This window comes from Babylonia areolata, chromosome 4 (assembly GCF_041734735.1).
Source record: "Babylonia areolata isolate BAREFJ2019XMU chromosome 4, ASM4173473v1, whole genome shotgun sequence".
Taxonomy (NCBI): domain Eukaryota; kingdom Metazoa; phylum Mollusca; class Gastropoda; order Neogastropoda; family Buccinidae; genus Babylonia; species Babylonia areolata.
In genome coordinates, this window is record NC_134879.1 from 31,344,944 (window position 1) to 31,484,258 (window position 139,315).

General features: G+C 38.9%; 7 protein-coding genes across 13 annotated transcripts in view; 5 read left to right on the forward strand and 2 right to left on the reverse strand.

The window, feature by feature from the left end:
• The window catches only part of LOC143281058 (protein phosphatase 1 regulatory subunit 36-like), a 33,053-nt gene extending 28,117 nt beyond the window's left edge, over positions 1-4,936 (reverse strand). Inside the window, exons 1-3 of the mRNA XM_076585970.1 lie at positions 4,778-4,936; positions 3,786-3,844; positions 2,132-2,191 (exon numbers count right to left, since the gene is read on the reverse strand). Of these exons, the coding sequence (XP_076442085.1) occupies positions 2,132-2,191; positions 3,786-3,844; positions 4,778-4,807 (149 nt within the window). The 5' untranslated portion in view covers positions 4,808-4,936. The remainder of the gene's footprint in view (positions 1-2,131; positions 2,192-3,785; positions 3,845-4,777) is intronic.
• Positions 4,937-5,089: 153 nt separating this feature from the next.
• LOC143281059 (actin-binding Rho-activating protein-like) lies at positions 5,090-9,277 on the forward strand. 4 transcript variants are annotated; one of them, XM_076585971.1, is made up of 2 exons: positions 5,090-5,215; positions 6,079-9,277. In XM_076585971.1, exon 2 carries the CDS (start codon positions 6,127-6,129, stop codon positions 6,574-6,576), a length of 450 nt encoding a protein of 149 aa, XP_076442086.1. In that variant the 5' UTR covers positions 5,090-5,215; positions 6,079-6,126; the 3' UTR covers positions 6,577-9,277. The 4 variants fall into 4 exon arrangements, with proteins under 4 accessions (XP_076442086.1, XP_076442089.1, XP_076442088.1 ...); XM_076585974.1 differs by having other exon boundaries at positions 5,193-5,211; XM_076585973.1 differs by having other exon boundaries at positions 5,194-5,284.
• A 4,880-nt stretch (positions 9,278-14,157) lies between these two features.
• On the reverse strand, positions 14,158-18,915 carry LOC143281060 (cytochrome c oxidase assembly protein COX16 homolog, mitochondrial-like). The gene is made up of 4 exons (XM_076585976.1): positions 18,764-18,915; positions 17,951-18,025; positions 15,866-15,943; positions 14,158-14,415 (listed from the first exon to the last, which is right to left on the reverse strand). Exons 1-4 carry the CDS (start codon positions 18,833-18,835, stop codon positions 14,314-14,316), a joined length of 327 nt encoding a protein of 108 aa, XP_076442091.1. The 5' UTR covers positions 18,836-18,915; the 3' UTR covers positions 14,158-14,313.
• Positions 18,916-29,585: 10,670 nt separating this feature from the next.
• Positions 29,586-64,356, forward strand: LOC143281061 (serine/threonine-protein phosphatase 4 regulatory subunit 3-like). The gene is made up of 16 exons (XM_076585977.1): positions 29,586-30,212; positions 33,721-33,776; positions 34,493-34,591; positions 35,515-36,138; positions 42,708-42,857; positions 43,645-43,689; positions 44,664-44,780; positions 46,236-46,290; positions 48,100-48,176; positions 49,031-49,133; positions 50,824-50,982; positions 53,151-53,320; positions 54,152-54,297; positions 55,614-55,807; positions 57,007-57,311; positions 58,371-64,356. The coding sequence occupies exons 1-16, from the start codon at positions 30,071-30,073 to the stop codon at positions 58,479-58,481; spliced, it is 2,553 nt and encodes an 850-aa protein (XP_076442092.1). The 5' UTR covers positions 29,586-30,070; the 3' UTR covers positions 58,482-64,356.
• An 8,708-nt stretch (positions 64,357-73,064) lies between these two features.
• LOC143281062 (mitochondrial amidoxime-reducing component 1-like) lies at positions 73,065-84,438 on the forward strand. The gene is made up of 6 exons (XM_076585978.1): positions 73,065-73,386; positions 76,655-76,831; positions 77,367-77,541; positions 78,715-78,855; positions 79,846-79,982; positions 80,337-84,438. Exons 1-6 carry the CDS (start codon positions 73,151-73,153, stop codon positions 80,467-80,469), a joined length of 999 nt encoding a protein of 332 aa, XP_076442093.1. The 5' UTR covers positions 73,065-73,150; the 3' UTR covers positions 80,470-84,438.
• Positions 84,439-92,288: 7,850 nt separating this feature from the next.
• Positions 92,289-121,546, forward strand: LOC143281063 (spermatogenesis-associated protein 7 homolog). Of its 4 annotated transcripts, XM_076585979.1 has the most exons (11): positions 92,289-92,380; positions 93,774-93,831; positions 94,783-94,872; positions 95,551-95,598; positions 98,057-98,166; positions 100,025-100,105; positions 104,186-105,024; positions 106,237-106,281; positions 112,256-112,333; positions 113,382-113,439; positions 115,956-121,546. In XM_076585979.1, the coding sequence occupies exons 2-11, from the start codon at positions 93,789-93,791 to the stop codon at positions 116,640-116,642; spliced, it is 2,079 nt and encodes a 692-aa protein (XP_076442094.1). In that variant the 5' UTR covers positions 92,289-92,380; positions 93,774-93,788; the 3' UTR covers positions 116,643-121,546. The 4 variants fall into 4 exon arrangements, with proteins under 4 accessions (XP_076442094.1, XP_076442095.1, XP_076442097.1 ...); XM_076585980.1 differs by lacking the exon at positions 106,237-106,281; XM_076585982.1 differs by lacking the exon at positions 100,025-100,105.
• Positions 121,547-130,151: 8,605 nt separating this feature from the next.
• Positions 130,152-134,363, forward strand: LOC143281654 (small ribosomal subunit protein uS14-like). Its single transcript, XM_076586902.1, has 3 exons — positions 130,152-130,309; positions 132,668-132,767; positions 134,153-134,363. Exons 1-3 carry the CDS (start codon positions 130,248-130,250, stop codon positions 134,159-134,161), a joined length of 171 nt encoding a protein of 56 aa, XP_076443017.1. The 5' UTR covers positions 130,152-130,247; the 3' UTR covers positions 134,162-134,363.
• Positions 134,364-139,315: the final 4,952 nt, after the last annotated feature.

Sequence of the window (139,315 nt, forward strand, 5' to 3'; positions counted from 1 at the left end):
ATGATGTCTATGTCACAAGCTCTGAGGTTTGTCTTCAAGGTGTCCTTGAAGCGCTTGCAGGGTCTTCCAAGTTCAAGGTGGCCTTCCTTCAGCTGGCCATACAAAAGCATCTTCGGAATCCTGTTTTCTGTCATGTGGACAACATGTCCTGTCCAGCGTTGCTGGCACTGGATCAGCAGGCTTTTGATGCTGGGCAGGCCGCTCCTCTCTAGGACCTGGAGGTTGGAGACCCTGTCTTGACACTTTATGCCAAGGATCTTTCATAGGCATCTCTGGTGAAACTGCTCAAGTTTCAAGAACTCAAGTGGCAAATAAACAGAAAACAGAATCAATTGCATGCATAGCTTGAAACAGCTCTGTCGATACACATCAAAACCAGTCCTACTATTTCTGTTTTCAGTATTACATATAATCATATTGGCAAGTAAACAGAGACAGAAACATCCATGCACAGACTGAAACAGCTCTGTCAGAACATGCCAGATAAATGAATATCTATTTCTCTGCTGTCCTTTTATATAATTTTCAATACATGTCTGATATTCTATCATACTGGCAAATAAACAGAGACAGAAACATACATGAATGGCTTGAAACATTTATGTCAAAACCATGAATTTCTACTCTTGTTTCTTTGTTTCCATTTTCAATGGAATATACCACCATACTGGCAAATAAACAGACAGAAACATGTATGTGCATGTAGGATGAAGACATTTAGCATAATCATTGAGATCAAGGGAAAAGAGCAATTATGTACACAGCATAATAATTATGCACAAACAGCAGGAACAAACATGCATCTGTACGTATCTGCCTGCATGTGTACACACACACACACACACACACACACACACACACACACACACACACACACACACACACTTTTGGGGGCATAGAAGATATAAAGTAACAGCACATCATGGTATTTTACACAAAAATTAAAACATATACAGACATAGACACATACACGTAAACACACACACACACACACACAAACAAACACACACACACACGCGCGCGTGCACGCGCACGCGCATGCACACACACATGCACGCACACACGCACATACACAACAAAGAAAATACATAAATTGGCGATAAAAAAAGATAACACATGGAGTACTGGCCAAGTGGTAATGTGTCCCCCCTGGGAAGGGAGAGAATCTCAGTGCACTGATTCAATCCCCACACTTGCCAGCATTTTCTCCCCCTACTTTCGCAGCACTCTGCACATGTAAAAGAACCCACAGTAACAAAAGAGCTGTCCCTAGCAAAATTCTGTAGAAAAATGTACTTTGGTAGGAAAAAAATGCACTTGCAGGCAGAAAAAAAGATAATGGGGGGTGGCGCTCACATTGCAGTGACGCACTTTCCCTGGGGAAAGCAGCCAAATTTCACACAGAGAAATCTGTTGTGATAAAAGGAGTAGCATAATACTACAATATATAATGATCATATCATTTTGTAACCTTTCCTATTTTGTCAAATTGCCCCATGGTCTCCATCCCAAAACCTACCTCTATCATCATAACTCCTACACATTTAGATTTCTTTTTTTTCTTTTTTTTTTCAGGATTATCCATTTGAAAAGAAGGGGTAAAAAGGTGGCAATACAAGGGCATCCAGGAGTCATAACCTGGGTGAGGCCTGGCCCCCTTAGAGTGTAAGGAGTTAACCCTTTCACTGCCAGTCAATTTAGAGTGCAAAATTCCCTTGTGATATAAACACAGAAAATATGGTGTCTAAGTATATCTGGGGATTCCCCCTGTGATGTGTGAAAAAATATGGCTTATCCTACCACCAAACATAAAGAGCAGTAGGTTCATGGAAAACAGACCCATGATCTGGTCATCCTTCAGTGACATGGGTCCTCTACCAAGCTGCTGCATAAATGCGAGCTTGGCAGTGAAAGGGTTGAGGGCTGAAACACTTGACTGAGGGGGGCTTCTTCTCTGAAGACCTTGTACTGTCCAGCTATCCCTAGAGTTTCTTATCACTTACTTTCTTATTCATCCATTAATGAAGAGAATTATCTGCTTAGAGTTTATTTCATTGTTTTTTTGGGGTTTTTTTGGTTATTCTTCGGTTATGGCATGCATCTTGTAAAGGAAACAAAACACAAGACTGACCTGTCTCTTCCTTTGGCATCCTGCCTTTTTCCTCTCTTCCTCTCAGCAGTTGGATTGTTGCTGCATGAAGAGAGGGATAGATGTTTCCATTAGAACATACACATACACACACAGAGGGGGGACAGACATGTATCTACAGACATGTGTATGCAATTTCACACATGCACGCACACATGTACACATGCACATGCACACAAACGCAGACACGCATTCATGGTAAGTGCACATTTGCACATACATGTACACATGTGCACACACACATATGTGCACATGCAAAAATGTGAAAGCAATATACTTTCTATATTTCTTTTTGCAATGCTGCAAGAGCTTGAAGAGAATTACTTTGCCCAGCCCCAAGATCCTCTGTTAATATCCCCCCACCGCACTTCTGCTAAACCACACATACACCCATGTGAATAATGTGTTTGTGCTAGTTTTTCAGAACCTGTATCTGAATCCAGAGGCATCAAACCCAGAAAAAGAGAAGATGAGACACATGATCTGCTACTGCCTTCACACAGTACAGCTGCAACTGTGTGTCTGCATCTGGGCTGTGTTCTCATCCCTGGAGTCACTGAAGTCCTAACAGTTTGTGATGGGTTCAATGATAATATCTGGATCAAGAGCAGCCATTTTGAATTGATATGGATCCACATTTAGAGAGTGAAATGGTCTTATTTCTGTTGAGGGGTTTTTTTTCCCTTTAAACTCTCACTCTCCACCTGCCTGAAGCACAAACAGATGAAGAAAGTGGAGGCAGAGTTGGAGATTGTGAAACAGACAGACAGACAGACAGAGACAGACAGGGGGAAAACAAACAAACAAAAAAAGAAAGCAGGAAAGCGAGCCACAAAAGAAAGGGGAATGGGGTGGGGGTGGGGGGTAATATGGAAGGAAAGGAAATGAGACATATAGAATAAAACAAAATAGAACAAAATAAAGGAAAGAATCCAGTCAAACATACCAGTCAATGGCATTTGGATGGGACAAAGCATAGTTGTTTGTCTCCTCCCACCCTCTACACTCCTCTTACGTACTGTTCATGTGAGGCACTTACAGCCCTTTATGTATGGAGTTTGTTCATTATAGATTATAAGTACAATGAATTTTTATTTTCCCTGTGTAAAATTTAGGCTACTCTCCCCAATGAGAGTGCGTTGCTACAGTGCAGCGCCACCCATTTTTTTGGTCCTTTTTTTCCTGCCTGCAAGTGTATTTGCTTTCCTATCAAAGTGCATTTTTCTACAGGTTTTTTACTGGGACAACCCTTTAACCTCCCTTGATGCACCAGGCAAACACTAATTTTGATTTTGTTTCAGTATAGTTCTCATGTATTGTTGATGTTACTTTTTTGTTTATCTGCTTTTGGTTTTGGTCATCAATGGAGAATATTGATTTGTTATTGTGTCCATACATAGAAAGAGAAAGTAAAATCATAATGATTTATGTCCCTTGATATATGCGCACGCTCAGAGAGACCCTGCCCTGCTGATAACGATTGTGTGAAATGAAGATTGGCTCAGCAATATAGTTTTGTTTCATATCCTTTTATGTTGTCTTATTAAGTTTGTATGCATGCCATACATTAGATAAGACATCAAAGTTATCATGATAAATAGACAAACAGAGGTACAAACAGTGAGGGTTTTGATACCTGACAAATTCCAAGCCACAGGTTTCTTCTTTCCACACCCATCGTCCAGATGATGGGATCTGTAAAAATAAAAATAAAATCTACCTTATTCTGTTATTTGTGGACAAAACAACAACTGAGATTATGGAAAACCCTAGATGAGATAAGACAAGATGAAATGTAGCACAACTGTCATTAATTGTGTGATGGAAAATGAACAAATCAAACCTTTTTTCACACTTTTTTACTAACAGGGTTGCTAACTTCTGGAATAATCTGCCCAGTAACATTGTCACTGCAGGAACACTTAACAGTTTTATGAATTTATTAGATAAACACTGGAAGGATTATGGATTCCAAGTTAATTTCTCCATAGGAAGCTAGCCATATCTTTAGAATGTCTTATTATGATAGTACAATGAATTCAGTAAAGAAAATTTGTTTAGAACACTGCAACACCAACCTTAGAAAAAAATCCATTGGCTAACCGAATTGCACAAACATGGAATGCACTACCAACCAAAGTTAAACTTGCACAAAATACTAACATGTTCAAAAATCTCCTTGACACCAACACCGTCTTAAAAGAAAAATTTCTTGATTATGATGAATGAAAACAAAGTTTCTTGCAGAAGTGTACTTGTGCATCCCGCCCAACAACAGCAAACAAAAGAAGAAAATCAATAAATAAAATAAAATGGAAGAAGTGAAGACGAAGATTCGATGGGGACATAAAAAGGCCTAGAGGTCTTGGCAGATGACTTGCCAGTCCCAAAACTACTACTACTACTATAACATTATACAGTTGTTTGTTTTTATTTTTTTATTAAAAAATAAAAAAAATAAGTTCTAATTGATCATGCAAAAGGCTGCTAAAGCCTAAAAGCCGTGACACTTGATATGATATGATATGATATGATATGATAACAAGTACATATACAAAAAACAAGCAATGAATAAGCACACACAAACACTCCATCAACAAAAGCACACAAGGAATGCCAAAAACATACCATATCAGAACTGCCTGCAACTTTTGACATAGCGCTTGAGCTTGTCGTTGTTTTTCTATTCTTATCTATTCATTTATGTTCAGTTATGTATGATCACACATCGGTTTTCAAGCTCACAGTTTCAGACGCTGCCATGATTGAAACCATAGTGATGGGCAGGGGAAAGCAGTCTTGATAGAATGGACCAGCTACTGTTTTGTTCGTCTGCAAATCGCGCAGTTAGAATGTGTTTGTGGCTTCCTGCACAAGAGAAAGGAAACCATGAAGTGATCATCGCTAACATACACTCATCCCATTTAATAAAGATGATGATAAATAGCTTTACAGATCACAAGTGATGACTGTTGTCATAACTATATTTTAGGAAACAATTACTGCTCCCGTGTATTCCAAGTAAGGACATTGCCAAGTTCGCAGAAACTCGCACACACTCTGTGGGTGAGCGAAAGCATGTTATTTGCACGCATTAATTTTTTAGTCTGCATAGAATTGAAAGTGCCATTGCTGGTAATGTGGACTTTTCCGCTTATTGGTGTATTTCACGATTTTATTGAGTTACTTCAATGTTCATTTCGATTTTTAAATCGGTGGATGCGGAAATCGAAACATTGTACAGACCAGATGCATTTAACTTTTATTTTGTCAAAAGGATTGAAGAGGTGTGTTTGATGAGTGAATGGGGGACGGGGAGAGGAGGGGGGGGGGGGCTTTCATCTTGCAGTTGACCTGTCAGATGATAAAATGAAAAACGAGGAAGGAGTGTTGGGGTTCTTTAAGTATATTATTTACTATATAGCTATTTTGTTTGGTGCCATCCAATTCATCTAAATTTGCAATGCTTTGTGTGTGTCAGCATGATCACAACCAGCAAACGGTTCATCAGTTCATGATATGAATGTATATATATATATATTTCTTTTTCCTCCAAAATGTTTGGGTGGATGGGGTGCATTTACACAGTATTTTTTCCATATGCACAAAATGGGGGTGGGTGTTTATTTTTTTAGAAAGGAATTGGGGGGCGAGGGGGATGGGTGGTGGGCTTTTACAAAGCAGTTTACAGTTGTTTTTCTCATTTTAAGATGTAGGGGGTGGGGATGGGGGGCAGTTTCAAGATTTTTTGTGATTTTGGATGGAAATTAACAGATACTCTAGTCAAAGAGATTTTGATGAATATGTAAACTACTTAGCATATCTTTCCATGGTAAGATTTTAGAATAAAAATCTTTCTTTCACTGAAAACTGAAGCTCTGGTCAGCAAATTTTTATTTTTTTATTTTTTTAAATCTGTTTGTTGTCAGGTGGACTGATATTGCTGGTGCTGCAAACTGAAGCAGTGAGTGGCGGACATGGCTCAGCGAGGCCACCTGTCTTCCAAGGTGTCTCTGTGGCAAAAGCGTGCCGACGAACACAAAGACAAACAGCTCATCAACCCTTTCTCTGACTGGGAAGGTGCCTCACATCGAGCCAAGCTTGAAAAAGATGACCCCAGTTATGGCAAGCCTGTTGAGGGTTCGTTCACTGAGCTTCGAGGCCGCCAGGCAGGGGATCATATCAGTGCTGAAATTGTGGAACTGTGTCGCGTGATTTCAGAGCAGGGTCAGCGTCACCCAGATAACACCTATGTCATTACGTTTGGCCAGCTGTTTGAAGCTTACACCAAGATTTCAAACAAACTGGTGGGGATGCTTATGCGGGCAAGGAAACAGCGTTTGCTTGAGTTTGAAGGAGAAATGCTATTTCAGCGACGGGATGACCATGTGTTGATCAGGTGTCTTCGATTTCCTCATCTTGAGTGATCCATAATGTAATTGATATATTAATTATGAAACTGAGAATACATACAGCCTGTCACTTCCCTCTGTATCTCATGTACAAAAATAGTGATGAGTTCATGGGTTTTTGCAGTTGATGCTGAAAAAATTTTATACCCTGAAATAAAATGAGAAAGAATTGAATGGGGCTGAGCAACTAATGTAACTGAATGGGTTTGTGCAATAAAGATGTAATTAATAATGAAAATTACATCTTAAAAGAGGATTTAATCACACATACTTAACCTATTACTTAATTTATGTGGTGATTATACTATCCATAACTGCAATTTGGTATAAGAAAAACTTATATGTATACTTACATAAGTATGGTAAGCGCATACACATACCAGTACGATACCATTTTTGTTTTCAGCTCTTTTTTTTTTTAAAGATATTATTTCAAGAAAGAACATTCTTGAAGGGGAAAAGCAAAAGGTGAATAAAGGTAACACTGCCAAGTGCCTATCTCAAAAGGTACCAGTTCTAAAAATAATATTGTGCCAAGAGGCTTTCATAGGTTGTCATGGAAGGTTATAATTTGCAGATGTCTCAGACAGCTTGTTGAATCAGTCCTTGCATTTTTAAATGTTATGTAGCAAGAGTAATGTGCTTGTGTTGTTGTGGTAATATTCCATTGCTAAAAACTGATTTTAGTTTTGTTGATGAAATCCAATTTTGTTTAATCTGTTAGTATTCACAGTGCTTTTTGATGAAATGTTTTCTGCACATTTAACAGCTTGTAGTTGTAGATTTAATTGACATATATTGTATATCCAGTAATTCAGAAATCAGGCGTTGTCTTTCTAAATACATATCTGAACTTTTCTCCTTTATCCAAGATTCACCCATCAGTTTAAATAATGTAAAGGTGGGGGAAAGGATTGCATCTACACTTTTCCCCCACGAACAGCCCCAAAACAAGAGTATGGTTGTTGTCCATAAACAGATAAATCTTTGATGAGCAGCTAATTAAAATATGTTATTTCAGACTTCTGCTGTTGGACAAAATTTATTGTTGACATGGCCAGTTTAGAGACTGATGTAGATGTTAGTCTAATTCATGCTTTGGGGTGATTGTACTCTAATTAGCATGCTAAATTGAAAAAACTGTTCTTGGGTGATAATCACTGATAGTAACACAGAATAAAACTGCTGTTGTTGCTCGAGTATTATTGGCAAAATTACATTTCCAGATAGATATTGTTACAATAAGGCAGTTATTGTTGATTATGGTACAGAGACTGCTGAAAATTGATGGTAATCATTACTTCCAACCTAAACTGATCCAACTGTGTGATAATTTGTTTTTAACAGATAATTCTGAGGCTGTTGCAACTGGAACATATGCAGTTTTAAAAAATTCATGCTGTTTTAAACATACTTTTGTTAATGCTGTGTTTTACAAGTCACCACATTGAATGTTTTCTCTTTATGATTCAATCTTTATTCTCTGTAGATTATAACTCATTCTGATTAAAAGTAACGCCCACACACAGAAACACACACTAACAAGCACACACACACACCCACAGACACCCCCACACACATGCATATACAAAACAGTTTAACCAGCTGATACCCCCCCCCCCCAAAAAAAAAAAAAAATGAATATACACAAAGCTGAACTTCTTTTTCTTTTTCTTAAGATGTATACATCCTCTTCAAATGAAAAATGCCTGCTGAAGTTTTCAATTCCCCAAACAAGTCAGCTGATCTGTAGGATGAACAATTGTCTGGATGCAGTTCTTTATAAATGATAAACTTTACTTTGAAGAAACTTCACACATATATATTTAAATTCATAGCTTCTTACTTTATTATAAGCCTTATGGCTTCTTCATATATTTAGACAACTAATTATTCATAGATTCGGTCAGTTTAACTACTCATAGATTTTATCAGTTTCATCCTCTCCCGATAATGATGCCATACCCTCTCTGTACACCCACTCTTTTTTTCCATAGTTGTAAGGGAAAAAGTGTATACTGTATTCAGACTTCTGGAAATTCTGGACACAAGGAATTTCATCACTTTCTTTCTATTTTTTTTTCTTCTGTTATCATCATTCACTGGTCTTCCAGCCAAACATATTGTTCCCCATCCCCCAACCACACCTTTTTATTTATATTTTTATCTGGGTATATTTCTTTCTTTCACACCCCCAACCACACCTTTTTATTTATATTTTTATCTGGGTATATTTCTTTCTTTCACACCCACTTTTTTCCTCCAAGGTTACTGTTAAGATTTTATTTTTGGGTGAAATTTTTGGTTGTTGTACAGTGTGTTTATTTTATCAGTTTTTATTTTCCCTTTTGGTCTTCTGATAAGAAAAATGGAAGAAAGGCCAGCACATGGGGCATTTTCTGCATCTAGTTGCTGTGATATGACTGTAATTGTGCCAATATTCTTTTCCTTTTTTATCATTGTTTTTTGTAGGTTAAACAGTTTTTTTGTCTGATGTGATTTTGCTTTCTGTTATTTCACATGTTTTCAGCCCTGATGTGGTCCTGTGCGGTCAGGTGGGCTCAGGCCAAAATTAAGTGAACTGTATGATGTATAAATTCACTGGACAAATCTTGTTGGATGGAAGATAATTTGTAGGAGTTTCCTGCATGGATTGATGTAGCCCGGTCTGAGTGACAGGTTTTCTGTGACTCAATAAATTATGAGATTTTGAAAAGTGTGCATGTGTGTTTCTGTGTGGGCGTGTTTGTGTGTTGTAGTTTCTTCAGTTATTGTTTTGTGCGAGTACTTACGATCGCACACAATCCAAGGGACATGATGTTGGTACCTTTAATTATGTAACACAAAAGTTATCGGCCTGGTAATTACTATGGCATCGAATCACTAACGGCCTGGTAATTACTATGGCATCGAATCACTAACGGCCTGGTAGTTACTATGGCTTTGCATAACTAATGATCTTAAAGAACCCATGCAGACAGTACAACATCACAGTGGCAATGAGTTTGATGAGGAAAAAGACTTCAAACGTCATTTTCTTTGAGTCAAGGCAAGTAACGATTGTTAGCTGACACTTGACAGGATGAGTTCTACATAGCTTCTGCACTTCCTACCTATCCTCCCTTCGATTGTTTTTCTGAAGCAAGAGCAATACGATAGCACAAATGGGTATCAAGGCTGAAGATCCTCTTCCTGGCCTACAACTTTTTTTTTTTTTTTTTTTTTTAAACGATCAAAGACAGAAAACTCTTCTGACTTATGCTGGTGATGAGCTGAACAATATTGTGGACACCTTCACCAACAAACAACTTCATCCTGCAGATGGTGAAACACATTTTCAGAAACTTGTTGATGCCATCACTGAACATTTCAATCCTCACACTAATGTGGAATTTCAGAAATACATTTTCAGAACAGAAAGGTGATGTGGATGACTACCATGGTGAATTGAAACATGTTAGCAGCTACCTGTGGCTTCAACAATACAGATGCTGAAATCTAATTTCAATTCATTGCAGGCTGCCGATGTATTAAGGAACGTGAAAAGGGATTAACAACCTCTGATATGATCTCGAAGGACATACTCACCTACACACCACATTAAAGCTTACATCTTATCAAGCCAAAGCAATGACCACACCAGCAGAAGCACACCATATTTCTTCATCTAAGAAATGACATCATTGTCACAATGACCAAAAACAACAGCATGCTATTTTCTGTCGCAATTGTGGCGGTCAATGGCCTCATGGTGGACAGTGTTCTGTCCAGCATACAACAAACGATGCAACAAATGTTCAAAAATGCAATGGCAGCACACCATCATCCTCAATATTATCAACAAAACTATCACCAGGCAAACCAAAATCATGGAGCTGGAAGAAGAAATCAGGAAAATCACATTCACCTGGTCAATAATAACAGTGAAGTAGAGGATGATGAAACCAACGCTATTGACTTTCAATCTACTGACTTGGATGATGATGAATATGTCTTCACAACCCATCGTTCCTGTGAACTACCACATTTTGACGTTTCCATCAATGGACATGCCTTCTTGTTTCTAGCAGATTTTGGAGCATCTATCTATCTGCTATCAGAGCAACATTTTGACAAGTTCAAGAAGAAACCTACACCACAATCCTCAAACAAGCAAGTCAAAGCATATGGCAGCGAAAAGTCCATCCAAGTACTTGGTTCATTTGATGATACATTGAACTGACATCAGTATTACTGCTACTATGTTTGTGGTACCAGTCAATGAGCAACCGATTCTGTCATGGAAGACATGGCAGGATTTCAAACTGTTGACTACAGTTAACCATATCAAACCAGTACATGAACAGCTAATAGAGGAGTACCCCAACTTGTTCACTGGTTTGGGTTGCCTGAAGGATAAGCCAGTTCATCTTCACATTGACCTAGAAGTTCAACCAGTTGCTCAGTTATATGAACACATACCATTCCATGCACACACAGACATAGAACAGCAGTTGAAGAAGGATGAAGAACTTCGCATCATTGAAAATGCAAGCAGACCAACACCATGGGTGTCCCAGTGGTCGTTGTTCCAAAACCCAAACAACCTGGCACAGTATGTGTCTGTGTTGACATGCTACCTGCAAAGTGTGCTATACACCAACTGTTGATGAACTGAAGACTGTACTTTCAGGTGCATGAGTTTTCAGCAAACTTGATTTTAGTCAAGACTATAATCAACTGGAACTTGATGAAGAATCTGGCTGTATAACATTTGCCACTCGCCATGGTCTCTATCGAAAAAAAAAAAAAAAAATCTCCACATTTGCCTGTTGCATAAACTGAACCTGATCCTCCTCTTGAACTGACTGATGATCACCCTGAAACCCCAGCAACCCCTCACAGCCCACACCTCACCAAACAGTCACTCACAAAACGCTCAAACACTAGTGACAGAATTCAGAAGATCCAGCTGCTCAATCCAACTCCCCAAGAAAATTCATGATTTCATCATGCAATTTGCAGACTGACTCAGCTGAAGTGAAAATGTTAATTTCTACTATTGACACTTCATGATAAAAGTCATGATCTTGCAGGATATCAATTTTAAATTGCATTTCACATCAGATGCTTGAAGCTACATTTTCTCTTGCTTCATAAACTTAAATGATTAGTTTCATTTTCTAACTGAAAGTTATTTCCACCCTTGTTCCAGTTATCAACGTTTAGAATTGTTCCATTTTATCTTCTTTGAGGAAGAAAGAGGAGAAAAAGGGAAAGTAGTAAATATTCAGATCATTTTAAAACAATAAGAATGTTATTCACAATATCTTTTTTTTTTTTTTTTTTTGCTGCCCCATCATCTTCACCGTTTCAGTGGCATTACTCCCACGCCGCTCATTTAGATTCCCCCATACACGGCCACACCTGGGTTCGTCCGTCGCAGTTCCAGCGTCGGCAGTCCACAGGGAACCATCGATGTTAGGTCGCCAGGAGGCCACACACCAGAGGAGACCCTGCACTGCTGCTGAGTCACTTCGGTGGTGTTCAGTGGTGCCTGTTCTGATTTTACGTACTTAGGACACCACCTACTAAGCCCCCTACTAACGACAATAATGGCTTAGTCGCGGAGCCAAACTGAGTGAGCGTCCCTCCCAGAGTGGAGACCGCCACTACGTCCCTCAAACAACAGCCCCCCACGAATCCGCCGACACTGATGACATTGACAGGACTCACCCCAAGCACAGAAGTGGAGGGGTATCGAAACTGAGGTCACCATGAGAGCATGGCATGAAAGGCCACAGACTTTGAGACTATTTTGTTTATATTGATGACGATGAAGGAGGATGATGATGATGATGATGACGATGTTACTATGGAGGTCCATTTTGGTTTGGGACTGCGTGACAAGGCTGTACTCTACGCTTCCTGTCATAACGATATCCCGGCGTTAACCAGGCCCGAGAGATACAGACACCTGCAGTGTTGGTCAGGTAATTAGAGCAACACACCCAAAGACGCATCCTTGAAGTGGATGACACTCGACTGTGTGGTCCCAATATCCCCATTTAAGCCCACAGCACACTCAACTCTGGGTAGGAGCCGGCCACAGGCCGAGAAACCCACCTCCGCTGGGATTCGAACCCGCGTCCTCCCAGCCGTCAGTCCGCAATGCTAACCACTTCGCCACGGCAGCTGGTTTTATTCACAATATCTTAACTCACTCTGGACGATGGAACACTATAGCGTTCCTGACGTAAGGTAGTGTTCCGGATGATGGAACACTATAGCGGTTTCGACAATTAAATTTTTTTCCACGTTTTCCTCATGCGGTAGCATAAAAACCGCCGCTACACCAGGCATTGCGAACATGTCAAGGGTCGAATGGAAAGTTTCTTCATGAGGTTCCGTAACTATACACTCGCTGGCCAGCTGTTGACCTTGGTACACAACATGACAAGCTAATCTGCATACGTACTGAAAATGGCGTCGCAGGCGATACAAGTGGAAATTTTTGGAGCAAACTAGATCACGACAGCGGCTTTTTACTGCTGCTGAAGTGATTGAAATGCTTCAAACTGAAGGTTTCAACATCGACGAGGATGATGAAGACGAATAAATATCTGCTGTGAAGAAATCTACCAGCAAGAAGATATTGACAGTGACTCAGATTCTGAGGGCTGTGAAGAAAGGGAGTGGGGTGGATGTACACATGACGTGAGAAGAGGGGTCAGTGAGTCAAGTACAGGGAGTTTCATTCAGTTACTTTGTGTTCTGTATTTTTTGTGACTTTTTTCCTAACCCTAACAAATGGGTCGTCTGCTGGGGAAAGCAAGGGAGAAAACCGTTTATGAAATAATGAAAGTTCAGGAAGTAAAGTGAATGAAAGTTCAGGACTTAAACAAACAAGCAAAAAAAAAACAACTGTAAAAGTCATATATAATTGTTGGTATGTCTTTTCTACTTAAGTATCACAAACAATTACTTTTTAATATTCATCTGATTTTTATCTGATTTTTCATCCAAGGAAGGGTCATGTACTGTCCTCATTTTCAGTTTCTCAAGGAGGCATCACTGCATTCAGACAAATCTATATGTTACACTACATCTGCTAGGCAGTTGCCTGACCAGCAGCATAACTCAGCGGATGTCCTCAGTTATTGTTTTGTACAAGTACTTACAATCGCACACAATCCAAGGGATGTAATGCTCATACCTTTGTTTCATTTTGTAACACAAGAGTTATAGGCCTGCTAGTTACCATGGCATCACATCACTAACGGTCTTAAATGTTAAAGAACCCATGCAGATATTACAACATCGTGTGTGTGTGTGTGTGTGTGTGTGTGTGAATGTCATGGCAGCAGTGACATGCCCAGTGATTTGTAACACAACTTTCAATTGCAAAATAAAACCTTAAAATAAAAGTAAGGGATCCCTGTAATGTGATTGATAGATGGCATTCTTGCCTGGCAAAAAAGACTTGCAAGGTCACTCCACCCCTGATATTGCCACAGTCAGTTTGGTGCATAAGATATAATACAACATGGGCAGTCTTTTATGTTCATCATTTAATCTTCACTCATTCACGCTTTAAGAGAACACACACTGTACAAAACCAATTCATATGTATTCCAGTATCACACACATGATTAATTCATCATAAGAATATGAACAAATATAAATCACAGTTTGAAACAAGGGCACACATACCCACACTTGCATTCACACAGATTCAAAACCTCAGTAAATTCTGAGCAGAGTTGTCACATCTCAAATTTTGTTTCGCTGAAGATCCTGAACAGTTTTTGAATCTTCCCAAGGCCGAGGTCCTCTGATATTTTCCCAAGAATCCAAATCCTTCTCCTGCAGCTCCTGAAGATAAAAGGCATACAGAGGTGAGGACAAGATCCAACATGCAAAGTACAGAACCTTATAAGGTGGACAAGCCACATCTATTTCTCAGGTTATTTCAGCTCCTCCTTCAGCCTACCCCCATCCACAGATTTGTCTTTTCTCCTCTTATCTCTGTAAATTTGCAAACTGGTTCACTGGTATACTTTTATTTCTTTGTTTTACTTAGTGGATATGTGTAACATTGTTTTAGCACAATTTCTGCAATAAGACTGTGCTTATTGAACCTTTGAGCTTGAAGTGGATTTAAAAACTGTTGATCATTTTCAACAGATGTGTTCCTTCACCAATCAGTGTAAGCTGCATCAAAATTGATTAAAAAATAAAAATAAAAAGAATGGGGGGATGGCTATCAACATGGGGTAATCAAGATACATCTGCTGTGACCTTGACCATGACTATGAAGCATGATCAAATGTAGTGATGGTCTGAGCTTTTACAAAGTTTTTTTTGTCTCTACTGCATGTTAAGTTTCATTGAAGTCAGTCAAACAGTTAAATAAACAGATACACAGACGGATCTACAAAAATAGAAAGACTGATGAATATAAAGAGATTAACAGCTACACATACAGGCCAATTGATGAGATTTTTATTTTTTATTTTTTGCTGTCCCATCATTGTTTCTGAAGCATTACAATTTACACCCAAGCAGATAATTCTAGGTCCCCCATACACGACCACACCCAGGCTTGTCTGCTGCAGTCCTAGCTCTGGCAGTCCGCAAGGAACTGTGAATGTTTGGTCAGCAGGAGGCCAAATAACAAGAGGAGACCTTGCACTGCTGATGAGTCACTTGGGTAGTGTTGAGCAATGCATGTTCTAATTGAACATATACAGGACACCACCTACTAAACCCCTTCTGATGATACTACTAGCTTAGTCACAGTCAAACTGAGTAAGTGTCCTCTTTAAAGCTCAACCATGAAACTGCTGACACTGAAGATCTTAAAAAGGAACTCACCCAAGCACGGAAGTGGAGAGGAATCAAAATTTAGGTCACCATGAAAGGCCACAGAATCTGGGACAGTTTTTTCCCCATATTTTATTAATGATGAAAGTTGATGAATATAGTAATGCTGCTGCTATGAAGGTCCATTTTAAGTCTGGGACTATTTGACAAGGCTATTTTCTTTCTTAACATATTCCAACACTAACCAGGCCTAAGAGATACAGACACCTGCAGAGTTGGCCAGGAAATCTGAGCAACACTCTAAAAGATGTATCCATAAAGTGGATGATCCTCAACTACAGTCTTTTCAGTGCACAGTCAGCTTTGAGTAGAAGCCAGTCATGGATGAAAAAACCTACTTCTGCTAGGCTCCAACCCAGTCATCAGTCTGTGTCTGAGACACAAATAACTTTCCCACAGCAGCATGTAATTTCATAACCTTTATCACTATTATATGTACCTCATATGCATCTTCGATGGTCTTTGCTCCATCTGTCTTCAGCTTTACTCCATACTGCTCAGCCTCTTTATTGGTTATCTGAACACAATCAGATTATTGTCCAATTACTGATAATACAAAAACAAAGGTTCAAGTATATGAAATGAACATAGTACAGGAAAACAACAACGCTGATTTATTCACCAACACTTCCAGTTTCTGCAGCAAATTCCACATGCATGTGTCACATCTAATTGAGAAGTAAAAACTATGCATTAATTTAATGTCTTTTCACTTCGAGTGATATTAGTGGTCCCATTCTTTCTATTGTGTTAAGCACTATTCATGCATGTGTGTGCATGTGCGTGTGTGCGTAAAGGTGGTGTTTTTATCAGGACTCCTCTGCTTTGTGCATGTGCATGTGTGTGTGTGTGTGTGTGTGTGTGTGTGTGTGTGTGTGTGTGTGTGTGTTGTATGCCATCTTTTACTGTTCTGCTTGTTATTTGCAAGTATCTGACTGAGACTTCTTCACCACATTTAATTTCTCTAAGCTAACCCAGGTGTAAAAGTTATTCCAATGCAATTACTCAGTACTGCTGTAAATAACATTTTAAATTAGATATTCAAATGTATACAATCATATAAAAACTCCCTGAATTTCATCAAAAGTGTAACTTTATAAAAATACAACAGGGGCAAAACCAAAAGTTTGGAACAAATCCATGGGTAGTGATAAGAAACTCTTGGAAGAGCTTGACAATACAAGGTCTTCAGAGAAGCCCCTCTCAGTCAAGTGTTTTGGCCCTAACTCCTGACACTCTAAGGGGCCGGGCTGCACCCAAGTCATGACTTATGGATGCCCTTGTAATGCCACCTTTTTTCTTTCTTTTTTTTCTCCAACCTGGTCCTCAGCAGGTTCGAACCCGCACCTCCAGGGTGGTCGCTACTTCAGGACTAAGTCACCTTTCTGGCAAACGTTTTTAACCACTGAGCCATCATACGCCTAGTCTGAGTAGGGAAATTTCATCTGTATGAAGTTTACTTTCATTCCTCCATGACCAGATCCAGCTGGAACTCTTTCTGCTGCTTCTGCCATTACCTTGAGAGCCCTTGTCCTATCTCTGCCAGAAATTGACAGTTGTTTCATGAGGCTGAAGGAAGATGCGCTTACAAACCCTCTTGCACCAATCTCTATGGCGAGCACTTTGGCTTGGAAGCCAGATTCTCTAAGGCTGCTGGCTAGACTATTTCTCGGTAGATGTGGGCTTCCTACATTCTGCTTTTGTATGGCACAGTGAGCTCAATCAGAATTGCTTATTTCGTTGCCTTGGAGTGGAGTACTATGTCAGGTCTCATGCTGCTCTTGCTGATGATTTCTGGGTGTTTCTTCCCCTCTGGTAGGTCAACTGTGCATTCCCAATCTTCAGCAGCATCCAGCAGCCCAAGTTTTCCATGATTTGGATGTTACAGCTGTTCCTGGTCAGACTTTTTTTTTGCCTTCTGCAGAGAGGAACTTTACTGGAACTTCTGGTGGTGTGGGTGCCCCTTGGGCAGTGCTCACCATGTGTGGAATTTTTTTTAGCACTTTTGGTTGTGCCTCCATGTGTACCGTCCTTGGCTTAGCACCACTTTGCATGAGCTGAGGACATGTTCCACTGTTTGTTTGCCATGGCAGAGTGGGCACACAGGGTCCTCTGCTTTCCCCCATTTCACCAAGTTTGTATTCATGGGAAGAAGGTCATATACATATCTGAGTATAACTATACAAACACATTTTTTCCACTGATTGGTAGAACTAACAAATAATCTTTTGTGTAGGTCACAGACCGAGGCTGAACAAAATAATGCTTGAATTGTTGAGTCCTTGTAGACTTGGACTTTTTGACTAAGTCAATTGATTCCGTTAATCAATGTTACTACTTTTAGCTCTCAATCCTTGATTTCAGCTTTTTGAAAAGACAATGAGATGGTGTTGATAACCAGTGAAAATTACTGCAACACAACAGACTGAAGACTGTTTCCCTGACTTACATAATTTCTATCAAAATAATCTCAAAACAAATATGATTCCAATAAGTCATGTGCACTGGAACACAAAAGTATTACCATCTTGCCCTTTCTGAAGTCATATCGTACTGATGCAAACTGCTTCAAAGCAAATGATCCACCAACAATACAGACCTGGAAGAAAAGAAAATGGTTCAGGGGTAATTATGGGAAAATGCAGTGTTCATGCAATTCTTGTTATTGTATCAATACAATCAGATTCACATGCATATATGGGGGTTCAAGCCCCTTCAGATGGGATTTATCAGGCCGTGGTCCACCCAGATCAGTGTACTGTGGGCTCAAAATCAAATGGATAGACTGGGATCACACAGTCAGGACCAGGGTAGGACGGGTGTGTGTGTGGAGGGGGTGGCGGGCATCCCCTTCGCATATGCATCTTAAGAGGTGTTGCTAAAATTTTCTCACCAACACTGCAGGTGTCTGCATCTTATACGCGTTGTTGATGCTCTGATTGTGAAAGGAAGGACAGATAACCCATGTTTAAAAAAGAAAAAAGATTACAGCCTTTCCATGATATAACCGAACATAGACCTCCATTGTAGCAATATCATTCTCATCACCATTCATCATCAAATATAGGAAGATATATTTTGAATGCATCAGTTTGACATGGTACAGTATATGACACCAAAATACATGTAAATACATGCTTTATATATCCTGTATGTTTATCCACACGCATACATGTGGGTATTCGTGGACGCATCAAGCTGATCATGCTTCGTGAAACTGAAACTAGATGGGTAAGCTGTATAAATTTATATGAATCCGCCCATTCAACTTAAGTCGTATTTGTTAAATGTAATGAGCTTGTTGCCTCTCAAATGTGATCAATAAATAATGGCTTACAACAAAAGGAATTCCAAACCGAATGAAACGCCTTCGAGTTACTTGTCGATACCAGTCCACAATAGCCGCCATGTTCACCTTGCTGGAAGACAATTATGAAATGCTTTTTGATTGGTCATTGGCAAGATTCATGTTCAATGAAAAGGCATGGACCATTTTTTCAGGGCATTCACTCTCAACAAACAACGACTAGAGTTGTCCGTCCTTCAAGTGGAGTTGTGAGGTACGTGATGGTTATAATGCAAGGCAGATAGATGAAGTTAATGTTTTCATCATCTTTTACTCAAAAGTAGTACTCTCTAAGAAATACCAACACATAGCGCCAGCAGGAAAATAGTATAATTGCTGTTACCAGTTTTAGAGGCCCAACTGGAAGTCAGTGTGTGAACAGTGTTTTTCAGCCCAAAGTGACAAGACGACAAAATTCTTTATTTTCGAGGGTAATAGATAAGCACTGGCGCGCTTTTTTTAATTTTTTACATCCAGTCCCGCCCTGAAACAGAGTCTACACTGCACAGTGCTACATATATGTCACAGCATGCACTACACAATACTACATAAAGTCATAACATGCGTACATAATACTAATTACTACATAAAGGCATAAACATTATGATAAAAAGACACACACACGCACAGGCACAGGCACAAGCATGATGTTAATAAAATACATAGGAAAAAGAACCATAGAGAACACACACACATACACACGTACCTCACAACCTCTTTAGACTTTTTCTTATAATATACTTTTCCTCTGATACATAACATGAACTTTTTTTCTTCTTTTTTTTTACACTAATATTCACATGCATTCCCTTTCCTTTATACACTACTTTACTCCTTTCCATCTAAAAACACTTATAGTAAATAGACGTTAAACTGAAGAAAACGTTGCCACTCAAGGAATATGTGTTAACATGCATATGTGCATCGCATGTGCATATATCCTGACACTGACAGTCTTAAAACCCCATGTAGCAGAAAAAGTCAGGATGTATCTTGGGCAAGGCAACACACTAAATCACATTCTCTCCCACATAGTCCAGACAGCAGTTGCCTCCTCTGCTATCCTGATGGTCTGTTGGACATATAACTATCATAAATATGTGTGTGTGCACATGCACGCACACACATTTGCACGCTTTTTTGAGTATGTGCGGGTGTGCACAAGTTTGCTGAATGTGGCACATTTTTTTCATATTCTAATCAATTGCCTTCTATTCATCTTTTATTTTTGTCATTTAATGATTTAATGCACTTATGTGTTTGCCACCTGACAACATCAAATTAATGACAATTAATTGCATCACTGTATTTGTAGTTTGTTTCTTATTTTTATGTTTCGCTTATACTCTGCTAACTATGCCAGTGTCACTACCTGAATACTTTGAAAATGTTTTTCTGTTCACACAGGTATTTTCTGCAAAAGTGGCATGGCAAGCTGAGCAATCCAGATGTACTAGTAAAATCACAAAAATCAACAATGGATCGGTGTTTACTGCTTCTGGGAGGGAGAAAACCATTCCAGCAGTATGTTTCAGTGATCATCAAGCAACAGATCTTGCTTTGCTCTTCCTCATCGGACAGGGACAAGCATTCTGTCAGTGAAAGGCATGAAAGGGAAACAAGTGAACCACAATCTGCAAGACCAGGAAAGATGACGAAGTGGATCCCAGGTCGAAGGAGGTCACCACTTTCACCTTCAGCCAGGCTCTTTGCAGCATTATCAGAAGCAGAAGTGTCACATGAACCTCAGCAGTCAAGTGTGCTGTCAAACATTCAAAGGTCAGATTCAGAGGCAAAGATTTCTGAGCCAATTGTTCAAAGTAGTGCTGTTTCTGATTGTGACACGCCTGTTCAGCCACCAAAGAATGGCAGTGTTGCAGTTGAAAAAGAACTGTCTCCATCATCAGAGAATGGAAACCATGAAGAAAAGCAAAAAGAACTTGGCAGTGGTCTGAGAAGAAATCTTTCCCCATTGAAACGTTTTTCAGAGATGATTCCAGAAAACTATTGGAATGATGATAAAGGTGGTTTATCTGTTAAACAAGATCTGGATGACTTGATCAAGTCTGATGAATCATTAAAGAAGTAAACACACTCATAATAACAGGTGGACTGTATAAGTGCCAACACAGTCCATACTTGCAATTTTGATAATTCATTGTGATTGTGATTATGGCTTGTCAGCCAAATCTCAAGATGGTGTTTCAGTGATTTTGTTTTGCCTATGTCTACAGGTACATGTGTACATTAAATGTGTCAAATACTGTGGATCTGTATGAAGTAACCCTGTTTTATAAGTTTGGGAATTATTTCATGAGCTTTTATGTGTGCTTAAAACATTTCTTTTGTGAAGATTTTTAGGTTGTAGATTTTTATTCTGAAAATGTGTCTCCAAATATGGATTGTATAATACACCCCTGAGCAATTAACGTGTTCAGTTTTGTTGTCATTGTTTATAAATAAACTCGACAGAAGGGAACAGTCATTTCGTTGTTGACACTGCACATTTCTCCTCTGTTATGTTATATATATATATGAATATATATGACCTGTGGCTTTACTTTGCAGATGAAGATCTTGGGAAGGGTTGTGGGTTGTGTAGCCAGGTGCAAGCATGCTCTCTCTCTCTCTCTCTCTCTCTCTCTCAAAATGTATGTTAAAATTACAAACAATGATGGACAACTTTGTTTAAAATTTGTTTCCAATGGGGATCCTTTGATGTTCCAAGCTTTTGTGTAGGTGGTTTCTACGGGAATATACGTGAATGAAGATGGTCTGTAGACAGAAGCCATCTTGATGAAAGCTTGGATAACTGAAGAGTCTCTGTTCGAAAAGTTGCTTTGGAGATTTTTTTTAAAAGCAGTTATGTCCACAAATTGTGTGCAAGAGATATGCCAACCTGGAGTGAGAATTTTTTAACAGAAGTTAATATTGATGATGCAGTGGTCTAGTGGTCATGCACCCAACTTTGAAGTGGGCGTCCATGGGTTCTAGTTCAATACATGTTTGGGCCTGAATTTTTACTGCCCCCTCCACAAGACATTGAAAGGTGTTCTGGATGCTATATAGTCTTGTGGATGACAAGGCAAATCAAGCTCCCACTTGCATCATGCATTCAGCAAACAATAAAGAACTCTGGCAAAATCATGTAGAAAATCCATAAACTTCCAAGCAAACTTGGAGAAAAAGGGGCACTGTACAGTGGTGACATGCTCAACCAAGGGAAAACAGCCCATATTTCACGCAAATTAATCTATTGTGATGTAAATTGATATTCAATACAATACTATATATGTGGGTTTTTTGTTTGTTTGTACTGTTTCACATAAAAATTTGCATTCTACAGAATGTTAGTAAATCCTTCAATGCAATCAGTCTGGGGGGGCCCAATTACTATAAGAGACACATGCACAAACAAGTATCCATCCATCAACTTAGCCTCTCAATCATTCCCATCTACCAGATGCAGAAGCATTTTCTAGGCATGCCAAGACTTAAAAACAAAGTTTAAGATGCATGAAATGAACCCCCACCACACAGCTACATATATCCAGGAAGAATTTCCAACTTTTCAAGTCAATGATGAACTTTTTAGCAACACTTGGCTCCTGTCGTTCCTTCAACTATCTATCTGATCTTCCTGATAGATTCTGTTAGTTCGTTGATCAGACATTTTCAGATATTCAGTGAGCTGGATTCCACTAATTCTGATACTGACGTTCACTCAGATACTTCCAATGGTGTCCCCTTGAATGCTTTTGAACAAGTCTCTGAGAACACAATTCTTGAGCTGTTTGATGAGTACCCACTTAGATGCTGTGGTCTACATCATCTGCTCGCCGATCTGTTCAAACTGTGCTGGCATGGTCTTCTTCCATTAATCACAAAGAGTGCATATAAACATCTCTTTGTCTACAGATTCTTTTCCTGACGATCTTAAATATGCCCTAGTCACTCCCTTACTCAAGAAACCTGGTCTTGACAAGGAAATCCTTAAAAAAAAAAAACTACAGACCTATTTCAAATGTACCTTTTTTGTCAAAATTACTTGAAACCATCATTCTTCGGCAGCTCCTCAGTCATTTATCATCCAGTGACCTTCAGGTGTTTCAGTCTGCAAACAGACCGTATCAGAGTACAGAGACAGCCCTCTTACACATATCCAACACATTACTGTCCTGTGTAGACAACAGAGTTGTCTCAGTTCTGTGTCTGCTTGATCTATCTGTAGCATTCAACACAATAGATCATGATATTCTTCTCAACAGTCTTCATCATACTTTTGGAATCTCTGGCACAGCTCTCAATTGGTTTGAATTGTATCTCTCCAATCACACTCAAAATGTGCTATTTCCAGTTCTCATTCTGAATCCTGACCTCTTTCAGTTTGACATGGCCTGTCTCAAGGTTCGGTTTTTGGTCCAATATTATTTAGTCTGTACACTCAGCCACTGTCCAATATCTTCAGACAACATCAATGTGACACACGTTTGCAGATGACACCCAACTCACCAAAGCTTCTTCCCCAAATTCTTTTGCTATCCTCTGCAAAAACAAAGATGTGCATTGTTGCTGTGAAGGAGTGGATGCTGGCAAACAAGCTTAAACTGAATGACATCAACACAGAAGCCACACTTATAGGTTCTAAGTCATATTTCAGACTATACCTCGACTGTCTGCAATACTAATATCAACTTTTGAAATTCTGTCAGAAGCCTGGGTGCATTTTTTGATTCAGCTCTGTCCATGAACAACCATGTAATTCATGCAAAACTACAAACTTCCAACTGAGGAAAATCAGAACTATTTAACCATACCTAACTATTAAAGTGACCACTCAGCTTATTTGTTCCTTGATCCTTAGTTGCATTGACTACTGCAATTCACTACTTGCTGGTCTGCCTTCTGATATGTTGTCATTTCTTCAGATGATTTTGAACAATGATGCAAGAATAATTTTCAGAAGGTCAAAAACGGATCACATTACCCCACTTTTACATCAACTTCATTGGTTACCCATCCAATACAGAATTCAGTACAAAATCACCATATTGGCTTATTGCCACTTTAAAGGATCTCTACCATCTTACTTATCTTCTGTCCTTTATACTTGCACCCCTTCCCATTCTCTCAGGTCTTCTGCTGAAAAGCTCCTTCATCTTCAAAGACATTTAGCCAAATGGCCTTCCAGTATCAAGCACCTTCTGTCTGGAATTCTCTTTCTCTGGATCTCTGTCACTTACTAACACTGTCCTCTTTCAAAACAAACTTAAAAACCCACCTGTTCAAACAGGCCTGGATGTGATGAATTATAGCTGATTGCTTTCTTCCACCTCATACCTACCCCATTTTACCCTTTACTGAAATCATCCTGTAGTGCGTGTCTGTGGGTGGGCATTTGTACACGAGCATGTACGTGCATGTGTTTATGCATGTGCAGGACATTTTTTTGTCGTGTGTGTGTGTGTGTGATGATATTTGCAATTTGTGGTATTGGCTTAGTGTATATATGTGTTACAACACATATGTTATTTTTTATTGTGCAGAGGTATGTTATTATGGACTATAGTGTATGTATTGATTCGTGTGAGGTGCTTCAAGCTCATTGTATGAGGTTTGTGCCATATAAGTACTATCTATTGTCTCTATTGTCTGGTTTGCCTACTTCATCCATTCAGTCCCTTCAGCGCATACAAAACTCTGCTGCCCGACTCATCCTCAGAAAGAAAAGATCTGAGCACATCACTCCTCTTTTGCAACATCTCCACTGGCTCCCTGTCTCACACAGAATGAAGTACAAGATCAACACTCTATGTTATAAATGTATTCACAAATCAGCCCCTTCCTGTCTCTGTGGCTGCCTTCACCTCTACATTCCATCTCGCTCACTACAATCAGCTTCGGATCCACTCTGTTTACGCATACCCAGATTCAAACTCTTGACTGTTGGCCGCCATTCTTTCTCTGTCTCTGGACCTTGCAATTGGAATGAACTCCCTCTTTCGCTTCGTCAAGTCTCCACACAGCTCTTTCAAGTCTGGTCTTAAAACCCACCTCTTCCCAAAATAGCCTCCCTTCCCTGCCTCTTCCTTGTCTTCAGTTTCTCCAGTTTAAGAGTTATGCATGTGTGTGAATGACTGGTGCGAAAGCGCTTTGATTTGTCTATGCACAAGATTCAGCGCTATATAAATACCATTATTATTATTATTATTATCATTATTGTATGTCTGTTGACACCTACATTTTCGAGCTCATTGTATGAGGTTTGTGCCATATAAGTACTATCTATTATCATTATTATATGTCTGTTGACACCTACATAACCTATCTTCATCACTACTTGACTGATCTCCACACCCATCTACACACATATCTTTTTTAAGTCAGTTGACAACTGTATTCATATTCATAGTACTCTTTCCCCATAGCTTGAAATAGTCTTTTAATGTTGAGAAAGATACTGCATGGCATACATCCCACCGCCAGTGCCTCCTAATTCACAGTTAGACTGAAACTGGATCCTCAAAAGCTTCAGTATTGCCATCAAAGGCACTATGCAGAAGAATGGTGGGTGGACTGGTAGACATCACAAGCAAAAGGCTGAAGGAACCATCGTTGGCAGGATGATAATTATGAATAAGACCTTTAAAATCACCCCTTTATGATATGGTAAGTAAAGTGAGAGGCCAAAGGTCAAGTTCATTATTTGGCAAAATAGAAAAAGCCTGTTAGAGACCATATCCTACATCCAAACCATATCTTTAATCAAACTTTGTCTTGTGACAATTTATGGGAACAGCATGATCCTTGAAGAAATTAATAATCAGAGTTTAGGTCAAGGTGACAACCTGGCATATAATATTGTTTGGAAACTTTCTATGTGCAAGAGAGAGAAGGTCCTCAATATAATCCTTAGCAAACTTGTACAATGTATGGTCACAGTGAAAACAAAACTGAAAAGAAATTGTCAGAAAAGAAAGTCAAGGTTACAACATGACCTACTGGGAAAAAATAATGTAAAACTGTGATGGAACTTACTATTTTTTGCACCCAATTTTAATTCAGCGTTATGTATCACATTGTGTATTGTTTATGCCAGAAGACCAGTGCTTTGTAAATTTAGAAGTCAGTCATATCAGTGTATCTTCTTGCCAGATCACCTGTTTTGCAAACTTTTTTTGTGTGTGTGTGTGTGTTGTTTCTTCTTCTTCATGATCCCTTTGTTAGATTTGTGAACATCACAGGTGAGTCTTGAAGACCTTGCCTTTCATGTCCCAATACTTAAAACCCCCAGAATGATAAATAAATCGCTGTATTTGTCCTCATCAGTTGGGCCTGTATAACATGGATTTGGTTTTGATGTCTTCGTAGTTCTATCATTCCAACAATGCTTCAACTGGGTGCCGGTTTCAATTATGATTTGATTGATTAACCAGTGTTTTTGGATGCATTTTAATCCTGGAGCACATCACGCATTGCTGACTAAGCTAAAAACATGAGCAAATTCATCAGACTTGGGTAAGTTGCACACATATGTCTGCACATGTGCCAAAATCATGGTCAAACGACTGTAGTGGTAGTAGTAGGTCAGGTACAAAAGAAAGCTTTGAAGCTTATAAACGGTCCCTTCTTTGATCTCATGACACATTCTGTTACAGACTTTGGTCAAGGTTCGACGCTTCGTTTACATTTTATTTATTCATCAAACTCTCAAAAAAATAATTAGGAATTTTGAAAAATTGTCCAGTTGAATGAGTTAGTTGATGGTGCTTTTTTTAAATGCAGTGGCAGTTGATTCCATACATTCGTAAGTCTGTTACTGAAGCAAAACTTTCTTGTGTTAGTATTTGAACGTTGTACAAAAAATTTTCCATCAGTATTTCTTGTGGACCTGTACTGAGGTGTAGAGAAGAACTGATCCCAAGATACATCAACATGACCATTGAAAAGTTTATGTTTCAATGAGATCACCACGGGAAAATAATTTTAAAGTTTTTTTAAAGTTAATCATTATAAAACATGAGCCTGCATTTTTGTACCAGCTTTGTGGCTCTTCTCTGTACCCTCTCAAGCGGCTCGTCCAGAAACGCCTGTGCCGTCTATACTGGAGGTATATAGAAGACCTCATCACAGACACCCCAGGCCAAACCGCACCAAAAAAGAATTTCTGGAGCTTTATTAAAGCAAAAAGGACTGAAGGCTCTGGCGTCTCTGCTCTCAAAGATGCAGGAAGGCTTATCACTGACCCAAAGGAACAAGCTCAAGTCCTGAACAAACAGTTTCAGTCTGTCTTCGACTGCAAGGAAGATATCACAGCCGATGACTTCAACCAACGATGCCCCTTACCACCTGAACTACCCCACTACCCCACATGCAACAACATCAACATCACAGAGGAAGGAGTAAGAAAGCTGCTTCTCAGACTGAACCCCAACAAAGCCTGTGGACCTGATGGCATCACAACCAGGCTCCTAAAGACAGTTGCTGAGGAGATTGCTCCAGCCTTCACCTTGCTCTTCTGCAGTTCCTTCAACACTAGAACACTGCCACGCTACTTGAAGCAGGCTTACATCACACCTGTCTCCAAGAAGGGAGAATGTTACAAGGCAGAGAACTATTGACCAATCGCCCTCACATGTGTAGCCTGCAAAATGATGGAGCACATTGTCACCAGCCACATCATGACGTACCTGGAGAGCAATAGTATCCTCTGCCCAGAACAGCATGGCTTCCGAAGAGGACAATCTTGTGAAACACGGCTGCTCAGATACATTGATGAAACCACAAATGAGCTGGAAAAAGGAAGCCAAGTGGATACAATTGTCCTCGACTTCTCCAAAGCCTTTGACAAGGTCAGCCACGCCCTGCTTGTCCATAAATTACAGTGCTATGGAATTAGAGGTCAGCTCAACACCTGGATCAAAAGCTTTCTTGAGGACAGGCAGCAAGCAGTTGTGGTGGAGGGAGTCGCCTCAGAATACATTCCAGTCAACTCAGGTGTTCCCCAGGGCTCGGTCCTCGGCCCTTGTCTCTTCCTTCTCTACATCATTGACCTCCCAAATACCATCAAATCTAAGGCCAGATTATTTGCAGACAACACCATGTGCAACAAAATAATCAAGAAGGAAGCTGACTAGCACACACTCCGAGAAGACCTAATTTCCCTTTCCATCTGGAAGAAACAGTGGGCCATGCAATTCCACCCACAAAAGTGCTCCACCCTGAGTGTCAGTAGAAAGAGGAAAAGATCGCACCAAACTACAAACTCCATGGCCATCCACTTAAAAATGTCAACACCACAAAATATCTTGGTGTGAATATCCAAGACGACCTGCGCTGGGGATCCAACATCAATTCTACAAACTACAAAGCCAACAAGACCTTAGGCTTTCTCTGGCATAACTTGAAGATAGGAAACAAGAAGACAATCGAAACTGTGTACAAAGCCCTTGTTCAACCTATCCTTGAGTATGCTGCATCTGTGTGGGATCCCTATACAGCCAGTGACATCCACTCTATCAAAAAGGTCCGATGCCAAGCAGCAAGATGGGTCACAAACTGATATCGACAGACGTCTTGTGTCAGCTCCATCCTTAGCTCCCTCAGCTGGTACCGTCTACAAGTCAGACAGAAAAAATATCGCCTGGAGATGTTTTACAAGTTCCACCATGGTCTCATCTCCATCAACTCAGTCTGCCTACCAACACCATCAGACAGCAGGATGAGCTCCAGGAAAAACAACACCTGCAACTAAGACATACCTGCCTGCAGGACGCAGTACAGACAGATGTTTTCTTCCCCTGTAGCATCCCGGAATGGAATACACTGCCCCAGGAGGTTTTCACAGCTGAGTCGCTGGACTGCTTAAAGTCTAGACTTGACTCCTGTCCTCCAACACCTCTGTTTAGGTCCCCACCACACCCCACCAGCCAGCAAGTCCACCAACCCCCACTTTTTTCTTTCTTTTTTTCCACAGGTAAGTAGTGTCATAGAAGGCTAGGGCTGTGCCAGTCTGGTGTATTCCTGGGGACCACTACGGTAGCTGGATTGGCCTAGCTGGAAATGCAAATTCACCAGTGGACTGCGCCCCATCTCCCATATCAGTTAACAGAACATCCCTCTGTAGCCCAGCTAAATTGCACCCAACAGCAATTCGGGTCTCACAACACAATTTTCATCCGCACACTGAAGTTAGTCGTTATGTGGAAGAAGAAGATGACCCGCAATGATTGTTGCTTCAGATAAGGGCACCTCATATTATTTCCATACTCCAGTGAGATTGCACCAGAGCTTTACATAGTTTTACAAAAATATCACGGTCAAGATAGAAGTTCTTTTGATTATTCCAATCATTTGATTTACTTTATTTTGTGCAGTTATGAATATGTAGGTCAAATGAATGATTACTATCAAAAGTGACTCCTAAGTCTTTTTCATTATCACATGATTTTACTATGGTTGTTGTGTTATTCATCATTACTTGACTGATCACCACCACACCCACACGACTGGGCAAGGTTAACTATAGACTGAGAAGTCTGGTACGTTTTATTATCGGATTTAAATGGGGTCTAAAAGGGGAAACAATTATTGCACTGCCAGTCACTGTAACTGTGTTGGCCAATTTCATCACTATTCACTTTCAGTTTATCACTATTCACTTTCAGTTTCAACACACCTTATGAAATTTCAATCAATAAATAATAATCTTCTACCGGCGTACATTGTTAAGGTGTCAATATTTAAATCCCAGATGCAATATTATAACTTTGTCTAGTTTACACGATTAAGCATAATATTCTGACATCTTGTTGCGAATGGATGACTTCCGCTATATTCGATAGGAACCTTCTATCATGGGCATGGGCAAGGGTCTGCGTTCTGTTGTGTGGTGGAAAATCGAGTTTTGAGTTCGCGGGAACCCGTGGTCAATTTTTGTAGACCCCGTACTCCGGTTATCAGCCATTCAAGATGGCGGCCACTTGCGTATTATTCTTGTATACGCTCTACACATAATCGAATTTACTTCTGCATTCATACCTTCAATATCTTAATAATAGAGGAACGAAACGGTTGAGACAACTGAACTGTAACCATCGGGAAACTGTGGTGTGGATTATGTTTACTTTTAATTTTCAGAAAGACGTCAAATTGCGTGTGGCTGTGAGTGTAAATATTGTGTGTGTGCGTGCTTCCGAAGTTGAATTGCTTCACGGCCACGCGAGTGTCTTGAACGTTGGTTTTGTTTGATGTGATATTTTTTGTCGATCGAACCAATCGCGTTTGTTTTATTGAAACATGGCGGATACACGACGAAGGGTGAAGCTCTACATGTTGAATGAAGACCGCCAGTGGGATGACAGAGGAACAGGCCATGTGTCGTCGGCGTACGTCGAGCGTTTGAGAGGAATGTCCCTGCTGGTGCGATCCGAAACTGATGGTAAGTACACATTAGTAGGGTCATTTTCAGTCCACAAGTGTGAAAAGGAATTAAAAAAAAAATTAAAAAAAGAAAGAAAAAAAAGAGTGTTATTTGACTAAGTCTCAAATGAATCCAGAGAGTGACCCTATTTCAGTATTCGAACTATTTCACCTCGCTCTGTTCCATTCCTTCGACACACTTTTGTTCTCACGTACAGAGCTAGTTTACAGTTACACAGTAAATTCACTGGAGTACATGATTGAAAAACAAAGCACATTATCTTTGAAGATAATGTTGTGGATATGGCATATGGACCCTGACAAACCATCTGTAGAATCGGTTTATAATGCACCTGAAAGTGAAAGTCCGAACTGTAATCATTGTCTTGAGTATGGCCCCATCCCCCACCCCTCTCTTGTATTACACTCAGCGCAAAATCAATAATTGATTAACACAAACGCACAGAGTGTAACTCTTAAGAATAAAGTAAAAATGAATAAAGTAAAAGGGAGAGAGAGATTCAAAAGGTCAGTCAAACACTTGTTACAAAAAAGAGACATACTGACTTAAAGTTGTGTACTTTGTGAATGGAGAGAGTTACATTGTACCACTCTTTACTATTTATTAATCATTTCATCTCCTGGCCTCATTGTTTGTTAATTAAGATGCACACAGCTAGAGGAAAAGTGGCTATTACGGTATTAGTTTGTTCTTTAGTTTAACGTCTTTTCACTGTAAGTGATACTTACTTACTTGTACTTGTACTTGTATATTGCGGTGTTGAAGGCCTAACCGGCCTGTTCACCGATCCAGAAATATCTCTCACTTATTATGCAGCATGCGTGGCATATTAATGGTGACAGGCTGGGTCGTACAGTGTAGGCAGGCTCTTCCAATGCGTGTCCAGTCTGTTTTTAAAGGCGTTTACTGATGGGGCGGTCACCACACTATCAGGGAGGCCATTCCAAACAGTGACGACTCTCTGGGAAAAATACCCAGCACGCAAGCTCAGCCTGCAATGACCCTTGGCCAGCTTGAGGGTGTTTCCCCGGGTATCCCTGCCTTGAAAGAGGTGCAGCACGGGTCGATCTGTGTCGTATATTCCGTGTACGTACTTGTACACATCTATCATGTCACCTCTTGTTCGGCGATGTTCCAGGCTAGGCAGTCTCAGACTAGCGAGACGCTCTGGGTAGGACAGCTGCTTCAGGGAGCCTATCAGGCGGGTTGCTCGCCTCTGTACATCCTCTATGTCAGTGCGTAGACGAGGGAAGGAAAAAAATCGAGTGGGAGGAGGGGGGGGGGAATTACTGTGTACGCATAGGAGCAAGTTCATACGGTATTAGTATTATTACTAGTATTAGTGCACAGTCTACACTATGACAGTACAAATTAAACTTTGAGACAAAAGATCTTATCTCAGTCAAGATTGTTGCTGTGTTCAAGAAAATTACCACTCAGAAAATATGTTTTTAAAACAAAGACCTGTTTCAGTATTTACAGTTTTACAGTTTAATTGTTCATAAATGTTATTCTTGGGAATGCACTTATGTAGTATCTAACAGTATCTAATTAAAAATCATGACAGACACAAGACAGGTATTTTAGTTTATTAGTCCTCCAATCTGTTTAAAGTTATATGTGGTAGTTTGATGATAAAGGATTGTCGTTTTATTCAGTCATACATTACATAGATGCACAATCCGCACATACACACACACACACTTTCTCTCTCCCTCTTTCTATTTCTCTCTCTCTCTCTCTCTCTCACACACACACACACACACACACACACAATGTGTTTGTTTATTCTTATTCAGTATAAAAGGTCAGACATTAGAATAGAGAATCGAATACAATATGTCTTTATTACCAAGTGTATTGGGGTCACAAAGAATTATTGAGAGGGGGGTGTGGGGGGGATAGTACATAACAGGGTATGAACATAAATCGAAAATCATACACAAACACAGATACAGTAGAAATTAGGATACATACAAGTGCACATTAATATAAAAACTTGTGCATACTCACACATGCACGCAACACACACACACACACACACACACACAAATGCAGGAGCACACACACACACACACACACACACACACACACACACACACATTTGAACAGAAGCCGCATATTACCTGTGGATAGGGCTGATTACAAACTGTTACTGAGAATGTACTGATGTACACAGTTCGAGTCAGAAAATGAGGTATTCATTAGCCAGTCCTCTCAGATGCGTTGTACTTGAAGAACTTTCGTACTTGTAGTAGTAGAAAGAGAACTAGTACTAGTAACAGTACTTCACTACTTGCTGAACCACCGCCAGTTGAGTAATTTGCTTACATGATCACCTTCTAGTGCCAGCAGCACCACCAGCAACAGCAACATTTGGTGTATAAACTAATTAAACAGAGTGTCTGGAAAAGTCAAATAGTATGAAGATAAAATCTAAAAAAGGAACCTGTAAGTGTAATTTGTAAAATATACAATTCTTCTTTTTTTTTTTTCTTTTTTTACTTCAACAACAGTTAATAATAGTATGGGTTTTTTTTTTTTTTTTTTTTTTTAAAGATGTAATGCTCAGTAATAAAAAGAATCCAACTTCAAGGGATTTTCATCAAATCTTTGTGGAACTCAGTACTCTACTCAGTGATTATTGACTGGACACGAATCTGATTTAAACTGATCATTACAGTACAGAAAGTCCGAATCAGCTGTCACAGTGTCAGCTTTAAAGCTGTAAGTCACTAATTTAGCCTATTTAAAGACTTATTTAAGGAGAATGCTGTATTGCAGTGAATGTTCTGTGCTATGATTCGTTTTACCTATCACAGCATTTGCCGTAGTTTTTTTGTGTCAGTTTTATTAAGGGTCTCATGTGTGGGTCTTGAAATTTTGGCCAACTGTTAAAGAAATATTGTTTTAAATCATTTTGTTTTTTAATAAATTTAAAATAAAAGATTGAAGAAGAGTAACTATTTCCCTGGTATTGATTATGTTCAGAGGTTTTGTTTCCATTATTGTTGATCATGATGACTGATCATTTCATGCTTTGATAATCATGAACCACATGCATTGAGTTCTACAATTATACTTCAGTTCTACAAGTCTGCAGCTTAGTTAGGACATATGACATGAATTCATTGTAGTATCTCTGTAATAGCTGGTAATTATATGAACCCTTTTTTTTTTCTTTTAACCATTGACTAAAGTGACTTTGTAGTTTGAGTGACACATGTAGCTAGACATAGATTGTTGTATTGTAGTCAGATTGATAACTGTGAGTGTGAGTGACAGAAATGACAAGTATAAAAAGAGAAACAGAATTCAAAGTATTTATTCCTTTTGTCAAATGAATGTCATCTTTTTTTCCTCTTTCATTTTGTTTATTTTGTTTTGTTTTTTGAACTTGTGTTTACAAATTTTTGATACTATTTATAGAAGTATCAGTGTTAAAACAACAAAAATCAGAAAACTAATCTATACATTGTGAAATAATTGCGACTCTTATTTGCAGGTTCCATTTTGCTGGAGTCAAAAATCCAGCCAGACACTGCATATCAGAAGCAGCAGGTATATTTTCTTTCTTTCTTTTCATTCATCTGTTGATTGAATAGTTCTGCATTTATTCAGCTTTTACACTTTATTGAACTATGATTGATAATGAAAGTTGAAACAACAATAATATTATGTTGTTGATAAATAATAGTTCTATAGCAACTACTACTGCTAAGTACTACTAGTACTACTACTAATCATCATCATCATATCATCATTGTAAAAAGTAATAAAAGGAAGACATTCACACACTCACAAAATTAAGACATTTTTTTTCCAAAGGTTATTGTGATTGGGAGATAGGACATATCAGAGATTGGGATTTACCTTAAAATTATGCTGGTGTTTTCTGAAAAGTTGTTTGCCAGTTTTTGGTCTTTGCTTCAAAACTTATGCTTGTTTAAGAAATGATACAGCATACGAATTTGGCTTTGCCTTTAGAAATGAGTTTATGAACTGTCTGATGACATCATTGAGAGATTATAGAGAAATTTTAAAATGCTACATCGGATCCAATGTTGGTGTTTTTAGATAAGGTGATGTCTTAAATTTCATTTTCGGTTATGCTGTTGCAGTAATTTTACACACACAAACTTGCATACTCATGCAGACACACCTACACACACACACACACACACACACACACACACACACACACACACACACAAGCACACACATGAAGATGATGCAGACATGTGATGATTTTTATTTGACATTATCTGTTTCATCAGGAAACACTGATTGTGTGGTCTGAGGCTGATAACTACGACTTGGCCCTGAGCTTCCAGGAAAAAGCTGGTTGCGATGAAATTTGGGAGAAAATATGCCAGGTTAGTTGCACAGCTGATAGTGATGAGCACTTCTCCATACCATGCATGATTCAGAATGTTGTATGGATTTCCTGGTCATGCATAAGAACAGAATGCGCTGTAACTGTTGTTTGCTTGTCAATTTCAGGATGTACCCATGTCAGCTAGGACCCATAGTATGGGCCTGAAATGACATCTTCATATACACATGAAATAATGAGGGTTTTGTTCTTTTTTGTGATTGTTTTTTGCAATAAATGTATGTGTGTGAAGCAAGCCTGTGTAATGTTGCAAGAAGGTGATAGTCATCAAGTTAATGTCTGAAGAAAAATGTTTTGCTTGACATTTAAAAAAAATCAAAATAGTGCCTGTAGAACTGATATAACATAGACCAGTGTTTTATATGCATTGTTTGACTATGTTATTGAAAGACAAAAGAGAGGCTAGAAAGTGTCACAGAATAAGTTTGTGCTTCAGTTTGTGCATTTCAATCAGAGTTTACATCGTGTATTTTTTGTGGTTAGTATTGTGCAGAACGTGTCTTGTTTAGGTAACCTAGCATTATAGCAGCAAAGAGTGCTTGAATTTGTTTTTGAAAACTTGTATGCAGAGGTGCTTGTAACTTGGATGTTAGTTTGTAGTAAAGAGCATGGGTGTGTCTGTGTGCATTTGTTATGTTTGTGCCCAAAATCTGTGCGGGTGGGTGAATATCACTGTTAGTATGTGCAAGAGTACAATACATGCTTCTGGCTAATACAAGTGTGCATTATTAAAGTGTACCCCTAGCAGAATAAAAGAGAAAATTTCCACAAAGACTCCATGGGAATATACCTTACATTTTACTAGAAAGAATGAACGCATTGAATTAACTACTTCTTGTTTATTTGCAGGTTCAAGGAACCAATTCTTCAGAAAACAATACTATAAGTGTTGTTTATTCACAGGTTCAGGGTAAGGATCCGTCAGTAGACATCACCCAAGATGTGGTGGAGGAGTCAGAAGACGAACGGTTTGATGAGATGCCTGATGCTGCACCACCCATAGAGCTACCACCCTGTGAACTGAGCAAACTGGAGGAGATAGCAGAGTTGTTCAGCAGTGTTATATCATCACCCATTCGTCGTGAGAAACTGGCTGTTGCCATTGAAAATGACAGCTACATAAAAAAACTGGTTGACTTGTTTCACATGTGTGAAGATCTCGAAAACACAGAAGGACTGCATCACTTATTTGACATTTTTAAGAGTATATTTATGCTGAACAAAAATGCACTATTTGAAATCATGTTCTCAGATGATGTGATCTTCGACATTGTTGGTGTCCTGGAGTACGACCCATCTTTGCCCCAGCCTTCAAAACACAGGGACTATTTGCGGAACAAAGCAAAATTCAAGGAGGTTGTGCCAATGACAAACTTCGAACTGGAGAATAAGATTCATCAGACTTACAGAGTGCAGTATATTCAAGAAGTGATACTTCCCACTCCCTCTGTGTTTGAGGAAAACATGCTGTCTTCGTTAAGCTCCTTTGTGTTTTTCAACAAGGTGGAAATTGTCAGCATGATTCAGGTGAGTAAGAAGACAGTTTGGATATTAATGAAAAATCACCCAGAAAAACTGTAAGTAAAAATTATAAAGTAAAGGTCTGGTTATGACTTCTTGAAAATCTTGATATTGTTCTTTATTTTGTGATGCAGCACTTACATTTATTGATCCGAATAACATACTAAGTATAATGCAGTCATCCTCCCAACTCCATTTTTCTAACAAAAAAGAAACTGCACTGATACAAAACTATGACTGCACCTTTGACATGGTTTCATATCATTTTCAATCGACACATAGTGTGTTCAGTATCCTTTAGAAACAGAAAATATGTGTTTGAAACTGAGCAAAGCGTTAATGAATAAATGTGTCTTGTTTTAAAACCGACCAAAGGGTATAAATAAATGTGTCTGTTGTTCTCCACAATGATAGTTTTTTAATACCAAACTTTCAATTCATTTATTGCTGATTTATATCCAGTATAAGTGAGGAAATCAATGTGTGTGTGATCAGTTTTTCTTTGAAGCATACATGATACACAGGTGGCCATTATCAATATCATAAAAAATATATTTAAAAACCCTGTGCAAAACCAATACATAGGGTTACTGATTAGTCTAATTCTATATTTTCCCAATGAGCACAAATTGTTTTAACATAATGGTTCAGCGAGCTGTTCTGCTGAATTTTTGCTATTTTAGGTTCGCATTTTTGGCAGATGATTCAAGGACATTTGTCCAGAACAGATTAACTCTGGACCATATTTATCGGCATGTGGCCTTTGGGGGAAGTTCCAAAGAGAAGGTGCTTCCATTTGTAATTTATTTTTAAGCTTTACATATTCAGGAAAGCTCTAAAGATAGGCAGACATTTTACATTGTGAAGACAAGTGCTACCATTTGTGTGTGTGTGTGTGTGTGTGTGTGTGTGTGCTTTTCTGTGCAGATTCACAGCTAATTTTATCTGGTTTCTATTCCAAACAAACTTTTAAGGAATGAATTGAAGTTGATATTAGATATGAAAAAAATATATTTGTAAGTTTAGCAAAAGCAACCACAGGTGAGTTGGTTTGGAAAGAATATATTTTAGAACTGCTACTCTGCCTATAGGCGTTCACTTGCATTTTGCCCATATTTCTTCAAATATGTTAGTTTAAATTTGATTTCTGCTAATCTCTGAATAATTTATATTTAGTTATGCATTCTTTTTCGTCATTAGTGAACCAGATCCCCAGATTTTGGAATTTGGCAGGATTCCATTTCCAGTCCATACCTTGATGAGTTGATCAGTAATTGAGTAAGTCAGTTAGTAAGTGTTCGTTTAAGTTATAACAAGTCTCAGAAATTGTTTGGCTCTCAAACCAAATAACATTAACTATACTGTATAGTGAATTCAACTAAAGCTATATGAGTTTATCAGCATGTTTTTGTGCTGATTCTGTTTGTGTGTGAAATATTTGTGGACAACATAATGTAAAATTATTAATATTTGAATGGCAGTATCTGATCAAGGTGCATCAAGCCAACGTTCATTCAGATTACTTTCGATGCCTTTTTCTGGCAGGCTTTGTGTCAGGCTTCTTTGTGATTCAGAACTTGACTCTGACTCACATACTAAGTGTCTTGTTCAAGTTGCATGTTCAGGGAGGCCTGGCATTTGTCATAGACACTGACTAGTAAGAAAGACATGGTGAATCTCGGAAGATGCATGCACATGGTATTCTTGTTGGTGGACTGCATCTTTGTTTTCAATAGCTTTGTGTTACTATTAGCAACATTTTTAGCTTTCCAAAAAGTTTGGTGCACACAGGTTGGGCCCAAACATGCTGAACAGTTATGAGACTAGTGACAGCTATTACTAGTTGTATATACTTTTTGTAACAATGGATTTCTATGTGTGAAAGTCCGGTTGCTCCCTGGAGAGGGTGAATTGCTAGAGTGCACTGTGCAGTTGCACTCATTAAAAAAATTTCTGGCTCAAACTAGTGAAAGTATATTTAATTATTTTCCTATCAAAATAGATTTTTTGACAGAATTTGCCAGGGATACTATCATAGCCATTTATTGCAATGTTGTTGTTGTTTTTTTAATAAAGTACGGTAGTTGTATGCTAGATACAGGACCTCACTTTATATTGCTCATCCAAATGACTTAGCTGTTACACATGCACACCACTCAAGGTCTAGTGTCCAGTGGAGGGAGAGAAAATACTGATGAGCATGGGAATTGAACCTTTGTCAGTTTCTCAGATTCTCTCGCTTCCTAGATGGATGCATTATGTCTAGGCCACCACTCCGTGCAGGACCATATTCTGATATTGGGGCTGTGGTGATCAGTACAGGAACATTTTCTACAGTATCACTATCACTAGTATGTAGTATTAGCTGGTTTAAAAAAAAACTATATATATGTATATTATATATGTATAGTTACATATGTAACTTCATTTTTTTTTTATAAACTGTAAATTTATTGGTCTTAAATCTGTCTCTTTTGACTTTGGCTCTCTAGAAAAGAGTGTCTCTTCGGCTTATGTATCTCATTTCTCTTAATGTCATATCCTTTTCATTGTGCTTGCATGTTACATGTTTGTGTATGTGACTATGATTTATATTATAGTATACACCATACTTGTACATGTGTTTTACTGTAAAGTGTGTTTGTGTTTGGATGCATACACACGATATTTGTTTTGAATGTTTTTCAATGCCAAATAGATGCCAGTGTTCAGATTTGGTTCAGCACACCATGGGTAATTTGACCTGTCCACCACAAAATCAATGGGCCATTTGAAAAAATAATAGGTCAGAAAAAAAATCCATTTCAGCCTCCCCCATTAACAATCCTACATGCACCCTTCCCCACCGCGCAGTGTGTTGTTTTTTGGGGGGTTTTTCATGTGTAAATTGTCTATCACACTCTCTGGCTTCTGTGTGTGTGTGTGTGTTGTTGATGTTATGTTGACTGATGCAAAGGAAATGTTTTCTTTTAACTTTACAAACATGCATGGATGTATATATATGTATGTATATGTACAATTACCAATTACACACTATTCTGGACCAGGGGAAATAACCCAGAAACAACCACAAATCTCTCACAGGCAGACACACACGCACACACTCTCACACACACAGATACACACACGCACTCACACATAAAGGCATTGCAAACAACCACACACACACACACACACACACACACACACACACAGAAGCTAACAAACGCACCTAATCCTGAATTCCCTCTTTCCTCCTGCACATACAAATATAATAGTACACACACCCATCACAGGATATGTAATGCTCATTTCCCCTGAATTGCATAATAGTGCTCAGAGAGATGTCAGGAAACAAATTGTGCTAAAACGGAGCAGGCAGTAACTTGAATAAGTGTTCTGGGGAAGTCCGTCTACATGGTGGACCATTGTGTGGTAACGACGGCCACTTTTTTCTTTTCTTTTTTTTCATTTTTTTTTTCAGGGTTTTGTGTTTGCAGTTATGATTATTTTGCAGGGGATTGAGATAAACCTACAAAAGGCAAAAAGGCTTTTGTTCTGACTCACCCACTAAAAATCAGTAAGTGAAGTGACTTGAGTTGCTGCCACATCGTTTGGTCAGTTCAAAATTGTATTCCTTCAGTTTCTTGTCACCTCAGTGTCTGATGATCTTGTACAATTGATTATTGATAGAAAAATAATTATGTGTTAAAAAAAAAAAAAGAGGTGAATAAATAATAGATAAATACATAAAAAAACTACTACCACTACTAATAATATGTATAAGGCGCAAAAACATGATGAAGTCAACAATAAGCGTACATAAATAAATAATAATTATAGTATAAAAAAGGTAGTAGTAGTAATAATAATAATAATAAATAAATAAATAAGACAACAATGATGATAAATAAGCAAATAAATGTAAAACATGAAGACACACATTCACACATAGACCCACACATGCATAACAGATATGCACCAAACATGCAGTTTCACAGATATGAAAGCACAGTCAAATACACATAAATGTACATGAGCCCCAACACACACACACACACACACACACACACACACACATTACCCTGCACCTCCTCTACTCCCCTCCTCCACACGCTCATTTCTAGGCTACGTATTGCAGCTTCCACGGCACACACACACACACAGATGAACACTTACTTGTACAAGCACACACAAATAACGCCCATATCCCCCACTCCCAACCCCCCACACATATATACAAAGATATATATATATATATACACACCCGCATGTTCCAATATCCCATTGCTCCCACAGGGTAGGCATGCATACACTCACATACCTTATCCTCTGCCGCCCCCCCAAGCCCCCCTTCACACACACACACATACGCACATGCACAAAACTCTCCTGACACATGTGTACACTTACACCCTCGCGCATGCACAAATGCACTCAAACACACAGACCCACACATACACAAACGCACAGAGGCTGCCACTGATTGGCCGCAAGAGGAATGGGAAAAGATCTCTGATGCCAAAAACGTGGCGTCTAGTGTGTTGCTCAGTCTATTGTATTTGGAAAAGCCCACAGAGACTCTGTTCCGTTTTGAAGAAATTTGCGCAATGTTGGTTTGGAAGTGATGCCGATATTTGTTTGATTTGCAAAGCATCGTGCTCTACCTTTCATGTTAGACATACGGCCACTCCCTCTCTCTGCTTTTATTTCTTTGAGGCAGTCGATGTGATGGCCTTGTACCTGTTCTTTTTGATATTCTTTGACTTTTCTGAGGATTTCTGATTTTCCTAGATGTAGGCCGCTCGTTGGTGTTGCGTTACCAGCAAGTCTGTCAGCTCGCTCGTTTCCCTTAACACCTGCATGTCCCAGGCAGTATGACCATGTGAGTTTTTTAATCTGAAAGTTGCGCATTGCCTTAAGCCACTCTGGGCTTCCCATTCCGTTTTCAATTTTCTGTATAAGGTTTATTGAGTCGGTTAGAATCACGGCATGTTGGTTTCCGGGCGTATGGATGGACGATAGCCACTGGTGGGCATGTGTCACAGCTTCAACTTCCATCGTTAGGCTGGAGGTTGTGACTTAGTAGGCAGCATTCTCTTCCCTAATTGTTTTTCCATTTTGTTTCGCAGTGAATCCCCAACCGGATTGGTCTTTGGTGACTGAGCCATCTGTATATGATGATGTCCTCTTCTTTACTGTTTTCTTCTATGAGTAGCTTCACTTCCGCATCAGTTTTGCCCTCTGGCCATTCCCGACAATGTCTTCCTAGAGTGTGTGAAATGGCTGTGTTGAATAGATGGTTGAAGTTTTCGGGGTTTTTCTCCCATTCTTTTGTTTCTTTCAGGTCTTGTACTGTGTTGTAGTCGGCATACTAGCTGGATTGTGTCTTCTACTGTGTGTGTCTATGTGCCCAAGCAAGATGAAAATAGGGGGAGGGATTGATATTTTTTCAACCTAAGATTTCATTATTAGAATTGTTCTTATATGTATTTAATCTGCGTTGATGCTATTTGTTTTTTTTCTATAATGCATGTCAGTTGTCAGATTTTAAAAAAATTATAAAAGAAATCATTGAGATTTTGTGTCAGATTAAAAAAAAGAAAAGAAAAAGAAATAAAAATCAACAAGATTTCTTTATAAACATAACTGTGTTTTTTTCGGGTTTTTTTTGTGTGTGCTAATTTTGGTGTTATATATCATTATCAATATGATATATCATTATCAGTCTTGCCTTCATTTTATAATAAATATATATCATTTATCTTCTTTGCCCCAGTGTATGTAATATATTATTATGGTCTTTGTCATTATGCACTTTTCGTTTTAATGTGAAGCTCATCATTTTTGGTGCATGGGACACAAAAAATATTTCAGGACTCGCAGAATCATGGAAGAAAAAATCAAGAATGGCTCAAGAAAAAACATGCACTGCCAGTGGTATTCTGCATTCTTTGCAGGCTGTTTTCCTTTCAGACATAACATGATTTGGTCATCATGCACCAAAAGTGATGAGCTTTACACAAGTAATCTGTGTGACGCTTGCCTGAGAGGAAGAAATAAAGGGATTATATTGTTTTTGAGCTGTTATCCCACCTCCAGTAACAAAAGCAAAGAACTGAAAAATTACTCAGTGCCAGTCAAACCATCAAGAGCCAGAATACAGCTAATAATTGGTTTAATTTAAGAGATGTCCCTGTTGACTTTAAAATATATATCCTGAGGAAATGTAGTTTGGAATTAAATTTGAAATATCTATTCAATAAAAAGCAAACCATTAACCAAGAAACATAACAATGGGATGAATAAAACACGAGGTAAATGGTAAGTGGTGAAAGGTTCTAGTTATATGAAGTATAATGACGTGATGATGAAAAAAAAATCTCAAACAGGATTTTAACCTGTTGAACATCAATTTCATCAAAAAGCAATAACAATTGCAAATTTAAAAAATAATTTAAAATGTTTCCTTTGTTTGGTTTTGCGACATTTTGTTTTACAGTCCTGCATTTTACAGCTGTTACAGATGACAAGATGACAATGTATTCATGATTTTTTTTTTCCTCACGATTACATTGCCATTGTTTATTGAACAGGAAGATGTCAAGTTTCTGACAACACTGTTTGCTCAGCTGACGGATGATGAGACTTCAGATGAGCACAGGAGAGATCTGGTCATGTTCCTGAAAGAGTTTTGCACGTTTTCACAAACACTACAACAACCCAGCAGAGAAAATTTCTTCAAGGTAACATTGGCATTGACTGATTGCTGGTTAACCATTTGCAACTTGCTTGTTCACTGTAAGCTTTTCTTCTTTTTTTACAAATTTTGTTTTATTATTGTTGTTGTTGTTTTTGCTGAATATTTAAATATTAAAATTAAAAACGTTACGAAACTGGATAGATCTTCCAGCAGGATACAAGGTTCCTTTGGAAGTCTCTTTCACATTTAGCTTGACTTTAAGAAAGGCAATTTATTCAGTAGTTAAACATTATTTTAAGTAGGGTTTTTTGTTGTTGTTTTTGTTTTTTGTTTTTGTTTTGTTTTTTACACCAGTTTATGAATAACACCTGAATGCTTTGTTTGTACTGAATACCAATATATCTTTCTTATTGCAGTGGGCATGCTCAGTCTCACTTTCTCATCAGTTGTGTTCTCACTCGATGCTTTTAACTTATTGGCTTTGGCCTGTACTTTATTTGCCGATGTTTTCAAAGGTTGGTATGTTTTTGATGATGATGGTTTGATGCATTGTTGTGATACATTTCCAAAGTTATTTTTGCATTTGTTTCAAATTTACATGGCCATAATTTTTCAATATAAATGTTTGACTAAAGCAAAGTCTGAACTCCAAATTATAAAGTATTTTGGTTTGATTTGTTTATCTTCTGTTTTGCAGTTGTTTAACTTCTGTACATAAATGACGTACAATGATGTTTGTAGTAATATTTTTGTCTTCCTTTTATTTAGTTTGTTTTTAGGAAGAGTAAGAGAATTTGAAATTTTAATCTGATTTGTATTTTTCTTTCCAGACATTATCAAATCTTGGTATTTTGTCGACAGTTGAAATTGTTTTGGTGAGTAACACTTGTTTACACTTTTTTGCAATATAAACAACTTGATAGTAAGTGCTTTTAGTCTAAACTGTCTCCGTACATTTAAAAAAAACCAAAAACTGTAAATGTCTCCTTCATGTAATAGTAATACATTGTTCTTGGACTTTTCGTTCACTTTTCTGAGTGTAATAATTAAAGGGAAGAAAAAATTTGCATGTGAAAACTGAGTCTGTCAAATTTGGTTGATGATTTTGTGTGTTTTTGTGTTTGGTAAACTTAAAAATGGTAGGATTCCAGTACATATTGATAACATTATTATGGCCACATACAAGGTTTCACAAAATGGTCATGTGATTCATTATTGTTGACTCTCTCAAGCTGGCCTGTGGGCGCTTGTAATGAAGCCAATCATTATGACTAGAAACACGGCCTAAACACAGTAAAAGATTGGGAGAGACACGTTCGTAAGTCCGACTGTTGATTCCGTTGTCCAGCAACGAACTGAAGGAAGGTAAGCTACTCCTGAACCAGTACGTCATTCTCTACAGCAGTCGCTTCCCTTTACAGACTCATTGTATATATCATTATATATTATATTGACAAGTTGGATAACACTGATTAGTTTTGATTCTTGCCTAATGTTGTGTCCCTATGTTTCTGTCTTTTTAAACCTTTATTGGTTTCAACACACCTGGTGGATTACAGGTGGAGATTTTTCCGATCTCCTAGCATATTTGCAGACCTACCTGTGCCTGAACCCCCTTTGTGTGCATATGTATGCAGAACATCAAATGTGCACATTAAAGATTGTCTAATTCATGTTAGCTTTCAGTGGGTAATGGAAACATTATCGTACCCAGCATGCCATATCCTGGGATTTGAAGTATGGTTCTTGTGTAGATGAAAACCGTCATAAATGTGTATTCCATGATACTGTTTCATGTACGCAGTGAATGAAGTTGAAATTAATATTCTGAAATTTCCTGCTGTTTCAGGGTTTGGATGATGAGAAAATGAAGTCTGCAGCTATCGACATATTTTCTTATATTGTAGAGTTCAGTCCGTCCATGGTGCGAGAGTTTATTGTGCAAGAAACACAGGGCACAGAGGAGGTAATCTTTTCCATTTTAGTTAACAAGATAAGATATAGCTTTATTGTCTGTAACCTCACAGAAAATTGGCTTTTGGCTTGAGTACACATAATATTGAACATGGGAAGTGCAGTCACCTTTAGAACATGACCATTCATTATAAAATATGCACTACAATAACTTATTTGATAAAATCAGAGTTGACTTGTAAGAAAAGCAAGTACTTCAGTCTGAAATAAGAGGAAGTGAACATTCATTTCCAGCAACACATAAACTCATGCACTCACATATATGTATACAACCCACTCACCCCACCCAAACTGTTTCCCTCCCTCCCTCAACTGCGGGGATGCTGGGAGCTTCTTCAGAGTGAGTAATGTACCCACCTTCTAGAATTTCTGTGCTTAAAATTCCATGTTTTGGGGGTTTTTTTTTCAATTGCTCGCTCTATTTCTGTTCTTATCCTCGTCTTTCTTGTTTCTTGCCTTTTCTTTCTGCAGTCTCTTCCTATTATCTGGCCTATACTTTTATTTTTCTTTTGTGTATAACTAAGCCTTGAATATTTCTTTTTTTTTTCTGGACTTGACATTTAGGTATTTTTACTATGTTGTATTCTTTTTTTTGCGCCCAGATGTTTGCATTGCCTTTTAGCAATTTCTTGTTTGTGTAAGTGATTATTTAAAAATTTGCATATGTTTGTGTGCTTTGTGTTTGTTTATGTTCAGGTGAGTTTTTGTGTGGTCTGATGGGCTGTATGTGACAAAGAAATATCTCTGTCACTCACAGATTTCTGATTTTGTTTTGATGAAGAATGTTTTTTTATGTGAGTTAAGTATTATGTTTTTTTTATGTGAGTTAAGTATTGTTGAGGTTTTTCACCTCTTATCTTTTCAACAAATGCTTTTTTCTTATTTAGCTGACTGTGAGCACAAATCAAAAAGAAACTATAATCTGTATCAAAGAATGTAGTTAACATCATGGTTTCACAGTAAAATGAGTAGAAAAAACTTTGCGTTCAATTTGGTATTGCTGAATATTTTAAATCTTGTTTCTGATCTTTTATACAACTTTTTCTGGCAGTAGCAACAATCAGCACTTTATTTTTAATACCTGATCATGTTTTATTTTTAATACCTGATCATGAGATTGCATTGCTTAAGATTAGAAAATTGATATTTTCTTGTAACCGCATGAAATTGAAATTGAAAGTTTAAGCCCTTCCTGGTTGATCATTGCCTTTGGCAGTCTCAGAGCACATGACAAGTGTTACCTGAAGCAGTTTCTGTTGTAGTGTGCAGCGTCGGTGGCAGCTAAATAATGCAAAATGATTGGATGCACTCACATGCTTACACAACTGATACAGGTTTTCAAAAACTCAGACTTAGATTGAAAGGAGAATGAGTGGTTATGACCATGTTGATTGAAGAAATTGTCATCATTTTTTTTTCCTGATAATTTGTTTTTTTTAATTTACAGGAAGATGTTTTGATCAACCTAGTCATTGAACAGATGATCAACGATTCAGATCCAGGTGGGTTTATTTTGTCTATTACACCTGTATGATTTAAAGCATGCACATACAGTCACAAGAGACAAGAATAAGTATAATACTATGGATAGTAGTAATGTTTGGTCGTTGTGTAGATATTGCATGCTTTTTTTTCATGATTGTTTGAAAAAAGAATTTTCAACAGAAGGAAGTGTGACACCCAGAAGGAAGAAAGAAATTAAAATTAATCTGCCTCAGTTGTAAGGTTCAAGAATTTTCCATTCTTAATTGGATCCAAGTAAAGAAACAAATCTGACAGATAATCATGTGTTATTTCATGCTGGAGAAGCCTGTGAGAAATGGGCCCAGGAATTAGTGCCTCCAGGATTTGCTCAAGGGTCAGTGATGTTTTTTTGTCTTCTTTACAGAAATGCTAACAGCTTTGTTCTGCAACAGGAAAAGTCCGAACTGGTATCATCACATCACTTTGTAAGAGTTTCTGGAAATAGCATTCAGCATGATAGATCAGCATGTGTCAGACAGAATCAGCTTTCTGCCTGGTTGGTAGGGTCCCCCTGCCATCAAATCTTGCATTCTGTGCTGTACCATTGGTTCAAATCTCAGGTGGATTTTTCCACAAGGTTCATTTTGACTTCCCATATCATGTCTTATTTCTCTTCTTCTTTCCCGTCTCCATCTCTTTTATGAAGTTTCAGAGTTCAAGACTGCCAAAGTTCTTGCCATTTTGTAGCAGTATCTGTAGCGATGCACTTGTTCTCATTCATACTTGGTACATCCACACACTGTAGAGTGAAGATTGGAGACAAATGTAATGTCGATATCATATCAGCAGTTTCATGTGACTGACAGCAAACACACAAACATTGCAAAACAACAGTATCATTAGGCAGTACATGTTGCTTTACTGCTGGTGATGAGAATAATTGTTTTGGTGCAATCCCTTCAATCAATTAATTAAATCGCTTTAAAATCATCATAAAAATACAAGGAAAAATTGGCTTGTGGGTTTAAAGACGGCATGAGCTAGTACAGTTGTACAGTGGCAAAATGAAGTTTTACATACATGACATTGTAAAAGTTTGGTACATTCAAAGTGTAGAAAGGGACATGGCATAAAAAAAACCACCACCAAAAAAAAAAGAGAGAAGTTTTTTCTCTCTCACATAAACTCTTCAACCAGCCCCAGGTCAACCTCTGCCCTCCCACTTCTCTCTTTACCACCCCACCCATGGGCCACATTCCACTGCCACCTCTTGCACCTCACACTCAAATTTCATTCTCTCACATTCTAGAATTTTCAAAGTTGAAATACATCAGTAATACTACTGTGACCCCTTAGAATTAATGAACACAGATTTTCCACTTAAACAAAACAAAAAAACCTAAATGAGCAGACCTGTAAGGACAGTAAAGTGAGTTCATTGACGATATCTTCTTCTTCGTTCGTGGGCTGCAGCTCCCTCGTTCACTCGTATGTACACAAGTGGGTTATGTGTAAGACTGTTTTTACCCTACCATGAAGGCAGCCATTCTCCGCTTTTGGGGGTGTGCATGCTGGGTATATTCTTGTTTCCATAATCCACCAAACGCTGACATGGATTATGGGATCTTTAACGTGCGTTGTTGATCTTCTGCTTGCGTATACACACGAAGGGGGTTCAGGCACAAGCCGGTCTGCACATATGTTGACCTGGGAGATCAGAAAAGTCTCCACCTTTTACCCACCAGTCGCCATTACAGAGATTAGAACTTGGGGACCCTCAGATTGAAAGTCAAACGCTTAAACCACTCGGCTATTGCGCCCCATTGATGGCATGTTTTATGTTGCAGAGCTGGGTGGGGCCATGCAGCTGATTGGCATCTTGCGTCTACTGCTGGACCCAGAGAACATGCTGGCCACTGCCAATGTAAGTTTTGTCTTGTCACTATTCAAACAGCAGGAATCATTTCACTTTGCTTGTCAGTTTTTTTCTCCTTGTTAACTGTCTGAAATCATTTAGAACTTTACAATAGCAAGTGTATACTTGTAAGTGTTGAACATTTAGGAAGTGATTCATGGTTTGGTGAATGATTTGCGATTATTTTTCCCTCAGGATGAAAGTCTGAGGGTTGCATTAACTACTTATTCAAAGGTCTTCAGGTTGTTTAACTGTTTTTAGGACTGTGTTTGGAGGTTCAGTAACAATCATTATGACAGAAGTTTTATTGAAAGTGGGTGGGGGGTGGGAATGCTCTCAAGATGCTAGCAGCTTGTCAAGATTATTATGCATGATTATTTGTATTTTGTGCACATGGATGTTTGAAAGATATGGAAAGAGCACATATTTTGCTCACATTATTATAAATTTGTAATTTTTCTGTTTTGGTATTACTTTTTTTCTTAAGTATCTTTTTGGATGCTGCTGTGGCTGATAACTCTTCTTTTTTTTTCTTTTTTTTTGTTGTTGTCTCCCTTGTTTTACGTATCGTCTGTTTCAGTTGAAACTTTTGATCTAATTCTTTTTTTTTTTTTTCTGGAAATTCTTTGTCAGATTTATTGCAAAGAGAGGTTTGAACACATTCGAATATTAAATTTGATGTTTGATCTTCTTGTTTTATAGTTTTTGATTAATGGTGGCTTTTTTTTTGCTTGGACAATACAATTATTGGCTAACTGAACTGGTGTAACAGATGTTGGCTCACAGAACTAGTGTAAGAGTTACTGGCTTAGCAAACTGGTGTAAGAGTTACAGGCTTTGTGAACTGGTGCAACATTGTGCAGAAAACAGAGAAGGCAGAGTTCCTGACCTTTTTCTACAAGAACAGTATTCACGTCTTGACAGCTCCACTTTTTGCCGTCACTGCTGATGAGAAACCAAGCAGAGGTAAGGAGATTCAGGTCACTGGGTTTTACATAATATGTATTTCGGAAAGACTTAAACTGTTACAGAATGTTTTTGAAAAGTATTTTGAAGTGTTTGCCAAAAGACATGGCACAACAGGAATCAGTTTACAAAACAGCGTAGACATAATATGTTCTGATTGATATGACACCTATTACTATGTGGTTTATTCAAGAATTTGCAATCTTCTGCTGCTGATTTTTGCGTTCCTAAATTCAACAGAGAGAAAACCCAGTGGGAGAGCTTTTAGTTCTTTACCTTCACAAAAATAGGATTCACTCACAGTCCGTCACGGTCCCTCACTCACATCCTTTGTGGATGTATTAAGCACTTCACTTCCCTGCTAAGGTTAGCATATTCATGCAGAATATGTCTAAGGCAGATCATGTCTTGTCTTTAAGGTGACAGGAGCGGGTATCAACATTGAAGGATCAGTTTGGTCTTGGCTTTGGTTCAAGATGTCAACATAAATAATCATTTATTTGTGCTTTTAAAAACATTTTGCTAACTTCAGTAAATTTTAACATACAGATGCATTGATAAAAGTTCTGATTTTGAGAAGCCTGTGAGTGTTTTCTCCCCCTCCACAATGCCTTGAGTGGTGATCTGGATGCTAGTCATTCGGTTCACATGATAAATCGAGGTCCCATGTGCATGCACTTAGTTCACAAAAAGAAAAAGAAAAAAAGCACAGCAATAACAGAATTGTCCCAGGCAAAATTCTGTAGTAATATGCACTCTGATAGGCATGTGAATGTGTGCATTACTGAGTGGCACTGGAAACGAATGATGAGCACCTTAGGAAGTTCTCTGTCAGCTCTACCCAGGCTGACATCCTGTTGTGGAAATGACTCTGCAAAGCACTTTGAGCTTGATCTCTCATCAAAGATAGGCGCTGTATTATTATCAGTGATAAAAGACTGGCTGCCTGTTGTTCAGATGACTGGACAGGTACAAAATAAGTATCTGTTATGAAAGACTGGATGCATGTTTTTCAGTTGACTCAGTAGGTGCTGTATAAGTATCAGTTTATAAAAGATCGGCTGCATGTTGTCCAGATGACTAGATAAGTGTTGTGAAAGAATCAGTGATAAAAGACATGACTAGACGGGCACCATGAAAGTATCAGTGATGAAAGACTGGCTGCATGTTGTTCAGATCACCAGATAGGTGCTAAGTATCAGTGATAAAAGACTGGCTCCATGTTGTCCAGATCACTAGATAGGCACTATGTAAGTATCAGTGATAAAAGACTGGTTGCATGTTGTCCAGATCACTAGATAGGTGCTAAGTATCAGTGATAAAAGACTGGCTGCATGTTGTCCAGATCACCAGATAGGTGCTCAGTATCAGTGATAAAAGACTGGCTACATGTCCACGACTAGATGGGCGCTATGTCAATATCAGTGATAAAAGACCAGCTGCATGTTGTCTAGATGACTAGATAGGCGCTTTGTAAGTATAAGTGATAAAAGACTGGCTGCGTTTTGTCCAGATGACTAGATAGGCGCTTTGTAAGTATAAGTGATAAAAGACTGGCTGCATGTTTCCCAGATGACTAGATAGGCTCTATGTAATTATCAGTGATAAAAGACTGGTTGCATGTTGTCCAGATCACTAGATAGGCACTATGTAAGTATCAGTGATAAAAGACTGGTTGCATGTTGTCCAGATGACTACCAGACGGCTCAGCTGCTGAGCCTGATCCTGGAGTTGCTGTCATTCTGTGCGGAGCACCACACGTACCACATCAAGCACTTCATCATCAGCAGGGACCTCCTCAGCAGGGTCGTCGTGCTGCTGGCATCCAGGCATTCCTTCCTTGTTCTCTGTGAGTTTGAGGGTTGTTGTTGTTCTTCTTCTTGTTTTGTCCTGTGCCATTGGATCAGTCGTCGTTTTTTTCATTTTTTATGCGTACACAATACACTACGTGGGAAATATGCAGAAAAAGGATAGGTTGCCTGGTTAATTCATACAGCAGGAGCAGTGTACATATTCAGACTCAGTACAGATACAAGAGTAAACAATATTAATGTCAGGATATAGTCATGCATTTGGATGAGAAGATAAACCATGGTCCCATGTGCAGTATGCATTTACCAAATGCAAAAGAAGATGCGCCAGCAAAAGGGTTGTAACTGGCAAAGTTCATTGTATTGAAAAATCCACTTTAATTACACATACTTAACCGTGACACACTAGTGCAGACTCCGGCAAGGGTCTTGTTCCTGTCCTGTGCAAACTACTACCCGCCTATGCGGAGAAAACGAAAGTAGCTATGGCCGATAAATCTACTTTGATAGGAAAACGAATAGCTGTAAACTGTGCCAGCACACTTTCCCCAAGGAGAGCAGCATGAATTTCACTCAGTGAAATCTGTTGTGACAAAAAAAAAGTAACACAAGATAGAATTGAGCACAGGATTATTTTCTTTGGATAACTATGCAAATGATTTTTATTTGAATTTTTAACTAAACCATTGGTAAGAACTTTCACTTTCACATACTTTGTAGTGGTTTACTGATGCTAAGCTGGCATGCTCTTCTAACTTGTCTCACAGACATTCAGGTAATCTTAATAGTGGACATGGCAGTAAGCACAACCATTCTGTTAATTTGTACATATTGCTTCATAATTTTCACCTCTTTTTTGTGTGTGTTATCACATCATGTTTTGAAAAAGTATTTTTTAGAATATGTGGATTTTGTTACTGCATTTGAATAATGTTTGCCCAGTTTATCTAGTTATAACCATATATAAAAAAAAAAGTTTTATGAGTATGGTAGCAATTGTTAGATTTGTCATCTGCACACAGTTATTCTTTACTGTGTGGCAAAAGTAAAATTTGATGCGCATTTGATGCTGCTTTTTGACTCACTTGTGTAAACAAAGTGAGTCTATGTTTTAACCCGGTGTTCGGTTGTCTGTGTGTGTGTGTCCGTGGTAAACTTTAACATTGACATTTTCTCTGCAAATACTTTGTCAGTCGACACCAAATTAGGCATAAAAACAGGAAAAATTCAGTTCTTTCCAGTCATCTTGTTTAAAACAATATTGCACTTCTGGGATGGGCACAAAAAAATAAAAAATGAAGCCTAATTATATGCAAACTGCATTTACTGTTGTATTCATATTTTTTGTATTCTCTAAACTTGGCACTTTGATCTGATATTCTGACCCAACAACAAGAGCAGTCATTATTATCATTTTTTGTTCAAACAGGAACTTCTTTTGCTAAGCATGGAAGTTTTATTTATTTTGCAAACGTTTTGGTGCAGATAGTAAAAGCGGGAAATTACTCTAATTAATGCTAGGGGACTTAATTTGCTTTAAACTGATCTTTCTCATCTTAAACATTACATTTTGAAACAAGAGAGGCAAGGCCTTCAAGACTCACTTGTGATGCACTTTTTAAAAAGCATCCAAGCTTTTTATGTATTGAGTATAATTTCAAAATGTAATGTTTAAGATGAGAAAGATCAGTTTAAAGCAAACTAAGTCCCCCAGCAGAGTAATTTCCCTTGTTTTACTGTCTGCGCCAAAACGTTTGCAATAAACAAAACTTCCATGCTTAGCAAAAGAAGTTCCTGTTTGAACAAAAAATGAAAATAATGACGGATCTTGTGTTGGGTCGAATATCAGATCAAAGTGCCAAGTTTAGAGAATATAAAAAATATAAATATAACAGTAAATGCATCATACTCAATACATAAAAAGCTTGTTTTTTTTGGTGTTTTTTTTAAGTGTATCACAAGTGAGTCTTGAAGGCCTTGCCTCTCTTGTTTTTACTTCAATTTAAACACAATGAGTTTTGTAATCGGCTTTCATTCTATGGACCACCATTGTCACTGCTGATCTTTACCAGAAAGTACCAGCTAAATAGACAAGTTGACTCATCGTTTTAGCACATTCTTTACCAGGTGTTTTGTTTATAATTTATGAAATGGTGTACTAGTTTGGTTAATTCTGGGGCTGACAATCTTTGTTGTACATTTTCAGGTGCCTTACGTTTCATGCGGAAGATCGTTGGGTTAAAAGAAGAGTTCTATAACCGCTACATCATCAAGTGCAATCTCTTCAAGCCCATTATCGGCCTGTTCCTTCGCAATGGGGACAGATACAATCTTCTTAATTCTGCATTGATCGAGTTGTTCGAGTTCATCAAAGTTGTAAGCAGTTGTGCATTTTCAAATCACTATTATTTAAAATCCGCCACAACTTCCTCAGAGTTGTAGATAGTAATACATGTTCAGAGATCTGTGATTTGTATTCAACAACATTTTGTACGTTTATAAGAGTTGTAAACAGTGTGTTTGTATTAAATTCTGTATGATTTATATTTCACCACACTTACCATTCTCAAAGAAATTGTTTTCAGTATCGAGAGTGTTAGTGGAAAATATCTGTTTTTCAGGTTAAACCTTTAGCCAAGTATATGTTTATATCCTGTGTTAATACACCAACATGATTCACTTGTGATAGATTAGGAAAAGGTCTGAGAATTTATGTCAGGTAATACCTGGTGGGTTAAGAGTGGAGATTTTTCCCATTTTCAAGGTCAGCATATATTTGGAACTGCTAGTACTATAACCTCCTTTGTCTATATGTGTGTATAACTACAAATTACAACAAAGGAAAACATTATTTCACTATTTTTTTACAGAGTGAAATTTTGGCTGCTGAGAGAAGACGGAATGTTTTAAGGCAGCACAACATTTCTGTTCTTTTTGTGTATGTGTATTACATATCACATGTTTTAACCTGCCAACCTTTCTACATGTTTTCGGTGGGAACAGCTATCTTTTTTTTTCTCTGTGCTTGCTGATTGCACTCGGGATCTTCATTTTCACCTGATCCACAGAATAGGAAACAGGTTGTTGAAGGCCTAGCAGAGGAAAAAAAAAACCTTGATACTTTACTAGGCCAGAGATGAAGCAGGGAGAGCTGCTTTCTTTAACTGACAAACCAGCTGCCTGACCACCACTCCACTCGTGTTGCAGGAGGACATAAAGACCCTGTCGATACATGTGGTGGAGAACTTCCAGAAAGAGTTGGAGGGCATCAAGTATGTGAAGACGTTTGAAACACTGAAACTGCGCTACGACCAACAACAGGACAGACTGAGAGATCGCCTAAACCTGGAAGGGTATAGTAGAATACAGATCACTTTATTATCTCCAGTATGTTAGAATACAGATCACTTTATTATCTCCAGTATGTTAGAATACATAATGCTTCATCACCTCCAGTATTTTAGAATACAGATTACTTTATTATCTCCAGTATGTAGGAATGCATATTTCAATGACTCCAGTATTTTAGAACACAGGATACTATATTATTTCCAGTATTTTAGAACTCACATTACTTTATTACCTCCAGTGTGTTAGAATACAGAAATACTTCATTATCTCCAGTATTTAGAATACAGAATACTTTATTATCCCCCAGTTTGTTAGACTACAGAATACTTTATCTTTAGTCAGGGAAATTCATTTGTTGTGTATGTTACATAAACAATGAACAAGAATCACAGTTATTCAACATGAACACAGACAAGAGACAGAATGTTAAATGTTCAAGGAAACTTCACATGCAGAAATCACAATCATATACATGCAATAATCACAGTCGGAGAATAGGCATAAAACAGTTTAATGAATTGAATGAAACGCAGACATATGCTTTTTGATACATACATTGGTGATGTTTGATTGTGTCAGCAGTACACAATACTCTTAGATTAGAACCTGTTTCTGTTTTCCAAAAACATATCAAGTTTGTGGAGAAGCGTGACAGATGTTATTACAGGGTTCACAGTCATGGAAATGTGGAAAAGTTTGGAAAAAAATGAGAGGATCATTTCCAGGGCTGGAAAAGTCTTGAGAAAAATAGGTTTAACCCTACAGGGTCTTGAAAATTGTTTGAATTTTAATAAAACTCTTTAACAGTAGCATTCAACAAAGGGCTTGATGCATTTAAACACAATGGGGGGAAAACAGTGGTGAAAATTTAATACCATGATACTGGGATATTTGCTAATCTCTGTCAGACAAAGTTTGTATTCAGTTTGGCTTTGTCTTTGGTATGGAAGATTTATAGTCTGGTTTGGAAAAAAAAAGTGAAATGTTTAATCACAACTTTGGGAACCCTGTTATTACCTCTCTAGATTTGTTTTCATTTATTTCTTTACACTTGTTTTAATCAGCGTGACTGTCCTTGCAGTTATACTTAATAGCTGCATATTTCTTAGCATTTGCTTTGCTTTAATTGATTATACTGTACTTACAGCTGCTTATTATTTCTTAGCATTTGTTTTTGTTTTAATCAGCATAACTCACACTTACAACTGCTTATTTCCTAGCATTTGATTCAATTAGCAGGACTGTACTCGTACTTAAAGCTGCTTATTTGTTATCACTTGTTTTGTTTTAATCAGCTTGAATGTCCTTGCACTTGCAGCCATGCTACCTCCTTGGTTCGCAACAGCCGTTTCCGGCGTGACGTGCGCTCCCTGGAGGAGGAGGAGGAGCTGTGGTTTGACCAGGATGAGGACACAGAGGATGTGGATGGACATCCGCCCATGACTGACATCCTCAAGCACAAACTGGAAACTGATCTCGACAGCATACAGAAAATGTGGGAACACAAACGGGGTGAGTGGCACTGGAGCTGTCCTCCAAACATTTCACTTCACAGGTTCAGGAAAGAAAAGAACTTGATAATTGCCGTAACAGAGAGAATTTTCAGGTTTATAGAACTTGCTGTTTGCTGTAACAAACAAAATTTTCTGGATTGTAGAACTTACTGTTTGTTGTAACAGACATGGTAATATTGCACATTATCTGTCTTCATGATAACCAAATTGTGCTTTCAACAAAAAAAAAGAACTGGTTTGTGCCTATCGTTATTCTAAGCAATAACTTCTTTGTATTTTTAAATCAGCTTGACAAAGCTGATGACCTTCATTATTTGGGAGGAAATAAAGAAGTTAGAAACTGTTAATGGAGAGAGAGAATTAGGAAATGTCAAAGAAACCATGTAAATGGAAAAAGTTCAGAAATAAACCCCACTAAAATGTGTGCATGTGCCAGTGACAAACTGATCATGTGGTTTACAGTTCTGTACATGACTTCAGGCAAGGAGAGAGAGAGGGGTTGTTGTTTTTTTTTCAAAAACAGTTTAAACAGAGAGTTGATTAAGAAACAAAACCCCACGCAAGTGTTTGTGCATGCATCATTGTCTTACAAACTGATTGTGTGGTTTTACAGTTTGTGCACAGATTCAGCTAAGAGAGTGCATGCATAAATGACAAACTGATGGGTACAGCTGCCAGGTGGTTAAAGCGTTGGACTTTCAATCTGGGTTAAAATCCTGGTAATGTGCCTGGTGGGTAAAGGGTGGAGATTTTTCCGATCTCCTAGGTCATCAGGTGTGCAGACCTGCTAGTGCCTGAACCCCCTTAGTGTGTATACGCAAGCAGAAGATCAAATATGCACATTAAAGATCCCGTAATCCATGTCGGCGTTCAGTGGGTTGTGGAAACAATAATGTACCCAGCATGCACATCCTCGAAAACAGGTTCAGGCACTAGCAGGTCTGCACACCTTACAAACATACAGAAGATCAAGTACACACGTTAAAAAACCCATTGTCCGTGTCTGCGTTTGGTGGGTTGTGGAAACAAGAACATTCCCAGCATGCATCCCCCCAAAAAGGGACTATAACTGCCTACATGGTGGGGGTAAAAACAGTCATACATGTAAAAGCCCTTTCATTTATACGACTGAATGTGGGAGTCGCAGCCCACAAATGAAGAAGAAGAAAATGACAGCCTGATGGTGTGGTATTACAGTTCTGTACACGGATTCAGCCAAGGACCCGGGGGAGGTGAGGGAGGTCCCTCAGCGACTAATCCACAAATCCGGCCCCATCAACATCAACCTCAAAACAGGCAGCAACACCCCTCTGTCCAACCTGCTAGGAACCCCCGCCAGTATGGGGAGCCCTGGCAGCCCGGGGAGCCCGGCCAGTCCTGGCAGCCCCGGCAGCCCTGACTCCCCTTCGTCTCCTGGGCGAGTGTGTCCCACACCTCAGTCCTCACCCACCTCCACCACCTCCCATAAGCCTGTGGACAAGGCCAACACAGTCACAAAGAAGGTATAGGATTTCCCTTTTTGTTTGTTTGTTTGTTTTTCAATAAAATATATATATGTATGTTGTTGTTTTTTTGGTATTACAAAACTTCATTCAGTTATTTTTCTATTATCTTAACACCACACTTCTTGAATTGATTTTTTTGAATATCAGAAAATGCATGTTCACACATGCACACACATAAACACACATACACTTACTGACTCATATGTGATTAGTTACTTTTTCCCTCCATAGCAGTTTTCTTCCCCCATCCTCATCTAATATCACTTACAGTTATAACATGCTTAACTGAAGAACGAAAGAAGGCGCTGCACTGTCTCGGGCCTGTTTCAGTTTTCTTACTGACGATTTTTTTCCAGTCTGGACAGTTTATCTTCCTTCCCTTGGGTTTGCGTTGTATTGTATTGCTCTTTTGTCACAACAGATTTCTCTGCGTGAATTCAAGTTGCTCTCCCAAGGGAGAGCTCATCACTACAGTGCAGCACCACCTGAATTTTCTTTTTCCTGCGTGCAAGGGCATTTGTTTTCCTGAGTGGATTTTTCTACAGAATTTGCACAGGGACAACCCTTTTGTTGCTGTGGGTTCTTTTTTGTATGCTAAGTACATGCTACATTCAGGACCTTGATTTATCATCTCATCCAAATGACTAGCATCCAGACATCCACTCAGTATCTAATGAAGGAAGAGAAAATAAAGGAGAGCGTGGGATGCAATATATATGCTTCATAAGTATTGCACTTAATGTGTTATGTTTTGTCAGCCTGTACTGGTTTGTGCTTCTTCATCTGCAGTTGGGTGATGGGTTGATGAGGAGGGGGGCGGGGGGGGGGGGGATGGGGGGGGGGGGGTTAGTAGTTTATTGATGTATGATGCCCGTTCATTTTATGGTTTTGAGATCATTGTATAATGTCTTTGGGTTGGAGCCCTTGTCATGAATCGTCCCTATGATTGAGTGCACCACTGTGGTATAACATATTCATGGATATTTGCCTTTCTCAGCCTTTGATACATTGCCACCAGTTAATGACTTGTGATGCATCAGGTGTATTGTGTTGCAGCCTGGTCTCCGTGGGCTTGTGGACTATCCAGACGAGGATTCAGAAGAGGAAGAAGAGGTAGAGGAAGACGTCATAGGACCATCACCAAAGCGACCTCGTTTAGGGACCTAACATCAGGACATTTCTGTGCTCAGTTCAGGACACGCACTTATAGAAATTAGTGGAAAACCATGCTTTGTTGTGAGGCAGTGAGTGAGAGAGAGATGAGGTGACTGTGTGTGTGTGTGGAGTTGATGAGAAACAAGGGGGCAAGACATGCTGTGTTTGGAGGCACACAGACTTGAGCTGAGAGACAACACCACGTGTCCGCTGCCCTCTGGTCTCTGAGTGACAGTCTGTGTCTGCTGCAGTGTTTCTCCCCGCCGCTTGCAGGACTTGATTGATGACGCCCTGGCTTCTGTCCATTCCATCTTTTTTTTTTTTTTTCCTCACTTTCTCTTTTTTTTCCCTAAGACTTCTCCCACTGTAAAAAACAACAACTTTTTTTCTATTCTTGTCTCTTTCTGCAGAATGTGGTGATAACAGAAACGCAGGTTTCTTCTTTTTTTTTATGAAAGTGTACAAGATTTTAGAGAAAAGATGAGCAAGCAGTCAATAAATGTGGAGCCACAGTACATCATGTATCATTCCAGTCTGGAGTTTGTTTATACTTTTCTATTTATTATCTTGATTTCTTCCCCAAATGCTTTATTATTTTTTTGTGTCTTTTAATCCGTAGTTTTGGTGCCTGTCGCCAGCTATGTTGGCAAGACTAACTGGTTTAGTTGCTGTGCAGTGTGTTTTAATGCAAAACCTGTCCTTTTGTACAATAGTATCTCAAGTTAATACTGTACGAGTGAAGAGGAAAGGCATCAGTATAGTTTGGGGTTGTACAGAAAGTTTTATTCCTTTTGTGTTGTCTCTCTTGGTGTTAAGAAAAAGGCAATATTCACTTGCAAGTTGGTGGCGTAGCTGCTGAGATCCAGAGACAGATATGTGCAGGCACACAACTGAAATTTCACATGCTCTGTTTTTGTATCCAGCTATGCTCTGTATGGTATCTCAAACTCTGGTCTCCCTTTTTGACCCACCTGTTGCTGTACATCCACTTACACCTTTATTTTCTTAGCACAGTAAGGTTTCACCATGGAAATTATCACAATGTTATCTTTAAGGGTCAGAGACTTGATGCCAGGGTGGGGGTGAAGGGGGTGATATCCTTCACAGTTAGTGTCTTCAGTTTTCCTACTTTGATTAACTCCTAGCTGTCATGCAATGTGTTGTGTGTACGCAAACTGGCATTTCTGTGAAGTACGACTCGGAAACTGAATTTTTAAAAACTTGGACACTCGTTACAGTTAGCAGGAATGTTTTAGATTATGGATTTTTTTCCTGTCACTTTATGTTAGAGAGCATTACACTTAGTATGCCACAAAGCCTGTGACTGGCAGGAACAGAAACTACTGATGCAATGGGCACAATTCAGGAGACAGCAGCAGCAGCAAGTTACTTGCCCTCTGAGGATGCTCCTGTCTGTTCAGGTTTGATAGATGAACAAAGAGATGCTTTTCCGTTGTCTTGAAACAGCCTCTTAGTTGGGTCCTTAATGATTTTTTTCTCTTCTTTTTTAATTATTTTATTGTTACCTTTTTAGGTGTATGTACAAGACAATTAAGAACAATTGAACAAGACAGTTAAGCTGTTGAAATGTTGAAAAAGAATGGTAAGAGTATGGCATACAAAAAAGCAGTTCATTTAGATTGCAAATCACAAGAAAACTTCCATCCACTCCAGTCCATTTCTGTTCATCAAGTTATTAGGAAAACAAACTTCCTTTTTTGCCTCAGAAAGATCAAAAGCAGATGACCATCAGTTGACTGAAAATTGATACATACATGTATGTACACACCCACTTGCATGCATACCCTTACACATGCTCGTGCATTCACATACATGCATATACATTCATATGCATGCATCCACACACAATACTACATACATCTCAATATACAAGCTTAGTGGAATTTAAAATCAAAGTAGCACTTTCAAACCATGTCTGATTAAGAGTGAATATGATAATCGTTTTACCCGGAAGCTGTGTGTAATCTGCATAAAAAACTCTGTTGTGTAGCTGTGAAACAAAGAACCTGGAGAAGTATGAATTCAAATTTGTGAGCTTTTTAAAGGCAGATTGCTGTGCAAAAATGTGCTTCCTTTTTGGTTCTTTATGGTTTCTGCTTTACTACTGTTGTATGTATTGTTTTCCTGTGGCATTAAGTTGTAACGGAAGAATCCTTTGCTTATTTATAAGGCACACTGTTCATTATTTGAAGTTAAATGTTCAGTCAGCCTGGACAGATACGAAGCATTTCATTTAACTCCCAGTGTGTTTGCGAGAAATAGTGAACTGAGAATCTATGTCGCTTTGTGGTGACAAATTTGAAGTGCTTTGAAGTCCTATTTTGTGTATGTGATTGTGTGTGCACATTTTACATAACTTTCAATAAATCCATGACATTCATGTCAACATTGTGGTAGGAATCCATTTTGAACATGTTGCCCCACTCAGTTCACTCTTTTTCTTAGATGTGAACACATTACATACAAAAAGAATAGATTTTTACCTTCATGGCGGGGGCTTTTCTTCATGTACTCTTCTAGTCACCGTGTGGATCTGAGAAAAAAGTTGATATGGCAACAGTCTGCCTGGAGGGACTCGACAGAGTTCAGCTGGTTTGACAAGAGGCATAAACATTCTTGTCAGCAGTTTGACATCAGAGGTTATTTGCAATGACCGGATGCCATCTTGACGACGACCCAGCAGATCATTACAGCATTACAGGCTTAGTCCCAGCCTACCCTCAGCTGTCCATCCCTCCCATCCCCATCCCTCCTCACCTCAGCTGTGCTCAACACTATTTTCAGCACATGCTACAAGCATTTATTTTCTGACTTCCATTCACCCTCACTCAGTTTCTTTGAACGTCTCAGACTTAACTCATTGAAACCTGTGCCTGAGCAATGCTCAGGTGTCGAAATTTGTTCATTTAAACAGTTTCCACATTCCTACATATGCCTAAACCACAAGCACAAGGAACTGACTTATACAGTATTTCCCGCTTGTCCTCGTGTGTCATTTTGGAGGAAAAACCTGTTGATTTTAGTATGTTGTCTGCATTTTTCTGCATCAGTATGATTGGCAAACCTGCCTAGGCTGTAAACCCCCTAGGGTTGAATGGGTTAAGGAATGGCCTTATTTCAGTGAAATTCCACAGAAGTAGGTTGCCATTTGCAGCCAAAGGAGGATCTCAAGTCATGTGCCATATGGGTGTTTGCCTTGTGGACCCTTTTGCACACATGGCCGGCAATAACATAATTCCGTTTCATTGGTCTGTCTGTTCCTTCCTGGTATTTCTTTGTCATTTGTTGTTTCCTTCTGGTGATTCATTCCTTCTGCCTGTTCTCTTTACTTTTTTTCTTCTGGTTTGAAATCAACATGCCCCAGCATACAACTCCATTATGACCATCTTTCTTTCTTTTTCTTTTTTTACCGGTTTGTAAATGCAGTTTTTTCAATAAGAGAAATCGTGCTATTATACAGAAGACACTGATTAAGATATATGTGCTTTTGGAAGGAAAAAAAAGTTGTATTCAGTATTTCTTTCCAGTTTGAAAAAAGGGACACTATAGAAGATAAGCTGATTAATAATGATATACAAAAAAAAAACATTTCCTGCTTGTACAGAGTACTAGTTTAGAAAAAAAAAAAAAAAATGCTTAAGATGAGCTGATTAAAAAAAAAAAAAAAAAAATTTTTTTAAGTATTAGTACTGTGCAGACTCACCTATCAGTAGGAGCACCTTGCATGAAACGTATATGTACAGTGCTGCATACTGGCATACAAGAGCACATGATGACCAACAAGAAAAAAAATAATGAAATACTTGATACATTATCCACTTCCTTCCTCCGGGCATGACCATCCTGGCTAGATGGTGCCTCATAGGCAGCCAGTCACTTTACTTCAGGTTTTTGCCAACCTATTCAGCATATTCTCTGGATATTAATATTTGTATACATAATTTACTTTTTTTTTTTTTTCTTTTTTTTTTTTGTTCAAGTAATTATTTGATTCATTATTTATTTCAATAGCTGATGTGTAGGAACTTCCAGCAGATCTGAAGCAGCCAAAAAAATGTCTGATGAAGAGAGTCAGACAGGCAAACAAAACCTGTTTAACTTTATTGTTAAAAGAGCAACATCTTCTACAGTTCTTAGATAGATTCTTATCCTGTTTTAATCAGGTGTATGGATAAGAATGAGTCACTATTTTCTTCTCATTGTCTCCATGTGTGTGTGCACAGGTATGCGTGTGCGTGTGTGTGTGAGGAGCTTGGCTGTTTGGTATTGGACATGTATGCAAAATAAACCCGGAAAAGACTGGAAAAGGGAGACCATTGGTATGGTTTTTGTCTGTGTGCCGGTGGGTAAACTGCACATGTTTATATGATTGTTTGCACAAACTTACAAGGAGATAGCATATATATTGGGGGGTTTTTATTGTTAGACTTTTATACATACATTTTCTCTCTGTCCACTCAGTCAGATGTGTGTTAGAGCTAATGGAAGTGTGGTTTGTCTACATTTGCACTGTTTCTATTACAAATGAAAATAATACAAAGGAGTTGACCTAACATGACTTACAAGGAACAAGCGAAATCTGCTCATGTTAACCAGTACTCTTGCTAACAAAATTAATTTTAGAATTGCTCAGAAAGTACTCCCACATATTGTCAGTGCTAATAATTGTCAAGATCGACAAGGGGTCTTTGTTGATGAAAATATCCACTTCTTTTCATTTGAGTGACAGATATTGTGCAGCCATGATAGCAGTCTGAGCTGTTTGCAAGCAGTATGATCAGACGTGGAACTGATGTTCAGAATAGATGTGATCTATGACAGGTGCATTGATAAGTTTGGTTTTTTGTTGTTGTTTGTTTTTTGTTTTTTTTTAAGTAAGAACATTTTACCCTCATAATTGAAATTTGGCATCAGAATGCTAATTTCAGACCAGGGTCTGCTTGCCAAAACCAGACTCATGTTGTCTGGTCTTCTAGCAGCTGGTCTTGGCAGAATCGGTTAAGACATTGGATGTCTGACCCAGTGTTCACCGGTGATCAGGTTTTGAGGCCCCTTGTCGGCCTGATGTTGTTTCCTTGGAAAATGCACTTCTCTCTCTGATTTTCCTCACTCCTCCAAGGTGTGAATAGGTACCTGACATTGGTTTGGGAAGGTTAAAACAGCAGGAGGAGAGGTTTGGGTCCCACCTTCCTGTGTGGAGCCACAAACATGATGGATATGAATTCACTTCCCCGATGGATGAAAAGGCTATGGGACCTTTAACAGTAGCTGGTCTCTATATGTAAGGGTACCCACTGATCTCTGTAAACAGCATATTGGTAATGTCAGATGTGTGCATGAGATAGCAAGGTGTGTAGATTATCTTTACACAAAAACCCTTGTGAAGGGTGAGACTTCAGCAATGGAGGCAGCACTTAGAAAAATCAGGGCAGCTTTTGAGATCATGCACTGGATTCTTCCCCACTGCCCCCTCTCCCCAAACCATCCCAAAGCAGACATGGTGAACTGTTGGATCAGATCACATGTTTTCATGGGTTCGTGAAACTGAAACGGCACTAGAATGCTATCTTTGACTGGAGCAAAGTACAAGATACAAGTCACCCCTTTTTCATCTTATTTTGTTTCGTTTGATCATTTCCTCACATACACGAAAAGTAAGATTATTGTACAGTAAATAAAGGCTCTTTATAAGACAAAAAAGGAAGAAAAATCAAAACAAAAACCAACTGGTTACATTTTTTCTAAATATTTTTTATTATTATTTTATTTTAGATATTGATGCTCAGTTGTGAAGTCATTACCAGCGTCATGTTAAAACAAAAACCATATGCATGCATTTTCACTTTTTTGGTACAGTTGGGACAGGAGGAAGGCTAAGGGAGGGGGTGGGTTGGGGGACATCATTTAAAAAGAAAGGAGTGCTTTACTTTCTGTCTGCCTTGTGTGAAAATCTGGACAGTTAAGGTTTTCAGCTCAGTAATCAGAATTTAGTACAGTCATTTCTTTTTTTTCTTCTTTTTTTACATATATATATTTTTTTCTCTCAAGGCCTGACTAAGCGCGTTGGGTTACGCTGCTGGTCAGGCATCTGCTTGGCAGATGTGGTGTAGCGTATATGGATTTGTCCGAACGCAGTGACGCCTCCTTGAGCTACTGAAACTGAAAACTGATTTCTTTTTTTGTCATCGCATCACAAAAAAATCATATCATCGGTGAATTTGTAGCTTAATGTTACATATATTCATTCGAAATGATATAGAAAACATAAATTTCCAGTACAGTCTAATTTTTCTGAAGTTCTTTGTTCTGATTTATTAAAACCTGGAGTATATTCCATTGACATTGCTGGTGCTGTACATTAACCTTCCTTCACCCTGCTTTGTGAGGCAAGTGCATTGGGATATGCTGCTGTTGGGCATCTATCTAGCAGATGTGGCATCGCATATATGGCTTTGTCCAAATGCTTCCATGAGAAACTGACTGCATTGTGTTATTTTTCAAGATGATCACGACTTGTTCATTACACAAAAATATACCTTTAGGATAGGAAAACATTGGAACTTGCGTGGAGTGGATAGCTGTTTTAGACTGCAGACTCCAGCATGGATCAGATTCCTGTCCTGTACAAGAGACTACTCTCCCCAGGCAGAGAAACCGAAAGTAGCTGCAGCAAGTGTCCTCCATTAGTGCGAGTGTCCAAAATCAAGAACAGTATGAACTGACTTAAAATCAAACACTGTTGAAAGTTACATTGAAGTTGGTTTAATATCAGAACAGGAGAAGATTTTGGAAAAAATGGATGATTGAAGTACTGTTTATTTGAAAAAACAGGAACTGAAAATATTTATTCTTTTTTCCCTGATAATTTCACTGGCTTGGATGAATATCCAGAATTACACATCGAAGAATTCCCCAAACTCTTTCTTATACCCTTGACTGCTGCTGAAGTGTATGCTTGTCAATGATGGTTGTCACTCCACAGAGATAAGACGGAGTGTACAGGTCAGGATGTTTGTAGCCTTTCTTTATTTGGACTTCATCCTCTTGGGGCTGCATTACTTTTATTCAGCAAAACCAATTACAACGCTTAAAAGTATAACAAGTCCACAAATTACACTACAGATCACATTTCATCAAAGTTCTGCAGTGAAGGGGTTAGTCAATAGTGGTGATCTGTCTACAGTAACAGATGATAGTTTTTATCACAAATATTGCACATCTAGTTCAACACAAAGTGGCTCAGAGATAAAGGTTCTCAAAATCTGTTTAGATAATCAGATCATAGTTGTTAGTGGTGGTCTGTTTTTTGGGGTTTGGGTTTTTTTTTGTTTTTTTTTTTCTTTTTTACATTTGTGATGATATTTTTTGTTTTTTTCATCCAGTTATAATTTGACCAACTAAAATGTTGAAGATATAATGAAACAAGTTACCAAATAGCAGGACAATCAAGTTACTTTTTTTTTCTTTTTTTTTTAAAGGAGGAGGTGAAGAGAGGGTTTACAAATCATGGTCATTCAGAGATATTTTTAAAGATATTTGTTTCACTTAATTACTCCTATGAAACTTATCAGAGGATCCAGATGAATAATAACCTTCACGTAATTATTATCTGCATATGTCACTGGGGCCAACATTTTGTGTACCGTGGCCAACATTGTCATGTTATGTGTGATCAGTTATTAGCCTGTGTCGAGCTGGACCACATTCTCAGAGAACAGCAACAAGGTCATAAACAGGACCATAAAATGTCCAGGTCGTATTCAGCCTGTGGCATGGCTAAAGGGCACAGAGATAAGGCATGGGCACACAACTTTCACTGTAACATGTGCTAGTGATAACAAACTGAATGTTGATTTATTATACATAAACATCTGTAAGATAGTGCTCAGTAATTTCCCAAATGGAAGATGTGCCTGCTCCACGTTAGTTGAAAGCTGGACGTGGGAACAACAATGGAATCCAAGGTCTTGCCTCATGACCACCTAGAAACATTTTTACAATGTTATATTGCCTTTAACTTTAAGATAATTGTGTCTGAAGTAATGCAGAGCCTTAGTTTCATGTCATTGTTTTGGTATATATTGTAAACAACCCCTAACCTATTTTTGCCCGCAGCATTTCTGCACTTAGGGGCCCAGCTTGCCATGGTTAAATGACAATGAGATTGAGAATATCATACTATACTGGCATCAGGCTCTCATAGCCAAGCATGAGTCCTTAAATTTTCATTTGTGAAAGGATCTATTGCATTGATGTCAACATTTGAATCACTCTTTGTAAACAAGTCAGCATGTAAAAATTCAGACTCGATATCATATTTATATTCTGAAGATCATTTCACCCTTTTGATCTCTTTTTGCGTAATTTTGTTTGTTTTTTTCCTTACCATCCCACATCAACCACTGCACTTCAGCTCACACAAGTTACAGACAACTGTTGCAGAGGAATGAACTCACTCAGCAATATTACAAATTTGATGTATTTGAGCTGCTCATGGTACAGAAAGCTTAACACATGTTTCTTGAATCCCCCTACCAATCTATATCTGTTGAAAGGCTGACACCTGTTGTGGAGGTGCCATAGCAGAATCGGTCAGGTGTTGGACTTCTGATCAGGTGTTCACTGGTAATCAGGGTTTGAGGCCCTGTTTCTGCATAGAGTTGTGTCAGTCACAAGACAGTGGCTATGAATTGACTGTCCCGGTTGCCGTAAAAGGCTGTGGGACCTTTAACCTTGTTTTTAAGCTAATGTGGATGAAGCAGTGGAAAGTCAGCCTGTCTGAACTGGAAGCAAATGTCAGCTATAACTTCACAGTGGCTACCAGGCCTTCCATGATTTTATAGAACTTAATTTAAGAACAATATTCAGGGTTCATACAGGTTTCAGAGTTGTTGTTTTTCTGTTGTTGTTTTTTTTAAAGAATTTGAGAAAAAAATTAAAGTGACCATACCCTTTTTTTAACCTAAAAAGTCTTCTTAATTTTTAATGACCAAGTTTTACAATAGTTTTGATTTTGGGGTCTCTTTATTACTGAAACTAAAGTACAACAAAAAACATACCACTTGAATTTTGAATATACATCATTTATGTCAGTGATAAAGTACAACAACAAAATAGTTCATTTGAATCAAAAGTTATGAATAAGATCATCCAGAAAAACCCTGAAAGAATGTTTCTAACCAGTTGTCGTTTTCATCCATTATGTGACGATGATTGATGCAAGGCTTGTCATAAGCTTTGATAGGGGGGTCGGGGGGGAACACAAAACACTTGCAGGCGGGGGGGGGGGGGGGGGGGAGTAGCGCTGCAGCCTGAATTTTACACAGAGAAATCCGTCGTCACAAAGAGTAACATGATTTGATGCAACACGACACAATGAGTTTGCACTGAAAATACCTTGACTTTCCAGGTTCCTGGTTTTTAATTTTTGGCCTTCAGTATTTTGATGGTTTTTACATGTTTAAAAAAGAAAAAAAAAAGAAAAAAGGTTGAAATCTTGTATGGATCCTGATTTATTGCTTAATTCAATCTGAGGTTTGTAAACTGTTTTCTTTTTGCGTTTCTTTTTCTCATTATGTAAGGGGGGGGGGGGCAACAAGATGGAGAAATATTGCTTGTTTGCCTGTTGGTCTTTGATCTGTGATTTGTTGTAAATCCCTTGACAGAGTTTGGAATGGGTTTGGACTGAAGAAGGGCATGTTATTTCAAGATTAAAAATTCATTGAACTTTACCAGTTAATGTGAATTTTCCCCACCTATTTTAGTACTATGCTTATTTTGTACAGATTCATCAATGAACTCCAGAACAGTTTAAAATTGTTGTTGCCCAGTGGGTGAAGAGCACACTCATCATGTGACACTGGCGAAAGATTGAGGTCCCAAGGGGACGGTCTGTGTCAGTGGACTATGATTTGTTGTAAAGTGACAGACTTGTTTATGTATATCTTCACTCGTGGATGCAAGATTCTGATTTCTTGTTATTAAAATGACTAGCCATTTTGAACTATAAATATTTACAGATAGTTGTTGTTTTACTCATTAAAAGAATAACAAAACACTTTACAAATATAGATAAAACAAAATGTGCTGTATAAATTATCATGAGTGATCCAGTCGAGACAATAAGAATTCTTTCCTTTTTTTTTTTTTTTAACTAATAGAGTATTTATTTAAAAGAAAAAAGATCATGCTCACTTTTTTTTCATTCTTTTTTAAAAAATTTTCATTTTTATTTTTTAATAAAAACCAGTCACTTGAAGTTTGGTTTGATCATCTTTTCTTTGAAGAAAATGCTTGAAATACAATACCTTCATCCCCTCCGCGCCCCCCCCCCCCTCCCCCCACCTCCACCTCACCCCCAAAAAGATAACTTACTGAGTTATTTTCGTGCTGTTCCAAATGCAGTATTCATGTCTGCATTTTGGTCAGTTTGATAGTTTAATCAGATATATTGAGGATTTTTTTTCCTGCCCTCAACATGAGATCCAGTTAGTTTTTACTGATGAAGTTTGGCCGTCAGTGTCTTAGATTCAAATCCCACGTTCCAGTTGGTGATATTATATCCTTGTCTCCAAAGCAGAGCAGCAATCCAGACCCACACTGCAGCAAACACGATGAGGCAGAGCTGTTGTATCCTGCAAGCTTTGAATGGCAGCTTCGGTTTTATAAGAGAGTGTGTGTGTGTGATTCTCATGACGAACGGAAGACAGCAAGAAGGTGCTGGTCTCAATGCTCATTGGGAATCTTGATGTGTACATAACATGTAATTTTGGGCTGACTGTAAAGTGGACTGTGGTTGTTATAGTTACCATGTCTCTTATCACTGTTGCTTCTTTGTCAGTAAGAACAGTGTATACTTTTTTGTGAGTGCATGTGCATGTGTGGGTTTGGGTGTGTACAAGTATGCAAGATGTGACCAAACAGTACTGAAACTGGAAGGAAGAAAAGTGAAAGTTGGTAAAAGGTGAATTTTGTCTTTCTGAGTTTTCTGTTCTTTAATTTTGGATTAATCCATCAAGTTCTGATTTTTTTTTTTTTTTTTTTTTTTTTGATTAAGCAAACTTTTATCATGTAAGCAATTTCATGTTAATAAAAGACATGGAAAAAAATATATGGGTAACAGAGTTTGCATTTTGCTTACCTGACTTCTGAGTTCAGTGCCATTGACTTCACAGCAGTTTCAGTCAACATTTTGTTCATCTCATCTGCGATGCATTGTGATGAAATAACTGTATTTCAACCTATTTTACAGACCTACAAGGGTTGGTGGATTGATCAAACACAACATTTCACTGAATTAAATTGCAGTTAACCAAAACCAAGATAAACATGTAAGCAGACTGTGGTAACACATGACAACCCCAAGCTTTTGTTCTGCAGTCAGCAAAGTTTTTTTTGTGAAATGTTGTTTCACATACAAGCAAAACTCAGGTCTTCTGCCTTGTTTTACTTGATAAATATTGGGTCTGTCTGTCAACGAAAAGCATTAGATAGATGTGTCCATCATCATTCAGTCAACATTTGACATAGTGTTCCAGGTGGAATGTGATAGTGGTCTTCATATCAGGGGAGTGGTGGCCTAGTGGTAACATGTCTGCACATGAACTGAGAGAGAGAATCTGTGTGTACAGGATCGCATCCCACACTTGCCAGAATTCCCCCTCAAGCCCCCTCCTCTAAACCTTGAGTGATGGTCTTGACGCTAGTCATTCAAATGAAACAGCAAACTGAGGTCCCATGTATAATCTGCACTTTCCCCATGCAAAAGAACCCATGACAGAGTTATCCCTGGCAAAAGTTTTTAGTCAAGTCCAGCTCCCTGTGGACTGGCATGTGCACTGCGACAGACAAGCTCAAATGTGGTTTTTAGGGAGATTTGAGGTGAACAACACAAGGAAAATTAACATGCCACTAAAATAGCAGGACAATAGGACAGCAAAAATTTTCATGTTGCATGCTGCCCCTGTAATTCGCCACAGCACAGATTTCTCTTCTTCATTCATGGGCTGCAACTCCCACGTTCACTCGTGTACAGAAATGGGCTTTTATATGTGTGACCATTTTTACCTCGCAATGTAGGCAGCCATACTCTGTTTTCGGGGGTGTGCATGTTGGGTATGTTCTTGTTTCCATAACCCTCTGAACACTGACATGGATTACAGGATATTAAACATACGTATTTGATCTTCTGTTTGCATATACACATGAAGGGGGTTCAGGCACTAGCAGGTCTGCACATCTGTTGACCTGGGAGATCGGAAAAATCTCCACCCTTTACCCACCAGGTATCATTACCAAGATTCAAACCTGGGACCCTCAGATTGAAAGTCCAACGCTTTAACCACTTGGCTATTGCGCCTGTAGCACAGATTTGAATATCTGAACATGGGGTTGTTATTTTGAGACACACACTTCGAAATAATGGAGTTTGGAGACATGCATTTTTTCATCAGACCCAGTCCCTGCATTTTTTTAACAGACCCAGTCCCTTTCTAACAGAAGTGATGGATGCATAGTTAACATGTCTGACTTTCATAAGTACGTGTTGCACACAGGACCTTGATTTATCATAATATCTGAAGTAAATGAACTTATTTGCATACCCAAACATTCACATAAAGCATGGTGTTGTGTCCTTGGGGAAGGCACTTTACACTGATTTTCCTCACTCAACCCAGTTTGTGGAAGTCAGGAGAGCCCAGGATGCCCCCACCTACTGACCATGACCAAGTATCCTTTGCGACAACCTGCGAGGAAGGTGGCAGAATGGTTAAGATGTTTATCTGCCAATACATTGCCATACATGGGGGGTCTGGGTTTGAATCCTACTCTTGCCCTCTCTTCTAAGTTTGACTGGAAAATCAAACTGAGTGTCTAGTCATTCATATGAGATGATAAACTGATGTTCCATGTACTGCACACACTTGGCACACTGAAATAGAACCCATGTCAACAAAAAAGTTGTCTGTGGCAACACCTGGTGGGCCAGGGGGGCAGAAAGAAGTCTGTGTGCCAGAAATTTCTTTGTGTCTTTTTACCCTGGAAACACCAGTGGTTACCAAGCACACAAAAAAAATACATTCACGCACTGAAATTGTCTCCGAGAATGTTTTAGTTGGTTTGAAAATGTTATTAAATGCAGTCAGTTGGTCATCCATTCACTTTATTGTCTGGAACACTGAATACATGTAACGGTCCTGACATGGCCCTCTGTAGTCAGCTGGTCTGTAAGCAACAATGTCAAACAAGTTGTTCACACAATAATTTATGTCTCAGTTCCATTTTATCAGATTAAAAACTTTTGAATTCATTCTACCAAAAAATATGTGGTAGACAGGACAAATACCTTTGGAGCTTCCACTGCCATGTGTGTTGACCACAGTCTCATCAGACAGAAAATCCATGTATTCTGACATTTTAATAGTCATTCTTTTCTTCTACGTTCATGGGCTGCAACTCCCACGTTCACTTGAATGTATACAAGTGGACTTTTACGCGTATGACAGCTTTTACCCCACCATATCAGCAGCCATACTCTGCTTTCAGGGGTGTGCATACTGAGTATGTTCTTGTTTCCATAACCCACCGAACGCTGACATGGATTACAGGATCTTTAACGTGCGTATTTGATCTTCTGCTTGTATATGCACACAAAGGGGGTTTCAGGCACTAGCAGGTCTGCACATATGTTAACCTGGGAGATTGGAAAATTAGCAGTTTACAGTCAAAACATGTTAAGCAGCATACATTCTGCATCATTTGATACCTTTTTGAAACTGAAATTTAATACAAAATTATTTTTCTGTTTCAGACTCCTCTTAGGATTTTGTGTATTGCACTTTCACACACAACACATGAACACATTCACATGAACACACTGAAATGAACACAGAAAGTGCACATGAGCACACACACATACGTGTGTGTGTGTGCGTCAATGCACTTGCAGTACACACATTTTGCTTCTCTTCGTCAGTTTTTTTTAAAAATTTTTTTAAGTAAATGTTAATCATTATTTAATCACACACAGACACACACACACACATCATTATCTAGTTTGTTTTTAACAAAAAGTCCATGGAGTCGAGCCAGCACAAACAATTGCAACAACCCTAAATATAAATGGCACAAAAGTCTCAAGTTAGATTTCACCCCGCTTCACAGGCTGACAAGCTCCACTCCTATAACCTATTGTGGTGACCCCTCCTATATATATATTGTCTGTATACATACGCAAACACACAAACACCTTCGCAAACACACACACACCGTCACACATAAACATGCACGCGGCGCGCGCGCGCGCGCACACACACACACACACACACACACATTGCCTGTCAGTGGGTGGCTTTTTTCGTTCTTTAAAAAAAAATCATTTCATTTACGATATTATTCTGCAAATAACCAGCCAAAGCATATTTGGACCTACGGATCTTGTTTTTTCATAAGGGCCATGGCTGAATACATCCCAAGGCCAAGTTTTTTTGCGTTTTTTTTTCTCAGCACCCACTCCCTCTCAAGGGCAATTCCAGGTGAAGAAAAAAAAAAAGGGAGTTAAGCTTACGCAGAGTGACAGCACGAGTGAAACAGCACGAGCCGAGTTCGATCACATCGCTCATTTGTCCTGAAGTTATAAAAGTCAACAAAGTTAGAGAAACATGTCTCTTGACAGCGACAGTCCTGCCTACATTTTGGCTGCTCTTGCAGCTGGTACAGCTTTTAAAGTCCTTGCAGGCTACTGGATTAGCAGGAATGCTGACCCAGACAGCGAGTATCGTCTTGTGGGCCGAGTGTCAGCACTGTACTGCTACCCTGTCAAGTCGTTTCGTGGAATCCAAGTGGACGAAGGAGATTGCACTCCTGTTGGTCTCTCATGCTTCGGTGTTACGGACAGGTAGAGACTTGAAATAAACAACAATACCACGAAAGAAGATAAAAATTAATTGGCTAGTATCTCTATTTTAGGATTAACGTTTTGTGCTAAAATACTGATGTTAAACTTTCAGTGTGTTCTGTACGTTTTCTTACTAAAATGTTGGGTAGGGACTTAAAAAAATTGTTATAAACTTTAAAAAATAGAATAAAATAAAATAAAATAAAGATTTTTCAAAAATTAAAAAGACCGAAATGTCTAGTTGCCCCAATAACTTATCTGATTGATCTTGAACCAGGGTTGGTTTCCTGAGCAATGTTTGCTTTGCATAAAGAATTTTTCTTGGTCTGTACCACTTCCATTAGGGCAATTCTAAACAAAAAGCAAACTTAGCACTGCTGAGATCACTCCTGCAATCCAGCACAAGTCCAAAACAGGCAAATAAATGTCAATGTCACATTTTTTCCAAAACTTTTTTTTTTCTATTTTGATAAGGGAAATTGAAAGACCTGCAATTCATTGTAAAAAATAGAAAAAATGTTTCAAAAAGTGAATGTGTACACAATGGTGAATCTGTGGTTATATCCACATGTGTATTTCTTTCCCTCCACTCTTCTGTGTGTGGAGTGAAATGTTCACCCCTTGTGAACATGCCAATCATTCGGTCTTGAGGGGAAAATTGTGGAATGTCAAATCAATGGTCATTTGCACTGCTTGGATCAGTGGTAAAGCGCCAAACTTTGTCCTTGGGTTCTAGTCCGCATAGACCAGGATTTTTACTCCTCCCTGCACAAGATTTTGAGTGGTGGTTTGAGTGCTAAACTTTCAGATGAGACAGGCGCAAGCTTTGATGGGCACAATAGCTGAATGGTTATTTTTAATCTGAGTGTCCTGGGTTTGAATCTTGATAACAGCACCTGGTTGGTAAAGGGTGGAGATTTTTCTGATCTCCCAGGTCAATATATGTGCAGACTTCCTTGTGCCTGAACCCCCTTTGTGTGTGTACGCATGCAGAAGATCAAATATGCACGTTAAAGATCGTGTAACCCATGTCAGTGTTTGGGGGATTATGGAGACACGAAAATACCCGGCATGCAACAACCATGATAGAGTCATCGACAAATCGATGTTGGCCATGTAACAGAAAGAGAAAGAAGACGACGACTGTAAAGTAGGTCCCATGTGTGTGCTTAGGCCACGTAAAAGAATGTATTTCACAGTATGTGTTATTTTTTACTGACTAAAACCTAGAGCACTTGTTCTGCCTTGTGCAGGATGCTCAGCAAAACTACGATTTTTTCTTCATTTTTCTTCCCCTTTGTAAGTTTGAGTTGGTGAGCTGGCTGATTCTAACCAAATCAAAAAATATTATTCTGATTCATTAACTCTTTAAGTTTAATCATTGCAGAATGAAACATGCTGTCTGCTTCATTTTGTTTTTGTAATACAACTCTTCCATCACAGTTTCAGCTTTTTATTACTTTATAATGAATACAAAAAAATATTCATAATATGTATTCATAATATTTGTGTTCTTTCTTATAAGTTTTTTGCAGGTTATTTATCACAATTTTTTAGAATAGAATGTATTAGTGGCTTTAACTCTATTGCATTATTTTACATTAAAAAATCACAAACTGCATTATATTGTTTATTGTGTATTGTATCATATTTTGTCAAATGGCTGTACTTCTGGGCAGTCTTTGGTATTTGTCAGTGAATTTGTCTATGGGTGATTTCCCTTGCTAATAAGAAAAGAATTCAGATCAATGTAGATGAGATAACTGGTGCATGAAGATCCACATCTTGCGCACACAGGGCCTGGTACCACATATCTTTGTGTACTTAGCTCACTGAAACCATGTCAAAGTTGCCAGTTAACAGAAAAAGAATGGACACCTCGGGGGCAGGGCCAGAACTCAACTGAAAATGACCCCCTGAGCTGGATTCCATAGGCAGTCATAGCAGACCAAGTTTGTTTTACATCAATAATTTTCCTAAAGTTGTCTACAGACTTCTTGTAGACTTGCAGAAAATTTCTTACACTAAACAAAGTTAGTGTTGCTAAGATTGCTCATGAATGAAACCAAACTCAGGCCTGGCTCACAAAGTAAAAGACAAGAGTGAACATTCTGGTGTAAGCCAGTGGTTCACCAGTGTCCCACCACATATTGACAGGCGTAATATCCAAGTGGTTAGCATTGGACTTTCACTTTGAGTCTGAGGGTCCTGAGTTCGATACTGCTATCAGTGCCAGATAGGTTATGGTTAGAAATAGTTTTCTGCGTTCTCCCAGGTCAACGAATGTGCAGATCTCGCAAGGAAATTAGGACTGTGAAGACTGATTATTCAAACTAGCTCTGGTGTATGATTTAGTCACACAGACTATATTTCTTTGAAACTGTCGTAGCCATTGACAGTCACAATGCAAACATTGTCAAACACAAAGTGAAGTGCTACATCAGTGCTTTGTGCATGGTAAGTATTGTGACATCAGTGTTATATATATATCATAATATGAGATTGCATCATTTGGTTATTGCTGTGTAGTGTGTTTGAAATATGTATGTATGTTGAGTTTTATGTTCTGCGCTGCATGATGTTTGTTTATGTATAAATTTATACAAAATTTACTGTCCATGTTTGGTTGGAAGGGTTGTGCATGTAATTTATTATTTTAGTGTTTAAGCGCATGTTTACATGTCATATTTTACATTGTACAGTAAAACAGTATGTATTCCATGGAAACCTCAACTATGCCTGTCGCGCCATCAGTGACAGGCTGCCAACAAGTGCTCTCCAGCCATCCCGGTCTGGTTCCAGTCGCTCCAGCTGTCCCCAGGTGCGGCCTGTCTTCTTCATGTCTGCCTCCATGTCACAGCGTCATGTATTTCTTGGACAGCCTCTTTTCCTTTTCCCCTGCAGGTTCCAGGTCAGGGCTTGCCTTGTGGTGGTGGATGCAGGCTTGCAGAATGTTTGGCCAGTCCACCTCATCTCTTCCGGAGGATCTCTTCTTCTGCAGGCTGCTTTCTTGTTCAGTCCCACGTTTCTTCACTTGTGATTCTCTGTCTGGCCAGCAAATCCAAAGAATCCTTCTGCAGCAGATACTGATGAAAGTTTGGATTCTTTTCATGGTGGTGACAGTGGTTCTCCAGGTCTCTGCAACATGCAGTGGGACAAGCTTCACAAAGATGTTGACGATCCTGATCTTGATTGATATGGAGAGGCACCGTATATAATGAAACTATGAACACATGCTTAACCGGGAATTATGATTATGGTGTGACAGGCACTTTACGGTGGCCACACCAGATGGGGTGTACCTGACGCAGCGCCAAGAGCCTACCATGGCTCTAATCAGGGTGCAGGTCAAAGGGCAAGATATGCAGCTGGACGCTCCTGGCATGGAGTCCATCACTGTCCCTATTAACCCCACGGTCACCAAGGAGATGCTCAGCAAAGTCACGTGAGTTGGGAGACTCTTGGAGTACTGGTTTGATTACTTGATTATTGTAATGCTCATTGATAAATTGATTGTAATGCTCTTTGATAACTAATTGTAATGCTCATTGATAATTAAGTGTAATGCTTGTTGATAACTTTGTGATAAATAACCATAATGCTTTTAAAAAATATTTTATAACTAATTGTAATGTTTGTTGATAACTAAGTTTAATGTTTGATAACTAATTGTAATGCTTATTGAGATAATTTTATCATGATGGTCTTTATGAAAGAAACTTTTCAGTGGGCATGCATAAAAATTCAGTGTAAATACATGATTTACATTTGTAAATTTACAAGAGGATTAATACAATACAATACAATACAATACAATACAATACAATACAATACAATACAATGCAATACAATGCAATAAAGGGTATGACAAAGTGGTGTAACATAGTCATGTTTTGATGTTTTAAAGAAGAGGCAAGTAGCATTACAGTAGGATCTGTTCTGAATGGGTTATTTTTTTTTCATGAAATATCTGTTCTTAGAGTGAAGACAGACACGGTTCCTTCTGTCGATTGTGGTGACGAGGTGGCAGCATGGTTGTGTCACTATTTTAACCGCAGTGGATTGCGTCTGCACTTTTCTGCCCCGTCTCTGGAGAAACGACAGTGCCAGTTGGCCAAGAAAATGTGGAACCACCCGGCTCAGCCTGGAGACTTGGTCAGTTTCTGCACAGCTTTCCTTCCCTTTTTTTTTTTTTTTTTTTAAAATATGGTATTCATGTTAACCCTTTGACTGTTGATCACAGACTTGCTCGACAGTGAAGGGCTGTCACCTCCTTAACACTGAGCATACAGGTCAGGATTTCAGTCACCATTCTTTATCTGGACTTCTTCCTCTTGGGATTGTGTGAATTTCGTTTGGGAAAAATCAACGACAAATTTGAGATACACAAAAAACTACTCTTCATATACATGCCACACTGATCTTATTCCACCAAGGCTCAGCAGTCTAGGGGTGAAGGAGTGTTCTTGATTACTGGCAGTTTGAAACATAATTTGCAAATCCTGTCTTGATGATATTACACCTAAATAGGCGCTGAATTGTCAAATTTAGAAAGACACCAATAAATAAATAAATAAATAAAAGGAAAAAAAACAAAACAAAGGAAAACCGAAATACAGTTGAATGTATTCTGAATTGTGTTCCTTAATTACATGTTATTTTATAACTTATCTTTGCATGATAAATGAAGCTGCTGAGCTTTCTTGTTTGTATTCAGCTTATTTTCTTTTACTTTTTTTACCTCTTTGTCCAACCTTTGTTATGTTTTTCAGTGCGTTAGACTTGATTGTGATCTGAGAAATTGTGTAGTGTTGAGTGACAAGCTTGTGGACCCACAGTTAATTTCCAGTGGGATGAATAAAGATGCATTGTACTGTATATTATATTGTACTGTGTTACATTGTATTGACAGGTGCGGTGGCCAAATGGTTAAGAGCACTGGGTTCTTGCCCATGTTTCCCCAAGTTCAGTCCCCGCACTTCAGTTTTGGCACACCTGGTGGGTTCAGGGTGGAGATTTTTTTCGTTATCCCAGGTCAACATATGTGCAGACCTGATAGTGCTTGAACCCCTTTTGTGAGTATACACATGCAGAAGACTCTACATGCATGATAAAGATCCCTGTAATTCATGTCAGCATTCGTTAGGTTGTGGAAACAAAAACATGCCCACCATGCATACCCTCGAATACAAGAGTATGGTGGCTTACATGATGGAGTAAAAACGGTCATGTATATGAAAGACCACTTGTACGTACAAGTGAATGTGTGAGTTACAGCCCATGAATGCAGAAGAAGAAGCACTTCATTGAATTGTGTTTTGTGATCAGACGGCGCTGAGTGACTACTGTGGCTACATGTTGCTGAGCAACCCGTCCCTGGCGGCCCTCAACAGCCGACTGACTAATCCCGTGCCCATCAGCAACTTCCGTGCCAACATCATTGTGGACAGCTGCCATGCCTTTGATGAGGTGGGATTTTGTATTGTGTTGCATTACGTTTTTTGTCACAACAGATTTCCCTGACTGAGATTTGGGCTGCTCTCCCCAGGGAGAGAGTGTTGCCACAGTGCAGCACCACCCTTTTTAAAAAGTTTTTTTGGTTCTGCAAGTATATTTGTTTCACTATCAGAATGTTTTGGGGTTTTTTTTCTATAGAATTTTGCTTGGGATAACCTTTTTGCTGCTGTGGGTTCTTTTACTGGCATTAAGTGTATGCTGCACGTAGGACCTTGCTGTATTGTCTCAACTGAATAACTAGCACTCAGACCACCATTCAGTGTAGTGGAAGGGATGGGGGGGGGGGGGGGGGGGGGGGGGTAAGAATCCTGGTCTGTATGCAGGAACTGATCTTATGGACACTTGCTTCCTTGTCAGACACTTCACTACTAGGCCACTGCTTTCTTGTTTGTCTGTTTTGACATTGTGTTGAACAACAAAGTGCAGGGACCTTTTGCTTTCTGAAGTAAGATAAAGGCATACTGTCAGCTTCGAGCTATGGCTGCTTAGTGCTTCTAATCACTTTTTGTTTTTTATCCACAAAGTTCACTGTACTTTGGCCATTGGCCCAAATAGTAGCCACAAACATATTCTCAGGTGGATGATTGTGTACTTTGGCCATTGGCCTTAACTGGAACCACATATCATAAACTTAGGCCATTGGCCGTAATATAAACCACACACATTACGTTCATGTAGAAAATTATACGACAGACATATGCGCATGTTTGAGACTTGTCTCCTTTCCTGGTCAGCGTGCCACAGTAACCCTGTGGTAATAAGTTGTTTTTTTCATCAATGCTTGCAAGTATGCCACAGCAGTTGGCTTAACCCTCTTGCATTCACACATCTCACAGATAAAACTCTTCATTGTGTTCAGCTGTGGCTGGAGTGAATGCCATATGGTTAAATGTTGATCTGTGGTGTGTTTTGCTGGTATAGAGTTGGCTTGATCTGTGGCAGGACAACTGGATCTCTGTTCGCATTGGAGATGTTCAGCTTAGGGCCCTGGACAACTGCACACGCTGTATCCTCGTCACCGTTGATCAGGAGAAAGGGGTCAAGGACATGGGGGAAGAACCCCTTTCCACACTGAAGACGTAAGATAAACCAGCAGGTTTTTGTTTGTGCCAGTTGCATGTGTGGTGTGTTGTGTGTGTGGTTGTATGTGTGTGGGTGTTGTTGTGTGCATGTGTGAGTGGGTAGGTGTTTGTTTGTGTGTGTATGTGTGTGTGTGTGTGTGCGCACGCCATTTAATGGTAATGATGACAAACATGGATAACAGACCATTGTTTCTTGAACCTAAGAAAGTCTTTACAATGTGGAAAGATAACATTTGAAAAAAGTGTTACACACATAGTTTGTTTTGTTTTTTAATTGTTTCTGTTATTTTATTTTATTTTGTTTTATTTTATTTTTAAATTGTTTCATTTTGTTTTGTGTTATTTTATTAGATTCCGTTTGAAAGAGCCATACGGACCCAAGCCTGCCTTTGGTGTAAACTACACCTTGGACAAACCTGGGAAGATCCGTGTGGGTGATCTGATCTACGCCAGATCCGGCCAGCTCAAAGTGTCCCGCAAGTGAACAGCCTGCCCTCTTGCCAAATGCCCCCCAAAGTGCTCTCCTGTTTAGATGTCAAAGAGCAGCTCTGTGTAAGAAAGGACTAGCTGATCCACTTCATCAGATTGTGATAACATGTCTGTCTGTGATGTTGAAAAATCAGAGTGTTAGTCAGTATTCTGTCCTGATGTGGCTTTTGACCCCACTCCACCTGTCTGTCGGCCTTCTCTTGTCCTGAAATGTGTGTGCCAGTTTTTACTTTTTTGGTTATGCTAAACAGTTTTCTTTTTTTTTCTTTTTTTTTCAGGTATAAGCTGAAGACGTACTGCTCTTTCAGTGCTGAGAACCTTAGTGATCAGTCTGTATGGCATGATCTGAAGTGAAGACTGTATCAGGTTTTTTCATGCCTAAGGCAAGCCCAACATGACGACCTACCTCTGTCTCGTGCCACAGTTTCCTTCAAAAACAAAAATCACTTCCACTATCGGCCCACATCCGATGTGGAATCATCAGATCAAACCACATGTGCACCTCCTTGCATTGACGCTCAACTGCGCTCAAATGAGACAACCCTATAAGGGTACATGTTTCCTTCCCTTCCTTTGATTCGAAGGGCTCTCAGTAAAGTGTGGATTCAACCCACCGACCCAATTTTCTTTGTGCTACATTTATCAGCACAGCTGTGGTCTACAGACCTCCCCCACAATAAAGCTGCGGACCTCTGTCTTCTTTGCCCGCACCAATATCCTTAGGTGACACAGTACACTCTACTTTCGTCGAATTCTACTTGAGGGACATCTATCGCTTTAGGGTTGATGGCTCATCGACTTCTACCAGAGAGACGTCGCACGCCTATGGGATGATGGCTTAAGAGGCATCACTTCTGTGGTAGTTGCACAACAGGCCATCACAGCACACAGACAGTAGAACAGGTGAGCCCTCCACCTTGTCATGCTATTCTGCACTAGTTGGGTCACGGTTAAGTATGTGCAATTAAAAGGAAATTTTCTATCTAAAATTACGTTTAAATAACATACTTACCGTGACCCAAATTTAAGACCCTCCCGTCCTCCCCGCTTCCTGTTCTCCCTGCTCGCTGCGCTGGTGATGGCATATTGCCGTCAAAAGAGGGCGCTAGCCAGCGGGACAAAGGGGAGGTTACCTACTTCCGGGAGGTTATCGGCCGTAGTTTTGTTTTCTCCGCATAGACGGATAGTAGTTTGCACAGGCAGGAATGTCAGACCCCTGCCGGAGTCTGCACTAGTTGGGTCACGGTAAGTATGTTATTTAAACGTAATTTTAGATAGAAAATTTCCTATATTGCAGATTACGACAGTTGCATTTTCAGTGAACTTTTGCTAGTGAAGAATATATAACTTTTTTTTCTTTTAGATCACAAACACAGTCCTTGCTGCATATTTATTTGAAAAGTTTAACTTTCATGTGCTTTATTTCTATAATCTTAAAGCCTGCTCATCTGCATTTTTACCCATACGTGTGCACCCCATCCAAGGGAGGCAGCCCCTGCTTCGGCACCCTTGCCGGTGACTGCCGCAGTTATTTCCCTTGCACCGGCACTGCTCCTCGCCTTCAGTGCGGGTGCGTGCACGGTCCCACCAAGCTATGCAGTGATGACCCCATCTGCCACACCGCCAAGTGCTGCTGTTTCCCGTCCACTGATGGTGTCTGAGCAAGCTACTCAACCAAACAAACAGCAACTCATTGTTAACTTGCTGCAGCAGTTATGCACCACTCTGCTTCCCGGTGCCACACCTTGCGCCTGCACCGCCCCTCGCCCACAGAGCAGGTACGTGCATGCCCCATTGGAACTTCGGCAGTGCTGGATTCTTCTGCCCCATTGCCTAACTCTGCTGTTACCCAGACTAATATCGGCACTTCCACGTTGGAGTGCCTCTTAATAACTCGATCCTGCCTCTCGGCAGTGCTCGGGCCAATCTTGTCTATCCCTTTATATGTCAACACACAACAGCTGAACGTATGGTCCTCTCGCAGGAGCTATTCGCGAGATTGGACCGCCGTTCAGCTACAGGGGGATGCACATCCCACGGCAAGCCGACGGACTTGTCACCCCCTCGTCCACGACGCCCATAACACTGGATTACAGCGCCATCATGCCACATGCCCCGACCGTCTCGCGTCTGATGGCGACCGATTCGGGTTGGGATGCCCACGGCACTAAGGGACATTATAATTATTCCCCTTGCGGCCGTTTTCACCTGTGTCGGTTACGGTGGCATCGAACCAGGGACTCTCACACGCAGCATGACACTCCTCCCTCTACAGCGAGGACACGTCGCACCAGGGGATATGTGCTCAAAAGACACCATCCTTTTCGACGATTATCAGCGCCAAGGGAGGCAACTCCGCATTTGTAGGTGACCTACTTCTGTCTCGTGCCACAGTTTCCTTCAAACACAAAAATCACTTCCACTATCAGCCCACATCCGATGTGGAATCATCAGATCAAACCACATGCGCACCTCCGCGCTCAACCGCGCTCAAATGAGACCACCCTATAAGGGTACGTGTTTCCTTCCCTTCCTTTGATTCGAAGGGCTCTCAGTAAAGTGTGGATTCAACCCACCGACCCAATTTTCTTTGTGCTACATTTATCAGCACAGTTGTGGTCTACAGACCTCCCCCACAATAAAGCTGCGGACCTCTGTCTTCTTTGCCCGCACCAATATCCTTAGGTGACACAGTACACTCTACTTTCGTCGAATTCTACTTGAGGGACACCTATCGATTTAGGGTTGATGGCTCGTCGACTTCTACCAGAGAGACGTCGCATGCCTGCGGGATGATGGCTCAAGAGGCATCGCTTCTGTGGTAGTTGCACAAGAGGCCATCACAGCACACAGACAGTAGAACAGGCGAGCCCTCCACCTTGTCGTGCTATTCTGCACTAGTTAGGTCAAGGTTAAGTATGTGTAATTAAAAGGAAATTTTCTATTGAAAATTACGTTCAAATAATATACTTACCGTGACCCAAATTTAAGACCCTCCCGTCCTCCCCGCTTCCTGTTCTCCCTGCTCGCTGCGCTGGTGATGGCATATTGCCGTCAAAAGAGGGCGCTAGCCAGCGGGACAAAGGGGAGGTTACCTATTTCCGGGAGGTTATCGGCCATAGTTTCGTTTTCTCCGCATCGGCGGATAGTAGTTTGCACAGGACAGGAATGTCAGACCCCTGCCGGAGTCCTGCACTAGTTGGGTCACAGTAAGTATGTTATTTAAACATAATTTTAGAAAGAAAATTTCCTTTTTGTTTATACACATATACAAAAACACATGCATGTATGCAACATCTGTACACACACACACACACACACACACACACACACACACACATGCAAGCAGTTTTTTAAAAGGAGGAAGAATAGAGTTGTATTTCCAACCTTTTGTTATTTGAGACAATGCAGGTAATCTGGTGAATAAAGCAGCAGATCAGATCAGATAATGGAGGTGATCTGGTGGGTAAAGCACCAGATCAGATCATGGAGGTAATCTGGTGAATGAAGCACCGGATCAGATCATGGAGGTAATCTGGTGGGTAAAACACCAGATCCAATAATCTGATGAGTAAAGCACCAGATCAGGTCATGGAGGTGATCTGGTGAGTAAAGCACCAGATCAGATCATGGAGGTGATCTGGTGAATAAAGCAGCAGATCAGATCATGGAGGTAATCTGGTGAATAAAGCAGCAGATCACATCATGGAGGTAATCTGGTGAGTAAAGCACCAGATCACATCATGGAGGTAATCTGGTTAATAAAGCAACAGATCAGGAAGTGCAGGTCCCAACTTCAAGTCAACTTGGTTCTTTTTTTCTTTCTTTTTTTCTTTCTTTTTCTCCTTTGTCCACTGGACCGTCTGAAGTTGTGATGGTGCTATTCTTTAAAATGAGATTTAATTACACATACTTAACCGTGACCCAACTAGTGCAGACTCCGGCAGTGGTCTGACATTCCTGTCCTGTGCAAACTACTATCTGCCTATGCGGAGAAAACAAAACTACGGCCGATAACCTCCCGGAAGTAGGTAACCTCCCCTTTGTTCCACTGGCTAGCGCCCTCTTTTTCTGGCAACCATCATGACTCCTGTTCCTGTGCTCTTCATACGGCTAAGTTTTTTCGTATTTTCTGCCTGTCTGTCAATTCTCTGGCGCTCTTGTTTGTGTCAAATTATGTCTCCAACCAGGTCACATAATTATGTAGCTTGATTGGGGAATCGTGCTAAAATTAAGGCGTGATCGCAATCGATTCGCTGACACTCTGGGCCCTCTACTCCTGGCCTTCTCAACAACGCCAACCCGCCGCCTTCTCCACTCCCTCCGGTCGACTCCAGACCTCCGCCACCTCCTACACCTCCTCTGGTGACTTCTAGAGGTTTGTTGTCACACACTCAGGTCAGTGTTACCTTTAATGTCATTTTTAGCGATCCGCGAATGCACTCGACGCGATCCGCATTTTCTCGGCCCTGCCAGTCGGCAGTGTACGAGTCGATCTCCTCTATCTCTTTACCCATACCCACAGTTGCACCAATGGAATGTGCCACAATCCCTTTGGGGAAACAACACCAAAAAAAAAAAAAAAAAAAATCTATATATATGTGTATATATATATATACACATATATATATGTACACACACATATACATATATCTATGAGATATCTTGCTACATTCCTACACATTTCTGCTTTCGCTTATAGATGTGTACTTATCCCTCGGTATACACATGTGTGTGTGCTTATGGGATAGGTTCAGACGACTTTCATATTAACATGTACAATTATATTTCTATCTCTATTCATTGACATCTATTCATTGAGATTCCCTACATAGCAATATAGGCACACTTGCATTTGCGGCCTTCTGTTCACAATGCCCAGAACTCTCTGCCTCTACGTACTGGCACTTTATTCATATGTGTATGTACATCTCATATATAGGTGCATAGACAGATTCCTTTCCATTGATGATTATGCACACTTACCCATTTACTTGGGTATATCTGTGCATGCTACACATATGCTTATACAGCCGCTTATTTCTTGTGTCTTGATCTCTTGTCATTGGCATATTTCTGACATCATCACTTGAGTTGATGGAAGTTTATATTCCCTTTGCACATATATGTATTCATTTTCATAAATTCATCCCTACCTTGCTTTCGGAGGACAAAAAAAAACAAAAACAAACCCTCATTCACGCCTGAATGTATGCTCCTTCACATTTCAGTAGTGGCTCGTCCTTAAGGACCCACACACACCCCCTTCACACCCACAGGGCTAAGAATGCCCTCTCTTGGTGCAAGGACGGACAAGGCAACCCAACTCATTTGCCTGCAACAATCACCCATAAGGCTGGAGATGCACAAGGAGGGATGAGGCAGTCCAACTTTGAGGTGCCACTCCGGACACACATGCCCTTCATTCCTTCCAAGTTTGTAAGGCATCCCTTCTTCCTCCCCTTGCCTACAACAACCTTGGTTTGCACCACTGTGGTTGTGACAAAAACTCCACACGGGCCCTACATCCTAGCCAGCCTTCCCATGAAGGGGAGCCCTCCACCTTGTCGCGCTATTCTGCACTAGTTGGGTCACGGTTAAGTATGTGTAATTAAAAGGAAATTTTCTATCTAAAATTACGTTTAAATAACATACTTACCATGACCCAAATTTAAGACCCTCCCGTCCTCCCCGCTTCCTGTTCTCCCTGCTCGCTGCGCTGGTGATGGCATATTGCTGTCAAAAGAGGGCGATAACCAGCGGGACAAAGGGGAGGTTACCTACTTCCGGGAGGTTATCGGCCGTAGTTTCGTTTTCTCCACATAGGTGGATAGTAGTTTGCACAGAACAGGAATGTCAGACCCCTGCCGGAGTCTGCACTAGTTGGGTCACGGTAAGTATGTTATTTAAACGTAATTTTAGATAGAAAATTTCCTTTAAAATTGTGGTTGTGTCCAACATACACTTTGTGCATGAAAAGAATGTAACTGAGAGTTGTCCCTTAGTTGTTTAAAAAATAAACAAAGAACAACAATTGAATTTTTTTTTTAAAACCTCAAGGATGAAAAATTAGATGTCCTCACATTGTTGGGACATAAAAAAAGAGGGAGGAAGGGTGGTTGGAAGGGCAAAAAAAAGAGAAAAGAAATATACAAGAAAAGAATTGTTGCAAAGAAGAAACAGGGGAAAAACCAGTAGATTTTGCACCATACACAGATGGATTCTAATAGTTTATGGAAGACAAGAGTGGAGTGTGATGTGGAAACGTAAACATTGTCAAGCTTGCAAGGCATGAGATAGGAAAGTACTTGTGCCTAAAAAAATAACAAAACCACAAAACACATGAAACCTTACACATACACACATCTGTAACATTAAGCGTTCTATGATTTTGTTTCTGAATAACCAGAAAAAGCTTTTGACTTCTATTTTTGTTTACTGTTGCTTGAAACATATCTGCATCTTATAATGTAATGAATTTGGTTTTTAGATAATCAGAAAATGCTTAGGACTTCTGGTTTGATAAGGCTTGGTTGTTGAGTATTTCATTGACTTTGGTTTCTTTAGTTCATCATTGAAGTATAGTATACAAAATCTCTTTAAAAAGTTTTTTTTTTTAGAACATATCATATACAGAATTTTGAATGAGAGAGTTTGTTCAAAAGGCGTCAGTATTCTGATCCCAACCTTCCAGTGTGGAAGTGTAGAAGAAAGGTGTCTATTCATGATATATTCTCCTTATGCTTTTAACTTTGTCACAAGTCTTTTTGAAGCATGTATGCCCTGAGTTATTTTCTGCCAAGACAATGGTCCACAACCAGACAGTGTGGGTGTTTGAAGATGCCTTTGTTCTGAGGAATCATAACAACCCTATTGCATGACACAAGGAAACCTTAGGCCCATGTGCTTGAAGTACAAGATTACAAACCTCAGGAAAAAGAAACTTGCTACCAGGCTGACATGATCTACGGATAGACTTCAGAAAGCAGTGTGAGCTGTTTATATATTCTGATTAATTGCAAGATTTCACTGGTTTTCACCAAGGTCATACTTCTGACTTCAGAGGTCAACGGTATTGACAGATTTCAGTTGTACATTGGGCACACAGTATTATAAGGTACATGGGTTGAAGTTTAGAAAAAATGTTTGGCCATGTTGTCCATAAAATACAGTACAAGTAGAGGAATGGAAAATTATAAAATAACACAAAATTTTCCTCCAAACTTTTGTTATTTTCATGTGTCATTTTTTTACTTTTCACTCTTTATTTCTTTATTTCTTTATTCCTTGATGATGTTCTTTATTTTTGTCTTGTTATGGACTTGCAGACTTTGTCTTTTTGTTTTATTTATTATTTTATTCTTGTAACTCCTTTTTTGTTGTTCTTGCTGTTGCAAGGAATGTTTCTTTTTGTTTCAGGGGGGGGAAAAAAACATTCATTCCTTTCTGATTTTATCAGTTTTACCACAAAAGCAGAACATTGTTTGAATTGTTGAGATTTGTGAGATGAGTTTGAGTGAACGTCTGCAACAACCAGTCTGTTTAAGTGACAAGTAAAAGAATAAATGATTGCTGTGAAAATAACAGCAAGTGGTGCAGCTGCTGAATCCATTTGACTTTAATCATTTGTACCAGTAATCTTGATGGACTGTGATATTGGTGGCCTCAGGTATCATGAGTGGTGTGTGAGTTGTTAATTGCAATTCTGGCATCTCTTGCGTTCTGCATAGAAACAACAACAACAATTGTGAAAAATGCATTACATCTGGGTTTATTGAAACTTTTGCTGTTGATTATTTTGCTCTGTGTTATTGAGATTACTTATTGTTTGAGTGTTTTTCTTTTTTCCGGCCACCACCAGCAGCAGTGTAATATTTCTCACTTTTCTTCTTTGTGGGAATTGGCTCCTTTTGTTTGCCTGTCCTTTTGAAAACCACTTGTGGTTAGTGAACATTTATTGGGAAATCAACAGCCACCACCATAAACAAGAAAATGAGGTGTCATGATTTTGTTGGAGGTTTGTCATCTCACAGACTTCAGCTTATTAAAAGTGATTGGAAGACCATGAATTTATGGATAGGGAAAAAAAATCTCTGTTTTCCTCTGTGTTTCATTTTTTCTCTCTCTTTCTCTCACTCATGCATGCACACCAACACACAAACACACACACACACACACACACACACACATGCACAAACAGAGAAAAAGCCTTAATTCAAAGATGAACCTTGTGAAATGCTAAATGTCTCTACTTAAAAGAAAATAAACTGAATATTTAAACCATTATAGCAGTCGCCACTTTAACATGATTTTTCTGTCATTGAATGTGTATCCACTGGCTTTCACTCTCAGAATTGTTCCTGGGAGTGTTCAAACAAAAACAAACAAAAAAAGACTGTACTTACATTGATATGCATTTGAAACTTTCTCTCCTGAAGACTGACTTTATTTCCTGAAAGACAGTTTGATGCTGAATAATAGACAATTCAGAATGACTTATGGATATGTAGAGAGGATGAATGTATAAATTTGTCATATACAGTGCTTTATTCAGAATTGCTATATTGGTTTCATAATGCACTGAATATTAGACACAATTAAGAATAACATATGTATATAAAGAGAGAGAATGTATATATACTATGTATGTCGCACAAGTGCTTTGTTTTATCAATTTCTTCCAGCATATGAATCTCTTGTGAACTGCAGTTGAATGTAGGTTATCAAAAAATGATTCCAAGATTTTTTTTCAAAGATTACGCATTCTGTATTTTGTTATTTTGACACTCACACCGACACAGCTGAGATCCAATGTTGGTTTTGAACATTTTATTGTGTGTATCTATATATTTAGTTGTTTGTTGTTTTTTGGTGCAGATTTCATTGTTTTTAACGAGTTGTAGTAAACGCTTTCTTTAAAAAAATAGTTGTAGTTTATATGAAAGTGCATTTTCTTCATCTTTTTCTTTGTTTATGGGCTGTGAGACTCCCATATTAACTTATCCATATTCGAGTAGGCTTTTATGTGCATGACCATTTTTATCTTGCCATGTAGAAAGCCATACTCCATTTTCAGAGGTGAAATGTACTTTGAAATAAATGAACTACACACTTTGAATAAATTTTGTACAGAGGGAAAAATTGTGTTTCTGTTCTTGTATACCAGTCTGAGAGGTTATTAATTATTTTACAGTTTTTCTCTGCCTTCTTCTCACACACGCTTAGTTATATCATTTGATAGTTATCAAATACAGACATACTTTCCTTTTCATACTTAAAAAGACAATGCTGTTCATAATCCATGTACATGTTGTTGATAGACAAACATATTGGATTTGCAAAAGATGAGTTTGAAAGTTGCTGATACCAAAACCCTTAGGTCAGCATAATTTCACTTTTCACGACTCACCTGTCTAGTACTCCCTCTGTAGATCAGGCACTCTTCATCTTTCACTTCGTTCAAGTCTTCCCTGAAAACCCACTTCTTTAAACTGATTGAAAATACCCCCATGCCATTCCATTGTTCTTGTGTGTATGCGCATGTGTGTTTGCATGTATGTGTGAGTGTGCATGTTTGCACACACATGCATGTTGTGAAAAGGCTGGTTGTATATAAGGGAATGAGAGCTATTGGAGAAGAGTGGTACAGTGATCGAGATTGTTCTTATGGTGTGCCTGTAGCCTTTTTTCTTGTTTTGGAGATTTTTTTTTTCTTCATCCAACAGTTTGTGTGATTCTGTTTATCTGTTTTTGTAAAGTGCCGCGAGCCTTCTTTAGAGAATAGGCATAACATAAAGTCATTATCATTATTGGTAGTAGTAGTAGTAGTATACATCCATTGTTATTTAATTTTCAGTCACTCGGAATGAAAATCTTGGCCACTTAGAGATTTACAGTCATTTATATCAGTTTACACAAATTACAGAGAGGTGGAGAGAAAGGTTTCTAAATTTGTTTTGATATCGATAGTAAAACAGAATGGGCTCATTGCCCAGAGTCAGTTGCATTGGCCAACTTTCCAAAATGAATGAGACTAGAGGCATTTCAGGGCTGAGCAATTCTTCGTCTCTGTATTTCTCCACATACCAACTTACTGTTAAGGAATTATTTTTAATTAAAAAGAAAAAGAAAGATTTAAAACGAAAACTAAGAGACAATCCAATGCAACAGCAAAGAGGCTCAATCTACAGCAGTCCAAACGCACATTCAGTTGATGCATGTACCATTGTAATAACATGGAAGTCCATCACCAACATTGAAGATGTAGTGACTCTGGAGATGACAATGATGTCCAAAGGCAGACATGCCAATACAGCTGGTCCATGAGCAGGCAATAGAAGTCTTGTCTCCTCTGTTTCCAGGATTAATGCTTCTGGTTGAGGTCCTTAACACACCTCTTCTCAAACACAAAAACTGCAGGGAGGCAACAAGATGTAACTGTTATCTCTGCTTTTTCTGGGATTAATGTTTCTGGTTGAGTTCCTGAATACTCCTCTCCACAAATGCAAAAACTGTCGTCAGGCAATAGAGGATGTAAGTTATGTCTCCCCAAATGCTTCTGGTTGAGGTCCTAGATATGCCTCTCCTCAAACGTCAAAACTGCCTTGCAGACAGCTGGGTGTTGCAGTCAGTTGCAGAGTCCTTGAAGCATTTCCAATGCAACATCAAAAAGGCTTATTTTAATACAGACCCAACTCATTCAATAAATGTACCAATGCAACAACAGACTTGTTCAATAGCAGCCCCAGTCCACAGGGAGCTAGCAATGTTTGATTCTTTGAGGCCACCCACAAGATGAGACCCTGTGAGTCATTTCAGCAGTGAAGTGCTCAGTCTCACCACCTATTACCAACACTGAGCCCCATCCTGATGGTTACAGTAGCTTAGTCACAGAGTAAGACTGTGCATGTGTGTGTGTATGTATTTCACTGTAACATGTCTACATGTGTGCTGTTGTGTGTGTCCATATGAATGTCACGTGAATGTGTATACAGTAGACACCGTGTGTAAGTTGTGTGTGAATGAATGTGTATGTGCCTGTATTTGTGTGTGTTTTTTATGTGCCTGTATTTTTCTTTCTTTTTTGTTGTTGACTGATGCTGTGTGGAGCCCCAGTTCCCCTGGCTGAACAAGGGGGCTTAACGGTAATACTCAGATATCAGTCTCCTAGAGCGCACCCCCCTATTGTGGATTGTACAGGGATTACCACAGGATTACAGACAGGTACGTGTGTGTGTGTGTGCATGCGATGTGTATACCTGTGTTTATGCATCAGTTCATGTAATGTATGTTGTGTGTGCGTTTGCACATGCACATCAGTGTTTGCCAATGTGCATGTTATGTATGGTGTGGTGAGTATGTGTATGTGCACATGTGTATGTAAGTGTGTGTGTGTGAGTAAACTTGTGTGTTTGTGAACGCATAAAGTGTCACTGTATACCCATGTGTATGTTTGTTTGAAAATTTATGTATATTTGTTTGAATGTTAAAGTATATGTGAGTTTGTGTTTGTTTGTGCGTTACGTTATAGTGTTAGTGTGAGAGACAAAGAGAGTGGTACGCTTGGATGAGCAGTTGAAATTCTGAAATTTATTGCAGAGAAAAATCGTTAGGCTGTTTTTCGTGGCAGGAGTGAATTTTGCCTGCTGGTGAGTATAAAGTCCACGAAGGAAATTTTTTACTCATGAGTTACAATTCCTCGTATAGTAGTAGTTTATTCTGGGAGAAAACGTCCGTGTGGAAAATTCTTGTGCTGCACCGGCCCTCCCCGAAAGCCTCGGACTCATTCCAGGGGAGGTCACTCTTTGTGGGGGCGCTTGTACGAGTTGGTAGCAACCGTAATGGCGGCGTTTTCAGCAAGTTGAGGCTGGAGCAGTGATTTTTGCATTTTAAATGCAAATAACTGGGTAAAAGTTCAGACACCCCAAATTATCTTTTGCAGTTACAACAATACGTACCAAAATCGGTCTGAGAATTATGCAAAAATGTTTTTATTGTTCTGTCTTATTTCGGAAGTTGACGTGGAATGGGTCCCGAAATAACTGAACCAGAACACACATTTTTGCTCAACGCAGCATCTGAGACGTGGCCATTCCAGATTACGTTTCTTCAAACTATCGTCTAACTACTGTGTTATGTTACTGTTCTGATATTTCAGTCATTTAACTGGCAGATACTCACATTTTTTTTCCATTTTGAATATGAAGGGAGAAAATGGGTGTGCTGGCCTGTAGTGGGCGGTGAGAATGTTGACATCCTTTATCGATTGATACAAATGTTTTTAAATAAGACGTAATCAGATGGTTCCTAATGTTTGAATCCTTGTCCATCTCTCTCTCTCTCTCTCTCTCTCTCTCTCTCTCTCTCTCTCTTTGTGCAACATTGAGTGGTTGCGAGTTATTTTTTATCCGTACTCAAGTGGCAAAGCATGAAATGTGTGTGTGTGTGTGTGTGTGTGTAGAGGAATGCTGTAGAAGTATCATATAGCAATACTGATTTCCATAGGTATTTGTTTAAAGGGATTTGTGGGGCTGGTTGTACATTTTGTTTTTCGTTTGTTGTTGTACAAAATGAATGGAAATATTTTGACAGTGTATGTAATCCCAGCTACCCAGCTACTGACTGAAACTGAGCAACTTGATTTGACTGTATTTATTACTAATAGGAATTATTTTGATACTGTTCCATCACACAAAGTTGAGTGTCTTGTTTTGTATTGTTCAGCAGACAGCCTGAGGTTTTGGTGTTTTGTTGTTGTTGTTTTCCTTCAAAACTGTTGTTTTAAATAGTTAATTTCTAAAATCACATATGTCTTTAATGTTGTGATACGACAAGATGATCTTTAAGGTTTTCCTTCTTTTTTTTCTTCTTTTTTTTTTCGTGTTGTTGTGTTGAAATTAACCAGTGTGTTTCTGCCCTGCCCCTCCTCTTTCCTGCACAGTATCAATGGTTCACAGAGATTTTGTGAACTGTCCAAATGTTACCTCTGTTTAAAAAAAGGCCTATACGTTGAAGTTACTTGTACAGATTTTTAGTTTTTAGCTATTGATTCACACTGAAACTGCTGAAGGAATGTCATGAAAGCAAACTTTCAATTACATCACAATAAAACTTATAATAAACTGATTGCAACAGAACAAACAAGATGTTATCCTCAAATCATACAAGTTCTTGTATCTTGTTTTTATTCCACTCTGAACAAAGTATGTCAAAACCAGATTCATATCCAGACTGGTATCTTTTTGTTTGTTGTTGTGTTTAATTTTTTTAAATTTCTTTATTGAAGTTATTCTTTTCCAGTTGACAAAACACATCATGGCAGCATCTCTGCGAGGACAACTTGGGGTTAAAAGTAGCCGTAAGTTTGCTTTGAAATTATTATTGTAATGTGCAAATTTTTAAAAAATCCTGTATATTTGAATTGGTCATTGATTGATTTGCATTTAGATCACCCTTTTGGTTTAGCTCTGAACTTTCAGCCCAAAGAGATGCGAATATGTAGATGTGGATTTTGCTTTTGATCTGCTTCTTGCATGTGGCAGCTGTCATCCCCTGTGCAAGGGCCTTGACAGGCTGGCCAAACCATGTGAGGTTAGCCAGTGGGGTTTATTAAGACTGCTTTTGCGGACCATGCAGAAGTTCAGCAACTGGAAGGTGTATGCAATAGAGAACTGTGGGGCACATAGGGTGTGACCAAGCAAAGAAGGCATCAAGACCATCCACTGCATTCAGTGAAGTCTTTAAACATGATGATTCTCCATACTTCTGCTTCTGTTGCTGAGAAAATAGGATTGCCCCTGTGCGACACCTCTACCATTTTAAAAACTCTCTTGCACAAGTTTTTTTTTTTCTGTGTAGTTTTTCTCTATAGTCCTTCTGTCTTGTTATTCAAGAGGTGCCAGTGTCATTCAAAATAAGTCCCTTTCTCCTTTTCATTCAGGTTGATTATCCTTGTGAGACATGTTAAATGAGGTGGGTGTCAGTGTAAGATATGATATTATGTGTATTTTATGCAGAAAACTTCTTTATCTTAGCAAGAAAAATTCATATATGGTATATGCAATACAAACAGTGCATGAGATTCACAAGGAATAATGAATTTGATAAAAGTGACTTTCCTAAAAACAAAGACAATAATATTTATGCATATTTGGATGTAGGAATGTGTCTGTGTATGGATGTGATAATGTGCCTGCATATGCGCATGTATGTGTGTGTGTACATCTGTTTGTGTGTGAACATTGCGTACATATTCATTCATCTATTTGTTTATTTATTTATTTATTTATTTATTTGCTGTTTGTTCCAGCCCTGTCACCAACCTCCAGCAAACTGACCACACAGATGTTGGTCATTAGTCACATGGACAATCATTACAAAAAAATCAGCAAGGCAAAACGTATGTATTGTTCTGTACTTATTGCTTCACGTATCAGCAAGTTGTGTAAAATATGCTGGTGGTGGGTAGGGTTGGGTTGGGGGGACGTGTGGGTGGTAGTGTTCAGTCCAACTATTGAATTAAGAGTCACTTTGAATGCCAGGTAGCAAATCTTAAGTGTTAGTTTTATCAAGTCAAAGGTTCAAATTTAATGTCAGTTCTAATCTCGATGTCAGTTTTGTGTAAATCTTTTCCTCTTTTTTTTCAATGTTATTTCGGTGAGTTGATTTTTTACAGTTTGATGATTTTATCCTGCATTTTAGACAGCTCTGCTCAACTTAAACAAAAACAATGGATTGGAATGAGGTGAATGGATGTGGAATTGAGAATGATGAAAGGGATAAATTTGAGGTACTGCTCTTACTTCTTTTTATTGATCAGAAATGGAATGGATATTACCTTGTTTTATATGCAATTTATATACATTGTGTAGTTATTCTTTTTCACTGCAAAGAAATAGATGTAGTCTTCTGTTTTACATATTGTTTGGTTTCTTCTCCTTTTACCTCTCTCTTTTTCTCTCTCTCTCTGTCCATGTTTTCTCTGTCTCTTTGTCTGTTTGTCTCTCTGTGTCTCACATTCTGTTTTTCTCTGCTGTCTGTGACTCAAGAATCACATGTCTCTGTTTTGTCTTTACAGCTGCAATTGACAATGCACCTCCAAAATCAATGTTGTCAAGCCAGAAGTGTAAGTAGGAGTATTTCATATTTCCATTGAAATGCTTGAAAAAAAAATGCTTTGTATTATTAATTTGGTTTGGACATAGTAAGTGTTCCTGTTAGCATTTTTGCTATTCATGTATAATTTGATATCAGTGTGGATGTTAGATGTTGTATCAATAAACAAAAGTTTATTATAAATAATTTGACCAAATATTTCTTTGAACTGAAATAATGTCTGTGAACACATCAATATTTCAGGTTTTTGATCTGTTGAACAGGTTGATATGTTAATAGTGCAGAATATTAACTCATTCTGTACTGCCTGATTATACTCTCTGTACTGGCTGTTTGTGTAGGATACAAGAAAAAAAATCAAAAAAAGAATGCAAGCACATACAGCAGTGAAATATTGTGGTAATAAAAAGAATAGAAAGGACTAACACATGGCAAGGGTTCAAGACACCTACTTTATTATCGACTGACTTACCTGTTTTTGTTTTTTATCAATTTTTTTCACAACTAATATAAAGGGGTGAGTTTTTCTCATATTATAGAAATTTTACAAGTGTGGTCTTTTGTAACCATAGTCCTTCCCTTATTGTAGCAATGGAATATCCACTATAGAATCTGTATCAATGTCACCTGGGCACATATAAACTGACATACACTCACACTCTCTCAAACACATGCATGTGCTGTACTGGATATGTATAGAGTTATAAAAATATTGGAAAAAAGAGAAGTCTTTTTGCCAGTCTTGCATGAGAAACTCCAGAAACTGTTCCTTATTCAAGTCTTGGCCTTCAGCGACGTCCCCAACAGCTGCAGCTTTGTCTGCTGCTGAGTCACTGTCTCTGAAACCATGTATCTCACTGCCAGCACTCTCGCCACTTTCATCCTTGCTAATACTGTCGTTGGACCACTCATCAGCATCTGAAGATTCATCATCATTTTCATCAACACCAGAGCCAGCAGTCGAGACAGATTTGATCATTTTCCCGGAAAAGTACAGGTGTTTTTTTGGATGACTGTTAAACAGAGCTGTGCTGCTTAGTTTCGCACAAGTCATTAAACTGTGAACTATGAATTTTTAAACTCAAGATAAGCTATTGTGCACCACAGCATTGAAACGTTGTACGCATGAGTACACTATAGCATACCTTAGTGTAGAAAAAGTTAAAGTGAATGTTCTAAATGTGAGGTGTTGTTTGTAGAGTTGATACAGGTAAATGCTATGATTAATGTGCATTTATGTGTGAGGTAAGGGGCAATTGGGGAATGAAAGAAATAGCAGAGCTGTATGTAGCAAAGTTGTGTCTTGTGTACATGTCTGTTAAAATGCAACTGTTTGGAGATCTCTTTCTTTCTGCCTTTGTGGACTGCAACTCTAGTGTTCACTTGTGTCTACACCAGTGCTGTTGCATGTATGACTTCTTTTTTTTTAACCCTTTCTGGGGGAGTGTGCTGAGTATGCTGGTTTTTCCATAAACCACCAAACAGTGACATGTATTGCAAAATTTTTAGCATATGTGTTTGATTTTCTGCATACGTATACACACACTAGGAGTATTAAGGCACAATCTGGTCAGTATATATGTTGACCAAGAAGATTGGAAAAATCCTCACCCTTACCCACCAGGTGCAGATACCAGGGTCAAACTCAAGACCCTCCTATTTAAAGCGCAATGCTTTAACCATTTGGCTTTGGCACCCATCACTGTTTGCAGATGATGCAGTATTGATGATCATTCAGGAGAGAAACAAAATACCAAATTGATTGAAATTGTTGTATTCTCTGCTCTGTAATGTAGTGCATGCCACCACACATGCATTTGTTAAGCGATATCTGAACATAAGCAGGTTTTGAGACATTGTTTAACAAACCAGTGTTTTTTGTTTTGATATCATTCAACAAACTTAATTCTTTTGTGTACACCATATAGTGATATACCCATACTATTTTCATTTCAGTTTGAAGGAGGTGTCAAAGTGTGTGGACTGATCCATATACACTACACCACATCTGCTGTGGAAAAACAACAACCAAAAACAAAGGAAACATATATCCTGCATGCTTTCTCGAACATGTGCACACATCTGATCTACAAATCCTACCATCATCACCACAATGCTTGTACAGATCATTAATTTGGTTATTTGTTTTAAGGGAAACAGTTTAACACGTACAGTATATGCAGTCATGAAGTACATGTATTTCAGTTATTGATGTGCTGCATGCAGTAAGAGATAGGCAGGTGAGAAAACAGGATGAGTGTTGTTTGACAATTTTTTTCTGGTTGTGTGCACCAATTTGATTACATGCTTACTCAAACATGTTCTCATATAAAAATAAATCCCACCACCACCATGATATTTGTCCAGTTCATTGATATAGTTATTTGTTTTAAGGGAAACATTTGAACATGTATGGTAGATGCAGTTTTGAGGTACATGTATGTGGAAGATTGATGTGTTGTGTGCAGTGAGAGATCGGCAGGTGAGGAAACGCGTTGAGAAGTATGGCTCCCGGCCTTCGTCACGCTCCATGTACAGGTCAGGATCAGCACAGGACATCTACGATGAGCAGCAGTGGGTGAGTGGGCTTGATTGTCAGTACTTGTCATCAGTGTGTGTGTGTGTGTGTGCGTGTGAGTGTGTGCACATGTGTGTGCGCATATGTGTGTGTGTGCTCCTGAAAGAGGTCTGATGGGGTTGTTTTTTTATTCTGTTGATAACCTAGTCTCTCATTATGTGGGAAATATATGGTGCTTGGTTTATGTTCATGGTTTCTTGGTCACATGTTTATCGTGCAAACAGATTTGCAATCCTATCTGACCTTGGACCATCGCAAGCGGAGGAGCAGGAGGTAGCGATGGATTAGGTTGCTACTACATATTTAACTTTTTAAATGGTGATCGTTCACTGAAACATCCGTGGTTCTTATGCTAACCTTCAGGAACTCCAGTTGCTTTGTTGTTCTTTGAAACCTTGAGTGCTGGTGCTGCAAGAAACTCTGCAAAGAGATGGCAAGATTTTATCTCTCCCAGGTTTTAACTTAATTTTTAAACCTGCTCAACCTAAGCAAGAGGGATTGACAGGAGGTGTCGCTCTGTTTTTACATAAGTCCCTTTTATAGAGTGCAGTTTCTTTAAACGCACCTTTACAAGCAGTGGCCTTAGTGGTTGGCGAGGCTCTAAGCACCATAATTTGATTTGATTTGATTTGATCGTGTGTGTGTGTGTGTGATCATGCCAGTGGTCTATTTATATATCTTTCTTTCTTAATTTTTGTTGTTGATTGTATGCAGTGTTTGATAGATATTGTATGTCCATATTTTTGTTGTTGTGGTTGTGATTAATCTTTTTTTTTCAGTGTGTTTATACATATTCACCACTTTTTTTCATGCTCTAGGGCCAGGTGGGGGGAAAAAATCATATTAGTTGCTAACCTCAGTTCCATGGTTGAAACTAAATTTTCATTTTGTTTCCATTTCATGGTTTCTGACATTTTCGTTACGAGAATCACTCTGCCTAGATCAGTACACACAGTTAGTTCAAGTTTCAGCTTGTTTTAACTGGAGAAGGTGTGGTTGCATGTCAACAAATGTATATGTTTCACTGTGATAAGTCTGAAGGCCACAAGAGAAACCGTGCAGCAGAATCAGTTAGTCTGATCTGGTGTTCACTGGTGATGAGGGTTTGAAGCCCTGTTTCAGCATGGTGTTGTGTCTTCAGGGAAGGCTCTTTACTCTGATTTTCCCTCACTTGGATGGGTACTTGAGTTCAGTTGGGGGCGGTCAGTTATAATGGAGGGAGGAGAGGATTGGGTGCCGCCTTCCAATGCCGAGCCCCAGACACGGTGAAACATATCAGTCTGTTGCTCTGGTCAGGTCTTAAGCACTGTTCAGTTATGATATCTGTTCTCCCTCCCCCCACGCCCCTTTTCTTTTTTTTCTTTTTAAATTTTCTTTTGTTGTATATTTTTGTGTGTGTGTGAAGTCTGCGTTTGTGGATATTTGTGTGTGAAGTGCTTGTAAGTGTGTCAGTTTGTCTTAAAGTATGCTTGCTTAGTATGATTTGTTTGTATGTGGAATGTACTGAAGTTTTCACAGTGATGTTAATGTTGAATCTACATTCCTTACACATCATCAAAGAATGTATTCCTTATGTTTAAAAAAAAAGAAAAAGAAAGAAAGAACAAACCAGTGTTATTGATACATTGAGTCTGTCTGGAAATTACTACTTACTTGAGCAAATGAGCATACATTACAAAACTAGCATGATTACACAGGTGCACAAATGTATATGCACACACACACACACATGCATGCACACATTATACATGTTATTGTTGTTTGTGTTATCGTTGTTTGTTTTTTGTTGTTGTTGTTTTCTTTTTCTTTTCTTTTTTTGTGTGCATTTCTGTTATTCCTTTTGTCCATTTCTGTTCAGTCATTCAAACCCTCAGGTTGGAAGGTCCTGAAGGAGTCGGCCCCCTCTCGCAGGAGTCTGCGAGTTGTTTCGTTTGAGATGGTGGCGTATTTGTGTGGTGAAACAACAGCCTTTGCCATTCCTTTTGCTGGCTCAAGATAGATCAGTAACTGCTTCTTAGAGCTGTCCTGTTTTTTGTTGTTTTTTTCTGTGATGTGGTTGATACTAATGATAGTCTTGTTCTTGGTCTTTGAGGATGTTTCAAGTTTCTAAGAAGTTCTCAGTCTTCCAGTCTTAGTTGCTTATTTGTGGTTCAAAAGATTTCAGAGACAGGTGGTGGTGCCACTTTTTCAAGTCGGAATGTGCAGATCTAGTAGTGCTTTGGAAGACTGGATATGCATGTTAATACATTTCTTCTGACTGCAGCTGGCAAATTGCCAGTTGTGACAACTAGTTTTGGTTTTGCTGTTGCCATGGACAGTGGACTGGGATAGACTTCCCCATGCAAGAGTGTCAGGCAAAAGTGCTCTCTGGACTGATGAAATTGATGGCAATGCAGTGTTTGAAACAAATTTTTATTATGAGTGAGGATTTTATGTGAAGCAACTTGTAGCGTTGACTGCTACAGTCAAAATTGCTCAGTCAGTGAGCAGCAGGTCAGCATATTTTACTTGGTGAGAAATATGTTAAAGATGACATGATCATGGCAGTGTCTGGTGGCTTATGAAAACTTGGAGCACTCCCACCATACACTCATCCCCAAAATGGAGTGTGGCTACTTAAAAGGCCATGTAAAATCAATGACACATGAAAAAGCACTTGTAGAAACAAGTGAGCATGGGCTTTGCAGCCCACAAATGCAGAACATGACAACCCTGCATTCAGAGTTGCATGCAATATGACTTGATTCTCTTGATTCATCTTTTATTCATCTGTAATGGTCTAGAGTATTTGGGAAACTTAAAATCCAGAGTATATATTCAAAATGTTGATAATTAGTAGTCATGTTTATTATAGCAGTTATAAAGAAAAAAGAAGTAGATCCAGTAATTCAGGCATATTTTTTTTAACTTTCAGTCCATTAATTCATGTTTGTTGTTGTTGTTGGCCCCTCCCCCCACCATCCCCCCAAATATCTCCTTGATGCTTTGCACTCTGATAGGTTATAGCAGTCTGATTGGTTCTTTACTTACAACTTGGCTGTGAAAGGCTGTGAAGTAATCCAGTTTTGTTGGTCTTTCACACATCTTTTATTCTTTGTTTTTGATATTTTTAATCCAATAAAGTTCCATCCAATCCTCTCATCTGCATCAATCAGCACCATGCATTTCAAATTGATGATAGTTTTAGCAGTAATAAAATTGCAGTGGGAGAGAGAGGTTCACTGTACACCATTCCAATATTTCATATTCACTTATGATAATGAAATGGCACCTGTAATATTACAAATTCAAAGTAAAAACACTTTAATTTTTTTGTTACTTGAACTTTTGTTTTGTTAATACAACACTGGTTCTAAGATCAGATTCAAAAGGATATTTTTGAAAACCAATCAGATTTTTGTGGTCCATTTGTTTCCGCTGGCTCTTTTCTGCTCAGTTTTGCAATAATTGAATTCATTTCTTTGGATCAGAGTGCAGGTCTCAAGACTCAAACTGTACTCATGCTTTAGATCTGAGTAGTGTGAATGAAGCCATTAGTTTGATGCTGTGTAGTAGTTTTTTGTGATTTTGCAGCAACACAGACCTTTACACAGAAACAGTACTTGCATTTTTGCATGAACATGCATATGGGTGTGCACGCACACACATACACACACAGAGTTGCTGTCATGCACATGCATACATATACATGTTTACTGATATATACATTGTAATGTATTGATTCTGTTTTAATGAGAATTTAATAACATTGTTTTGAGCAATTCATTTTTTAATATCATAAGTATCTTTGCTTGCCAGTCTGTAGATCACCAGAACCATAAAAATAAAATCCAGATAAATCCTAAGTGGGATGGTAAACTAGACCTTTTCAGCTTTGCTGTTCAGGTTTCAGGCAAAAGATTAACTGTGTTCTACTTCCAGATTATTTAAGAATGTGTAAGATTTTTGTCTAAACGGGGCAAATAGTGGAAAGTGATTGATTTGTTTTTTGACTTGGAATTCTGAGTTAGGTTGTTTTTTTTTTTAATTTACTTCTTTTTTTTTTTTTAGATGGAATGGTGACTTGTGGATAGTATTGGGGAGGTTTGTTGAATATGCAAATAAAGGACTGTATTTCCCCAGTGTACTCAAAGTCAGAAAGTGAAAGTGTTTCTTTTGCAACCATTAAGGTGCTCGGTTTATATCACAGATTGACATAAGTTTACATTTGGGCCAACAGCAAAGTGAGAGCTGTATTATCAATGGTTTCTCCAGTCAATGGGAAACCATTTACAGCTTCGTCTTTTGTGAAGGACTATGACTCTTAAACTAGGAGGCAGAATTGCACTGGCTCTTAGTGCTGCAGCCTTGTGGGCTAGTTGGCCTTTGGGAACCATCCCAACGCCGACTGTCCTAAAACCCTCTTGGCCGAGAGAGTGGGGATGTTCTTGGGCAAGACACTCTCTACTATAATCAAATTCTAGCCCAAATAGTCAGAACAGCAGTTGCCTCCTCTGCTGTTCTGATGGTCATAGTCGGACACGACTGACTATCATATATAAGCAAGTGTAGGAATTGTCATAGACACATGAAAGAACCTTAATTCTTTATAAAAAAAAACAAACAACAAAAAAAACTTGACCTGGAATTACAGACAGGAGACTGGGCATTCTTTAATTTGTTGAACCTTGCTGAAATGAAATCAGTGTGGCAAGAGTTTGAAGTGCAGTTACCACATCTTTTACTTTTATCTGTGGTGTCATTGATAACTTCTTCTTCATCAGTCATGGGCTGTGACTCCCACGTTCACTAATATACATGTATGAGTGGGCTTTTATATGCATGACCATTTTTACGGCACGATATAGGCAGCCATACTTCATTTTTGGAGGTAATTGATTTAACCGAATTACAGTAAAGCAGTCTCAGGAGGAAGAAGTCCAAATCAGGTGGGTGACTGACGTCCTGACCTGTAAGCTCTGTCTTGTCTCAGTGACATGACAGGCCTTACTGATGACTGATGTGCATACTTGTCAGCAGCAATCAAGGGATTAAATGCATTTACTGGTTAGTGCTCTGGCTGTTGATTTTTTTTCTTTTCTGTCTCATTCATTTTCTTTCTTTTTTATATATATATATACTTTTTAATGCAGGTTAACCTTTTTGTTTGATAAGCCATTATTTAGATTTGTCTCTTATTTTTTTTATTGCTTACTTAGAGCAGAAATTTGACTAGTTTGTGTGATATAATTTTTTTCAGTCCAGAGAGTCTGAGATCAGTACACTCCCACCCCTTGTCTGCTGGTGCAGATCTGATGCAGATGTGTACTTCTCTTTCAGTTAAACTTTCAGTGGCCCCCCCCCCCCCCCCCCAACCCCCCCATAGCCCCCTAGTTTTGTTGTTGTTGTTAATCTTGTAAAATCAGCTAAAATGAAAAGTGTTTATATGTAGTATAACAAAACACCTGTTCTTGAGTAATATAACCATGCACAATAAGATTTGGTAATGGCATTTGCTAACTTGTCCTTTAAATGAGAACGAGTGAAAAATTATTAAGTCCCAGTTGTGGGACTTGTAGACATTTCCAGGTAAAGGTTTCATTTTCAGTACCATTGGTAGGAGTGTAAATTCATATTGCTTGATTGGGAGTGGCCCCCTTTTTTTTATATCAAATATCTGCCTTCTTTGTATCTTACACTTTACTGTATCTTAATATATTTACTTATTTGTTTGTTTATTTTTTCTAATTATTTTCATTTCCATGTTAATGTTTTACACAGACCTAGGATAGGCTCTAAAGGCATGCTCAGCACTTAGGGTTATGAGGCATCTGCTCCTTTTTATTCTTTTTTTCAGCAGATGTGATGTAATGTAGATGGATCTGTCCTAACGATCTGACACCACCTTGAAACTGAAACAAAAACTGGAACTGATTCGTATCTGCCTGCAATCAGACACCAACTGAAATGTTATGTTATCCCCATGATTTGCAGACAGTTTGAAGCGGTGTTGCTGAAAGCCTACATGCTTGCTGTGCAGGAAGAGCCAGAGGATGAGGAGGAGCGACAGGTTCGGGACATCATGCGCACCACCCTCCGTGTGCCCTTGAAGGCTGAGCAAGGAGTGGACAGTGTGGACGCCACTGCGGGGTCCAGGTCAGAGTCTGCCGCCTTTGGCACCACCACCATGAGGCCCGGGTCAGCCAGAGTGCGTGGCGTGACGCAGGCCATGGCCGGAGCGGCCTACCTGGGGGGTCGGACCCGGCCCATGTCTGCACGCTCCACCACCTCCATGGCCAGTAACCTGTCGCATACCTCACGCAGCACCAACCCTCTGAAGGTCACCTACAATGGTGACGTGCTGAACAAGCACGCCCATTCCTTCACAGAGCCCACCAAACCCTTCACCCCTCGCACCCTCAAGAGCAACAGGGAGTCCAGTCTGAAGAGGTACAAGTACTACACCCCGCCCCCCAGGAAGTCACAGCCGTCGAACCAGCCGGAGGAAGCGGCAGTGGAAGAAGAGGAAACACGGGTGAAGCAGGTCCCCCAGGCCAAGCCCAGACACAGACCCTCCAGGGGGGACCTGGGGGCCACGGAAACCCTGACGGAGACCATGCTGATGGACATGAGTCTGCAGAGCCACGACCCTCGGCAGCCTGGGGACGGTCACTCCGTGCCGCGGCTGGACATCTCCATGGACAAGGACCACCTCAGTTGGATGCAGGAGCAGGCCACAAGGGCACAGATCCGGGTCCGCAACGGTTCAGGTTCAGGTTCGGGTTCGGCACGCGTGGACGGCGGGGACACACTGCAACAGACGGGAACCCTGGGGCAGTCTGACACGCTCCGTTTCACCCGCACAGCTTCCTCCTCCAAGTAATGTTGTTTTTCTCTTTCACCTTTCTGTCTTTCACGTGCAGCTTTCTCCTAACAAGTTAGGGTGCTGGCTTGTTTTGTTTACTGGTCAAGGTTTGTTTGCAGGGAGTTTTTGAAGGTGTGTTTCAGGATGAAGCACTTAGCTTCTCAGTTGGTTTTGGTGGTTGTTTTTTTTCAGTGTGTTGATGTGTATGATTGCTTTGGCAGTTCCTAATCATTATTATTCTAGTTTGCATTTTACCCGAGTGCAGTCTTAATGCATTAGTTGCTTTTAAGATTGTGTCAGATGTGGTAAGGAAGAGAAATAGGTACATGGTATGAATTCTGTCAACTGAATTTTGTGTATGTGGATAGTGGGGGTGAAAGATGTGTAGTTTTGTTCATTTATTGTTTGAAAACAACATCAGCTTTAATATCTTTACCACTTATGAGTGAAGAGTTAGATCTTTACCACACACAGTTTTTTAGTGAGAATGAAAGGGGTGAGTATAGTGTACAGTGAAACCTTCCGCAAATCTGATTGATTCAGTGAGATTGAAAAGTTGTTTCATTTCATCTTTGTTTTCGCATTACATCTTGGGTTTGTTTTTGTTGGATTTTTTTTTTGGGGGGGTGAAGTTATGCAGGTGTTTTTTGTTTTGTTTTTTAACAAGTGAAACACACTTGATTTATTTTTTCTTTTTGTTATGTATGTAGATATATAGATATACATATATAGAGATAGATAGATCGATAGATAGATAGATTTTTTTCTTTTTAATTAAACAGATAGTTATCTGTCTGTATTTGGCGCAAGACTTTTTGGGGTAAAGATTAAGCAATGAAAACTTTTTTTTAATTTTATTTTTTAATATTAAACTGCATTTAACAAAAGGGGAACACAACATAGTACACATAAAGAAAATCTACATTTAGTTCAGAGCACTAGAAAATATATGATAATAATCATCATTGTCATCATCATCATTATTATAATAGGAATGAGAATGATAATATAAAATGAAATAATGATAATGGGCGTTTATAATGCACTCTACCACTTTACTACAGGGGCCCAGAGCATTAACAATTAACATCAATATGGGCTCTTGAAGATCAAATGCATCAAAGAGAAGAAAATGATACACAAAGGAAAGTGTGTAAAAAAGGAGCAGTTAATGATATTAAGTATTTTCTTTTCCACAGTGATGTGCACAAAGTGTCTTTTGGCAGGTCTTTTGGTATTAAGTCCCCCACAAGTCATCGTCTTAATCAGGCGTAAGTAGTGGTCTTAGTCATTTGTTTGTCTGTTGCTGCAGTAGTTTGTGTTCCTTGTGTTCTCCTGTTGTGTTGAACAACTGGTTCTTCGTTTTACACAACTGTTTCTTTGTGTTGTTTTGTGAAGTTGACTGTTTTCTTTGAACATGATAATCTGTACCAAATGCTATTTCTTTTCCAAGACCGCTGCTCCACAGTTTAACCCACCTACTCCTTTTTTCTTTGAAAAATTGTTTTGATGAGAAAGAAGGGCTTATGGAATCAATATACAACTGATATTTCTTGTTATTGATTTTTACCATTCTGATATTGAAATGTAGAGTTCAGTTCTGTTTCTAAAAAAAAAAAAAGAAAAAAAAAAAAAGAAGTGGAATGGTATGTTATGTGGTGTGTTCTTTCTCTTTATGAATATGATATAAATAAAAAGTGGGTTGTACATTTTCTGGTACATTCTTCGTGTTATATGTTCTCCTGTTTGTTTTGTCTAAGCTTGTACTGTTTATTTTAACTTGTTTTTACCTTCTTCTGTATTGATTAATAATACCAGCTTTTTTCTTTTGTAGCTAAGCCTGCTTATTCTGCCCCATATTTTATTATATATATTTTGGGGGTGAAGTTTATTACCTGGATGTTACTTTTATCTTTGCTTCTCTGTGCTTTGCATTTTTTGCTTTTGAGGTAAACTGGAGATGAGTTTGAAATAGACATCATATGGAACAACATCTGATCAAAGAAAGTTTGTAATTACAATAATCTCAACTTTTGCTCTGAAATATGTCTCAGTTTGTGTTTCCAAAGCTGGCATTGTAACATGACTGTGTTTTTCAGTCATCGTGAAAAGATTGTTTTATTTTTGCTATATCTGCAACACAAATCTGGAAGTCTTTCTTTCTTTCTGTGATGGACTGATTTAGAGACAGCAGTTGTATTTTTATTGTGGTCTCTCAGAATTGTGTGTTTCTGTTACTCTATCATTTGTATCGCTCTACATTTGTATCAATGTATTCCAAAGTGTAGTAGATATTTTTAATGAAATATCAAATCACATATGTCACATAATGTTAAAAGAACTGGATTCATATATTCCATAGTGAAATATATTTTTCTTCATAAAGTATTGGATCACTTGCACAATGTTAGAAAAGGACTGTATCCATTTTTTCCCAAGTGAAATAGATTTTTATAAATATATCAGATCACATATGTAATGTTAAAAACAGACAGTATTCATGTATTCCAAAGTGGAATAGATTTTTTAAAGAAAATATCAGGTCATATTGATTTTTTTAAAAATCAAATCATATACATAAAAGTTAAGAAAGGATGATATTTTTCCTTGTGGATATTGATTTCGTTTTGCCTGTAGCATATGTGTATGCATATTTGTGCATGGATTGTAATTTAGGCTGTCAAACAGTATTTATATAGTTTGGGCTTTGGGATCTGTGCATGAATACTTATGAACAGATTCTGATTTAGAATCTAAACACATAGGTACACATTCTGATTGGGATGAGCTTTTGATATCTCTGCACATGCAGTTATGTTTATATCTTGGTTTAGATGGTTCTTTCACATTTATATATAACTGTATGTTATATTTCAGAGTACTTAAATTCCATCTGTGTGTGTGTGTGTGTGTGTGTGTGTGTGTGTGTGTGTGTGTGTGTGTGTGTGGTGAACTTTCATGGTTAACATTTGGTTTGTATGTTAAGGAGAAAAAAAAAAAGAGAAAAATCTGAAACAAAGAAAGGAATTACTTAAATGAGTTTAAAATTATAGTGCTTTTATCTAACTGTTACCTTTTCCTTTACCATATTTAGAGGAGAAATTTTTTGATAGTTTCTGTTGTATCACTAACTCATTGTACTTTGTAGGTTGTGGTGCACTGGTTTAACAGTTTCTTTTTTTTTTTTTTTTTTTTTTCTCTAATTTGACTAATGCTCTCATTAACTTTTGGTTTGTTCATTGAAATGATAAATATTTAGCTTGTATGACTCTTAATCTTTTTCTAACCTTAACTAGAGTGACTTATGACAGAAATAAAAATTGTACATACAAGATGAGTCAAAAATTATTCTGTGTGGATTTTTGTTTATTTGCTTGTTTGTACGTCTGTTTTTCATCAGATATGTTCAGCTCTAAATCTTGAAAACAAAATGAAATCAGAAATTTATGCAGGAGAAACACACACACACACACACACACACACACACACACACACACACACACACACACACACACACACACACACACACACACACACACACACACACACATATATATATATATATATATATATATATATTCTCTCTCTCTCTCTCTCTCTCTCTCTCTCTCTTACACATTCTCTGTCTTTCACTCTCTCTCTCTCTCTCTCTCTCTCTCTCTCACACACACACACACACACACACACACACACACACACACACACACACACACACACACAATCTTTCTCTCTCTCTCTTTCACATACCCACACATGAATGCTGTTGTTTGCATACACACTCACAGTGAAAAGGACAGTATAGGAAGAATCATGAAAGATATAGACAGTCTCATTTGATATGTTGATTTTTATTTATTCTTTTTTCTTTTCTTTTTTTATTAGAGGGATTTTGCACCAGTGGTCTGAGAGGAATATAATTTTATCATGAGAAATGTCAAGAAAAAATAAAGACTTTGATAGTGAATCTCTTTTCATACTGCCGAATCAGAAGAAAAAGTATGCAAGACAAAATTCAAGAATGTTATCTTTACAAGAGATTGTTTACATGTTTGTTGATGAAAAGACAGGGTACAGTGGTACTGGCTTGTGGCAGTTGCATGGAATAATAGCATCATGGACTCCCCAAAACAGTGCTTGGCCCAAAAACTCTTGACATGTGTTTCTTTTCAGAAGGCATTGTTATTTCAAAATTTCAAACTAAATAGGGGAAAAATAAATACAAGTAGGAATATGTCTGAGTCTGAGATAGTTACCAGGGAATACCTGGCACAGTCATTTTTCATTGCAGAAGCTGAACAGCAGTGGTATTGATCCCGGGATAAAGTGGTAACATTGATTATTCCCAGTATTTTTGGGTGTGTTTTTTTTTTTATACTGCACCACCGCACATGAATTTCCTTTTTTATGCTTTTGCATTTGATTTTTGACATAATCATGCTCTTTGCTGTTTTCACCCCATGTGTTGCATTTCAGCATAAACCCGTTTTGATTGAGGGCTTAGTCTGAAAGCTTTTCATATTAGGATATTATGATATTTGAATATGCTGTGTAGCAAATATGCTTTTGAAACTAATCAGTCCTGTTGTACCACCGTGTCTGATTACTAAGCACATAAAATGTATGTGGAGGATAAGACTTGAAATAAGCCCCCCACCCCCATCCCCCAGCACACACACTCCCCCTTCTTGCATACAAAGTCCAAATGCTAAATGCACACAGGAGACACACTTAACAAAACTGGATCCTCTCGCTTGACAATTGCATTCCCAAAGGCAATAGGCATGAAAAAAAAAGGTATTGTATAACTTTTTGTCATAACAGATTTTTCTGTGTGTGAAATTCAAGCTGCTCACCACAGGGAGGGTCTTGACAGAGTGAAATGCTGCCCTTCTTTTTTTTCTTTTTTTCTTTTCTGTCTGCAAGTGAATTTGTTTTATTCTCATGGTGGATTTTTCAACAAAATTTTGTCAGGGACAACCATTTTGTTGCCATGGGTTCTTTTTTGTGGACTGAGTGCATGCGGCACATCGAGACCTCCTTTTATTGTCTCATATGAAAGACTAGCACCTAGACCACCGCTCAAGGTCTAATGGAGGGGGGAGTAAAAAAGTAGTTGAACCTGTGGATACTCGCCTCCTAGTCAGGCAAAACAACCACAAGGGCACTGCTTCACAGTCACAGCACTTGGGCCTTGCTGCATGCCGACAGTCTTCCTGAAGGCAAAATCCAGTGCAAGGCAGGTTGGGTAGTTTGTGTGTGTGTGTTTTTGTTTTTGTTGAACAGTCACATGGTGTTGCATGAAGTTTCACTCCAGAAAGCACGGTGCATGCAAAAGATGAGAGATGAACCTTGTTGCATGCAGTGTTCTGGTTTTCAAGCAGCATGATACAGAGCTAGGTCAGCCTCATTGCATGCACATGGTGTCCCAGGGAAAAGAATGCATGCTCACGTTCACCTTACTTCAAATGCTTTAAACTCTTACCACTCTGAAAAGCTTAACTGCATGCAGCAGGAAAATATCCATTTGATCAAACCAAAAAAGTATGTGATTTCACCTGTGCACAAGTTGTTGAAAAATGTCACAAGTACAGCTTTGGAACCAAATGTTCACTCCTTGATCTGTGTAAAAGAATAGATCACCATGTATGATACAATATTTGTGAACTTTACTGGCAGGTTTTTAGGTATTTGCACAACCAAAGTGTAGGAATGAAGTAAGAAGTTCTTTGCTACTTTTGGAAGATAGAGCTGTACATCTGAGCAAGTGATCGTCTCTCTGGATCTGTTGTAGAAGCATGCCTTCATGAACACACACACACACACACACACACACACACACACACACACACACACACACACACACACACACATACACACACTCACAAAGAGAAAGAGTTATGTGCCTTGTCTATATTGAGGAGAAACAGTGGATCATGTCCATTTGCTACAACAGAAAAAAATAATAGTTCTTGGAAAATTGATGTCATTCCCTAAAGACTAGAGATAATAGACCATTCTGCAGGTATAGCATTGTTCCAAATACAAAGCTAGAAGAGAGGCGTTGCTCTCTCTGTAAAAGGAAAAAATCCTTCGGATGTATTTAACATTCGTTCAACACAAATGTTGCTGTGGAAATGATATCAGGCTTTCCAGCAGCTTCAGTAAAGTTCACCCTTTCAGCTCCAACTGTTTTTAACAGCAGCAGATAATACCAGCTGTTTTTTGTTGTTGTTTTTTTCATTGGCAGCAGAGCAATGATAATGTTATAACGTTGTAAGACCACTTTGATTCAAACACGAGGGAATGGTGCTGAACAAGTGCAAGGAATCCTTAATATCTAAAGGCGACTTTATATATATTTTTTACTGTCTCATAGTGATGGTTCTCAAGTCAGTCCTCCTCCCAAGCCCTCTGTCCCACCTGCCGTACACCTTGTCAATCAGCGCTCATGTAAATATGATGTCAGTGTAAAAAAGGTTAAGGCAGCACAGGTGGCATCCACTGCTCTGTTAATTCTGTACTCCTCAAAAGTATCCCGAGCTTGGAACACCATTATATCTATTTCATTTTATTGAACACACTATATAAGATCAGATTTTGTCAGTAAACTCAGACTTCATAAGTAAAACTAAAATGTTATGAAAAGTTGCATAATCGGTGATTCACAGTATAGCAGAGACTGAAAGTCATCAAAAGTTATATATCATCTATAGATTCAAACTAAAGCAGAGACGATAATTTTATAATATCATACATTGCATGATCAATAGATTAAGACTATAACTGAGACTGTAATATCACCAGACGTTGGATCATCAAATTATAACAGAGAAAATAATGTCAGATGTTGCATCATCAGTAGATTTAAACTATAACAGAAACTACAATGTCATCAGAAGTTGCATCGTTAATATTCAAAACATAACCGGGCTAGACTGTAATCAAAAGTTGCATCGTCAATAGATTAAAACCATAACAGAGACAATAATGTCAATAGAAGTTGGATCATTGTCAGGTTCAAACTAAAACAGAGACTAGACTGTCATCAGAAATTGCATCTTCAATAGACTGAAACCATAACAGAGACTAGACTGCCATCAGAAGTTGCATCATCAATAGATCAAAGCTGTATTAGAGGCTGTCAGCGGATCAGGACTGTGCCATTTAATGCAGAGTTTATTCCTGCATTCCGTCACTAATTGGATGTGGATGACTGGATCAGAGTGGATGTACCTGTTGTTTCAGAGAGGAGGAGCAGAAGTATGTGACCTTCGCCCATGAGGTGACCCAAGACATCGTCAGCCGCAACATCAGCAGTGACAGGTACTGCCATGGTCGTGACACATCTCATTGCATCATGTGTGTGTGTGTGTGTGTGCATGCGTGTGATCATCAACATTAATATCAGCTTTTAGAATTATCCATTCATAAAATACACTGGATTGCACTTGATTCAATGTGTAGTGTTCCACCAACATCATTACATGTTCTCAAACATGGTCTTTCACTATATGATAAAATGATAGTAAAAAGATGTCTTGCTATCTGGCATGAATATGATACTATCTGCAGTTGTTTAAGTTGTTTAAAAGCTCTTATCATGCGGCAGAGAATTGTATTGATTTATATTATTTTTATTATTTAGTACTATTGTGGTACATCCTGTCACTATTTATTATTATTGTCATTATTATTGTTGTTGTTATAGTAAGTTGGTTGTATTGTTTGTGGTTATGTGAACAATGACACTTTGTAATCAAATTAGTTGAAACTGCACAAAAAGTGTCAGGCTAATGTCAGCCTGATCATTATATACTGTTTGCTTTATCTGTCATTGTAACTAAAGGAAAATGTTCAAGGCATAAAAAAAAAAAGCATTTTACTTTCCTGGGGCCAACACTTAACCCATTCAACCGTGGGAAGTTTACAGCCTTGCTAGGTTTCCCATTCCCTGTTGTTTTTCCTATAAATTACATGTGGACACATCCAGAAATACTGCTGTAGTTAGTTCCTCCTTTTGACGCCACAGCGATGCTCAGGTGCAGTGTTCAGTGAGTTAACCACTTGACTGCTGCTGACAGGTACGCTTGTCATTGAAGGGCTGTCACCTCATTGAGATCAGACAAGAGCTTACAGGTCAGGATGTCAGTCACCATTCTGTATCTAGACTTCTTCCTCTTCAGATTGCATTACTTTTGTTCAGCCATACCAATCACACCATTGAAAAGTACACAAAACGTGCAAACAAAAGTACACGTCATAGTCATTCCACACTGGTTTCACTTCACCAAGGTTCAGCAGTCATGGGGTTAATGTATACACCAGTTGTTGGATCCCTACTGACGGAAATGATTTTTTTTTTCCCCAACAGGGTACTCCAGAAAATCTTTGAGAATCACATAGAGAGAAAGAAAGGGGAACTGGATGAGGTGAGTATTTCTGTTGAAGAAGGTGATTCTGGTTTTTATGAATGCCGTCATTGTATAAATTGGTATGAAATGATAAGAATGGTGGGAAGTTTGGACACATGCTGTTGATGAAGGCAGAACAAAAGGAATCCATCATCTTGTAGACAGGCTGTGGTATCCTCTTCTCCCTTAACTCTGTGAGGAGTCATTAGGGTGCCGCACAAAAGAACTGTTCACCAGATTCCTCCAGGTCTGTCAACCTGGGTCTCTGTAAATGGTTATACCATCTTTTCTGCAATGTTGTCAGTTCTTATTTGTTGGTGTGTGTTTTTTGGGGGGTGAGGGGGTGGGGGGGTGGGGTGTTTGGGTTTTTTATTTTGCTATTTTGTTGTTGTTGTTTTATATTATTATTTAAATTGTGGAGAATGCCCTGTCCTAAAGATGTAGATTAGCTTTCAAGTTTGGATAAGAAATGTTGAACTTTATCTTGTGATTCTGAATATTGCAGAACTTGATCATTTAGATGTATACCAGTGCTGATTCCAGAGTGAATGTGTGAACAGAGAAATATATATATATATAAGATTTCATTGATAGAAAAAATTGTCTATGAAAAAAAAATATCCCCGGGAATTTAATGGATGAAAGCAATAGCAGACTGACCTTAAAAAGTATGAAGATAATGACCACATTTTCTTTTGTGTGTATCAAAACAGATGAGACAGTTTTTTTAAGCAACACTGTCTTAGACTAGTTTGCCCGTAGGACAGTATGTCCTTGAACAGTGTGCCTTTAGGACAGTATGTCTGTAAACTGTGTGGCTTTAGGACAGTATGTCTGTGAACAGTGTGTCTGTGAACAGTGTGCTTTTGGGACAGTCTGTGAACAGTGTGTCTGTGAACAGTGTGCCTTTAGGACAGTATGTCTGTGAACAGTGTGTCTGTGAACAGTGTGCCTTTAGGACAGTATGTCTGTGAACAGTGTGCCTTTAGGACAGTATGTCTGTGAACAGTGTGGTTTTAGGACAGTATGTCTGTGAACAGTGTGCCTTTAGGACAGTATGTCTGTGAACAGTGTGGTTTTAGGACAGTATGTCTGTGAACAGTATGTCTGTGAACAGTATGTCTGTGAACAGTGTGCCTTTAGGACAGTATGTCTGTGAACAGTGTGGTTTTAGGACAGTATGTCTGTGAACAGTGTGTCTGTGAACAGTGTGCCTTTAGGACAGTATGTCTGTGGGCAGTGTGCCTTTAGGACAGTATGTCTGTGAACAGTGTGGTTTTAGGACAGTATGTCTGTGAACAGTATGTCTGTGAACAGTATGGCTTTAGGACAGTATGTCTGTGATCAGTGTGCCTTTAGGACAGTATGTCTGTGAGCAGTGTGCCTTTAGGACAGTATGTCTGTGAACAGTGTGGTTTTAGGACAGTGTATCTGTGAACAGTATGTCTGTGAACAGTATGGCTTTAGGACAGTTGTCTGTGAACAGTGTGGCTTTAGGACAGTTGTCTGTGAACAGTGTGCCTTTAGGACAGTTGTCTGTGAACAGTGTACCTTTAGGACAGTATGTCTGTGAACAGTTTGCCTTTAGGACAGTGTGTCTGCAAACAGTGTGGCTTTAGAACAGTTTGTCTGTGGACACTGTGCCTCTAGAATAGCATGTCTGTGAACAGCGTGCCTTTAGGACTGTATGTCTGAACAATGTGCCTTCAGGACAGTATGTCTGTGAACAGTGTGCCTTTAGAACAGTATTTCTGTGAAAAGTCTGCGTATAGAACAGTGTGAATGTGAACATTAATGCCTCATATGGAGATCAGTATTACCAATCAGGAATCTGCATGATGAATTCTGAATTTTCCATCGACTGCTTGTATCTGCATGATACCAGACACAAACAGTTTTACAGCTAGCTCCATGAAGATCTTGTTCTGAGATGTTCCCCTGGACAACCTTTTCATTTTGTGAAGGAAATCGATGTTTTTAACTTCAGCTATATTTTGCTTGGACTGAAGCCTGCATGGATGAAGTGGTCTTTTTACTCAGTTTTCAACATTTTGAACTTGATTTGAATTTCACATGGATTGAGCTATGAAACCTGTGAACTTGTCCTTTTAACATTGGTTTGATTGACCTTTTTACATTATTTTATGGGCAATATCCCCTGTACTCTTGTGTTTTGAATTCAGAAAAAGATGTAAAATGATTGATAATATTGTAATTTATACTCTACATTTCTTCACCTCCACTCATTTATTACCCTTCTTTACGGCATTTGAGAGGGGGATGGGGGAAGAATGTACTACAGTGTTATTAACCATTTTACAACTTTTCCGTCTTTGAAATGAAACGGGAAGAAATGTGGATATTGCCATTTTTTGTTCTCTGTGACTGGTTTTTAAGAACTGACAGGTATTCGGCCCTGTATTGGCCCCTTGGAAGTTGCCTTGGCTACAAGCAACACAGTTTGATTTGACCCTGCTACATAAACCCTGGTGACTGTGCTGGCTGTGTCTGACCCTGCCATTCTGTTCCCACAGCGGCGCCTGAGAGCCATCATCACGGACATTAGCAGGGACCTGGGCGTGCAGCATGTGGCGGAACCCTTGGAGAGGAAGACGGTGCAGTACAGTGAGGACTTGGAGCAGACAGCCACCCTGCAGGGAGGGGAGACCACCACCATGGACACCTTGGACTCCACCTCCACCACCTTGCACGCCAACAACACCTTCAACTTTGACCGCACCACGGACATGCTCAGCACCATCCATTCCCAGCGCGGGGAGGAAGGGGCGGAGGATGAGCTGTCGGCCACAGCGGCCCTCAGGGAGTACCAGATGACCCTGACCAACAAGGTTGATGCCGAGGAAGAAAACTCGGCGATCTCGGAGGGCCTGGACCAGACGCTGACTACGGACAAGGGGACGACGCTTGGCTCCACTCTGGCCAATGGGGAGGTGGACACTGAGTCTGAAGACGCCTCCCAGAACATTCCAGAAAGGGGTAGCGTCGAGGAGCACCGCCCTTCACCTCGCCCCAGATGTCCACGTGGACAGACTGCTGGCACAGCTGCACAGGAAAGCGGAAACCTCAGTCGTCAGGCTTCCATCACAGACACTGAGGCCAGGTCAGAGATCGAGGAGGAAGAGGTGGAGGAAGAGTATGAGGATGACTATGACGCTGACGATGATGACAATCAAGCCAAAGCATCTGACGATGAGTTTTGAAATTGACACGCATTACAGTCTTGAACAGAAGAGGCAATATATGTATTCATTTCTGGGGGGGTGGTGGTAGTGAATGATTTACTGCATCACATGAGAAAAATTTCAGGCAATTTGAAAGTACATAATGTTCTGTTGTAAACAGATTGTGTGGTGTTCATATGTTTTTGGTGGTCTCAGTTGCACATCTGTATTTTTTTTGTGGTGTTACTTGCAAGAGAAAGTTGTCTCAGTATGATGAATCTGCATCTGTGATAAAATTGTAAATAATTTATGTAGAGAACATATGTATTCCTCAAGCTGTGAATATAACCTTTACACCATCCACATTAGAAATAAAACTGTTTCGATTTTGTTTCAAGTTGTGAGTGTAGCTGTTATACCACTCGCATCAGAAATTAAACTATTTTTTATTTTGTTTTCTTTACAAAAAAAGAAGAGAAAAGAAAAAAAGTTCAAAATCAAAAGTTCTGTACCCACAATTCACCTCATTTTTAAAGAATGATTTTTCAACACGGGCTGTAGCTGTGTAGATGTTAGACATCAGGCATAGACCTGTCAAAAGCTCTGTTATTTTCAGGGGAGTGAAGAACAACAGAGGGAACTGCTCAGTTTGCTCAGTCAAAATATCAGCAGTAGATCAGCAGATAACTTGTAAACAAACAAAAAAGGAAACAAACAGAAAAACAGAGACACAGTTCACTTCATACTACAGGGGATATCCATCCATCAGTCTCAGGAGACGATGGAGTTGTGCTCTGGGTGGTGATTGGTACAGTATATGTGCATATTTTTTGTTGGTGTTTGTGTATATATGTGTGTGTTTTCAAAGAAGATGCACAGCTACAGCGTGATAGGTCTGTTCATACATCATGGGAGACATAGTGTCCCATTAGTTGTTGGGACTTCTGGCAAGCTCTGGACTTCTGGCAAGCTCTGGAACTCTGCTACTTTTTATTTATTTAGATACTATATAAATACTAAATCTGTGATGTTAGATCTGAAGTGTGGCCTCATGACAAGTTTTAGAACACCTGAAGATGCCCCCTTTTGGGTCCTGGTGGTGGTGTCATGGATGCTATTTCTACTTTCTAGAGACTCTGTGTGAGGAATTTTTTTATGCATGTTAACAAAGGGCATCTATCTTCTGTGTAGTTATCCTGAAGTGGCTGTCGGGGTGTTTGTGTGTGTGTGTGTGTGTGTGTGTGGTGTGTGTGTGTGTGCGTGTGTGTGTGTGTGTGGAGGGGAAGGGGTGTTGAGCTATTACTATTTTTGGAGCCACTGCAAGTGGTCGTTCCTCTCCCTTACTGTGAAGAGTCACTGGGGCACTGCACAGAACTGTTCACCAGATCCCTCCAGGTCTGTTGGTTGTGTGTCAAAGCCTAGGTCTCTGCAAATGGTTTGTCCATCCATTCTGCAATGTTGTAACTACCTTTTTCTTCTGTATTTTTTCTCCATCTCCCTCCCTCAGCAGTTTCTTGGAGGATTGTATTTGGAAAGTCATTGGATCCTGTAATGTGGCCATATCAGTGTAAGAGTGAAATGATATTCTTGGTGTCTTCACAGCCTTCGTTTTTTGACAAACAATCACTTTTTACCACTGATTTGAAGTAAACAACAGGATCAGATGCCATAAAATAAGTTGGCAGCATTGATGAAACTCTGAGACAGATAGGATACATTTCTTGCAGAAAGAGTTTCACATGGAGACTCAGGTTTGAAGTGTTAACAAATCCTGGAGAGCACAGAAATTTGCTTGCGGATGACCAAGGAACCTGCAGCTTTCAGCTTTTTGAGACGTAGAGATTGTGCATAATCTCTTTCATAAAGATTTGCAGTGTTTCATCGAATAATGTATCCTGAATCTTGTTTGAAGATAGATGTTTTGCTATGAGGAATATATATATATACTTTGGCAGAACTGGTTGTGTTGGACTTCTGATCCAGTGATCAGTGTTCAAGGCCCATTTTCAGCCTGGTCTTTGGGAAAACCATATCATTCTGGTTTTTCCTGACTCGTCCCAGGTGTGAATGGTATGAATATATTTTGATTTTTGTTGTTGTGCTTTTGTAAATTCATGATTATAGCAGTGGCTGTAGGATGAGTTTCCTTTTTTTACTCACTTGTGTAAACAAAGTGAGTCTATGTTATAATCCAGTGTTCGGTTGTGTGTGTATCCGTGGTAAACTTTAACATTGCCATTTTCTCTGGAAATGCTTTGTCTGCCAATGCCAAATTAGGCTTAAACATAGTATGGAAAAAAAAATCTTCATAGTCATACCAATAATAAAGTGTAAGTCTCCCGAATTAAGCTGTATTTGAAGATCATCAATGGTTTATTTTGTTGAGATTCATTCTGAAATTAAAAAAATTTCTAAAAACCGCATTTTTCTGAGTTGCTAGAAGTGTTTGATGAGAAGAGAACATGACCTCGTTTTTTCTTGTTAACAATTAAAAGGAAAGAAATACAAATACTGAACAGAACACATACAATGATACTAACTACATCATTGACGTGTTCACTGCACACAAATATTCAACTGAATTAACTGGAATGAACATAAACGAAAAATTGAATCGATCATTCTCTCAGTCCATTATAGATAGTTTGTGCAGAACTGGAGATCTACCTTGTGTTGTGATGTGCTTGAAGTGATAGCAACGTCTCCTTTACCACCAAAATAAAAGAATAATCGAGATATACTAAAACACACAAAAAATATCCTTTGAACAGTGTTATTACGTCCAATACAATGATGTTTATTTATCGCACGAAGAAGAAAATAACGACATTGCTTTAAATATTAAATTTAGGCAAGTGACGTCAGATGCGCCGCAGCAGTGGGGATACGTCAGCTTGATTCGAAGCTTAACATGCATGGTTCAGTCCCACTCACATGCCTTTTTTTCCTTTCTTTTTTTCTCCCAAGCTTATTTCATTTATCATATTTGATACAGAACACTTTTTAATGATTTTTTGAATCACTTTTTTTTCTCTCCTCATGATTCCTTTACTGGATAAAGCACGAAGCACAAGTGAGTCTTGAAGGCATTGCCTCTTGTTTTGTTTTTTGTTGTTGTTTTTCAGTGTGTGTGTGTGTACACGTGTGTGTGTGTGCGCGCGCGCACCAAAATTAGGGACATTTTGTTTTGTAGATTTTGATGATGATGAATGGTGATGGGGTGATGAAGCTGCTGCTGTGGAGGTCCATTTAGATTTTGGACTACTTGACAAAGCTGTGCTCTGATAATATATCCCGGTGTTAACAAGGCTGAGAGGTAAAGACACCTGCAGTATTGGTCATGAAACTTGAGTAACACTTCCAGAGGTGCTTGCACAAAGTAGATGACCCTCAGCTGTGTGGTCCCAGTCTCCCCATTTGAGCCCATAGCACACTTAGCTGTAGGTGGGAGCTGGCCATGGGCTGGAAAAAAGCCAGCTCTGACGGGGATTAAACCCAAGTCCTCCCAATCATCAGTCTGTGTTGCGAACCACCTTCACTGTGGTGGCTGGCAAAGTTTTATTTACATTGGAATGAAGCTCTTCTGTCTTTCTGCTCCCTCTCTCTTTTTATCATTAGTATTGTGTGAATTTATGGCATAGGTTTTGTTGAAAAGAGTTTCAACCTTTTGAGTGCCATCTGCTTATGCCGTATGTAGCCGTGTTAGCTACATCATCTGTCTGTGCAGTAAGTTCAGGAACTTTTTTTTTGGTTTCGTTTTTTGTTTTTTGGCAAACTGAAAGGGAATTTCCCCTGTTAGTAGGTCCAGTCAAGGGGTGAGATGTTTTTGGTGTTAGCTACATCATCTGTCTGTGCAGTAAGTTCAGAAACTTTTTTTTGGTTTCGTTTTTTGGCAAACTGAAAGGGAATTTCCCCTGTTAGTAGGTCCAGTCAAGCGGTAAGATGTTTCTGGTGTCAGTTGAAATGTATGTATCTTTTATGTGTGAGAAAGTTCTTAAAGCTAAAGTTTAAGAATATGGGATCTGCTGTCAACTGTGGACTTCCAAACCAAAATTGTCTTCAGTTTTTGACAGCTGTTTCTACCAGTAAAAACAGTGAGCACCAGTAAGAAAATTCTCAATTCCTGTCCTGGTTTCTAGTAATTTGGCCCAGATTGGCTGATACATCAGCAACACACACACGCATGCACACACATTGTTTGCCTGTCTATCTCTTGTGTCTCTGTCTCTCTCTAAGCTTGATAAATATTGTGATCTCATTGCACATTCTGGTGTTTGAAAATGTGTAAAGGTGTGTATTGTCAGTTTTGTTTTATGTGCACTTTGATGTAAGTATATCTTGTCTTTTGTGTCTTGACAATTCAAACACAGTGATCTCTGTAGACCTCTGTAATATTTGTGTTCTTCGTTCTTTCATCAGTTTGTCTGTATCATCAATATTGTATCTTGATCCCTTTCAAGAGTATATCCAATCTAATAATTATGTTTTTTCTGAGGTGGTATATGTCTGTTAACAAATAATCTTTGGGCTGTTGTAAATAGTTTGCCAATGTATGACATGGACTATGCCTGTTCGTGTTCCTAGATAAATTCAATTCAATTTTTAGTCTAATCTCTAGGCAGCTGTTTTTTATGGGGGGACAGGTTTATTCTAGAAATGATTGTGTTTTTATAACCCACCAAAGACTGATGGGGATAACAGGATCTTTGATGCAAGTATTTGTTTTTCTATCTTCAGCGTATATGTAAACACAGGAGGGTAATTCAAAGCATAAGTAGATCTGTACACATATAGAACTGGGAGATTGGAACATCTCCACATCTAAACCACCAGACACTGAATTTGAACCATGGACCTTGGAATTCTGAGACTATGATTAGTGGCAGCTCTGTTGTTCATTTTTCTACCAGAGAATTAAAAAAAAAAAAAAAAAAAAAAAAAAATATATATATATATATATATACACCATTTTTACAAGTATATACATAGCTTGCTAGTGTGTTTAAAAAAAATCTTTTTATTCCATTCCATCAAGTATGATTATCACATGTTAATTTCAGATTAGAAAGAAATATCCGGGTAAAATTATGGTCGCTAAATTGAAATACAGATTTATTAGTATTAAATATATGTTTCCACATGTTGCATACAACTAAATGGCTGGTGCATTTGCCTGAATGAGCAGTATAAATGCAGATCTTCTTGTGACTTAAACCCCTTTGGTATGGACATGCATCCATATGATGAAAAGACACTGAAAAGATCCCATGTCCATGGGGTTTTGTAGAAAAACTGAAATATCTATCTTACAATACCCACAAACACAGAATATTGCTGCCAAAGTGATAGGCGAAAGGACAGCCTAACACTGAAAAGTTAACACTTAAAAAGTGCGCATGATAGATGCAACCCATGAACTAAAAGGTCTTTGATCTTTTTGATTCTTCATCCCAATTCATCAGTTATCAAATGCAAAGTGTGTCTGTATTCATCATGGTTTTGGTGTGACTTGGACAACAAGCCCGTTGCATTCCTATTGGATTGTTAGTACGTAATTTCTCTGTGTGCTGTGTCAGTGAAGGGTTCTGTGTGTTACAATTGTATATAGAATTGTTTGTGAAGATTTTTCCATGATAACTTTTCATCTTTTGTCGGATATCTTTGTATTACAGTTGTTTGTCAGAGATCTATCATTTATTTTATTATTTTGTTGACTTTTAATCAAAATTCTTTGTGTAACTGTTGTTGATTGAAAAACAAAAAGAAAGAAAAATGTACTTGTTTTACAAATGTTGGTCTTTGAAAACTTGGTATTTGTTTTTCTTTCTGTCTTCTGTGTTGTAGCATTTGTAAAAGCAAAAGAAAACAAAAAATATTGAATGTGTTGTAGTTTCTGTGAACAATATATCAAATAATAGCTTAATTTTTTATTAGTATGTTCTATTGCTGTGATTTAATAAATTTGTATTTTTAAAGTAACTTCCAGTCCAACATAAGTTTGATATAATGTGTCTTATAGGAGTGCAGGTCACTGAACTCATTTACTGCTTTTTCACATTTAACTCTTCCAGTCTTGTTTATATTTGATTGTTGAAAAGACCCCTATTTTCATGTTATTATTTTGTGATAGTGTGTGAATATATCTTTGGAATTATTCACTGTTTGTTGTATTCTTCCAGGATAAAGATCTGTTCTTTGATATTGTATTCTGTAAGGATGACTGATTTAACTGTCAATAAAACAAGCTGTTCTTTCATTTTATATGTGTTTTTGTAAGAACTGATTTTAATTTGTGCATCAAATAATCAAAATGTGACAGGTGTTGTGAAACATATGGTGGTCTTTGTATAGGTAGAAATTAGTGGTGTTAGATTCTAGCAAGATGTCATCTGGTCCTTACAAAGCAATTTACACTATGGCTCATATTCTGTGCGAACATATCCGCATCAGAATCATATTTACATACATCTGCATTAACCTTTTTACACTTCCTAGAAAATGCCAGAGCCTGACTGCCGGAAAGTCAGTTCCAGTCATTGCAGCACTGCCCCCGTTAGAATGTTATTCACATCAGAGGTGGTCTGAGGCTGGTTCTGTTCAATTTGGATGTGTGCATGTTGGAGTGTCATGTAAACATGTGATTTCACTTGAGACCTGAACAGACCAGAATTATTTTTCTGCATGTAAATCGCCAATATGTTGATCTGTCTTGCCTCTGATATTGATCCTGCCCTGTGATTTATTACAATGGTAATAATCTGACATGTTTGGCAACATAATGTCTTAGTTTTCATGTTTCTTGTTTTGTAACTGATCTTGAATTGGAATTACCATCTGTGTATAAGTGTGTGTGTGTTTGTATGTGTGTGTGTGTGTTTGTGTGTGTGAGTGTGTGTGTGTGTGTGTGTTTTAGAGAGAGGGGGGAGAGAGAGAGTTGGTCAGTAAGCAATTTTTCAAGTTTTATTTTTTGTTTTCAGTTTGGTATGCACCTACATCGTATTTTTCATTTTGATACCTTGTCGTCATTGTGTGATCACAATATATATATATATATGCGCAACCACACACACACACACCACACACACCACACACACAAACACACACACACACACACACACATATATATATATATATATATATATATATATTAAAATTTGGCTGATATTTTACTCATGTTTAAGACCTATCTTCTGCTGATCTGTATTAGTATACATTCTTCTTTTTTATTCACTTTTTTAATCTGTCTCTCTCTCCTTCCCCCCACCTACTTCGGTGGTTCTGCAATATGTACAAAATATTAACATGTCAGAGCCTGCAGCGTCAAGCTATTCTGTGATAAAGCAGTTGTGCATTGTAATAAAGTTATTATCATTAAACATCCAAAAGAATGCACGCACACACAAACACACACACACACACACACACACACACACACACCCCCACCACCACCACCACCACCACTACCACCACACTTCACCACATCACACCACACCACATCACACCATGCACACATCTCACTAATCACAGAGAACAACAGATCATTCAAAAAAATTAGGCACATCTTCCAGATCCAAAACTTTGAGTCACAATGATCCATGTCTAATGTAGACATTTTTTTAAAAGTTTGATAATATACATGGCCATATTCTTCCTGTATTTGTTTTTTTCTTTTTATTTTCTTTTTGTTGGTTTTCCTGTTTCTCATTCAATTCTTATGCACTAAATGCATGTTAAAACTTTCATATAGCAAGTTAAGTTAGTTGTTTGTGCTTTTTTTTCTTCAGGGTATTTGTGGCATCAAGATTATTTTTGGTTTCAGAATGCAGGGATTTTGTTGTTTGAATGCAGATGCATTGCAAACTGTCTCATGTTTTTGCAAAAAAAAATTCCAGTCATTGTCTCTGCCACTGTGCATAATTGGTCAAATCTGCTTAAAACTGGAGTCCATGATACTGTTTGATGTATTAGTTATCGATTTCATGTTCATGTTCCATTTTTGAAGCTGATGTTGCAAAACTTTTTGTGTGAGTGCGTGTGTGTGTGTGTGTGTGTGTGTGTGTGTGATACACATAATGAGCATATTTTTGATTCACTTAGATATTACAGGAGCAGTTTTATCTGGGTTTTGGAAAAACTGGACTTGTTCTATTTTTAAAGAATTGTTTGTAGTGTAGCATTGTTATGAACGCTGCTTCATATATTTGAAAGTTGCTTTGTGTATTGATGTTTATGTAGCGATAGATTGACAGCTACACTTGCAAACAGTGTATCATGAAAGACTGGCTGGGGGAATGGTAATAAAAATGGACAAAACCGTAATCAGATTCTGCAAGAGAGCTTTATTCTTTTGAGTTGGTGAATATTGTGTATCTCTAATTTGTCTGTCTCTGTCACTTTCTTTGTCCATCTGCATCTGTCTGTAATTCTTGTGCTATCTTGAGAATTTTGGCATGAGCAGTTTCATTTTCTTTCTTCATTCAGTATACATGTGTACTTGGATGCAAAGCACATAAGCAAACTCACCCTCATTCAGATACTCACACACACATAATTATGATGGATACACACTTGACATGCACATTTATATTGAAACACACATACACACACAGTGATATCTGTTAATCCATCCACATACCACAGATTATTATCATCTATCCACCCAGGCTCATTTGATCATACAGATGCCAAGATGCCCGGCACCAGAGGAGACCCTGCACTGGTCTTGAATCACTTCAGTAGCATTCAGCATGCCTTTTTTTTTTTTTTTTTTTTTTTTTTGCTGCCCCTTCTTCACCATTTCAGTGGCATTACTACCAAACAGATCATTACAAGTCCCCCATAAACAGCCACACCCGGGTTCATCTGCCAGTGTCTGCAGCGCACAGGGAACCATTGATGTTAGGTTGCCAGAAAGCCACTCAACCTGCCTGTTCTGATTCAACACATGCAAGACACCATCTACAAAGGTCCTTACTGATAACAATCACAAAGTCACAGAGCCAGTATCTCCCCAGGAGTGGAGATCACCACCATGTCCAATCAAGAACAGTCAATCCCTTATGAACCAGCAGACACCATTGACTTTGACATTACTCACCTAGGCGTGGAAGTGGAGGGAAAATCAAAACTGAGGTATTTATCATGAGAGCAGGGCAAGGAAGGCCACAGATTTTGATGAAGATGAGGAAGCTGCTATGTGATCCATTCTAGGTTTGTGACTTTGTAACCAGACTGTACTCTGACTATCATAACTTATCCAAGGCTTGAGGGACACTCCACCTGCAGTACCAATTAGGAAATTTAAGCATCACACCTAAAGATGCATCCATGGAGTAGGAATTGTGTTCAGTGTCCTGTCATTCATACAAGTAATTGTTGACATCTAGTTAAAAGTATTAATTTTCAAATTTTGATGTTATATAAGGAATTTATGGCCTTTATAAAAAGGAAGTCCTTAGTTCAACGAGAGAAACAACTGATAATGAATGTAAAAAGTCATAAACATCAACATTACCAATCAGTGACTTTGCATGACAGATGTAAATGAAACTTCATTAACTCTCAGTAAAAAAAAAAAGGGTGTGCTGAATGTAACATCCCTAAAACAAATGCACCTAATATTAGCTAGGGCAATATGTAGTCTGTAATGAATCAGAAAACAGTCTTAAAATCAAACTTAAAACAGGTTTGTGAATTGGACCAGCCTGAGAGTGTCCACTGCTGAGGTTTTGAAGTTGACTTGAAGAAATCTCTTCACAGTATGAGTATATTATAATTACTCATTCATATCTAAGTTTTTAGGTTGAACTAAAGCACTCTGGGTACAGGAGCTGGCCTCAGGCTGAAAAATCCCAGCCTCTGATGTGGCTTGAAGCCATGCCCCCCACCTCCAGTTACCAGTCTGCAGTTATAACCACTTCACTGCAGCACTTGGTGATTTTTCATTCTTTTTAAAATTTCATTTCATTCTATTTTTTAACTAAGTTTTGGCTATTTTGGCTGAAGATCATGCAAAACGTTTAGCAAGATTATTCTGTTTTTTTCTCAGTAGAATGTTTTTGTCAGTTTGTCTTTCATTGCCCATGGACTTGGGCTAACAACACCATCTCAAAGCAACCTCTTAAAATTAGAAAGAGTTCAAAATGAAGCTATGAGGCTGATCCTTGGAACAACAAAAGACACGCCCACAGAAACCATGCGATACCTGCTTGACCTTCCTTCAGTGCAGGCCAGAAGTTAGAACAGGTCAAGACCTACTTCAAAGCATTAGAAAACCCTCAAAACCCACTGCATGATGCAGTCAAAGAACCAAAAGAGTCTAGGACGAGGAAGATCATGGATGGGGCAAGCAGAAGACACAATCCAGCTAGTATGCCGACTACAAGACCTGAAAGAAACAAAAGAATGGGAGAAAACCCCCGAAAACCTCAACCATCTATTCAACACAGCCATTTCACCCACTCTAGGAAGACATTGTCGGGAATGGCCAGAGGGCAAAACTGATGCGGAAGTGAAGCTACTCATAGAAGAAAACAGTAAAGAAGAGGACATCATCATATACACAGATGGCTCAGTCACCAAAGACCAGTCCGGTTGGGGATTCACTGCGAAACAAAATGGAAAAACAGTTAGGGAAGAGAATGCTGCCTACAAAGTCATAACCTCCAGCCTAACGATGGAAGCTGAAGCTGTGACACATGCCCTCCAGTGGCTATCGTCCATCCATACGCCCGGAAACCAACATGCCATGATTCTAACCGACTCAGTGAACCTCATACAGAAAATTGAAAACAGAATGGGAAGCCCAGAGTGGCATAAGGCAATGCACAACTTTCAGATAAAAAGACTCACATGGTCATACTGCCCGGGACATGCAGGAGTTAAGGGAAATGAGCGAGCTGACAGACTTGCTGGTAACGCAACACCAACAAGCGGCCTACATCTAGGAAAATCGGAAATCCTCAGAAAAGTCCAAGAATATAAAAAAGAACAGGTACAAGGCCATCACACCATTGATCGCCTCAAAGAAATAAAAGCAGAGAGAGGGAGCGGCCGTAAGTCTAACATGAAAGGTAGAGCACAATGCTTTGCAAATCAAACAAATATCGGCATCATTTCCAAACCAACATTGTGCAAATTTCTTCAAAACGGAACAGAGTCTCTGTGGGCTTTTCCAAATACAATAGACTGAGCAACACACTAGACGCCACGTTCTTGGCATCAGAGATCTTTTCCCATCCAACTTGCGGCCAATCAGTGGCAGCCTCTGTGCGTGTGTGTTTGTGTGTATGTGTGGGTCTGTGTTTTTGAGTGCGTTTGTGCATGCGTGAGTGTAAGTGTACACAAGTGTCAGGAGAGTTCTGTGCATACGTGTGTGTGTGTGTGTGTATGTGTGTGAGGGGGAGGTGGCGGTGCAGGGAGGAGGTGGGGTAGAGGATGAGGTATGTGAGTGTATGCATGCCTACACTGTGGGAGCAACAGGATATTGGAAAATATATATTATATATATATCTGTGTATATATGTGTGTGGGGTTGGGGGTGAGAGATATGGGTGTGTGTGTGTGTGCTTGTACAAGTAAGCGTTCATCTGTGTGTGTGTGTGTGTGTGTGTGTGCGTTTGTGTGTGTGTGTGTGTGTGTGCTGTGGAAGCTGCGATACATAGACTAGAAATGAATGTGTGGAGGAGGGGGGTAGAGGAGGTGCAGGGTAATGTGTGTGTGTGTGTGTGTGTGTGTGTGTGTGTGTTGGAGCTCATGTACGTTTATATGTATTTGACTGTGCTTTCATATCTGTGAAACTGCATGTTTGGTGCATATCTGTTATGCATGTGTGGATGTATGTGTGAATGTGTGTCTTCATGTTTTAGATTTATTTGCTTATTTATCATCATTGTTGTCTTATTTATTTATTTATTTATTATTATTATTATTATTATTTTATTATTATTTTCATTACTACTACCTTTTTTTATATATCATAATTATTATTTATTTATCTATTTATTTATTTATTTATGTAAGCTTATCTCTTTTTTTTTTCTTTTTTTTCTCAAGGCCTGACTAAGTGCGTTGGGTTACGCTGCTGGTCAGGCATCTGCTTGGCAGATGTGGTGTAGCGTATATAGATTTGTCCGAACGCAGTGACGCCTCCTTGAGCTACTGGAACTGAAACTGCCCATGCAGGTACATTTCTATGAAGATGTTAGATTATATAAATACATGGTGGATACAGCAGCAGCTTCAGTAAACAAGTAATGGTAAATAAGCAGGAAGTAACCCATTGGCTGCTGCTGATGAGTACAATTATCAGTGAAAAGCTGTTCCCAGAGAAAAAGTTCTGAGGTTACAGATCAGTATGTCAATCATACTTCTTTATAAGGGCTTCTTCCTCCTGAAAATATGGTGCTGTAACTGAAAATGTGGTATTATTTGGCATTGAGGAAAATAACCACACAGACTCATGCAATGACTTCTTAATACTCTTTGGTAAAATGTATATTTACAAATGCAAAAGAGAAGGAAAGAAAAAAAAGCATACAAATGTACATTCTTTCTTCTCGTTTCATGGTACAGAATTGAAGAACATAATGCAAGAATGGCGTGGAAAATAAAAGACTTTAAAACAAATTGGCTATACTTTAATAGACCTTGATTGAAGACACAAGAAATACCACAGTTACGATCTGACCCACCCCAAAAAAAGAGTTTAATATCTTGATGGTTGTCTATATGGGTGAAATATTCACTGGTTGTTTGCTGACACCTTTTAGCTTGGCCGTCATTGCTATTGATGATGTTGATGGTAGTAGTAATTATTATTATTATTAATATCATCATCATTATCATTATCATCATTATTATCATTATTCTGTTATGTGTTTGAATATGAAAAGCTTGTCTTTTAAAAAAAAAATTTTCCTTACTTCATTTGTCTAATGTGCTAGGAGAAATATCACACAAAAAAGTATTTTAAAGAACTGTTCATTTAAATCAGTCAGACCACTCAAATTACCAAAGTAGTTGTTGCACTTCAAACCATACCAATATTCTTTCAACAGGTATTCATTTTATTGCTATAGCCACTGAGGAAGTTACTTTAATAATTAAAGCAATAAACAAGTAGTGTTGGCTTTGGTGAGACAGAATCACATTCCTTTTATTTTCTGGAAAAATAGCAGTTCTTGCTTATTAGTATTTCTCTCTGAATGCTTGTTTTAATGCGGGGGTGGGGGTGGGGGACATATTGGGACAGTTTTGATTTGTGGTAGTTCTCATGACTTAGCAGGTAATTTGTTCGAGGGTAGCGGGTTTGGTTAAGCGATGGGGCGGGTGGAGACATAGGTTGAGCATCCAGACCATAGACATAGGGGTTGTAGATATGCATTTCAGTGATCCAGACTGGTCCTTTTCATCATCACAGATCAGAATACGTTGTAGCGGCTACCGAATGTGTTGTTGCTCTCGAATACGCAGTCGTGTAAATGCGCTGAAAATGATATATGTTTGATTTGCTTCTTTGGACCTGCTCGGAAGAAATGATAAACAAATTACTCTAAAGCGGTTTGTACCATATTTAAGAAGTCGCGTGTTTACGTCTGAGCGGCTTTGAATTAACAACTTTCTTTCTTTCCGCGACCTGCCATCATGGGATTCGCTTCAACTTGGCACACACATCCGCGAAGATACGGCCCAGGCTCACGTTATTGGTAAGTAAGAACTTTTTACCTGATATTTTCGTTATTTTATGTTTAAAGATTTTTGTGCGAAATGTAAATATTGTCTTTTGTTTAAGTCAGAATTACCATTATCGGAAAACCAAACCACCACGTGTGCCTCACATTGACAAGTTTCGTTTGTTTACTGAAGCAGGCACTCTTTAACTTTTTAAAGTACTCTCACATTATTTCTTCAGACAGTTTACTGCATTTATATAGGGTGAACTAAAACAAAGTAATCCTACACGCGTAATACTAATGGGATCAAGGCGAGTGCGATGATTGTTCTTGGGATACCGATACGTCTTTCGTTTTGTTTGGCAAGAACCCAACATCACTATCAGGAACGATGACCAGGAAAAAGACGACGGTTCAAGAACTTGAGAAGGCCTCATCCTTGTCAGGAGAAAAAAAAGAAAAAAAAGTCTCAGTGAAGTAGATTGCATAGTGTTTAGTCTTTGAAATAGTGGACATTATTTGATTTAACTTTAAGAAAATGTTCACAGGGTTCTTCGAATGATCAGTATCAGTAGCTCAAGGTGTCACTGCAAGTGCATTCAGAGAAATCCATAAACCCTACACCCCATCTGCAAAGCAGATGCCTGACCAGCAGCCCAACCCAACTTGCTTAGGCATCGAGAAAAAATAAATAAAATTAATAAAATGAATTAATCTTTAAATGAAAGATGAATGAATGAGCATTCATCCTTGTCAGGAGAAAAAAAATAATGATAATAAAATGAAAAGAAGTAAAAGTCACAGTGAAGTAGAACGTATGGTGTTTTTTGCAATGTTGATTTAGTGTCTGTAATAGTTGACATTAATTGAATTAAAAAATGTCCACAGGTTTCTTTGAATGAATGATGTGGATACTCATATAGTGCCTATCCTCCATAGGAGACCAAGCTATATGTGCTTAACAAACACAGGGTCAGTTGCACAACAGGCTGCCAATCAGGGTAGAGCCAATTGACAGCTGCCATTGGGCACTTGGTTTCTCAGAAAGTTTCTGTTTTGAAATGGACTGTTCAGTATCATACTTCCGCATTTAGGTCTGGTTTGAAATAATTTTATTTTTGTTTTCAGTTTTATTTTAAGATGCTGTGATCATTATTTTTTGTAGCTATATGCAGAAAGAGCAGTTTGTGCATTTAGGATTTTTAACAAAGCCAGAGCAAAACAACGACAAAAAAAGGGAAAAAAAAGATTACCTGGTTATTTTCCAGACCTGTTACTGTCAGCTGTCTTTAAAATGTAATTAAGCTTTAATCACTTTATTCAGTGAATTAATGAACAAAAGTGAAGGGATTTTTCAGAATAGATCTCTGGAGAGTTGCACAACCATCTTGGATCTTGGGCTTGCGCATCAAATTTTCATCCCATATGTGAGCAGTGCCAAAGGCGATTGGCATAGACAAAAGAAGCAGTTGTATGCGACCTTGACACTTCATTTCTTTAGTCCTTGTGTTTGTGGATTCCAAAGGCAGTGAAATCATTCATACACATGATGAAAGACAGTGGAGGGTTTATTTGACGAACTTGTCATCAGGCAAGATATATTTTGTTTTGTGGTAAATGATTAACGTGAAGAATTATTTCTGATTTCTGTTTGATAATACTAAATTGTCTCATCATTTTACAGGATACGATTTATTTTTAAAAAATTGCTTGTGCTATTTATGTTTAAGTATCAAAATCACTAACATTTCGTTTCATAGTATGAACATTCATTATTTATTTATTTGATTTTTTAACTAACAACCACAACACAGTCTCAGTGGTCGAACACCTGTAACCCAAGACTATCCCCCCACCCCCGAAATCATTATGAGTGTCTCACCCTTAAACAGGCAATAAAAAGTTACATCTTCCATACTGCATAATATCTGTCAGATATTTTTTATTTTGTTTTTTCACTGTTTTACAAAGATGCATGATTATCTGAAAGGTGGATCATACAAGCACTGAGGATCTCCATGTAGAATGTCATGGATTTCACAGTTTGCTGTCCACCATTTCTTCACTTTATAGCCTCCTTTGTTACAACCAAACACTGTACAATGAAGTACCACCGTATGGACAAAAAGAAAACTATAATATGAAGGAAAAGGTTTAAAATTCCATACCTACTGTTTGCACATTCTGCTTCCCTTGCAAATTTGGAGAGCCAGTCAACTTTGGGGGTACATTTCATGTGACACACCTCTGTAAAAGTCATGTAAGCATGGAACTCTCCAGGGATCTGTCATTCTGTTAGTATTATTCAGTTTTTAATGTATGGTTATTGGGTTGTAGTTTTAGAACATTTCAAGTATAGTTCTTTTTATTTTTCTTGTTTTTTTGTTTCAGCCGTGTATGCAATAACACTCATGGTCTGATCCGCAAATATGGATTGAACATCTGCAGAAGGTGTTTCCGGCAGTATGCTGGAGATATTGGCTTTAAGAAGGTAAGCTTTTTTTTAAAAACTTCCCTTTTTTTATAATTTAAAATATTTTGTATACAGTGTGTTTTCAACAGTTTAAAAAAAAAGAAAAAAAAAAGAAGAAAAAACAACTTTTGTACATGCAAAGATTATATTTTTAACTGGATCCATTGGAAGTTGAGGAACCAAACCTTGTTAACTAATTGAGACCAACATTTTTTTATTTTAAGCAACTTATCTGTATGTATTTTTCTGATTTTGACATTTTGACAGTCCTAGATTTGTCAGTTTTATGGTACATCAATGGTAGTTTGCATCTTTTATGGTCCTCTGACCCTGTGTAGGGCTAGAAATTCCCAGTTAAGTTTAATTTGCCCTAGGGACAAGTCAGTCAAATTTCTGCTTTCCCTCAATGAAAAAGAAAGGGCTGCTATAAATTGATACAGTATGACTGGTAGTGCAGTGGCATCTCAGCAGGCGTAATTCATTATATAAGTGGTATGAATTAAAGGAAAGAGAAGCAGGGGTAGGGATGAATATGGTTTTGTGAAAAGAGGTTAAGAGATTCATGATCAGTCAGCACTGAAGCTGACTGCTCAGTCACCTTTTCATTGACACAGTCCAAAACTGGTAGCACAATGGACAAGTGGAGAGAACACTTCTACTTGTCCACCAGAAGGACAATCTGATGGGTCAGTATTTTTAGGCCTGTTGAGATCAGTAGATCCGTTTGCTGTAATAGGGTAACATTTGGCAGTTGTCTAGAATATGAGCCTCATCCTTTGCTTCTTAATTTATTAATTAAATGCAGATTTTTGGGTGTTTTTTTTTTTTTTTTAATATATTTTATTGAAGTTATGTTTTAACTGATTTTCACAAAAAATAAATATCAGGTGGTGAGTTGAGAATTTGCTTCTGCTGTTGAGTTGTAATTTGTACAGATCCATAGAAAAGAAGGAATGCTGTAATTCAAAGTCCATATTTATAGAAATGCTGAATGACATCAAAGTATTGAGTAATTGCAAAAAATGCCCTACCAGTACCACTACTTTTCCCTCCACACACACACACACACACACACACATCGACAAACATGTAAAATAAATTTTCTAATAATTTTGTCACATTTTTTTTTCTTCTCATCTACAGGAACCGGCTGTGAATGTTGATGTGTTCAGATTCATTGCTTGAACTCACAGTTTTTCCAACAGTGTTTGCTCCTAGGTCTTTCTTGAGAGAGTGGAATTCTTCAGGGAAATAAAAATCACCTAGACATTGAACTGTTCATAAGATTTTGAAGGTCGCTCAGATTGGAATAATGTTGGATATTGCTGATTTCACTTTGCGCTGTTGTAGCTTTATACTCTTACTCAACACTTATGCCTGTCATTTTTAATTTTGATTTGCAGTTGGACTAAGCAGTACAGAGGCGAGCAAGCGGTTCTACAGCAGGGGCTTTGAGATGCAACAAGCAGGAAGAACGCATTGTTCGGGTTTTTGGACCACAGTTCTGTGTGCAATGACCATCTCCAGAAACTGGACACTTCCAAAATTTGTGGACATGGCCTTATGATGGAGAAAGGCACAGTTTCTTCTGTGAATTAAAGGAAAAAAATGTTATGCTGATGCGTGATCTCTTTTTTTCTGTAGATTGTGTGTGTGTGTGTTTGTAACGGTGAGTGTATCACTGCATGTAATTGTGTGTGACTGTATAACTGTATCTCTTTGTGTGCATATGTCATTTTAATGTGAGAAAGGGACACAAATTGTCTGATCTGTAGTGGTGTGCTTATTCTTGGTAGTTAATTTGAAATGTACTTTTACACTCTGTCACGCATACAGACACACACTCAAACTGTATTAGAGTTCCTGTTCCGCATATTCATTTTTCAGTTCAGATATATGAACAGCTACAGCTTCACATGTAAATCACATACACACACGCACACACACACACATGCGCGCGTGTGCGCAGTGACACACACATGCATACACGTATGACATCGGGAGTGCTCAGTGCAGTAGACTTCCTTTGCCTTGTTTGGTTCACCCTGTGGGATTGAAGACAAGATTGTAGTATGAATCTTTTTTTTTTTTTTTTTTTTTTGCTGCCCTGTCATATCTGCACCAGTTCATTGGCATTACTCCCATGCCACTCATTCCAAGTCTCCCATACACAGCCACACTGGGGTCCATATGTCGCAGCCCCAGTGCCAGCAGTCCACAGGGAACCATCAATGTTAGGTTGCCAGGAGGCCACACACCAGGGGAGACCCTGTACTGCTGCTGATTCACTTCGATGGTGTTTGTTAGTGCCTGTTTTGACTTGATGTACTTAGGTCACAACCTACTAAACCCTCTACTCATGTCAATAATGGCTTAGTCACGGAGCCAGACTGAGTGAGCATCTCCATGTTGAAGACCACCACCACATCCCTCCATTGGCAATGCCCCATGAATCCACCGACACAGAAGACCTTGACAAGACACACCCCAAGCGTGGAAGTGAGGGGGTATCGAAACAGATCACCATAGAAGCAGGGCATGAAAGGCCACATAATTTGGGGCTTTTTTTTTTTTATTGATGATAGGGAGGAGGATGACGATGATGATGACGATGCTGCTGTGGAGGTCCATTTAGGTTTTTGGGACTACATGACAAGGCTGTACTCTACGTTTCCTGTCATTAATGATATCCTGGCTTCATCCAGGCTGAGAAATAGTCATTTGACGTGTTGGTCAGGAAATTAGAGCAACACACCCAAAGACGCATTTGTGAAGTGGATGATACTCGACTGTGTGGTCCCACTTTTCCTATTTAAGCCCGTAGCACACTCGGCTCTGGGGCAGAAGCCAGCCACGGGCTGAAAAACCCACTTTTGCTGGGATTCGAACCCGTGTCCTCTCAGCCATCAGTCCGCAACACTAACCACTTCGCCACAGCGGCACCATAGTATGAATCCTGGCAGTACTTGGATCACAGTAAAGTTTGCTGACCTGCTATAATGCTAGTATCTTAATCTGTTTACCTGCCTAAATTATGCACATAATTGACAGATCGTGTAATTGTGTGAGCTACCAATAGGTTACAGGAACATGAACACACCCAGCATGCACATACAGCACCAACAGCAACTTTTTTTTTCTTGTTTTTACATTATATCAAAAAGTTCACATGCAAAATCTTCACTTCCACTTGTCTTTTTTTCATTATATGTCCTTATGTATTAAGCATTACATAACTGATGTGTGTGGTTCGTCCGTTGGGATCGACGAGGACTATCTAGTCATCCTGGGGGTGGGTGGGTTGGACTGTGAGTGCGCAGATGACTGGTCAGGCCAGTTCATGCCCGGAAGGTTCTGAGGCAGTGTGGACAGGGGATGGGGGCGGCTGTCGGGGACTTGCTGGCCCTGCTTTTCCTGGCCTGTCTGCGTTGCTCTGCTGCAGCGATTCTGTTGGCCTCACAGGATTTGGCACCTTTGTGGACAGCTGAACGCCACTTTGTCGTGGATGATGTTGAAGGCCTTCAGAGAAGCTTTCAGAGTGTCTTTGAAGCGCTTCTTTTGGCCTCCATGGGAGCGCTTGCCATGTTGGAGTTCGCCGTACAGCAGTTTCTTGGGGAGCCGGTGGTCTGGCATGCGGACTACATGGCCTGCCCAGTGCAGCTGGGCCTGCATCAAGATGGTGTAGATGCTGGGCAAGTTTGCACGAGTGAGCACCTCTGTGTCAGGGATCTTTTCTTGCCACTTTATGCCGAGAAGTTTTCTGAGGCTGGTGGTGTGGAAGTGGTTCAGCTTTTTGGTGTGGCGTTTGTAGACCGTCCATGATTCACATCCATAGAGCAGTGTGGTGAGAACTATGGCCTTGTATACTTTGAGCTTCGTCTCCAGGGTGATGCCTCTCCTGTTCCAAACGTTCTCATGGAGTCTGCCGAAGGCAGCGCTGGTTTTGGTGAGTCTGGCATTCACCTTATCGTCGATGACAACTGTGCGAGAGAGTGTACTGCCCAGGGATGTGAACTTGTCCACCGCGTTCAGTCGTTGCCCGTTGATGAAGATGATTGGTTCAACGTAAGGCTTTCCTGGAGCTGGCTGGTGCATCACCTCAGTCTTCTTTGTGCTGATTGTGAGGCCAAAGTTGTCACAGGCAGCAGAGAACTTGTTTACGCTGTGTTGCATGTCAGCTTCGGAGGCAGCGTTGAGAGCGCAGTCATCAGCAAACAGGAAGTCGTTGACAGTGTCTGTCCTCACCTTGGTTTTTTTCTTGAAGCCTCCTAAGGTTGAAGAGTGAGCCATCTGTGCGGTACCTGATGCCAATGCCTACGTCAGCGTCTCTGAAGGCATCTGTCAGCATGGCTGAAAACATGAGACTGAACAGGGTGGGGGCAAGAACACACCCTTGCTTGACTCCGTTGGAGACAGGGAATGGTTCTGAAGTCTCTCACATAACTCATATGAATCCATTAACTGTCTAAAACATACTATAGTATCAATTTTCATGCAGACCAAAGCACACACCATATAGGATATGTTATCCAAGGTTGTTCTGTCCAGTGGAGAATCTCGAATCTATTTACATTGTAAAGCAACAAGATTTCCAAACTGCTTTCCCACACCCAAGCCTGTCCTGCATTGGTTCTTTTTGTTTCACAAATTAGTTTCACACAGCGTTGGGTTACATTGCTGGTCAGACATCTGCTTGGCAAATGTGGTGTAGCATATATGGATTTGACTGAATGCAGTGACGCCTCTTTGAGCTACTGATACTGATACTCCCTGAAAGTTAATGTCACTCACATTAATCCAATTAAAGCATAAAACTTGCCTTGACAACTATATTAATAGATAAAGAGGAAACAAGACTTGAATTCTGTTTCAATGTTTCAACAGAAAGTGCCATATCCTGTTCACCTGTCTGCACTGTCTGCTGAAATACACTGATTTTTAATAAAAGATAAAAATAATGAATCATTTTTATACACTATATAAGTTTGTGTAATGCCACTCAATGTGGTGTAAACACTCCACTCACACAAATAATGCACCAGCACTGCACATTCATTTAACAGCCATCTACATACACACCTAGCCTGTAACACAGCAAAGGAAATGCTTCATAAAAGATAAACATCTTGAGACTTATTTTCAGAATCATTCATTTGGAATGTGACACAGAATGGATGGCAACAAATTTCAATTTTGGGGCAGTGAAGCTAAAACCATGCTCACCAGCTGTCTTTATTTTACTTTTTGGAAGTTTCAAGAGCTTTTCACTTGAAGAAATCAGCTAGAGTAGTGTATGAAAAGTGAAGCAGATACAAACAGCAATAGGCAAGAACTTCAATTTTGTATCATATCAAAATTTCACAAAGAGCCAGTGCAGCTCTTTCAAAGCAGTGAAACATGTTCTTGAGTTCTTTTTTACAGAACAAGTCTTGCAGCACAGTTTTGAGCCCTTTGCTTATTCTGTTTCTTAAAGCTTTCACTGTCACACCTTGTCATACATGCAGCCTCAGAACAGCATGGCTAAATATGATTAAAAATAATGTATACACAAGTTTACAAACTCACATATTTCTAAACAATCAACTCAAAAGTTACAGTTTTCAAATGCAGATTTGAATTTGTATTTGTGTGTGCTTTTAATAATGTTCATTTGATCAGTTCTGTCAATATAGAAATAAACTGACATGTTTGGCACTGGTATGAGTTCAGTTATGCAATTAAATCCAATAATTCAATAGATTATGTGCTATTGTACTTTGCACTCAGTATTTTGTTCCATGTCCAATGTACTTACAGTGTCCTGAAATTTTTTACAAATCTTATGCCACTTTAAAAGTCATGTAAATGAAAACCAGTATTATATGCTTATCACAGTATGCATGAGACATGCTTGAAGTTTAGTGCATATGCACATTGAAAAAACCGTCTGTGCAATCACAACACAATCTGGTTCATATTTCAGGCAGAACCAGTTAAATTTGGTTTGAAAATTTATTTTGGACACGGTCTTATGAATTAACATGTTTACAACATATCAGGATAACAAAAAGAATTTAACACATTCATGTATTTCACATATTTCAAACCTACCTTCATAACCATTACTGTACTTAAGTTGTCTCAATTCTTTCTTGCTCAGGTAATTCACTAAGTAAATAACTGATGCAGATAAAAATATACATTGTGTAGAAGTGAATCATCTCACTTTCTCTCTCTTTGTGATCAGTGTTGAAGTCAGATTGTGGGGATGTACTGAGTTGAAACGATTGTCTGTCTCATCTCTGAGTCATAAAGATTCACTTGGGTGTGTGTGCATGCATTGAACTGAGTCATTTCTATATGCATGTGTAAAAGCTCACATGTATGTTTGTGTCAGTGTGTTGTATACTGCATGAAAGAGTATGTGTGATTTGGTGAAGAAATCTTTCAAAAATAACGGTTTTCTCTGAGTAAATGTGTATAGGCATGCTGAATTGAAAGAACTCTCTCTCCTCTAGAAGAGTTGGTTGGATGTATGAGTGTGCTCGTGTACACTGTAGTATGCACATGCATGTATGTGGTCTAGA

Excerpts from the sequence above, each read along its gene's own strand:
- LOC143281062 (XM_076585978.1), top strand. The coding sequence starts at position 73,151 with ATGTCTCTTGACAGCGACAGTCCTGCCTACATTTTGGCTGCTCTTGCA. Across the intron at positions 73,387-76,654 it reads TGCTTCGGTGTTACGGACAG|GCACTTTACGGTGGCCACAC; the intron begins GTAGAGACTTGA and ends ATGGTGTGACAG. Across the intron at positions 77,542-78,714 it reads CGGCTCAGCCTGGAGACTTG|ACGGCGCTGAGTGACTACTG; the intron begins GTCAGTTTCTGC and ends TTTTGTGATCAG.
- LOC143281061 (XM_076585977.1), top strand. The coding sequence starts at position 30,071 with ATGGCGGATACACGACGAAGGGTGAAGCTCTACATGTTGAATGAAGAC. Across the intron at positions 42,858-43,644 it reads GCAGAGAAAATTTCTTCAAG|ACATTATCAAATCTTGGTAT; the intron begins GTAACATTGGCA and ends TTTTCTTTCCAG. Across the intron at positions 57,312-58,370 it reads CCAACACAGTCACAAAGAAG|CCTGGTCTCCGTGGGCTTGT; the intron begins GTATAGGATTTC and ends ATTGTGTTGCAG.
- LOC143281059 (XM_076585971.1), top strand. The coding sequence starts at position 6,127 with ATGGCTCAGCGAGGCCACCTGTCTTCCAAGGTGTCTCTGTGGCAAAAG.
- LOC143281060 (XM_076585976.1), bottom strand. The coding sequence starts at position 18,835 with ATGGCGGCTATTGTGGACTGGTATCGACAAGTAACTCGAAGGCGTTTC. Across the intron at positions 18,026-18,763 it reads GGTTTGGAATTCCTTTTGTT|GTCTGTATTGTTGGTGGATC; the intron begins GTAAGCCATTAT and ends CTTTTCTTCCAG. Across the intron at positions 14,416-15,865 it reads CCATCGAAGATGCATATGAG|GAGCTGCAGGAGAAGGATTT; the intron begins GTACATATAATA and ends TTTTATCTTCAG.
- LOC143281654 (XM_076586902.1), top strand. The coding sequence starts at position 130,248 with ATGGGATTCGCTTCAACTTGGCACACACATCCGCGAAGATACGGCCCA. Across the intron at positions 130,310-132,667 it reads GGCCCAGGCTCACGTTATTG|CCGTGTATGCAATAACACTC; the intron begins GTAAGTAAGAAC and ends TTTTTGTTTCAG.
- LOC143281063 (XM_076585979.1), top strand. The coding sequence starts at position 93,789 with ATGGCAGCATCTCTGCGAGGACAACTTGGGGTTAAAAGTAGCC. Across the intron at positions 106,282-112,255 it reads AGTCATCGTCTTAATCAGGC|AGAGGAGGAGCAGAAGTATG; the intron begins GTAAGTAGTGGT and ends CTGTTGTTTCAG. Across the intron at positions 113,440-115,955 it reads AGAAAGGGGAACTGGATGAG|CGGCGCCTGAGAGCCATCAT; the intron begins GTGAGTATTTCT and ends CTGTTCCCACAG.